A 120,087-nucleotide genomic window follows, 5' to 3' on the forward strand; every position below is an offset into this window, starting at 1 on the left:
CGAAAGGGGAAGCTGCTGTTTTCTCCGCCGCTCTGGGAGTACAAGAGTGATTTCCCTGTTTTTATTTTTGATTTTGATTTTGATTTTATTTATTTTGCCCTAGGATATAGATCCTAATGACTTACCTGTTTGGTGAAATGGTGAGAATATGACACCCACTGAGTCATCTTTCTGTATCAAGTGGAATTAATATGTGAAAGGCCAAGGCTCATATGTGGCACTTCTCTTTTGACTCTCTATTATAGTCAGCAAGTAAGGGGGACTCCAACTACTTTATTTATTAATAACTTTCAAATATTTTGCTACCATTATACATAGTAATCATTAAAGTTATTTACTTAAGAAACAGTGTCTCACTCTGCCACCCAGGCTGGAATACAGTGGCATTATCATAGCTCACTGCAACCTTGAACTCCAGTGGCCTCAAGTGACCCTCCTGCCTCAACCTCCCAAGCACTGGGATTTTAGGTGTGAGCCACTGGGCCGGCCATCATTAGATTTTTTTTTAAATCTTGGTTTAATATCATGGAAATAAAGATACTTGAAGGTCTGGTTTTATTTATTTTGTATTTTTATTTTTTTACATAAGTTCTATGGATCTGCTGAGGAGGTATGGGTTTACATTCAGTTTATTTTAATTATTGGTTTCAATGTCTATCATAGATGAGAAACATAGCTGAAAAAGATGCCAAGATTCAAAGAAGTACTACAAAATCAGGATACTCACTTTTTCAGTCCTATACCCTATTTATAGAAAAATTTTTATTGAAATTCCACTGGAAATACCCATCTTCCTTAATATCAGAAGATACTGCCTTTTTAAAAATTTTCTTGAGACAAGGTGTCACTCTGTTGCCCAGGCCGGAGTGCAGTGGCGCCATCATTGCAACCTCATGCTCCTGAGCTCCAGCGATCCTCTCACCCAGATTGTAGCTGGGACTACAAGCATACACCACCATTCCTGGCTAATTACAATTTTTTCTTTTTTCTTTTCAGTAGAGATGAGGTCTCATCACATTGGGCAGGGCTGGTCTGGATCTCCTGGACTGAAGCAATCCTCCCATCTCAGCCTCTTAAAGCCCAGGGATTATGATGGGCGTGAGCCACTGCTACCTGGCTTGATAATCTATTTTCATATTTAACAACTGGATTAAAAATCCACTTTAACTCTTCATTAGGAAAATTTCCAAACAGGTTTGACAATTCTGCTTCCAAATTTCAGCATACTGTACTTGAATTTTTATAGGTGACAAATAACCATTTTCAACAATAAAATTACAAAGTGATAGGAACATTTCCAAATATGTGTTTTCAAATTATACTTGCTTTTAATCAGCAATTAAAAGGTCACAACTACCTTGAAGAAACTAATAAAATGTTCTTTTTTTCTTTTCCTCAAAATATCTACCAACATTGCAAATGACTGAGAGCCACTTGTTAGCACAGGAAAGGTCAGGAAATTTGTAAAAGGAAATTGTGTAACTTCACTTTGGCAGCTATAAAATACCAGTGAAATTCCCTGTTGTATGAAAAAATTTTAGATCCATTCTACAGATCATTAAGAAGTATTTGTAAAGAGGCTATGGTGATTTTTTTTTTTTTTTTTTTTTTTTTTTTGAGACCAAGTCTCACTCTGTCACCTAGGCTGGAGTACAGTGGCACAATCTCCGCTCACTGCAACCTCCGCCTCCCAGGTTCAAGTGATTCTCGTGCCTCAGCCTCCCTAGTAGCTGGGATTACAGGCACATGCCACCATATGCAGCTAAATTTTTTATTTTTAGTAGAGATGGGTTTTTATGTTGGCCAGGCTGGTTTCGAACTCCTGACTGCAAGTGATCCACCCGCCTCGGCCTCCCAAAGTGCTGGGATTATAGGCATGAGCCACCACGCCTGGTCTGTTTTTTTTTTTCATTAAGGTACCTCAGAAGTAAGATATCTCAGATTTCTAAACATTTACCATTTAACTTAGTGCAACTATGTATAAAGTGTTGCAATGCCTATCACATAATTTGAAATATTACTGAAAAGATTGTAGACATTTAGCTTCATATGCTGAATGCATAAATTTTAAATGCTTTGCTAATGGTAATGCTTTATATTATCCCTAATCTATCTTTTAATTTTTTATTTTTACTTATTTATTTTTTGAGACAGAGTTTTGCTCTGTTGCCCAGGCTGGAGTGCAGTGGCGTGATCTTGGCTCATGGCAGCCTCCACCTCCCAGGTTCAAGTGATTCTCATGTCTCAGCCTCACAAATAGCTGGGATTACAGGCACACGCCACCACACCCGGCTAATTTTTGTATTTTGAGTAGAGATGGGGTTTTGCCATGTTGGCCAATCTGGTCTTGAACTCCTGTCCTCAAGTGATTTGCCTGCCTCAGCCTCCCAAAGTGCTGGGATTACAGGTGTGAGTCATTGTGCCTGGACTATTTTATTTAAAAAAAATAGAGACAAGGTCTCACTATTTTGGTCAGGCTAGTTTCGAACTCCGAGCTCAAAATATCCTCCTGCCTTGACCTCCCAACATGATAGGATTATAGGGATGAGCTACTGTGCCTGACCTAATATCTCAAATTCTTATATACACTAAGACAGATTCATTTGCTAGTAAAGTGGATAGATTGTGGGTAATGATAGGGAGAAAAAACATAATAAAAGTCAAACAGAGGCCAGGCGTGGTGGCTTATGCCTGTAAACCCAACACTTTGAAAAGCCGAGGAAAAAGGATTACTTGAGCCAGGAGTAGGAGAGCAGCTGGGGCAACACTGTGAGACCCCGTCTTTATTTATTTAAAAAAATGAAAAAATGTAAAAAAGAAAATGGGTCAAGCGCAGTGGCTCACCCCTGTAATCCCAACACTCTGGGAGGCCAAGGCAGGTACATCACTCAAGGCCAGAAGTTCGAGACCAGCCTGGCCAACATAGTGAAACCCGGTCTCTACCAAAAATACAAAAAATTAGCTGGGCATGGTGGTGCATGCCTGTAATCCCTGCTACTTAGGAGACTGAGGCATGAGAATCCCTTGAACCTGGGAGGTGGAGGTTGCAATGAACCGAGATCATGCCAGTGCACACTAGCCTGGGTGACAGAGCAAGACTCCATCTCAGAAAAAAAAAGAAATTTATATTTCAAATAGTCCTCTTTTTCTCTTTTAACTGACATCTTATTAGGTTTTAATAAACTGTCATTTTTATCACCTAGTTTGGCTAAGAAGAGATTATATACCAGAAGTAGGAAAAGAACTAGTTCTACCATTTTGTTGTTGTTGCTTTTGTCTTCATTGTTGATCTTTTCAATCCTTGTCTTCTTTGCATGATTGTTTTAAAATCATACACTTGTTTTAGGCAATGTTCTCAAGAAGCAGAACTTGAGATGAAGATTCCTTCATCCCAGTGATTCTTTTGAGAGAGTGATGTCAGCTGAAACCTGTAAGGGAGTGAGAGAAACAGAAGAGGATAGAGGAAGAGGCCAGGCATGGGTTCAGCTGAAATCTATCTTCAGTCTGATCCCACAAGCAGCTCTGGAGTGTGGATGGCACCATGGACTTGTCTTGTCTTGAGGCAAGGAGGCAAGCTTTAATATTCCTGTATCATTCAGTCATGGGCTATGAGCCACCTGGAGTTGGTGCAGGAGGATGGTGGTAGAGTGTGATGCTCCTGATTAGGTAGAATCCATCATTTATGGTCAGTTCTTCTACATGGAAAGATACGGGTATGAGCTGTTAGCAGCCAAGAGTCACAGCATGTAGGGAATGGGGACAATGACCAGTAAGTAGAATCTGGGCAGGGAAGCAACACCCATTTTGTGAAGTTACTTAAGGCTAAATATTATAATTGGTAAATCTTTTACTTAACCATTGTATAATGTGTCATACTGGAAACAAACAAACAAGTGAGAGTGACACTTACGGAATTCTTGTTCTTGTCCCTGATACTCCCTACCTGATGTGACCATCAGACCTTCAGACTGGTGAAGATGCAAATGTCAACCTGCACACTAAATAGTGTAAACACACCTGAGAGCAATAACTGAAGCCTACCCTGAGAATGACCCTGTATGGCAGATGCATCTGAATGTGTGTTCTGAGCTAGAGAATCTGAGAGTGGCCAACCTGGAGATTTTTTCCTTATCAATGATGAACATCTGAGCCCCTGTCCTGTTCTGTTCATGGCAGTGGCAGCCCATCTGGAGCAGCCTCTCCAACAATGCTGGCTGCAGCCAGGAGGTGCGGCTGGGGCTGTGTGTTCCATGGAACAGGCAGGATCCCCACCCTCCTGGATGCAGCTTCCACTGCCCAAGCTACAGCTGCAGACCCAGGCATCTCTGCACTCTCAGGGGCCTGGAAAGTCCGGCCCTGACCCTACAGGCTCAGCAATGCCTGCTCCCACTGCCTGGCCTCTCCTTACTCCTGGTGCCCAGTCAGATCTTGGGGCAAAGTTGAGGCCGAGCCAAGGTGCTGTTGCAATCCAGCCAGGTGTGTTCATGCTTGGGGCAATGCTGACACGCCAGCCCCCTGCCGCCTTGACCCTCTCCGGACTTTAGGCACGAACAAGCATGGGAGGGAGGCTGAGTGGGGTCTGAGGGCAGCTCAGCGCTGGGCTGCAGGCATCCTTCTGCAAGAGCAGCCTGGTCACCATGAACAGTGGCAGGAGGCAGGCAGGCTCCGGGCAGAAAGGGGAAGGTCCCTGGTGAAGCCCCACCTTCAAGCTGGGGAAGGCCTGAAGGCTGGGGGCCAGGCTGCCAGCCCCCTGCAGAGCAGAGTGGGAACTTGTGCTTTTTCTGGGCCTGCCCATGGTTGCCCATGGACCAATCAGCAAGCACTTCCTTGCTGATAAAAACCCCAGACTCAGCCAGACTCAGGGAGATGACAGGATGACTAGCTGTGGAGAGGAGCCCCACCCCAGGGTCTCCTCTCTGCTGAGAGCTGAACACTCGATGGGACACCCTCCTGCAAAGAGGAGCTACCCACTGTGGGTCTCCTCTGAGCTGTTCTGTTGCTCAGTAAAGCTCCTCTTCGCCTTGTTCACCCTCCACTTGTCCACATACCTCATTCTTCCTGGACACAGGACAAGAACTCAGGACCTGCTGCATGGCAGGTCTAAAAGAGCTGTAAAACAAACAGGGCTGAAACACACCCCTTGCTCACCACATTGCAGGAGACAAGGAGAAAAGAGCTGTGGCCCTTTGAGGAGCTCAGACCTAGAAGCTCCCTAAGCCAGGGCTGTGACACACTCTTTGACACTCTGCATTTCCTGGCATCTCCAAGCTTCTGGGCGGCACTGCATTCCCCAGTGCCAGCTGTGGAAGCTACTTGTGGCATACCTGGTTCAGCTGAAGCCTTGCAGGGAGCCAGTGCCCTTGGTGGTGCCTGGAGCTGCCTGCCCTACTGCAGCCAATGTGCCTGACTGTTTGCAGTGGCTGGACCCCATGCTCGCTCACTCACACACCTGTCACCACTCCACTCACCTCAGAAGGTATGGGATCTTGGCAGGTAGTATGAGCTGAGCATAGCCTGCCAGGCCAATTGGGCCCAATGGGCCTGAGCAAAACTCAGGCAAAGGCAGCATTGGCCACAGAGGTTTCCGGCTGGAAAAGCAACACCCACAAGGATCCCATAACACTGTGGAACAGGGACCATACAGGGGATTAAGGACCTAAGTTTTTGGTTGGGTGCAGCTTGCCAAGTGGAGATTGTTAGAGGGAAGGTGTTAGATGAAAATGCTATATTAACTGCATGCTATCTGCAAATGGTTGCGGTTTTTCCGTGCAGCCGGCCACCACTGGGCCATGTGGTTGTGATGTCCAGTGCACCAGCCCTGGACTATAGGAAGGCGGACACGTTGTCCAACCTGCCACCATTGGATTGTAGGTAAGACAGATATCTTGTCCATCCCACTGCCACTGGGCCATTTCTATCATTAAGGCAATTCCCCTGTCCAGCCTGCTGCTACTGGATTCTCTTCCATGTATGTAATCCCCTAATAAAACCCCAGGTCTTATTTGCTGGCTCTGGGTCTCTCCTTTGACCTCTTGAACCTGGTTCCTTACAGAGGTTAATAGGGGTTTGGCACAACAATTAATAAAATTTAATTTCCTCTTTTTAGATTACAAAAAACAATTTAGGCCAGGTGCGGTGGTTCACACCCGTAATCCCAGCACTTTGGGAGGTAGAGGCAGGTGGATCACTTGAGCTCAGGAGTTCGAGACTAGCCAGGGCAACATGGTGAAATCCCCATCTCTACAAAAAATACAAAAATTAGCCAGTAGTGATGGCATGCGCCTGTAATCTCAACTACTTGTGAAGCTGAGGCAGGAGATTCGCTTGAGCCGAGGTCACGCCATTGCACTCCAGCCTGGGCAAAGAAACAAACAAAAAAACTGACAAGTGTCATCCCCATTCTATTAGCTCTAATTGGTGTTGGGAATGCAGGGAGTTTTTTTGACAAATAAATCCTACTGGAGGATTATATAACTAATTACAGTTTTAAAAAGGGGTTCTCAAAATGTGAACCGAAGGCTCCAGGGGGTCCCCAATACTCTTTCAAGGGGTCTGAAAATTTCTCCCTTTTCCTACTCCATGTCTGTATGAGGACAGGTTTGCCTCAAATACTTAAAAAAAAAAAATCGCAATAGTTTGAAGGCAGAGTCAGATATGAGAATCCAGGTTTTTCTACATGCCAGCCAGGGGATCTGCAAATATATTAAACAGAATAACTCTTTGTTGTACCTATTTTTCTTTGTTTTGGAAAATATAGTTTTCTTAAAATGTTTCTGATAACAAGTAATGGGTTTAATATTGACACTCAAAAATGGGTAAATACATCTTTTTAGACTTTTGGATTTTTTTTTTTTTTTTTTTTTTTTTTGAGACAGAGTCTGTCACCCAGGCTGGAGTGCAGTGGCTCAATCTCAGTCTTATGACGCTTCCTGACTGAAATAGAATCTCAGCTCACTGCAACCTCCACCTCGTGGGTTCAAGCAATTCTCCTGCCTCAGCCTCCCAAGTAGCTGGGACTACAGGCGCGTGCCACCAGGCCCGGCTAATTTTTGTAGTTTTAGTAGAGACAGGGTTTCACCATGTTGGCCAAGATGGTCTTGATCGCTTGACCTCATGATCTGCCCACCTTGGCCTCCCAAAGTGCTGGGATTACAGGCATGAGCCACCACGCCCGGCCAGATTTTTGTTTACATTTCTAATACTGAACATATCGATAGATAGACATAACCCACATAAACAAAAGCTCTTTGAGGCCTTCAATAATTTTTAAGAGTTTAGACGGGTCCTGAGACCAAAAAGTTTGAGAGCCACTTGTCTAGAATACTCTCTTCTTCATTCCTATTCTCCCAGCATTCTTGCATTCCATGATAGAGAGTTGTGTACCTGTATTATTCTCTCTCCTTGAAAAAAGGAACTGTGTATTCAGCACAGTACTTAGCAGTGTTTTGCATGTACTAGAGGCTCAATAAATATTTGGTGAATTAAAAACTGAATATTGCTGTTTTCTTCCAGATCTGCTCTTCTTTTCAAATTTATCTTTGTTTAACCCTGCTGCTCTTTATAGGCAGCCATGGACTCTTTTTTCCCTTTCATTGCTAAAACTTAGAGGGATAGTTTTCATTTAGCTGCATGCCAAGTGTGGCGGCTAATCCAGTGTGGAGAGTTCGGGAAGGAGGCACGCCAGGAATTCATTTTGCATCCTGCTAACTTACACACTAAGGTTCCTCAAGTATTGATTTTATCATGTTATTTTTGCTCAAGAGCCTACAGAGTCCCTGTTTACTTCAGATATAAACACTGGTGCCTGTGTTCATGCTCATAACTTTATCCCATGTACCAGTCTTATCTCCCATTAACTAGCAACGCACCTTCTCTGCAGCCAGGCTGACTGCTTCACTAGTCCCCATGCATGTGCTCTTTCCCAAAGACAAACTTTTTGCACTGGCCGCTCCCGCCATCTGGCTGTTATCCATCCTTTAACCCCGGTTCAGGTCCCAAAGTCTCCATCAAGTATTCTTGAATTCCTTTTTTTTTTTTTTTTTTTTTGAGACAGAGTCTCACTGTATTGCCCACGCTGGAGTGCAGTGGCACAATCTCAGTGCACTGCAACCTCTGCCTCCCAGGTTCAAGCAATTTTCCTGCCTCAGCCTCCCAACTAGCTGGGATTACAGGCACCCACCACCATGCCCGGCTAATTTTTGTATTTTTAGTAGAGACAGGGTTTCACCATGTTGGCCAGGTTGGTCTCGAACTCCTGACCTCAGGTGATCCACCCACCTCAGTCTCCCAGAGTGCTGGGATTACAGGCGTGAGCCACTGTGCCCGTCCTGGCCTTCTTAATTACTGTCTTATAATGCTTCCTGACTGAAATAGAATCAGAGCATAATGGACAAACTGATTGGTGAGCAAGGAAGAAAAACAAGCCTTTGTTTCTTGGGGGAGGGAGAGGGCAGGACTGGTAAGAGAAAATGTCATGTTGTCCTTCTATACAGCCACCCACACACAAAACCTCAACCAAACAAACCAGCATTATCAAGGTCATGGAGCCATAAATGACAAACTGGGGCAACGTGTTGCTTTTTGCCTTTCCATAGAAGAGGCCATTGTCTTTGCTTTTATTTAAGCATCAAATCCACTGAAGTGTATTTATTTTTTATGCATCTGTTTCTGCCATTAGACAATTCATTGAGGAACTGAGGATGTCTTATTCATGTTTCTATACCCACTAGCACACCATAGGTGCTCAATATATTTCCTTAAAGGAATGTGAGACTGGCATGTGTGAAGCTGGGGAGAAGGCTGTCAGATGAGCTCAGAAGGCAGGCTGAGGCCTGATTTAAAAGAGCGCAATGTGGCGATTTAAGGCTTGTCATGTAGGCAAAAGGAAACAGGGAAGCTAGAAAAGTTTCTTTTCTTTTTTTTTTGAGACGGAGTCTCACTCTGTCACCAGGCTGGAGTGTAGTGGCGCGATCTCGGCTCACTGTAATCTCTACCTCCCGGGTTCAGGCAATTCTCCTGCCTCAGCCTCCTGAGTAGCTGGGACTACAGACGTGTGCCACCATGCCCGGCTAATTTTTATATTTTTAGTAGAGACGGAGTTTCACCATGTAGGCCAGGATGGTCTCGATCTCTTGACCTCATGATCCGCCCACCTTGGCCTCCCAAAGTGCTGGGATTACAGGTGTGAGCCACCACACCCAGCCATTTTTTCTTTTTTAATTTCATTTGAAATTTAAAAAAAATAACTGCTCTATACATTCAGAGAAACCTGTCTAGTAACAAATTATAGAAATGATCCCTGAAGGTAGTCTAAAGGTTTCTTAATAATATTAATTTTTTCCCAAGGCAATACATGTTTACATTTTTAAAAAGACATAATACAGGCCAGGCGCAGTGGCTCACGCCTGTAATCCCAACACTTTGGGAGGCCGAGGCAGGTGGATCACAAGGTCGGGAGATTGAGATCAGCCTGGCCAACATGGTGAAACCCCGTCTCTACTAAAAATACAAAAAAATAGCTGGGTGTGGTGGTGGGTGCCTGTAATCCCAGCTACTCGGGAGGCTGAGGTAGAAGGATCATTTGAACCCAGGAGGCGAAGTTTGTGGTGAGCCGAGATTGAGCCACTGCACTCTGGCCTGGGTGACAAGGTGAGACTCATCTCAAAAAACAAACAAACAAAAAAGACATAATACTAACAGGCTTTATACGCATTTCCCTGCTCCACTTGTCTCCAGTTCTGTTGACCAGGCAGCTGTCCTCAAGCTTTCTAGCTTTACCTACCTAAACAGCCATATTTCTAAACAATGTTCTGTAGAGGAATTTTTGACTTGGGTTATTTTATTTTATATTTGTTTATTTTTTGAGACAGAGTCTCACTGTGTCACCCAGGATGGAGTGCAGTGGGGTGATCTCAGCTCACTGCAATCTCTGCCTCCCGGGTTCAAGTGATTCTTGTGTCTTAGCCTCCCAAATAGCTGGGATTACAGACATGCACCACCATATCTGGCTAACTTTTATATTTTTAGTAGAGATGGGGTTTCACCATGTTGGGCAGGCTGGTCTCAAACTCCTGGCCTCATGTGATCTGCATGCCTTGGCCTCCCAAAGTGCTGGGATTACAGGCATGAGCCACCGTGCCCGGCCTGACTTAGTAACTTTGGATATTGACTTCCCATCATAGCAGATGAGGACTTTGTTCTACCATGGCCCATCCTCTCTGTTATTTTGAATGCCTTTTTCTGTCTTCTCTGTGGGCCTAAGATACTGGTATTTCACATTATGTATCTTAGTGGGCACACAGTGGAGACTTGTGCTTCTGTTCTAGGACGTGTTCTGGTATTGTTTCTTTGACAAATGTGTCTGTTTTCTCTCTTCTTTCTGGATGTCACATTAATTAAACCTCCTGAAGTAATCCTTCAAAAAATTTTTTTCGGCTGGGCGCAGTGGCTCACACCTGTAATCCCAGCACTTTGGGAGGCTGAAGCAGATGGATCACGAGGTCAGTAGATCAAGACCATCCTGGCCAACATGGTGAAACCCAGTCTCTACTAAAAATACAAAAATTAGCTGGGCATGGTGGCACGTGCCTGTAATCCCAGTTACTTGGGAAGCTGAGGCAGGAGAATCGCTTGAACCAGGCAGTCAGAGATTGTAGTGAGCCGAGATCGCACCACTGCACTCCAGCCTGGGGACAGAGTGAGACTCCGTCTCAAAAAAATAAAAATAAATAAAAAAATAAATTTTTTTCTTCTATTTTATGTCTCTGCTTTCCATACTTTTTTATTTTTATTTTTATTTTTTCAGACAGGTTCTGGCTCTGTTGCCCAGGCTGGAGTACAGTGGCATGATCAGAGTTCACTGTAACCTCAACCTCCTGGGCGCCATCGATCCACCAGCCTCAGTATCCCAAAGTGCTAGGATTACAGGTGTGAGCCACTGCACCCGGCCTGTCTTCTATAAATCTACTAAAATCTCTTCTCTCATTTGCTTTGTGCTTCTGGGTTTTTTGTATTTGTTTTTTCCTTTGAGACAGAGTCTCACTCTGTTGCCCAGGCTGGAGTGCAGTGGCGCCATCATGGCTCACTGCAGCCTTGACCTCCTGGGGTCAAGCAATCCTCCTGCTTCAGCCTCCTGAGTAGCTAGGACTACAGGCATGCACCACCATGCCTAGCTAATTTTTAAATTTTTTGTAAAAATAGTGTCTCATCACGTTGCCAGGCTGGTCTCAAACTCCTTGGGCTCAAGTGATCCTCCCACATTGGCCTCTCAAAGTGTCAGGATTAACAGGTGTGAAACACTGTGCCTGGTCCTTCTGGGTTATTAGCCTTTTAAAAATTTAAAGCCAAGCTGGGAATGGTGGTGTGCACCTGCAGTCCCAGGTACAGAAGAGGCCCAGGTGGGCGGATGACTTAAGCCCAGGAGTTTGAGACCAACCTGGACAAAACAGTAAGATCCCATCTCAAAAAAAGAAAAAGAAAAGAAGAGAGAAGGAGAGAGAGAGATGGAGGGGAGGGGAAGGAAAGGGAAGAGAGGGGAGGGGAAAGGGAAAGGAAAGGGAATGGAAAAGAGAGAAAGAGGGAAGGAAGGAAGGCAGGCAGGCAGGCAGGCAAGCAAGGCTAGGTAACATGGCAAAACCCCATCTCTACTAAAAATACAAAAATCAGCTGGGTGTGGTGGTGCACACCTGTAGTCCCAGCTACTTGAGAGGTAAGGTGGGAGGATCACTTGAGCCCTGAAGGTGGAGTTTGCAGTGAGCCCAGGTTGCGCCACTGCACTCCAGCCTGGGCAACACAGCGAGACCCTGTCTCAAAAAAAAAAAAAGAAAAAGAAAATTTTTTATGGTCACCTTAGAAAATGAGAGAAAAGGCCGGGTGCAGTGGCTCATGCCTGTGTTCCCAGCACTTTGGGAAGCCCAGGTGGGCAGATCACAAGGTCAGGAGTTTGAGACCAGCCTAGCCAACATGATGAAACCCCATCTCTACTAAAAGTACAAAAATTAGCGTGGCATGGTAGCGGACACCTGTAATCCCAGCTACTTGCAAGATTGAAGCAGAAGAATCGCTTGAACCCAGGAAGCAGAGGTTGCAGTGAGCCAAGATCGCACCATTACACTCCGGCCTGGGTGACAGAATGTGACTCCATCTCAAAAAAAAAAAAAAAAAAAGGTCCGGGTATGATGGCTCACACCTGTAATCCCAGCACTTTGGGAGGCCGAGGCAGGCAGATCACGAGGTCAAGAGATTGAGACCATCCTGGCCAACATAGTAAAACCGCATCTCTACTAAAAATACCAAAATTAGCTGGGCCTGGTGGTACAAGCCTGTATTCCCAGCCACTCAGGAGGCTGAGGCAGGAGAATTGCTTGAACCCGGGAGGCGGAAGCTACAGTGAGCTGAGATCACACCACTGAACTCCAGCCTGGCGAGAGAGCGAGACTCCATCTCACAAAAATAAAAAAATAAATAAAATAAATAAATAAGAATATGGGAGAAAAGCCAGGAGCAGCGGCTTACACCTAAAATCCCAGTACTTTGGGAGGCTTAGTTGGGCGAATCACTTGAGGTCAGAAGTTTGAGACCAGCCTGGCCAACATAGTGAAACCCTGACTCTACTACTCAGGAGGCTGAGGTAAAAGAATCGCTTGAATCTGGGAGGGAGGTTGCAGTGAGCCAGGATCATGCCCCTGCACTCCAGCCTGGGTGACCAAGTGAGACTCTGTCTAAAAAGAAAAGAAAAGAAAAAATAAAATGGGAGAAAGAAGCAAGATGCTCTTACAGTACTCCACTATTTAAACCAAGAGTTCATTGTAGGAGAGTTAAGGATTTCATCTTTATTTTTATTTATTTATTTATTTATTTATTTTTATTTTTTTATTTTTTTGAGACAGAGTCTTGCTCTTGTCACCCACACTGGAGTGCACTAGCGCAATCTCAGTTCACTGCAACCTCCGCCTCCCAGGTTCAAGTGATTCTCCTCTCTCAGCTTCCTGAGTAGCTTGGACTACAGGCACACACCACCACGCACAGCTAATTTTTCTGTATTTTTAGTAGAGGCGGGGTTTTACCATGGTGGCCAGGCTGGTCTTGAACTCCTGACATCAAGTGATCCGCTGGATCTTTTAAGGCATTAAACATTGGTGCCTTAATACAAAGGGCTGGAAGAGGTGGAAAATGGAGGCATGCAAAGTTGGTTTCAAGCTATTGCGAAATCCAAACAAATCTGAAATAGGGTGTTATCCAGAGGGGGAGCAAGAGTGCATGGAAATGCTTTTTCTTCCCCACACAGTGCTATGAATGTGTGACTAAGTGCAGAGGATTAGGTTGAGGGTCAAAAGTGATGTTAAATCTTTTAATGTGGTTGACTGGGATGGTGAAGCCACTAAAAAAGGGAACACAGAAGTTTTTTTGTGGACTTTGGGACACTTACATTTAGGAGAATCAAAGGGACTGAAAGATAAATGGGATGGAAGAGAACTAGAGGATAGTGTGGTGTTTCCCAAGACATCCCCTGCTCTTGCTATCCCAGCATCTCCTAGACCTTCCCAAGATCCAGCAACCGGAAGTATAACACTAGTCACAAGAAGGCTAAGGTTGGCCTATATTCTAATTGCGGGTGATGTGGGGGTAAGATGGGGAGTATATGGGAACACAATCACAAACTAAAGCTTATATACTAACACTTTTTTGGGAAGTTCAATGTCAAGGAAGTTGGAGTGAGCAGGAAAGGGGAGTGAGGCAGGAAGGAAGAAAGCAAACACAAGAGAGAACATGAGGATGTGATACCAAGCTGGCCATACCTGTGTTAAATATTTTGAATATCCCACCCGGGCAGCGTACTTATCATTGGCTGAAATTACCTTATATTGTTTTTAATAAAAATAATAGATATTGTCTGTTTGCCCACGAGAAAATAAACTACACGAGGACAGGGACTTTGTCAAATGTTGTCTCTCCAGGACTCAGAATATACCTGGTGCATAATAGGTGATGAATAACATCTCTTGAATGAATCACGTTAAAGAGAAATATATTTCTAAATAAAACACATTCCATGTAATGTATTACTTTATGTTATTTGTGCAGAGTGGTTTCTGTTCCTCATTTTTTATCCTCCAATTACCTAATCACGCCCAGAGGCCTATTTGTACATAAGGAAGGAGAACCATAATGATAGTTTCATGTTACAGAGTCTTCTACCTGCAGGGCTATCATCTAATGCTCAAGGACCCAATCCTTGCTTTTCCTTATCTTAACTGATCAAATAGGTAGTTAAGGCATCTGTATGGGGAGAGAGGGAGATTTATCTTCTGCCCTGAGCATTCTCGCAGGGGCTGAGGACAAAGGATATAATTTATCCCACTTATACTTAGGTATATATTTATGATTTTGCTTTTTGAAAGAAACAGTTTTCTTTTCACTGCACATTTTGCTTTAAGAAGTAGTCAAATAAGGTTTTTTTGTTTGTTTGTTTTAGAGACAGAGTTTCACTCTGTTGCCCAGGCTGGAGTGCAGTGGTGTAATCTTGCAATCTGCTCACTGCAGCCTCCGCCTCCCAGGCTCAAGCGTTCGTGCCTCAGCTTCCCCAGTAGCTGGGACTACAGGCAAGCGCCACCGCACCCAGCTAGTTTTTTGTATTTTTTGTTGAGTCTGGGTTTCACCATTTTGTCGAGGATGGTCTTGAACTCCTGACCTCAAGTGATCTGTCCACCAGGGCCTCCCAATATGCTGGGATTACAGGCGCAAGCCACTGCGCCCAACCCAAATAAGTTAGTTTTTTTTTTTTTTTTCTTAAGATGGGGTCTCGCCCTGTTGCCCAGGCTGGAGTGCAGTGGCACGATCTTGGCTCACTGCAGCCTCCACCTCCCAGGTTCAAGCGATTCTCCTGCCTCAGCCTTCTGAGTAGCTAGTACTACAGGTGCGCGGCACCACGCCTGGCTAATTTTTGTATTTTTAATAGAGATGGGGTTTAGCCATGTTGGCCAGGCCAGTCTCCAATTCCTGACCTCAGGTGATTCGTCCACCTCGGCCTCCCAAAGTGCGGGGATTACAGGCGAGAGCCACCACGGCTGGCCAAGTTTTTTATATATTTTTTTAATGTAGGAAAAGATTTGTGGGAAAAAAATTATTACATGCTGCAAGCTTAGGTGAGAAATGACTATCAAAAGTAGTAAATTTTGTATTACAAATCAACTCTCATGTATCAATTTTGATATTTAAATTCAAAGGTAGGAAAATGTTAATTAGATGAATATATTCATGATTGAGACTATAATCTACTTAATGTTCCTTTTATCATCTACTCAAACCTAGGAGTAAATTTCACTTCATTAGCCTCATAGCAATCATCTGTAATCATCTGATTATAAGTGTACTCAAGCTGCAGGCTTTCACTGTGACTCTGTATTTTATATCCTTCATCATCAAAACATGTTTTTAAAAATGGGAGAAAACATGGCTTTGTTTCAATGCGTTATCATTACTGCATAGATAATACATTCCTGGCAATCATCAGATCCATCTTTATAATGCTTGGCTTATCTTAGGATATCATGTTATCTAGCATAACAAATTTAACCTAATGCTTAGAAAATTAAATCCAACTCTTTTTTCTTTTGTTGTTTTGCTCTTTCACCCAGGCTGGAGGGAAGTGGCACAATCTTGGCTCACGGCAACCTCTGCCCCCAGGGTTCAAGCGATTCTCCTGCCTCAGCCTCCCGAGTAGCTGGGATTATAGGCACCCGCCACCACACCCAGCTAATCTTTGTATTTTTAGTAGAGACGGGGTTTCACCATGTTGGCCAGGCTGCTTTCCAACTCCTGTCCTTAGGTGACCCACTCGCCTCAGCCTCCCAAAGTGCTAGGATTACAGGCATTAGCCACCCCACCTGGCCAGATCCAACTCTTACTAAATACTTTTCTAGGATATAAGATGAGAGAGTCAAATATGTAAATCCAAAAACAAGCAGGCAATGAGTAGGGATATTGGTATGATTAGGACTCATTGGTATCTGAGTCTGAAGCAAAGTTCCAGAAGGCCTACAAAAGAAAACAGAAGCCTTTCATAGCCTTTCATATTTCTTTTATAGCTCAGATAGTTTTGTATTACTGTGTCACATACATCAGTTAGAGATCATATGATAAAAAAAGAAGAAGCCAGGCCATCTCAAAAAAAAAAAAAAAGAAAAGAAAAGAGAAAAAATCCTAAAAACACCACATTAGTCTGGTAGTCTTTTTTTTTTTGAGATGGAGTTTTGCTCTGTCACCCAGGATGGAGTGTAGTGGCACAATCTTCTGCAACCTCTACCACCCAGTTTCAAGCAATTCTTCTGCCTCAGCCTCTTGAGTAGTTGGCATTACAGGTGCACCACCACACCCAGCTTATTTTTGTATTTTTAGTAGAGATGAGGTTTCGCCATGTTGGCCAGGCTGGTCTCAAACTCCTGACCGGAGGTGATCCTCCCGCCTCAGCCTCCCAAAGTGCTGGGAATACAGGTGTGAGCCACCGCGCCTGGCATTGGTAGTCTTATTTCACATAAATTCATATCAACTTCACAATAACTCTCTTTTAAGTATTAAATAAAAGAAATCTACATTTCTTTGCCTATAATTTTCTTCTTTTTTGTTTTGAGACAGGATCTGACTCTGTCACCCAGGCTGCAGTGCAGTGGAGCGATCTGGGCTCACTAAAACCTCTGCCTCCTGGGCTCAAGCAATCCTCCTGCCTCATCCCCCAAGTAGCTAGGAATATAGGCATGAGCCAAAATGCCCTGTTAATTTTTGTATTTTTCTTCAGAGATGGGGTTTCACTATGTTGCCTGGGCTGGTCTCAAACTCCTGAGCTCAAGTGATCCATTGGCCTTGGCCACCCTAAGTGTTATGATTACAGGCATGAGCCACTGTGCCCGGCCTGCCTATAGTTTTCATCCATTGCATTTAAACTTTCTTAATTCTACTTCCTGGCTGGTGTACATTCCTAGTCCTGTCATTAATTTTTCTTTTTTCCAAGGATCATTTTCAATAATTAAAGGCCTCAGCAAACATATACTTTTTTGGGCTGGGCGCAGTGGCTCATGCCTGTAATCCCAGCACTTTGGGAGGCTGAGGTGGGTGGATCACTTGAGGTCAGGAGTACGAGACCAGCCTGGCCAACACGGTGAAACCCCGCCTCTATTAAAAATACAAAAATTAGCTGGGCAAGGTGGCAGGCACCTGTAATGCCAGCTACTCAGGAGGCTGAGGTAGGAGAATCACTTGAACCTGGGAGGCGGAGGTTGCAGTGAGCTAAGATTGTGCCACTGCACTCCAGCCTGGGCAACAAAGGGAGACTCCATCTCAAAAAAACAACAAAGGTCAGATGTGGTGGCTCATTCCTGTAATCCCAGCACTTTGGGAGGCTGAGGCAGGTGGATCACCTGAGGTCAGGAGTTCGAGACCAGTCTGACCAATATGATGAAACCCCGTCTTGCCGGGCGCGGTGGCTCAAGCCTGTAATCCCAGCACTTTGGGAGGCCGAGACGGGCGGATCACGAGTTCAGGAGATCGAGACCATCCTGGCTAACACGGTGAAACCCCGTCTCTACTAAAATACAAAAAAAATTAGCCAGGCGAGGTGGCGGGTGCCTGTACTCCCAGCTACTTGGGAGGCTGAGGCAGGAGAATGGCGTGAACCCGGGAGGCGGGGCTTGCAGTGAGCTGAGATCCGGCCACTGCACTCCAGCCTGGGCAACAGAGCCAGACTCCGTCTCAAAAAAAAAAAAAAAAAAGAAACCCCGTCTCTACTAAAAATACAAAAATTAGCTGGGCATGGTGGCATGCACCTGTAATCCCAGCTACTTGGGAGGCTGAGGTAGGAGAATCACTTGAACCTGGGAGGCGGAGGTTGCAGTGAGCCGAGATCTCACCATTGCACTCCAGCCTGGGCAACAAGAGTGAAACTCCGTCTCAAAAAAAAAAAACAAAAAAAACCCCACCATATCCTTTTTTGTCATCCTTCCTGTAATTGCACAAAGTAAGGGGTATACATAGAGGAAGGGTTGGAACTTCAACTAATAATTCCTGAATGCCTACACTGTGCTATTTTTTTTTGTTTATTTTGTGCTTAATTTTATTGTTACTTAATCTTCATAAAATCCCTGAACAGGAATTATCATTTGAGTAATTTGGAGTTTTGAGGAAAATAAAGTAACTTGTTCAAAATCACATATCTGGCTTTGAGTAATAGTGCTTATTGAAACATCTGCTTTGGGCCTGCTATGATGGCTCATATCTGTAATCCCACCACTTTGGGAGGCCAAAGAGGGAGGATCGCTTGAGCTCAGGAGTTTGAGACCAACCTGAGCAACATAGTGAGACCTCGTCTCTATTTAAAAAAAATTTTTTTAATTAAAGAAAAGTGTTCATGATATCATTTTTTTCTACCTTTTTTCTACCTTTTCTATACTAAAAAAGATTGTAAAAGTAAGCAGCCTTACAAATAGGATTAGAATAATATAGGTGCGCCGGGCGCGGTGGCTCACGCCTGTAATCCCAGCACTTTGGGAGGCCGAGACGGGCGGATCACGAGGTCAGGAGATCGAGACCATCCTGGCTAACACGGTGAAACCCCGTCTCTACTAAAAAGAAGTACAAAAAACTAGCCGGGCGAGGTGGCGGGCGCCTGTAGTCCCAGCTACTCGGGAGGCTGAGGCGGGAGAATGGCGTAAACCCGGGAGGCGGAGCTTGCAGTGAGCGGAGATCTGGCCACTGCACTCCAGCCTGGGCGACAGAGCGAGACTCCGTCTCAAAAAAAAAAAAAAAAAAAAAAAAAAAAAAAAAAAAAAAAAAATATAGGTGCAAGGAGAGAGCAGAAAAAAAGAAAGTATAACTGGTTGAATTTAGCTTAGCAATAACTTTCTCAGCTCTTAGTTTATGTATATTTAGAACCAATCTTGTAGCACATGCTCCATATCAACTACATATGAACTGGCAAATAGGTATTTTAAAATCTTTTTTTTTTGTCTGAGACGGAGTCTTGCTCTGTCGCCTGGGCGGGGGTGCAGTGGCACAATTTCGGCTCACTGCAATCTCTGCCTCCTGGGTTCAAGGGATTTTCGTGCCTCAGCCTCCTGAGTGGCTGGGACTACAGGCATGTACCACCATGCCCAGTGAATTGTTGTATTTTTAGTAGTGACGGAGTTTCACCATGTTGGCCAGGCTGATCTTGAACTCCTAACCTCAAGTGATCTGCCCACCTTGGCCTCTCAAAGTGTTGGGATTAAAGGCATGAGCCACCTCGCCCAGCATAAAATCTTAATTAAGAAAGATGTGAACATGTTTTCACAGTATAAGGATCCCAAGCTGCTCCTTTTGGTCCTGGCCGGGTGCGGTGGCTCACCCCTGTAATCCCAGAACTTTGGGAGGCCAAGGTGGGCAGATCACCTGAGGTAGGGAGTTCAAGACCAGCCTGACCAAAATGGAGAAACCCTGTCTCTACTAAAAATACAAAATTAGCCGGGTAGGGTGGCACATGCCTGTAATCCCAGCTACTTGGGAGGCTGAGGCAGAAGAATTGCTTGAACCCGGGAGGCGGAGGTTACGGTGAGTGGAGATCGCGCCATTGCACTCCAGTCTGGGCAACAAGAGCAAAATTCCATCTCAAAAAAAAAAAAAAAAAAAAAAAAAAAATCGCCACAAAAATAAAGTATCAAGACCATATTTTCAAGGATCATTTCTACAGTTCATTCATTACTAGAGAAGTTTCTCTGAACATGCAGGGCACCGGAAACCATGAGGAAGAGGCACAGCATTCTCTTCTGACCCTGAAGCCAGCTTTTCTTGCTTCACTGCACCTGCCATTTGCCATTCATGATCATTCTCTTCCTGCAGGAGAGTAAGAGAGAAAGAATGCAGTCTGAGTGATTCCTGTCTAAAAAGTAATAAAATAAAATAAAAGTATGGTCCTAATTCTTATGTTTTGTTTATTTGTCTTGTTTTGTTTTGTTTTGTTTTGTTTTTGAGACAGAATCTGTCTCTTGTTGCCAGGCTGGAGTGCAATGACACAATCTTGGCTCACTGCAACCTCTGCCTTCAGGGTTCAAGAGATTCTCCTGCCTCAGCCTCCCAAGTAGCTGGGATTACAGGCGCCCACCACCACGCCCGGCTAATTTTTGTATTTTTAGTACAGACGGGGTTTCACCATGTTGGTCAGGCTGGCCTTGGACTCCTGACCTCAGGTGATCCACCTGCCTCAGCCTCCTAAAGTGCTGGAATTACAGGCGTGAGCCGCTGCACCTGGCCTCTAATTCTTAACTAGAAGACCCAGACACTGGTTTGTCAAATAGTCTGTCCTTTTTTTCTCCTCTTAACTCCATTTAGTGTAGCTATTTTACTATCTGTTCACTCTTTTAGCTTGAAAGTGGCGGGAAGAGAAAAAAAAAAAGAAAAAAGGAAAGTGGCATGAAGAGAACATACAGCTTAAACCAATCAATTTACCACTTTCAGCAGCTCTGTGAAAAGGTTTTCTAGAGGTGGGTGGGATTTTTGATTAACATAATTATCGGTTTCAGTGCTAGCCCTGCCTCTTCGTCAACTTTTATCTTTCTAAACTAAAGAGGGTAATAATAGTAAAGTGCATCTTAAAACTGGAGGAATGAAAACAGCACCACCTCTTATCTTTAGAGGAGCAGTTTGGCACACTGACTGGTATAAACCAGCTGGCACCCTTCACAGGATGTTCTCACCACCACCCACCCTCTGGTTTCAAAGGCAGTCTTGTTGACGTTTTCAGAAACTCTAGAGCTGGTGGCTTCCAGAAGTACTCCTTACATAGTAGAGGCATGCATGCATGCCTAGGAGTGGGCCTTACATGTACTGGGAAACCTTCAAGAGGCCCTGGGATTCCAGATTTGGGCAAAGGAATATGGTGCTTAGGATTGGAGCCAGAGACTTCAAAAAGAGAGTATTATTAGGTCAGGGTCTTAAGGACTAGCCAGCGGAATGAGGCAGAAAGTTAGAGAGCCAGGCTGGAATGGAGTTTGAGAGGGAGAGAGCCAGGCTGGAATGGAGTGTGAGGTTAGGGCTATTCCTGTTAAATGTATTTTATCAGAGGGGGTTTAGTGAGCCAAGATTGCACCACTGCATTCCAGCCTGAGCTATGGAGCAAGACCCTGCCACAACAACAAACAAACAAAAAAAAAATAAAAAGAGGGGAAAATAGGATTAGCTTGTACATCTTGTATGCTATACTGACCCACTCCCACAAATATAAGACTGTCAAACTAAAGGAATTGAGGTAAAAATTAATATAAGTAGAGTTTATTTAGGTCAAATTTGAGGACTGCAACCTGGGAGACACAGATTAAAGTTGCCTTGAATATATGCTCTGATTAGCATCATATATTCAGGTGGGTTTTAAAAAGTGGGGCAGTTCCTATATTGGTTCATTAAAATAACATAAGCTATTGATTGGCGATACACTGTTCTTTGTATCACAAATTCCAGGAACATGAAGATAATGGGTGAGGGTCCTACTCCGCAACTTTAACATTTTAGGTAATTTGTCAGCTAGTCTGGCAACTACAGGGAAAAAAAGAATAAAATGTGTTTATCATATATATACAATATATATACATATATATACATGATATATATATATATACACACACGTGTATATATAGATCACTATGACAGAGCCTCGCTCTGTTGCCCAGGCTGGAGTGCAGTGGTGCAATCTTGACTCACTGCAACCTCCACCTCCGTGGTTCAAGTGGATTCTCCTGTCTCAGCTGCCCGCGTAGCTGGGATTACAGGCGTGCGCCACCATGCCCGGCTAATGTTTGTATTTTTAGTAGAGACAGGGTTTTACCATGTTGGTCAGGCTGGTCTCAGAACTCCTGGCCTCAAGTGATCCACGTACCTCGCCTCCCAAAGTGCTGGGATCATAGGTGTGAGCCACCACACCTGGACAGAATAAAATGTCTTTAAACAGTTACCCCTGGGTGTTGAAACAATCTTTGCAAAATTACAACTGATGAAATTATACCTGAGGAAATTATGATAGTGAAAGAAATCAGACCTAACCGATTCCATCTTGCTTCTAACCTTTAAGCTGTCCTTGTTCATTCCTGCACGTAGGCCAAGCTAACTTTGGGAAGGAATTCAGTTCATAGTTTGACTATGAAACAAAATTGATGACATGGCCAGGTGCGGTGGCTCACGCCTGTAATCCCAGCACTTTGGGAGGATGAGGCGGGCAGATTACTTGAGGTCAGGAGTTCAAGACTAGCCTGGCCAACATGGTGAAACCCTGTCTCTACTAAGAATATAAAAATTAGCTGGGCGTGGTGGCAGGCACCTGTAATGCCAGCTGCTCGGGAGGCTGAGGCAGGAGAATCGCCTGAACCTGGGAGGTGGATGTTGCAGTGAGCTGAGATTGTACCACTGCACTCCAGCCTGAGTGACAGAGCAAGACTCTGTCTCAAAAAATCAAATAAAATAAACTGATAGCCCTTTCCTATAAAGACCCCTTCTTGCCTGGGGACCAGTCTGCCTTTGCAGGAGTAACAAATTAGCTATGAGATTAGAAATTACAGGGCCGGGCAGGGTGGCTCACAGCTGTAATCCCAGCACTTTGGGAGGCCGAGACGGGCGGGTCACCTGAGGTCAGGAGTTCAGACCAGCCTGACTAGCATGGACAAACCCCGTCTCTACTAAAAATACAAAATTAGCTGGGCTTGGTGGTGGGCACCTGTAATCCCAGCTACTCAGGAGGCTGAGGCAGGAGAATCGCTTGAACCCAGGAGGCAGAGGTTGCGGAGAGCTGAGATCGTGCCACTGCACTCTAGCCTGGGCAACAAGAGCGAAACTCCATCTCAAAAAAAAATTAGAAATCACAGTTTACAGGTCAAGCAACCTTGGGCTCCTCTGAACCTCCTCAAATTGCTCCTGGGGATAACGTCACTTTTGTAAAACCTAAGATCACTGCTTGAGATACTTTGCAGACGCTGCACTCCATGGATCAGCTGACACCACCCAGACCCAGACCAGTAATCTGGCTCAAGCAGTTCTGCCATCCCACCCAGGAAGAGAAGACAGCAAGAAAAACTCCCTTCGACCCCCTATGATTCCATCTCCAACCTGACCAATCAGTACTTCCCACTTCCCAAGCCCCACCTGTCGAATTGTCTTTAAAAACTCTGATCGCCAAATGCTCAAGGATAGTGATTTGAGTAATAATACTCGTCTCCTGCACAGCCGGTTCTACGTGAATTACTTTCTCCACACAATTCCCCTGTGTTGATAATCAGCTCTGTCTAGGTAGCGGGGAAGGTGAATCCACTGGGCAGTTAGTGTGGGTTGGCGGGGTTGGGGGATGATTGAGGTCTCAGTCATGTCTCTGTAAGCCTAACAAGTTTTGCATACTTCACATAGCTTAGGCTGCTCTGAGTTGCTTTTCCTTCTCTTTTTTTTTTTTGAGATGGAGTCTCGCTGTTGCCCAGGATGGAGTGCTGTGATCATAACTCACTGCAGTCTTTAACTCCTGGGCTGAAGTAATCCTCCTGCCTCAGCCTCCCAAAGTGCTGGGATTACAGGCATGAGCAACTGTGTCCAGCCAAAATTCTGCTTTAGACTGCAGCTTCAGCTCATGCCTGAGTTCCAGCCTGCCTTTCCTGATGGCCTGCTCTACCGATTTTAGACTTACCTAGGGAGCTGCCACAACTGTATGTCAACTCCTTGACAAAAAACCCTCAATATATGTCTCCTATTGATTTTATTTTCCTGATGGAGCCCTGATACAGTGATTGAGCATGAGAACTTGCAAGTATATGACATACAATTCGCTTTTGGTTTTTTTTTGAGACGGGGTCTTGCTTTGTTGCTCAGGCTGGTCTTGAACTTCTGGGCTCAAGCGATCCTCTTGCTTCAGCTTCCCAAGTAGCTAGGATTACAGGGGTGCACCACTGCACCCAGCTCATTTTAAAATTATTTAGTTATTTATTTAAGTATTGTGTATAATTTGGACTCTATGGCGTATTTTAACAATATATGTGAGTGTATGTGTGGGTATATATAATTTTTAATGGTAAATAGTTTCTTAATGACTTAAACCCTTAACACTGCAATTTAAAACCATTTCCTTACTTTTTTTTTTTCATGATAGTATCAACCTAAAAGGAAGAAGTTGAGGCAAAAGTAACTTTTGAGGGGCTTAAGTTTGAGGACTGCATTTTAGAACACTTCCAAGTTGCCTTGAGTGCTCCAGAGAACAAAACAGAGGCTCAAGTTTTTGAAGAAAATAGGATGAATCAGGAGAAGGGACAATTACAAAACTTGTTCATTAGGTATTCTCATTGGTTTACAGAAATAACATTGGCTAGTGATACACTGTTGAACTACAGGATGCATGGCATTCTATGGCTACTTGGCGTCAGTCTGGAGACTATATAACAAATGGCTTCAAGAGTAATTATTTAGTTCAACAGAGAGTGAGACAAGAATGCTGTTACATTTCAAATGCCTCCCTGGGCCTGAAAATTTAAAGGGTCTTGCATTCTTTTTTTTTCTTTTGAGACAGAGTCTTGCTCTGTCGCCCAGGCTGGAATACAATGGCATAGTCTTGGCTCACTGCAATCTCTGCCTCCCGGGTTCAAGCAATTCTCCTGCCTCAGCCTCCCAAGTAGCTGAGAATACAGGCACACACCACCACACCTGGCTAATTTTTGTATTTTTAGTACAGACGGGCTTTCACCATGTTGGTCAGGCTGGTCTTGAACTGCTGACCTTGTGATCCACCCACCTCGGCCTCCCAAAGTGCTGGGATTATAGGTGTGAGCCACCGCGCCCGGCCAGGGCTTGCATTTTTCAGATAAAAAGTTTTGTTTTTTTTTTTTTCTAAATAGCTCTTAAGCGACAAATTAAAGAATAGCATTCAGCCTCTGTTTTTTTCTACTTTAGTTATAAGAACTCAAGTTTTCCTTCATATCAGCAATACATTCTGCAAACCAAGCAGTAACTGAGACAAGCCCCATCAATTTAGGAAGTTTATTTTGTGAAGGTTAAGAATGTGCCCATGATAGCCTCAGGAGGTCCTGAGGACATGTGCCCAAGGTGTTCGGGGCACAGCTTGGTTTTATACATTTTAGGGAGACGAGACACCAATTAATACAAGTAATGTACATTGGTTCAGTCTGGAAAGGCGGAATAAGTTGAAGTAGGGAGGAAGTCCACAAGGAATTTCCTTGTGGCAAATTGTGATGAAGGAGGTAAGCAGTTGTTTTATTCTTGGAGCTATCTCATTGAGGAATAGAATGGGAGGCAGGTTTGCCCCACACAGTTCCCAGCTTGACTTTTCCTTTTGGCTTAGTGATTTTGGGGTCCTGAGATTATTTTCCTTCCACAGTTTTAACCACCTGAGCTAACTGGCCAATACCGTTCTTTCATATCAGATACTAATTAAAACATTTGTGTTTTTTTCTTTGACTTCTCCCCCCACAAGATCTTTAAACTGCAGTTGTCATGTCCTAAATCACTGACCTCCAAATACAGTTTTGATCACATACTTCTCAAAAAAATTTTACCATTTACTCAATACATATATATTTTTACATATACATTGAAAGAATGGCCAGGCTTGGTGGCTCATGCCTGTAATCCCGGCACTTTGGGAGGCCGAGGTGGAAGGATCCACTTGAGGCCAGGAGTTTGAGACCAGCCTGGCCAACATAGTGAGACCCCGTCCCTATTTAAAAAAAAAAAAAAAAAGGACTAGGCATGGTGGCTCACCTGAGATCCGGACTTCGAGACCAGCCTGACCAACATGGAGAAACTCTCTCTCTACTCAAAATACAATTAGCCAGGCGTGGTGGCGCATGCCTGTCCCAGCTACTGGGGAGGCTGAGGCAGGAGAATCGCTTGAATCCGGGAGGCAGAGGTTGCAGTGAGCCGAGATCGCACCACTGCACTCCAGCCTGGGCAACAAGAGCAAAACTCTGTCTCAAAAAAAAAAAAAAAAGATTTTTAAAAAAACATATTGTTATATGCAAAAAATTTTAAAATACAGAAATCTAAAGAAAAATGTTGAGAATAAAAAGGACATAGAAATAAGGGTTGTAATATTCTCTTCCTGCATCTCAAGAGCCATTTCATTCATCTCACTTTGAGTTTACTTGGTTCTTTTGTTTTGTTTTGTTTTGTTTTAGACAGGGTCTCACTCTGTCATTCAGGCTGGAGTGCAGGGGCAAGATGATGATTCATTGTAACCTCTGCCTCCTGGGCTGAAGCAGTCCTCCCATCTCAGCCTCCCAAACTGCTGGGATTACAGGTGTGCACTACCATACCCAGCCTGAATTCACTTCTTAAACTATTTCCCCACAGAGTACAAAGATGATTCACAGATTCACACTGTTAAAGGTAGTAATGGTGCCCGTTTAAATATGTTTTTTAAATTCGCAACATAATTTTTTTTCTTTAAAATAGAATATTTTGGCCGGCTCAGTGGTTCACACCTGTAATCCCAGCACTTTGGAAGGCCAAGGCAGGTGGATCTCTTGAGGCCAGGAGCTCAAGAGCAGCCTGGCCAACATAGCAAAATCCAGTCTCTACCGAAAATAGAAAAAATTAGCTGGGCGTGGTGGCACGCACCTGTAATCCCTGCTGTTTGGGAGGCTGAAGCATGAGAATTGCTTGAACTGGAGGGGTGGAGGTTGCAATGAGCCGAGATTGTGCCACTGTACTCCAGCCTGGGTGACAGAGGGAGACTCCGTCTCAAAAATAAATAAAGAAATGAAACATTTCAGAAGCTTCCAAAAGTGCCGAGAGAACAGTTAGAATATAAATCAGCCAAATGTGGCCACAGTTTAGTCACTCAGCTGATCTATCATTCAGCTGAACAGTGCTAACCACGGTAGCCTTGATTCAGTTTTTAATGGTGTTTATTCTTAGTTATATGACATTTAATTAACATGTTAAATGAACTACTGATTTAAAATAAGAGGCAAAAGGAAAACACCATTAAAATGCTAGCCAATGAAAAGTATTAAAAATGATAATTCTGCATTTTTGCCACAGAGTCATCTTCACCACATCCATACATTTCACCTACTACATCATATAGAATATTAAAATATATATTAAATATATTTAATATGTATAAATATATTATAAATTTGTTATAAATTTATATTATAAATTTAATATAACATATTTGTTTTATTTTATATTTTATATTATATTTATTATACAATATATAATGTATTATATATTATATATCATATATACATATAACATATACTGCATATATTATATACATTATGTATCATATAATACATTGTATATGTTATATATTATATAACATATATATTATATAATATACATTATATATTATACATTATGTTATATAACACATCATCTATTATACATTATAACACATTATATATATTAATATATACATTGCATATTTTTATATTATTTTTTCATTAATTATTAAATATTATATTATAAACTTGTTATAAATTATAATTTATTATATTGTATATTTATATAATTTATATTATAATATACATTATAAATATGATTTATATTATAAATTTAATATATAATACATTTAATATATTTAATGTTATATATTTTAATATATATTTAATATGCATATTAAATATATCGATGATTTACACCCAATTTTGCTCTTCATTTATTGGGAATAAAAAGGAGCATGAGCTTGTAATCCCAGCACTTTGGGAAGCCGAGGCAGGAGCCTCGTTTGAACTCAGGAGTTCGAGACCAGCCTGGGCAACATAGCAAATCTCTGTCTACACAAAAAATACGGCCGGGCGCAGTGGCTCACGCCTGTAATCCCAACACTTTGGGAGGCCGAGGCAGGTGAATCACAAGCTCAGGAGTTCGAGACCATCCTGGCTAACACGGTGAAACCCCGTCTCTACTTTAAGTTTGTATTACATGTAAAGTAGGAAAAAAATACTAAAACTTTTCGAAAGCGAAAAGTCTACTCAGGAAGTTTTTTGTATTTATTAATGGTTTTACTTTTGCTAGACACAAACATGAAATACTGCTAAATTAGCTCACAGAAGAGTTCAGGATTCTATAGAGTCAGGAAAAGCCTGCCCTAAACTGTTTTAATAAAGGCTGAAAATAGACATTATAATACAATCTTTAATAACATACAATGTGTATTCCTCCTGATGGTGGTCATTTTAAGCATAGCCCTATTTTCCTGTGAAGACAGCAGCCAGTTCTGCTTCATGTCATATCAACACTTGACTCGTGTAAGCAGCTGCTACCCATGCCATCGCAGTACACATAATCCCTAAATGTAGGGTTCAAATAATCGTAAATGGACACTAATATGAAAATCTGACACAGCAAAAGTTTTAGAAATAAATAATTTTAGTATCTACTTAGTAATCAGGAACATACAGCATAGAGCCAGGCATAGCAGTAAATTGTTGGAAACACTAACATTTATTGTTTACGAACATACATGCAGTGTTTACACACTTCTTAAATGTTGTCTTTAATGCTGCTGATAAACCAAAGGATAAAAAGTCCAATGGAACACAACAAAACCACAATAAATGTCAACGGGTGTTATTAACAATATGGAAGAACTCTAGTAACAACCACATTTAAAGCGACAGGACGCGAAAGTTCCGGACTACAAATCCCAGAGTTCCCTAGAGTCGAGGCGGAGCTACCTTCAAACTGATAGCTTTTTCACCCAATGAGAGCCAGAAAATTCCTAAACCACATTCAGCCCGGCCAGAAGGGCTGGTTTCTTGGCGTGCGAACACTAAGGTAGTCTAACATTACGTAGACTTTCTGAACATGAGTGGCAGTTTCAGGGCCTAAGTCTAACTACTAAATTATTTCTCCCCGCATTAGTCTCCTAGTGACCTTAATAACTCTCTACCCAACTCTAGCTCGGTGGAAACTCGAACGTCTAAATGCTAAAACTGACGTACATCAGTACCAGCGGATAAATGTAGTCGACCAGGGGAAAGGCGGAAACCGCCTTATTCTTGCCCTTTATTGGCCACGCATCCCACCAATGGGGCCATTACACTTCCGCTAACGAAATGTATGGCGTGGTGGTGTGAGAGTTATACGTACGCTGGGTCTACGAAGGGGCAGCTGTTCTGCTCTCATCCAATCGGAAGCTAGCAAGAATTCCCCGGGCCTCTATGCCCCACAGCTTTCGCGTCGCGTTACGGCCCGCCTCTCTGCAGCCGACCAATCCTCTTGATTTTCTTGTGCGCATTACCCAATCAGAGAGGTCGAGGCTGGGTTCCAGTGGACCGCTCTAAGCCGCCGCGCAGCCTGCGTTTTCTCCGGTACAGGTTGAGGGCTGGCACCTGAGGTACATTTTGCTGGGCCAGGCTGGGCTGGGTCCCCGGGATGGGCAGCCCTCTCGACGAGCGGCGACGCCGTGGTTGAGTCTAGAAAGCTAAAGTCGCTGGACATCTATCGCAGGAGCTAGGAGGGACGTGGGAGGTCTGGTCGGAGTGTGCACGTGTTGGAGGTCTCGCCTCGCAGTGGGAGTCACCGGGTCAAACCTGCTGGCCCTGGCCAAAGAACCTTCTGCGGGTGAGGCTGCTGTTGCCGTTGCGGTTCCCAGCACTTCCTCTGGGGCATTTTTCAGTAAAAGCCAAACGCCCTTGTTCATTTTCAGGGAAAGACGTGTTTCCTCCTGCTCTTCACTCTCCGCGAATACTCTCTCCACCACCTTCTGAGTTTAGTATAATCCTTTCGTAGGCCAGAAAGCAGATTTTCTCTTGGGAAGAGACGTCCCGTAGTATGGGATTTGGTAGGATACCAGCAACTGGTTTATTATATCGTTTAAACCACATGGCTATCTAAAGAGGTAGGTACTGTGAGTGTTCTCATTTTCACGGGAAGAAGCAGTGTTAGACGTTACTCATTCTTGTGTTTTCTTTAGCTTGTCTCTGCCAAAATGCAGCCTTCAGCTTCCATGGATGTAAAATTAAAAGATGGTATAACTTGTAAAATGTTGCTCCTGTTTTTCTCTCTTTTCTTTTCTTTTTCGTGATGGAGTTTCACTCTGTCGCTCAGGCGGGAGTGCAGTGGGGCGATCTCGGCTCACTGCAACCTCCGCCTCCCGGGTTCAAGCGATTCTCCAGCCTCAGCATCCCGAGTAGCCGAGTTTATAGGCTTTTGGCACCACGACCGGCTAATTTTTGTGTTTTTAGTAGAGTCGGGGTTTCACCATTCTGGTCAGGCTCCTGACCTCAGGAGATTCACCCGCCTTTGTCTCCCAAAGTGCCGGGATTATAGGCGTGAGCCACCGTGCCCGGCCGTTTTCTTTAGTAATTTGAAATTACTTAAAAAGTCAATAAAAGCCTGGCCGAGTAAAACAGTAGTGACTTTACTTTTTGAAATTGTTTAAAAAGTCACTAAAAGCTATGGCCGAGTAAAACAGTAGTAACTTGCAGTCAAGTACGGTTTAAGTGAGAAATCCTCTGAAACATTTATGGACCGCTTATCTTTTTGCTGAGTATTCAGGAAAGTATTCCCTGTGAGTGCAGCTATGTTACGTATCTGGTTTGTATTCTTACCTTAGATTGCTGTAGCTATTGTAAAGCAAAAGTAAAATCAAGCCCATGTAAGTACTTTGTGGGTTCTTTTCTCTCACTTTGTATTATGATCCATGCAGGGTGTTTCTCCAGACGGGACTGCGGTGGCGCAGTCTTAGCTCACTGCAGCCTCGAACTTGTGGGCTCAAGTGATCCTCCTGCCTCAGCCTCCCAAGTGGCAGGGATTACACACGAGCCACTGTGCCAAACCCATGAAGTTTTTGAGTTGTGTTTTTGTACTGAAGTCATGACTACTTTTTCTGCGACTGACACTATGAACTACAAATACGACTGAAGATACTACTGCTTTTTTGCTTTTTCCCTATGTGCTTTAAAGAACTACATTTTCAGTGATTTCTGTGTATTTAAGATCTTTTCATTTACTCGGTAGAAAATACAGGAGAATTTTGATAAATCTGAACTGGAATGGTCTTTATGTTAATTCTGTTCAGTATTTTAGGGCAGATTATGTACAGATATTGCTAAACTGTCAGAAGGCTGTATTTAGTTCATATAGCTACTGTCACAAATTACAACAAATTTAGTGACTTCAAATGACACACATTTATTCTTTCTGCCTTTGTTTCTTTTTTTTTCCCCTTTGGTGAAAAGTACACACTCAAGAAAGGGGAGTGCAGATGTACTCAAGAGAGTTACCTCTTCCTTTTTTTTTTTTTTTTTTTTTTGTAGAGATGAGGTCTCACTATGCTGCTTAGGCTGGTCTCAAACTCCTGGGCTCAAGCAGTCCTCCCACCTTGGCTTCCCAAAGTTCTGGCATTACTGGTATAAGCCACCATGCCCGGCCTCATTTATTCTCTTTTAGTTCTGGAGGTCAGAAGTATGAAATCAGGGCCGGGCGCGGTGGCTCAAGCCTGTAATCCCAGCACTTTGGGAGGCCGAGACGGGCGGATCACGAGGTCAGGAGATCGAGACCATCCTGGCTAACACGGTGAAACTCCGTCTCTACTAAAAAATACAAAAAACTAGCCGGGCGAAGTGGCGGGCGCCTGTGGTCCCAGCTACTAGGAAGGCCGAGGCAGGAGAATGGCGTGAATCCGGGAGGCGGAGCTTGCAGTGAGCTGAGATCCGGCCACCGCACTCCAGCCTGGGCGACAGAGCCAGACTCAGTCTCAAAAAAAAAAAAAAAAAAAAAAGTATGAAATCAGTTTCACTGGGCTAAAGTCAAAGTGTTGCAGGCCCAATTCCTTCTGGAGGCTCTGAGAGGAAGATCCATTTCCTTACCTTTTTCAGCTTGTAGTGGCTGCCTGTCTTCCTTGGCTTGTGTCTCTTTTCCACACAGCACATCACTCTATCATCATATCACTTTCTCATCTGTAGTCACATCTCCCTCTGCCTCTCTTATGAGGACACTTATATTAAGGACCCCCCAGATAATCAGGGATACTCTTTCCATCTCGATACTTTTGTAAAGCCCCTTTTTTCATATCATGAAACAGTCATAGGTTCCAGGAATTAAGACCTATGTATCTTTGAGGGCCAATGTTCAACCTACCACAGGAAGGTATAAAGAAGAGTAAAACATCCTATGCCGTAAAGTTTCATAGGGACTATAAGAGAAAAAGAAATTCACAGTAAATGGTTGCTGAGTTAGACATTTTTATTCCTGTGAAAATAACCTAAGTCACCATAGGTTGGAGCTTCTCCAACTTCCACTGGAATATCTTTAATAACAAAGGTAAATGAATATTCCTGTGATATTTGGAAACAAAGCCTAAATTAATGCTTTAGAAAAGTAAAATTTCTTTGAATTCTAATCTTATAATTTAAAATTGTTTGTGACTTCTGCATTCAGTTTTATATGTTCATAGTTGATGCGTTTTGAATTATATCAAAGCATTGCTGTTCTAGAGAAGAGACTGTTTATTCTGTAGTTTCATTACTATTTTACTTTTAAATTTATTTGTAGAGTTGGGGGTCTCACTGTGTTACCTATGCTGGACTCAAACTCCTGGGCTCCAGTGATGTTCCCACCTAAGCCCCCTGAGTAGTTGGGACTATGGGCATGCAACACAGTGCCCAGCTAATGTAGCTTCTTGTAATTTTCCTTTTTGGAGGGGGCAGTGACTTTTTTAAAAAAATTATTTTTTGGCCAAGCACAGTGGCTCACGCTTGTAATCCCAGCACTTCGGGAGGCCGAGGCAGGTGGATCACCTGAGGTCAGGAGTTTGAGACCAGCCTGGCTAACATGGCGAAACCCTGTCTCTACTTAAAATACAAAAGTTAGCCGGGGATGGTGGTGCGTGCCTGTAGTCCTAGCTACTAGGGGGGCTGAAGCAGGAGGATCACTTGAACCTGGGAGTTGGAGGTTGCAGTGAGCCGAGATCGTGCCACTGCACTCCAGCCTGGGCAACAGAGGGAGACTGTATAAAAAAAAAAAAAATTATTTTTCCATAAGTTATTGGGGTACAGGTGGTATTTGGTTATATGAGTAAGTTCTTTAGTGATGATTTGTGAGATTTTGGTGTACCTATCACCTGAGCAGTATACACTGCACCATATTTGTAGTCTTTTAATCCCTTGACCCCCCACCCCCGGCCAAGTCCTCAAAGTCCATTGTATCATTCTTACGCCTTTGTGTCCTCATAGCTTAGCTCCCACATATCAGTGAGAACATATAATGTTTGGTTTTCTATTCCTGAGTTACTTCACTTAGAATAATAGTCTCCAGGCCGGGCGCGGTGAGTTAATCCCAGCACTTTGGGAGGCCGACGGGCGGATCACGAGGTAGAGATCGAGACCATAACTAAAAATACAAAAAACTAGTCGGGCGAGGTGGCGGGCGCCTGTAGTCCCAGCCAACTCCGGAGGCTCAGGAGAATGGCCCCGGGAGGCGGAGCTTGCATGGCAAGATCCGGCCACTGCACTCCAGCCCGGGCTACAGAGCAAGACTCCGTCTCAAAAAAAAAAAAAAAAAAAAAAAGAATAATAGTCTCCAATCTCATCCAGGTCATGGCAAATTCTATTAATTCATGCCTTTTTATGGCTGTGTAGTATTCCATTATATATACACACATGTGTATACACACACACACACCCCACAGTGTCTTTATCCACTTGTTGATTGATGGGCATTTGGGTTGGTTCCATGATTTTGCAGTTGTGAATTGTGCTGCTATAAACATGCGTGTGCAAATATCTTTTTCAAATAATGACTTTTTTCCTCTGGGTAGATCCCCAGTAGTGGGATTGCTGGATCAAATGTTAGTTCTACTTCTTAATTCTTTAAGGAATCTCCATACTGTTTTCCATAGTGGTTGTAGTAGTTTGCATTCCTACCAGTAATGCAGAAGTGTTCCCTGTTTACTGTATCCATGCCAGCATCTACTGTTTTTTGATTCTTCAATTATGGCCATTCTTGCAGGAGTGTGGTGGTATCACTTTGTGGTGTCGATTTGCATTTCCCTGATGATTAGTGATGCTGAGCATTTTTTTCATAGGTTTGTTGGCCATTTGTGTATCTTCTTTTGAGAATTGTCTCTTCATGTCCTTAGCCTACCCACATTGTGATGGGCTTGGTTTTTTCTTACTGATTTGAGTTTGTTGTAGATTCTGGATTAGTCCTTTGTCAGATGTATAGATTGTGAAGATTTTCTCCCACTCTGTGGGTTGTCTGTTGACTCTGCTCACTGTTCCTTTTGCTGTGCAAAGTCTCTTTAGTTTAATTAGGTCCCAGGTATTTATCTTTGTTTTTATTGCATTTGCTTTTGGGTTCTTGGTCATGAAATCCTTGCCTAAGCCAATGTCTAGAAGGGTTTTTCCAATGTTATCTTCTAGAATTTTTAGTTTCAGGTCTTAGGTTTAAGTCCTTAATCTATCTTGAGTTTATTTTTGTATAAGGTGAGAGATGAGGATCCAGTTTAATTTTTCCTACATGTGGCTAGCCAATTATCCCAGCGCCATTTGTTGAAAAGGGTGTCCTTTCCCCACTTTATGTTTTTGTTTGCTTTGTCGAAGATCAGTTGGCTGTAAGTATTTGGGTTTGTTTCTGGGTTCTCTATTCTCTTCCATTGGTCTGTGTGCCTATTTTTATACCAGTGCCATGCTGTTTTGGTGACTGTGGCCTTATAGTATAGTTTGAAATCAGTTAGTGTGATGCCTCTAGATTTGTTCTTTTTGCTTAGTCATGCTTTGGCTTTGCAGGCTCCTTTTTGGTTCCATATGAATTTTAGGATTTTTTTTTCTAGTTCTGTGAAGAATGATGGTGGTACTTTGATGGGGATTGCATTGAATTTATACATTGCTTTTGACAGCATGGTCTTTTTCACAATACTAATTCCACCCGTCCATGAACATGGGATGTGTTTCCATTTGTTTGTGTTGTCTATGATTTCTTTCAGCAGTGTTTTGTAGTTTTCCTTGTAGAGGTCTTTCAACTCCTTTGTTAAGTATATTCTTTTTTTTCTTCTTCTTTCTTTTTTGAGATGGAACCTTGCTCTGTTGCCCAGGCTAAAGTGCAGTGGCACGATCTCGACTCACTGCAACCTCCACCTCCCGGGTTTGAGCAGTTCTCCTGCATGAGCCTCCCAAGTAGCTGGGCCTACAGGCGTGCACCACCATGCTTGGCTGATTTTTTGTATTTTTGATAGAGATGGGGTTTCACTATGTTGACCAGGCTGGTCTCGAACTCCTGACCTCAAGTAATCCACGTGCCCTGGCCTCCCAAAGTGCTGGGATTACAGGCTTGAGCCACAGCCCAGCCTGTTAGGTGTATTTCTAAGTTTTTTGTTTTTGGGTTTTTTTGCAGCTATTGTGAAAGGGGTGGAGTTCTTGATTTGATTCTCTGCTTGGTTGCTATTGACTATATAGAAGAGCTACTGATTTGTGTACATTAATCTTGTATCCAGAAGTTTTGCTGAATTCTTTTATCAGTTCTGGGAGCTTTCTGGAGGAGTCCTTAGAGTTTTCAAGGTAATTGACCATGTCTTCAGCAAACAGTGACCGTTTGACTTCTCCTTTACTGATTTGGATGCCCTTTATTTCTTTCTCTTGTCTGATTGCTCTGGCTAGGACTTCCAGTGCTATGTTGAGGTGGAGTGGTGAGAGTGGGCATCCTTGTCTTGTTCCAGTTCTCAGAGGGAATGCTTTCAACTTTTCCCCATTCAGTATTATGTTGGCTGTGGTTTGTCATAGATGGTTTTTATTATATTAAGGTATGTCCCTTATATGCTGATTTTGCTGACAGTTTTAGTCATAAAATGATGCTGGATTTTGTCAAATGCTTTTTCTGCATCTATTGAGATGATCATGTGATTTTTGTTGTTAATTCTGTTTATGTGGTGTATCACATTTATTGACTTGGGTATGTTAAACCATCCCTGCATCCCTGGTATGAAACCCACTTGATCATGGAGGATTATCTTCTTGATATGTTGTTGGATTCAGTTAGCTAGTATTTTGTTAAGGATCTTAGCATCTATGTTCATCAAGGGTATTGGTCTGTAGTTTTGTTTTTTGGTTATGTCCTTTCCTGGTTTTGGTATACTGGCTTCATAGAATAAATTAGGGAGAGTTCCTTCGTTATCTTGTAGAATAGTGTCAAAAGGATTGGTACCAATTCTTTGAATGTCTGGTAGAATTCTGCTGTGAATCCATCTGGTCCTGAACTTTTTTTTTTTTTTTTTTTTTTTTTTTGAGACGGAGTCTTGCTCTGTATCCAGGCTGGAATCTTGGCTCACTGCAACCGCCACCTCCTGGGTTCAAGCATTCTCCTGCCTCAGCCTCCCAAGTAGCTGGGACAACAAGTGTGCACTACCATGTCCAGCTGATTTATTTTTTTATTTTTAAATTTTATTTATTTATTTATTTTTTGAGATGGAGTTTCGCTTTTGTTGCCTAGGCTGCAGTGCAATGGTGTGATCTTGGCTAACTGCAACCTCCGCCTCCTGGGTTCAAGCAATTCTCCTGCCTCAGCCTTCCCAAGTAGCTAGGATTATAGGCATGCGCGACCATGCCTGGCTAATTTTGTATTTTTAGTAGAGACGGGGTTTCATCATGCTGGCCAGGCTGGTCTGGAACTCCTGATCTTAGGCAATCTGCCTCCCTTAGCCTCTGAAAGTATTGGGATTACAGGCGTGAGCCACAACACCTGGCCTTGTTTTTTCTTTAAGCTATATATTTCCTTGAATATTTCTCCCTTCACTTCTTTTTTTTTTTTTTTTTCTTTTTGAGAGGGAATGTCGCTCTGTCACCTAGGCTGGATTGCAGTGGCATGATCTCGGCTCTCTGCAACCTCTGCCTCCTGGTTCAAGCAGTTCTCCCTGCCTCATCCCCCTGAGTAGCTGGGATTACAGGCACCCACCACAAGGCCCAGCTAATTTTTGTATTTTTAGTAGAGACAGGATTTCACTGTGTTGGTCAGGCTGGTAACGAGCTCCTGATGTCAGGTGATCCACCCGCCTTGGACTCCCAAAGTGCTGGGATTACAGGTGTGAGCCACTGCCCCTGGCCAGTTTTTGTGTTTTTAGCAGAGACAAGGTTTTGCCATGTTGGCCAAGCTGGTTTCAAACTCCTGGATTGAAGTGATACACCTGCCTCGGCTTCACAAAGTGTTGGGTTTTTAGGTGTGAGTCACTGTGTCCAGCCTGAAATTTAAGTAATTATTAATATGTTAAACATCTTTCTATTTGGAGATTGGAATTATGTCCTTATGATTTTTTACAGTTCTCATAATTTTAATTTTTGGACCTCCTGCTAGATGGCAGTAGTAATCAATGCCAAGGGCCGGGAAGGCAACCTTTAAAACAATTTGATATCTTAAGTCTAATTCTTAAGTTTAGTAAGTTATAGCTGATTTTCAGTTCTTTTTATCCTTCATAATCTGATCTGTAAAGCACATGTGAACTTTTTATCCTCTTAATGTCCATTTTTTTCTGGATAGTTCAATAATTAAGCCTTTTGTTTGTTATTTCTCTGAGATCAGGGTCTTTTACTGTGTTCAGTAGAGAGGAAATGAGTTTAGAACTTAGTAGGTTCTGATCTTCCCAGATTATAACACCAAAGTGGTTAAAAGAACTAGTTCTGCTGTATCTTTACATGAGTATTATACAGGCTGTAAATATTTACGTTTAGGGATTTGTTTTGATTTCTCTTTCAATGTAGGCCTTTTGAATGGTCTCTTCATTTGGAAAATTAAATAGTGAATCAGCCTCAAAATGCAAAACAGAGTCTGTAGCTGTCAATAAATATTTAAAATATTGCTTTATTGTCTTGAGAGATATGTTTACATGATTATAAACTATCCATTGTCAGAAAAAGCCTCATTCAGGCTTAATCTTATTTCATTTACCAATTAACAGTGGAAATTTAAAAAATCATTAATATGTTGAAGTGTCTTTCTGCTTGATGAATTAGGGTAGCATTTTTAGGGGAACATTTGTATTGTGAATTCACCTTGGAAGCATCTAGTCTATACACGTACATAAATATATATATACTTACACACATATTTATATATAAAAGGGGTAGAAATCCGGTCAAATACTAGTTTATTCTGCAGGTTATCATTTGACACTACATATTGCATTTCTTTGACATTCTCTATACTCCCACCTAGTGGTATTTGAGTGCTGCTTTTGCACCAGGTACCACTCTGAGCACTTAACGTGGTAATTAATTTATGAAACCCTATGGCCTTGATATTGCTATCTCCTGTTTAAACTATAGGAAACTGAAACATATAGCTTGTAAAGCCAGGATTTGCGCTCTGGCAGTCAGACTCTACACCCATTCTCAGCTATCATGCAATACCTGTCTCAGCTTCCTTATCTAAAACATTGTAATAAGAGGACTATCTTTTAGAGTTTTGGGGAGGGTTCAGTGAAGCAATTCATGTGAAGAGGCTGACATAGTAACCTAGAATGGTAATGATCAGTTAGTATTAGCTGTCATTTGGCTACTTTTCTGGTTTTCTTCCCATTCTTCTTTCATTTTTCTCTATTATAGGATGCTTGGCCTGCTGCTTGTTATCATTCGGTATAATTCATCTGTAGCAGGCACATCCAGTTTCCTAGTTTGGTATTTTTGTTTGTTTGTTTTGTTTTTTGTTTGTTTTGAGACGGAGTCTTGCTCTATCATCCAGGCTGGAGTGCAGTGGTGTGATCACGGCTCACTGCAATCTCTGCCTCCCGGGTTCAACTGATTCTCATGCCTTAGCCTCCCTGGTAGCTGAGAGTACAGGTTTGTGCCACCACACCCAGCTAATTTTTGTATTTTTTAAAGTAGAGACAGGTTTCACCATGTTGGCCAGCCTAGTCTTGAACTCCTGGCCTCAGGTGATCCACCCACCTCGGCCTCCCAAGGTGCTGGGATAACGGGCATGAGCCCCCATGCCTGGCCTACTTTCCTAGTTTTTAATTGCTGATACTTCCTATAGACTGATAACAGAATCCCATACTTTCCCTCTGAGTTATAGACTGATATATACAAATGTTTGCTGCACATTTGCCCTTGGCCATCCCCAGAAGTCCCTCAAGCTTATATGAGTAAAACTAAGGCATTTCTTTATTTTTTCCCCCATTTTCTTATTTTGGTTTTTTTTTTTTTTTTTTTTTTTTTGAGTCAGAGTCTCGCTCTATCGCCCAGGCTGGAGTGCAGTGGCGCCATCTCGGCTCACTACAACCTTCACCTCCCAGGTTCAAGCAATTCTCCTGTCTTAGCCTCCCAAGTAGCTGGGATTACAGGCATGTCCCAGCACACCCGCCTAATTTTTCTATTTTTAGTAGAGATGGGTTTTCGCCATGTTGGCCAGGTTGGTCTCAAACTCCTGGCCTCAGGTGATCTGCCTGCCTAGGCCTCCCAAAGTGCTGGGATTACAGGCATGAGTCACCGCACCTGGCCTGGATTCACTTTCTGACTCAGCTCCGCTTGGTCATCTAATGCAAGAATCAGACTGGATTCCTTCTCCACCTGCTCCTCCCCAGTGCCTGCAAATCGAGTCAGTGCCAGGCTTCACTAATGTTAACTTCCTGAATATTTCTCTGGCCAGGTGTGGTGGCTCACATTTGTAATCCCAGGTATGAGAGGCTGGGAGGTTGAGGCAGGAGAATCACTTGAGCTCAGGAGTTCGGGAACAGCCTGAGCAACATAGCAAGACTTCATCTGTACTAAAAATTTTTTTTTTAAAGCTTTTTTTTTTAATTGGCCAGGCATGGTTGTGTGCACCTGTATTTTCAGCTATTTGGAAGGCTGAGGTGGCACAATCGCTTGAGCCTGGGAGGTTGAGGCTGCAGTGAGTGGCAGTTGCACCACTACACTCCAGCCTGGGCCACAGAGTAAGACTCTGTGTAAATAAATACATAAATTGTCAAACTATAATATAGTATTGATAGTGAATAGAAGCAAAAAAAAGAAAAGAAAAATGTTTCTCAAATTTACCTTTTTTTCCCATTCCTACTGTTGGGAACTCCATTATCTCTTTTAGTTTGATTTTTAGTTGACACATAATGTACATATTTCTGGGGTATAGTGTGATGTTTTGATATACATATACTTTGTGTAATGATCAAATCAAGTTAATTAGTGTATCCATCATCTCACATGTTGATCACTTTGTGGTGAGAACATGCAACAGTCCTCTCCTATCTGTTTTGAAATAGACCGTACAGGCTGGGCCCAGTGGTTCCCACCTATAATCCCAGCACTTTGGGAGGCTAAGGCCAGAGGATTTTTAAGACCAGCTCTGGCAGCATAGTGAGACCTGTGTCTACAAAAAAAAAATATTAAAAAATTAGCTGAGGCATGGTGGCATGCACCTCTTGTCTGGACTTTTTAATGACCTTTATGGTCTCCCAACCTTCAGCCTTACCTCTCCCTATTTAAATCTATCTTCTACATTGTAAATGTGAGCAATTGAGTATGTGACTCTGGGTTGGGCGCAGTGGCTCACGCCTGTAATCCCAGCACTTTGGGAGGCCGAGGTGGGTGGACCACCTGATGTCAGGTGTTTGAAACCAGCCTGGCCAACATGGCGAAACCCTGTCTCTACTAAAAATACAAAAATTAGCTGGGCTTGGTGGCATATGCCTATAGTCGCAGCTACTTGGGAGGTTGAGGCAGGAAAATCGCTTGAACCTGGGCAGTTACAGTGAGCCAAGATCACGCCATTGCACTCCAGCCCGGGTGACAAAGTGAGACTCCATCTCAAGAAAAAAAAAATGTGTATATGACTCTGAGTATGTAATATTTTTGCCACCAACCCCTTCCAGTTCATTTATTTATTCAAATAGTTTAACATAGCTGCCCTAGGTTAAAATAAGATACTGCTTTAGTCATTCCCTATAACCCATTGAATGTTCTAACTCCTTTCTTACTGAATTGGTTCTGTGAGAAGAAATAAAAAAAGAAAGCTTGACATTTTAGTTGGGTAGACAAGATAGAAAATTCTTAAGATCTGCCCTGCTGCTTTCTTCAACATCATCTCCTTTCCCATCCAGCATTGTGATCAGCAATACCAAACTTTCTCTTTTTCCCTTGCTTCCACTACTTTTCAGGCCTGTCCTTCCTCATATTCAGCATATCCAGATGTTCAGTGACCAGATCATTTTGACAAAGCCACAGAGCTCATGAGTAACAGACATTGTGGATTGTGGAAGATCCTGAATGCCAAGCCAAGAAAGTAAACTGTTCCTGAGGGAGAAAGGAAGAACCACTGATTGTCAGACTTTGCTATCATTCACGGAAATTGGGAGCATGGGTTGAAGAGAGAAGCTAATGAAGTAAATTTTGGATAATCTGAATTTTAAGTTCTGGCAGCACATGTAGCAGGCATTTAACAATACTAGAGCTTCAGAAAGAGATTAAAGACATGAAATTTGTAGATAAAGATCTGGAAGTAATTACTAAAGGCTTTTGATCCGGTATATGCAAAATTAACATTTCAAAATGGAAAGACACAAATGTTCCTGAATCCACTAACACTTTGAGGGCAGAATCAAGTTCTAGTTATCACTGTCTCTCTAGCACCTAGAAGAGTGCCTAACACTAGTGTTTAATTATTAAACATTCTGCTAAGCTTGGGTTGCAGTGGGATTCAAGGAGAAGGGAACCCAAGAAAGTGATAAAGGGAAGAACATTTAGGACATCACCAGGGATGGAGAGGCAGTATTTGAAACTTTGACTAGTAAGAGTTTGTGTAAAGTCCTTACTACAGGCAAACATCCTTTTTTTTTTTTTTTTTTTTTTTTTGAGACAGGGTCTCACACTGTCACCTAGGCTGGAGTGTAGGCGCCATCTTGGCTCACTGCAGCCTCAGCCTCCCAGGCTCAAGCAATCCTCCCACCTTAGCCTCCCAAGTTGCTGGGACTACAGGCATGCACCTCACCATGCCTGGCTAATTTTTTGTGTTTTTGGTAGAGATAGGGTTTCACCATGTTGCCCAGGCTGGTCTCAAACTCCTAGGCTGAGGCAGTCCTACCTCGGCCTCCCAAAGTGCTGGGATTACAGACATGAGCCACCGCACCCGGCCAGTGGCCTGCCTTTTATTATTATTTTTTTCTTAAGGTTGACATCAAATTGCTAGGATCACAGCTACTTCTCCAGAGATTTGCATTGCTCACTTTTTAAATTAGGGTGTCTCCCCAGATGTTACATCTCTAGGGTCTGTCCTAGCCATCTTATCTAAAAGATCTTGACCTCATCTTCTCTCTTCTCATCATGTTACATACCTTAAACTCTCGTTTATTTTTCATCATAGAGCTTGCCATTCTTCTTGTTATATATTTATTTCTTTATAGCTGAGTTGAATGATGAATGTTGCAGCCTCAGAATAACAGTCAACTCAGTAAAACTGTTGGAACAAAATTATAGCATTTCTTTGGTCAGCAAAAATTCTCTTCAGATATTTTATGAGTAAAGTTATAAATTCTAAAAAAGAAACTAAGTTTTTAAACTATTTTAGATTTTTTTTTTTTTGAGACTAGATTTTGCTCTGTTGCCTGGACTGGAGTGATCATGGCTCACCTGATTGATCGCATAGCCTCAACTTCCCAGGCTTAAGCAATCTTTCCTCCTCAGCTCCCAAGTAGCTGAGATGACAGGTGCACACCAGCACGTCTGGCTGATTTTTAAACTTTTTGTAGAGAATGGGATCTCACTATGTTGCCTGGACTGGTCTCAAACTCCTGGGCTCTAGGGATCCTCCCATCTGAGTCTCCCAAGGTGCTGGGCTTACAGGCATGAGCCACTGTACTCAGCCTGTTAGAGAAATTTAATCAAAAAAGTTATTAAAATTTCCAGTCAAGTATTGAAATAACTTTCTCTACTCGACCTCCTGGGCTCAAGTGATCCTCCTACCTCACCTTTCTGGTAGCTGGGACTGCAGGCATGTGCCACCATACCCAGCTGAATTTTTTTTTTTCATACAGTGGAATTTAATTCAGTGATACTCAGTTATAAGAAGAAATGAGCTTTTAAGACACTGAAAGACGTAGAGGAACTCTGTGTTTATATCTTTGTGAAGGAAACCAGAAAAGGCCACTCGCCTTATGATTCTAACTATTTGACATTCTGGAAAAGGCAAAACTAAAGAGACAGTAAAAAGATCAATGGCTGATAAAGGTTCAGGGTGAGCAGAGGGATGAATGGGCAGAACACAGGATTTTTAGGGTGGCGAAAATTTTATAATGGTGTATTCCTTACATGTATTTGTCAAAACCCATAGAACTGTACAAAACGAAAAGTGAACCCTAAGGTAAACAATGGACTTTAATTTTTTTATAAAAGCTACTTAATGTTGTTTTATGTGGCAGTACTCTAATTCGACCACTTCCCAATTAATGGAGATTCAGGGTGTTAGGCTTTTTTTGGTTATTACGATTCTATAATAAATATCCTTCCTTACATACACATATATTTAATTTTGGGTAGATACTTATGGGAGATTGTTGGATTCAAGGAGACACATATTTCTAGTTTTATTATATAGTACCAGAATACTTGTCAAAAACTGGCCGGGCGCGGTGGCTCAAGCCTGTAATCCCAGCACTTTGGGAGGCCGAGACGGGCGGATCACGAGGTCAGGAGATCGAGACCATCCTGGCTAACCCGGTGAAACCCTGTCTCTACTAAAAAATACAAAAAACTAGCCGGGCGAGGTGGCGGCGGGCGCCTGTAGTCCCAGCTACTCGGGAGGCTGAGGCAGGAGAATGGCGTAAACCCGGGAGGTGGGGCTTGCGGTGAGCTGAGATCCGGCCACTGTACTCCAGCCTGGGCGACACAGCGAGACTCCGTCTCAAAAAAAAAAAAAAAAAAAAACAAAAAAAAACTTGTCAAAAACTTTAACAGAAGGAGAGAAAGAGTGTGTGTGTGTGTGTGTGTGCGCGTGTGTGTGTGTTAGAGACAAAGTCTCATTCTGTCACCTAAGCTGGAGTGCATTGACACAGTCATAGCTCACTGCAGCCTGGAACTCCTAGCCTCTAGTGGTCTTCTAACCTCAGCTTCCTGAGTGGCTGGGCCTACAGGTGTACGCCATCACACCCAGCTAATTTTTGTATTTTTTGTAATGACGGGATCTCTTTGTGATTCCCCAGGCTGGTCTCAGACTCCTGGTCTCAAAGCGATCCTCCTGCCTTGGCCTCCCAAAGTTCTGGGATTACAGGTGTGAGCCACCGTGCCCAGCCTAGAATGTTTACAAATGCCCATTTCCCCATACCCCATCAGCATTGATGTTATCAATGTTTTTAATTTTTGCCAACCTGATAGGTGAAAATGGCATCTTATTTCCTCAACTGTTAGTAATATTGAACTTTTTTTTTTTTTTTTTTTTTTTTTTTTTTGAGACAGTCTCACTCTGTAGCCCAGACTGGAATGTAGTGGTGTGATCTTGTCTCTGCAATCTCCGCCTCCCGGGCTCAAGCCATTCTCATGCCTCAGCCTCCCAAGCAGCTGGGATTACAGGTGTGCACCACTACGCCCAGCTCATTTTTGTATTTTTAGTAGAGATGGGATTTTGCCGTGTTGGCCAGGCTGGTCTCAAACTCTTGAGCTCATGTGATCGTGTTCTGCCCACCTTGGCCTCCCAAAGTGCTGGGATCATGGGCATTAGCCACCACGCCTGGCCGAGATTGAACATCTTTTTTCGTTTCTTGTTCATTTGAATTTTCCCTTTTATGACTTACTGCTTCTTTTAGCTATTATTTTATGTTCAGATAAATTCCTTGCATAGTAAGGGTATTAACCCTTAATTGTGTGTTATGAAAATTTTCTTCCAATTTCAGTTTTCTTTTAACTATATTTTCAATATATTTTACCTTATTTTAGTTATGTTTTTGTCTAATCAGATCTCTCACTTTTTGCCTTCATGGCATCTGGGTTCCAGTTTTGCTTTAAAAGTCCTCTTTGGCTAGGTGCGGTGGCTCACGCCTGTAATCCCAGCACTGTGGGAGGCTGAGGTGGATGGATCATGAGGTCAGGAGATCAAGACCATCCTGGCCAACATGGTGAAACCCCATCTCTACTGAAAATACAAAAATTAGCTGGCTGTGGCAGCACATGCTTGTAATCTCAGCTACTCGGGAGGCTGAGGCAGGAGGATCGCTTGAACCCGGGAGGCAGAGGTTGCGGTGAGCTGAGATCGCGCTGCTGCTCTCCAGCCTGGTGACAGAGCTAGACTCTGTCTCAAAAAAAAAAAAAAGAAAAAGTACTCTTCTACTCCAAAATTGTATGTTTTGCTTCTTTGTGTTTAAAATGTGATTTTCCACATTTTCTACAATGATCAGTTAAAATAGCACTAATTATTTTTTTTTGTACTTATTTATTAAAATATAACTACTGTAAGGTCTACAAGTCTGGGGTAGAGCTCGGTGAACTTTTACAAACTGAAGACATCTGTGCCAACGACACTCAAATTGGTACCAGCACCCAAGAAGCCTCTTGAGGCGGGGCGCGGTGGCTCACACCTGTGATCCGAGCACTTTGGGAGGCCAAGGTGGGTGGATCACCTGAGGTCAGGAGTTCGAGACAGCTTGGCCAATGTGGTGAAACCCTTTCTCTACTAAAAATACAAAAATTAGCTGAGCATGGCGGTGGGCGCCTGTGATCCCAGCTACTCAGGAGGCTGAGGCAGGAGAATTGCTTGAACCAAGGCGGGGCACGGAGGTTGCAGTGAGCCATCGTGCCACTGCACTTTCAGCCTGGGCGACAGAGTTGAGATTCTGTCTCAAAAAAAAAAAAAGAAACCTCTTGGATCCCAGTCAAAAAACAGATAAAAAAATTTCTATCATCATACATTAGTTTTGACTATGATTTTTTTTTTTTTTTTTTTTTTTTGAGACGGAGTCTCTCTCTGTCGCCCAGGCTGACCCAGATCTCAGCTCACTGCAAGCTCTGCCTCCCAGGTTCCCATTCTCCTGCCTCACAGATAACCACGCCGCCACCTCTAATTTTTTGTGTTTTTAGTAGAGACGGGGTTTCGCCGTAGCCAGGATGGTCTCGATCTCCTGACCTTTGATCCGACTAAAGTGCTGGGATTTTTGAGCCACCGCGCCCGGCCTTGACTATGATTTTTATGTTTTGTTTGCCTTTGGGCATGGGAGATCAGGTTTGTTGAAGTATAATTTACATTCAATAAAATTTACCTTTTTAAACTTTGTAAGTATGTAGTTTGATGAGTTGACACGTGTGTGTACCTACACAGTTGTGTAACCAGCACCCTGATTAAGATATAGAATATTTTCATCACGCAGAAAGTTTCCTTGTGCCCCTTAATCATCAATGCCCTCCCAACAACCTCAGCCCCTAACAACCAGTTCCTATCATTTTGCTTTTTCCAGAATGTTATTTAAATGGAATCATACAATATATACTCTTTTAAGTTGCATGTATCTCTGGTTCCTTTTTTATTGCAGAGTCAGAGTCCATTATATGTATATGCCACAGTTTGTTTTTCCATTCAGTAGATGACAGTTATTTCTGGGGGAGGGAGGGTCTTTGTTGTTTATTTTTTCTGTGCTTAAGCTTACCCATATTTCTGGGGTTTTTTCTAGGTATTTGTTACAAATAAAATGGTGATGAACACGTGTACAGGTGTTTGTATGGACATAAGTTGTCATTTCTCTTGAGTAAATACCTAAAAGTGGGATTACTGGGTAAGTATGTATTTAACTTTTAAACAAACTGCCAAACCACTTTCCAAAGTGGCTATAACATTTTACCATCAGTGTATGAAAGTTCCTGTTACTTTTGCATTTTTGCCAGAACTTGGTATTGTTAGTTCTTTTTAATTGTAGGCATTTTAGCAAATGTGTAATAATAGGTAATTATTAATATAATTTGCATATCTCTGATGACTAATATTATTGAGCTTCTCGTTCTTATTTGTCATTCATTTATTTTCTTTGGTGAAGTATCTCTTCAAATATTTTCCCATGTTTTAATTGAATTATTTGTCTTATAATTTGGTTGCAAGAATTCTTTATGTATTGTGGATATAGCAACTTTATCAGATTGTGATTTGCAAATATGGTCTCCCAGTCTGTAGTTGGCATTTTCTTTTTTTTAATTTTCTGTTTTTTTTTTTAATATTTATTTTTGTTTGTTTTGTTGTGGGCTTTTTTGTTTTGTTTTGTTTTTTTGAGACAGGGTCTCACTCGGTGACCCAGGCTGAAGTGGCAGTGACGCAATCTTGGCTCACTACAAGCTCCACCTCCTGGGCTAAAGTGATCTCTCCATCTCAGCCTCCTGAGTAACTGGGACTATTGGCATGTGCCGCCACGCCTGGCTAATTTTTGTATTTTTGATGGAGATGGGGTTTTGCCATGTCACCCAGGCTGGTCTTGAACTCCTGGACTCAAGCCATCCACCCCCCTGGGCCTCCCAAAGTGCTGGGATTGTAGGCATGAGCCACTGTGCTGGGCCTGTAGTTTGCATTTTCTTGACTGTTCAAAGCAGGTTTTACATTTTAATTAAGTCAAACTTTTCTTTTGTGGTTTGTACTTTTTGTATTTTAAGAGATCTTTGCCTAACCAAAGGTCATAGACTCCCTTTTTTCTCTTAAAAGTTTTGTAGTTCTTGCTTTTACATTTAGGTCTATGATCCATTTTGAGTTAATATGCTCTGTTCTGACTTCTCATTTGTCTCATATTAGTAAACCATTGCAGCTTTCTCTTTATTAATGTTTGCATGGTATATCTTTTTTCTATCCATTTCCTTTTAACCTATCTATGGCTTTATATTTAAAATGGGTTTCTTTTTGATAGCATGTAGTTGGGTCTTGCTTCTGTCTCTCCACCACTCGCATCCTGACTATCTCTGTCTTTTAAATAAGGTGTCATATTATTTATATTTAACGTAATTGTTGGTATGGTTGGATTTTTTTTTCTTTTCCCCCGAGACGGAGTCTCACTCTGTCTCCCAGGCTGGAGTGCAGTGGTGTGAGCTTGGCTCACTGCAACCTCTGCCTCCCGGGTTCAAGAGATTCTTCTGCCCCAACCTCCCGAGTAGCTGAGATTATAGGCACATGGCACCACACTTGGCTAATTTTTGTAATTTTAGTGGAGACAGGGTTTCACCATGTTGACCAGTCTAATCTCAGACTCCTGATCTCAAGTGATCCGCCCACCTCACCCTCCCAAAGTGCTGGGATTACAGGCGTGAGCCACTGTGCCCGGCCAGGTGTAGTTGGATTTAAATCTACCTTCTTACTAGTTGTTTTTGTATTTTCTGTTTTTCTCATCAGTTCTTTATTTCTTTTTTCATCTTTTTGATTGGGTGGATTTTCTCTATGATTGGTTTTGGCTTGTGAATTTACTGTTTAGTTTTTTTGTGTGTGTTTGAAGTGGTTGGTCTAGGGTTTACTATATGCTTTTTTTTTTTTTTTTTTTTTTTTTTTTTTTGGAGACCTGGTTTTTCTCTGTCACCCGGACTGGAGTGCAGTAGTGCAATCTGGGTTCACTGCCACCTCTGTCTCCCGCTCAAGTGATCCTCCCACCTAAGCCTCCTGAGTAGCTGGGACTACAGGCACCTGCCACTATGCCTGGCTAATTTTTATATTTTTTGTAGAGATTGAGTTTTGCCATTTTGCCCAGGCTGGTCTCGAACTCCTAGGTTGAAGTGACCCACCCACCTTGGCCACCCAAAGTGCTGGGATTATAGGCGTGAGCCACTGTGCCCAGCCCATTATATCCTTTTTGAGTTGTTAAAATCTAGCTTCAAATAATGTGATAACATTTTATGGTTTAAGAATCTTAGAACATTATCCTTCCACTTCCCTCCTCCCATCCTCTCACTATTATTGTCATGCATTTTATTTATTTACTTATTTATCTAGAGATGGAGTCTTGAACTGTTGCCCAGGCTGGAGTGCAGTGAGCTGATCTCAGGCAGCCTCCGCCTCCCAGGTTCAAGCAATTCTTGTGCCTCAGCCTCCCGAGTAGCTGGGATTGCAGGCACCCGCCACCATGCCTGGCTACTTTTTTTTTTTTTTTTTTTTTTTGAGATGAAGTCTCGCTCTGTTGCCCAGGCTAGAAGGCAATGGCATAATCTCGGCTCACTGCAACCTCCACCCCCTGGGTTCAAGCGATTCTCCTATCTCAGCCTCCCAAGTAGCTGGGGTTATAGGCATGTGCCACCACGCCCAGCTAATTTGTTTGTATTTTTCTATAGATGAGGTTTCACCATGTTGACCTGGCTGGTCTTGAACTCCTGACCTCAAGTGATCCACCCGCCTCAGCCTCCCAAAGTGCTGGGATTACAGGCGTGAGCCACCACGCTCAGCCTACCTGGCTACTTTTTTTGTACTTTTAGTAGAGACGTGGTTTCACCATGTTGGCCAGGCTGTTCTCGAACTCCTGACCTCAGGTGAGCCACCACACCCGGCCAATGCATTTTACTTTGACATGTCATAAATCCCTTGGTTTATTATTACTAGTTTTTACTTTCGACAGCAATTATCTTTTAAGGAAAAATTTAAAAGGAAAAAATGTATTTACCCTCATGTTTACCATTCCCAGTGTTCTTTATTTCTTTGTGTCAATCCGGATTTCGGTTTGTTATCATGCTCTTTCTGCCTGAATAACAATTTAACAGCAACAGTTCTGCTGGCAGTGAATCTTCTCAGTTTGTGTTTGTCTGATAATATTTCTTGTTTGCCTTTTTGAAGACTATCAAGTGCAGTAGTGAGAAGAGGGGAGGAGTGGAACAGGGAGTTTGACCTGTAGCTGACTGTGAGCAATCAGTTGGGTAACTCACTACTTTTGGACCAGACTGATAGTCTTTGTTTTATACCCTGTTTCAGAAGATATTGCTGGGTATAGAGTTTTGTGTTGGTAGGTTTTTCTATCCTTTCGGTGTTTAAAATTGTCATTCCTTTCTTCTCTGGCTTGCATAGTTTTTGATGCGAAGACTGAAGTAATTCTTTTTTTTGAGACAGTCTTGCTCTGCCAGCCAGGCTGGAGTGCAATCGCATGATCTCATCTCCCTGCAACCTACACTTCCTGGGTTCAGGCGATTCTCCTGCCTCAGCCTCCTGAGTAGCTGGGATTACAGGTGCCCGCCACCACTCCCAGCTAATGTTTGTATTTTTAGTAGAGATGGGGTTTCACCATGTTGGTCAGGCTGGTCTCAAACTCCTGACCTCAGGTGATCCACCTGCCTCAGCTTCCCAAAGTGCTGCAAAAGGCAGAGGTTGCAGTCACCTGAGATTGCGAGATTGTCCCACTGCACTCCAGCCTGGGCCACAGAGTGAGACTCTTGTCTCAAATAATAATAATGCTACTATGAAATTTATTTATAAGTTTTTACATGAACGTATGTTTAGCTTTATGAGAAACTGCCAAAGTGTTTTCCATAGAGGCTGCTACATTTTACATTTCCACCAGCAATATATAAGGGTTCCAGTTTCTTCACATTCTTTTTTAAAAAATGTTTTTTTTTTTTTTTTTTTTTTTTTTTTTTTTTTTTTGAGACAGAGTCTCGCTTAGTCGCCCAGGCTGGAGTACAATGGCGCGATCTCGGCTCACTGCAAGCTCCGCCTCCCGGGTTCACGCCATTCTCCTGCCTCAGCCTCCCGAGTAGCTGGGACTACAGGCGCCCGCCGCCTCGCCCGGCTAATTTTTTGCATTTTTAGTAGAGACGGGGTTTCACCGTGTTAGCCAGGATGGTCTCGATCTCCTGACCTCGTGATCCGCCCGCCTCGGCCTCCCAAAGTGCTGGGATTACAGGCGTGAGCCACCGCACCCGGCAAAAAATGTATTTTTTAATTGACAAATAAATGTTGTATATATTTATGGTGTACAGCTAGATGTTTTGATATGTGTATACATTGCAGAATGACTAGATCTAGCCAATTAACATACCCACTGCCTTACATACATTTTTTTGGATGTGGTGAGAACACTTAAAATCTAGTCTCTTAGCAACTCTTGGCGGGTTTCTTTTTTTTTTTTTTTTTTTTTTTTTTTTTTGAGATGGAGTCTCGCTGTGTCACCCAGGCTGGAGTGCAGTGGCACAGTCTCAGCTCACTGCAACCTCCACCTCACAGGTTCAAGTAATTTTCGTGCCTTAGCCTCCTGAGTAGCTGAGACTACAGGCACTTGCTACCATGCCCAACTGATTTTTTTTTTTTTTTTTTTTTTTTTTTTTTTTTTAGTAGAGACAGGGTTTTACCATATTGGCCAGGTTGGTCTCAAACTCCTGACTTCAAGCAGTCAGCCTGCCTCGGCCTCCCAAAGTGCTGAGATTACAGGCGTGAGCTACTGTGCCTGCCCCCTCTTAGCAATTTTCAAGTATACAGTACGTTGTTACTAACTATAGTCACCATATTGTACATTAGAGCTCTTGAACTTACTCCTCTTTCCAAGTGAAATTTTATACCCTTTGATCTACATCTCCCCAATTCTCCCTCCTTCCCAGCCCTGGTTAACCACCTTTCTACTCTCTGCTTCCATGGGTTTGACTGTTTTAGATTTCACATATAGATATGTATGTTTGTATACATGCACACATCTAGATGAGATCATGTGATATTTGGCTTTCTATATCTGGTTTACTTTATATACATGCACACATCTAGATGAGATCATGTGATATTTGGCTTTCTATATCTGGTTTACTTTATATACATGCACACATCTAGATGAGATCATGTGATATTTGGCTTTCTATATCTGGTTTACTTTAGTTTATAATATAATGTCCTGCAGGTTTATCTGTTTCACAAATGACAGGATTTTATTCTTTTTTAAGGCTGAATAGTATTCCATTGTGTATATACACAAATGTATACCTGAGTAGCTGGGGCGACAGGTGCACACCACCATGCTCGGTTAATTTTTGTATTTTTACACCACATTTTCTGTATCCATTCATCAACTGAAGAACACTTAGGTTGATTCTATATCTTGGCTGTTGTGAAAAAATGCTGCAGTGAACCTGGGAGTACAGATATCTCTTTGACATACTGATTGCATTTCTTTTTTTTTTTTTTTTTTTTTTTTTTTTTTTGAGATGGAGTCTCACTCTGTCAGCCAGCCTGGATTGCAATGGCATGATCTCAGCTCACTGCAGTCTCCACCTTCCAGATTCAAGCGATTCTCCTGCCTCAGCCTCCTGGGTAGCTTGGATTAGAGGCACATGCCACCATGCCCAACTAATTTTTGTATTTTTGCTAGAGATGGGGTTTCACCATGTTGGCCAGGCTGATCTCAAACTCCTGACGTCAGGTGATCCTCCTGCCTTGGCCTCCCAGAGTGCTGGGATTACAGCTGTGAGCCACGGTGCCCAGCCTATTTTTAATTTTTTTAGGAACCTTCATACTCTTTTCCATTTTGGCTGTACTATAGTTTCTTTACATTCTTGCCAATACTTGTTGTTTTCTGTTTTGGGGGGTGCTTAAAAATAACCAATTCACAATTATTTCAGTTTTTTTGTTTGCTTTTAAGGCTTGTCAAGTGAAGCAGTGGGAGTGTATAGTTACACTATTAGTAGGTATATAGTATATATCTGAGTGTTCTCCGGGTTTTCTGTTTATTGCCTCATTTCTTGATAACGTTGATATTTCTCTGTCTCTTTAAAATTGAATTCTGTACATCATGTGTAGAAGAATAGTAGAGACTAAGGTAAGTAGTATTTAGCCTCAGAAATGGATACCTGTGCTTCTATCAGACTCAGTGTTGCGGTTTGAACAATCTAGCCTGGTTTGGGTTTTGGTGTTACTATAGTTGACATTAACATACCCAAAACTTCAAATTCCTTCAGCTATGAGCTGTTACAATCTTGTGCTTAGTGTCAGGCCTGGGATGCTGGAGGGTTTTCTCCTTGTCGCCGCTCTACTCAGTCTCAGCAGGCCCCAACAGGAGGTTTCTCTCCATGCTCTTCCCTACCACCTGCCTACCGTCGGTGCTCTTTCCACAGTTTGAGGCTTGGCAAAAGTAGGGAGTCATTCACTCCATGATTTTTAAAAATACACACACATAAAATATCTCTGTTCTAGACCCACATTTCATTGTTAACTTGACTGGCTAAAAAGACTCCAGGTTAGAGAGAATTTTGACCCAGAGTTTTCAAGCCATTATTCGTTTTTTCCCTGAGGGTTGCTGTTGAGAAGTCTGATGTTGTTACTATTCTTCAGATTTTTTATGAGACCCCTTTTCTCCATGGACACTTGTAGAATCTTTCCTTTATCCCCAGCATTATGAAATTTCAAGATACATGTGACTTGGTATGGCTTTCTTTTGCTGTCCTTTTTGCTGAACACTCAGGTTTGTTTGTTTGTTTGTTTCTTTCTATTTTTCTTTCTGGACTTTTCGTTTTTAGGATGTTTGACTTAGATTGATTGATCAATCCTCTGATTTCATTCTTTCTTTTTTCTTCTTCTACTTTAGTTGGGAGAATTCCTTAACCGTATCTTTTCGCTCTTCTGTGGATTTTGTATTTCTGCTATCTTATTCTTAATTTCCAAGAATTCTTTCTTGTTATCTGAATGTTCTTCTTTGTTAAAATACATGTAAAAGCCAGGCACAGTGCCTCCTGCTTATAATTCCAGCACTTTGGGAGGCTGAGGTGGGCAGATTGCTTGAGTCCAGGAGTTTGAGGCCAGCCTGGGCAACATGGCAAAACCCCATCTCTTACAGAAATACAAAACTTAGCCAGGCATGGTGGCGCATGCCTGTAGTCTCAGCTACTTGGTAGGCTGAGGCCAGAGGATCATTTGATCCTGGGATGCTGACGTTGCAGTGAGCCAAGATTGTGACATTGCACTCCGGCCTGTGTGACAGAGAGTGAGACCCTGTCTCTCTCTCTCTCTCTCTCTCTCTCTCACACACACACACACACACACACACACACACACACACACGCCTCTAAAAATATGGAATGTTTCACACACTGTAATTCTTGTGCAGGGGTCATGCTAATCTGTATTGTACCAATTTTAGTACATATGCTGCTGAAGCGAGCACCATAATTTTATTTTTAAATGTATGCATCTGAGCGTAATCACCACCCAGAATTCTCTTGTTCTGTTTCTCAGTTTATATCTCCCCCCAAAATAACTAATATTCTTACTTCTGCCATTTTATAGATTTGTTTTGCCTTTTTTTAAACTTTATATAAATGAAATCCTGTAGGACCTTTTTGTGTCAGGCGTCTAACCAGTTCTGAGATTCATCCACATTGTTGCATGTACCAGTTGTATGTTTTTTATTGCTATGTAGAATTCTAGGCCAGGCGCAGTGGCTCATGCCTGCAATACCAGCACTTTGGGAGGCCGAGGTGGGCGAATCACTTGATGCCAGGGGTTTGAGACCAGCCTGGCCAACATGGTGAAACCCCGTCTCGACTAAAACTACAAAAATTAGCTGGGTGTGGTGGTGGGTGCCTGTAACTCCAGCTATTTGGGAGGCTGAGGCAGGAGTATCACTTGAACCCGGGAGGTTGCAGTGAGCCGAGATCATTCCACTGCACTCCAGCCTGGGTTACAGTGCAAGACTTGGTCTCAAAAAGACAACAAAAAAAGAGAATTCTATTATATTTACATACCACAATTTATCAGTAATGCCTGTATAAACAACTGGATAATTATCAAATTGTCCAGTTAATCATCTTATCTGAAGAGCTTGTAATTAGGCCAGGCACAGTGGTGCATTCCCGTAATCCCAGCACTTTGGGAGGCTGAGGCGGGTGGATCAACTGAGGTTAGGAGTTCGCGACCAGCCTGACTAACGTGGTGAAACCCCATCTCTGCTAAATACAAAAAAAGAAAAAGCCAGGCGTGGTGGAGCATGCCTGTAATTAAAGCTACTTGGGAGGCTGAGACAGGAGAATCGCTTGTACCTGGGAGGTAAAGATTGCAGTGAGCCAAGATCGTGCCATTGTACTCCAGCCTGGGCAACAAGAGCAAAACTCCGTCTCAAAAAAAAAAAAAAAAAAAAGCTTGTAATTAAAGTATTAATAATACCAACAACATATTTCATATTTACCTTGCTGCTTAAGCCAGAAACCTAAGAATCATTTTTTTTTTGAGACAAGAATCATTTTTGGCTGCTCTTCTCACACACCACTTGCAGTCTTACCAGAAAATTCTTTCATATTTGTGACGTACATCCAGCCATTTCTGTCATAACTCTTTCTCAGAATTTTGCACAAACCTCTAAACTACTTATACTCTCTTGCCCTCTGGTCTGTTCTCCAGGCAGCAGCCCAAGGAACCCATTCTCAGTGTCTCTTACCTGCTCTCAACCTACAGTGGCTTTCTTTCTCACTTGAGAATAAAATCCAGAGTTCTTACCATGACCGACAGAGTCATGGTATCTGACTCCGGCTACCTCTTTAATCTCATTTTCTACACCCTTCTTTCTTTCTCTGACTTTAGCTACACTGGCCCACTTGCTGTTTCTCTCTGCCTAGGCAGCTCTTGCTCCATGTAATCCACTCCCTTGCCTCCCTCATTTTGTCCTGGTCTTGGCTCAGATGTCACCTCGTGGGGGAAGCTTCCTTTAATGATGGAATAGAAATGGCTTTTCCTGCCTCATTTTTCTTGCCTTACCTTATGTTGTTATTTTTTTATAACACTCATCACTATTTTTATTATTATAATTAGTTATTGGGCTATGTATCCACCTATCTCCTTCTATCCTGTCCTGCATGAAGAAAGGGACTTCATGACTGTTCTTTGCTGAATTTGTTATGTTCTAGGCCTGTCATGTCATAACCTTTCCAGAACTGTTTTTTTGTTGGTTTGTTTTGGTATTGAGACAGAGTCTCATTCTGTCACCCAGGCTGTTGTGCAGTGGTACAATCACAGCTCAACTTACAGCCTCAACTTCCCTGGGCTCAGGTGCTTCTCCCACCTCAGCATACCGAGTAGCTGAGACTACCACCACTTTACCACGCCCTGTACATGTAGCTCTAAAGTACAAAAATTAGCTAAATTTTGTAGAGATGGAGTTTAGCTGTGTTGCCCAAACTGGTCTCAAACTCCTGGGCTCAAACAATCCACCCACCTCAGGCTCCCAAAGTGCTAGGATTGTAGGTGTGAGCTACTGCACCTGGCCAAGAATTGTTTTTGAATTCTTTTTTTTTTTTTTTTTTTTTTTTTTTTTAAAGACAGGGTCTTGCTCTGTCGCCAAGGCTGGAGTACAGTGGCACCATCTCAGCTCACTGCAACCTCTGCCTCCCAGGTTCAAGTGATTTTCCTGCCTCAGCCTCCTGAGTAGCCGGGAGTACAGACACACGCCACCACGCCTGGCTAATTTTTGTATTTTTTAGTAGAGATGGGGTTTCGCCACGTCGGCCAGGCTGGTCTTGAACTCCTGTCCTTGTGATCTGCCTGCCTCGGCCTGCCAAAGTGCTGGGATTACAGGCGTGAGCCACTGGGCCTGGCTGTTTTTGAATTCTTGAGTAGGGTAATTCTTTAGAACTTTTGAGCAGATTTAATGTTGTTCGAGCTTATCAGTTTCTAACTATAATGTGTACAATATTTAAGTAGCTGGCTTTTAGATAATGTAAACATCATTCTGTAACAGGATATGGTTCTTTTTGTTTTTCCTCATTGTTTTTGCAGTTATTAAAGATAGCATTTGCTTAATTCTTAAAAGCATCTTTTCAAAATTAGAAAATGAAGAAATAGTAAACAAGTAGTACCAATTCAAGAATTGGATTATTTCAAATTGCTTCTAACTGTTCCAAATTAAGACATCTGGTGACTAGGGAAATTTGGTTTCTCTGTTTGGTTAACCAGCTGGTTGTTCTGGAAAGGAAAAAGGCAGTTAATTGTTCTTGTTGAAAGATTCTGGGCATTTGTGGAATTACCGTAAAGGGTGACGTTTGGATGCAAGATGTACATGTAAAACTGGACATCTCAGAATGTTATTGAGGAAAATATTTTTGTTTTTAAAAAGATGCTTTGAATGTTATATCTGGAACCTGCAGCATAATCTCACACTGCATGAGAAAGTATGTGTCATTTCCTTCCAGTCCTCCCCCTTTTCCTTGGTAACAGATTCCTGTACTTTAAAAATTGTGCTTTTCCTGAGAATTTTAGTATATTTAATGCATGGGATGCCATATGTTGCTGCAACCACTATCTTGAACGTTTGTGTGAATAAGAATACGATAATCAGACTAGCTAAGCAGGATTAATTTACAGAGACATTGTCTTAGTCATTAATGAATGTGAAATTTAAAATTATATTAGAGTTGTAGCAGATGTCAGTTTAGCATACCTTCCACTAAATATTCAGCAGTTCTTCTGAATTTAAAACAAATGGCTCTTTGGCAAATTGTCTTAGAGCTAATTCTATGTTAGTTTAAAACATACATATACATTCCTCTACATTATAAATGTTTTCTGGAAACGATTTTCCTGAAATTAAACCAATGTATGCTTTTTATCCCAAAGTATTGTTTCCTCTGGGACATACTGGTAATGCATATGTGTGATTGTTCCTATTTGACTCTTCCCTGTTTCTCTGAAATGTTAATAACCAGATTGTTAAGATTCCTCTGTGCAGTTTTGCTTCAGATAAGCTGACATCAGATATGTATAATATAATCAGGTATGGTGACATGTCTGTGGTCCCATCTGCTTGGGAGGCTGAGGTAGGTGGGAGAATTGCTTGAGCCAGGGAGGTCAAGGCTGCGGTGAGCTGTGATTGCACCACTGTACTCCAGCCTGGGCCACAGAGTGAGATCCTGTCTCAAAAAAAAAAAAAAGGAAAAGAAAAGAAAGGATATGCCTGATAAATATTAAGCTACTTGAATGTCTCGTATAAAGTTTTTGTGGCTGCCAGTAGATTTTTCAGGTTTGCCACTGACCTTGCCACTTTAGACACTAGCAGCTACTGCTTCCAGGTGCTCTGCTAATACCCCCCCTTTAAAAATATTAATATACTACATGCTTATGTAGAGACAGTAGAGTACAGGAATTATGTACTCTACTGTACATAATCATGTAGAGCATGGGCTGTGGAATAAGAAAACTTGAATTCAGAAACCGGCTTTACTGCATATTACTTGTGCTTTTCTCATCAGCAAAATGGATGTAATAGTACTTTTGGGATTCTTATGAGGTTGTCATCATCATTAAAAATTTCAGTAATAGGCTAGGCGTATTGGTTCATGCCTGTAATCCCAGCACTTTGGGAGGCCAAAGCAGGAGGATTTCTTACATGCGGGAGTTCGAGACCAGCTGGGGCAACATAGTGAAACCCCGTTTGCATTTAAAAAAAAAAAAAAAAGTTTAAAAATTTCAGCAGTGGCCAGGTGCAATGGCTCACACCTGTAATCCCAGCACTTTGGGAGGCCAAGGCGGGTAGATCACAAGGTCATGAGTTTAAGACCAGCCTGGCCAAGATGTTGAAACCCCATCTCTACTAAAAATACAAAAATTAGCTGGGTGTGGTGGCGGGCACCTGTAATCCCATCTACTCGGGAGGCTGAGGCAGAGAATTGCTTGACCCCTAGAGGTGGAAGTTGCAGTGAGCCGAGATCGTGCCACTGCACTCCAGTCTGGGCAACAGAGTGAGACTCTGTCTCAAAAAAAAAAAAAAATTTCAACAGTATTAAAAAGAGCTAGAATCCCAAAAAATAAATAGTATGAAAGAAATGACTGAAATTTAGGTATTTTAATACAAGAGCTTCTGACTCTTGAAATTCACTTTAAGTTTTTTAAAATAATGAATAACATTAAGAAGTTGGAATCATTGTGTTTTGGAGTTTTTTGGGTTTTTTTCTCACTTGTCCCCTAAGAAGTTGTAGGATGCCACCTCTGCAAGCAGATTTGGAGTTTTAAAACTACATGTTTCAGATATGTTCACCGCTGATTGACTGATGCAGCCAAATGTAGGTTTTCCTGGTCAGCAGATAGCCTTTCGTCTGGTGATTGGTAGGCTGCGACTCCTTTCATTTTATGGCTGTACCATCCTGTCGGACCAAGGAGTCCTCTCCATCCAGCCAGCAGTTGAGCAAAGAGAAGGTAGAGAAGACCCATTATCTCTTAATCCTAGCCTAACTGCGGCAGGCATCGCTTCCACTGGCAAAAACTAGTCACATACTGGGGCTGAGACAGTCCTTGGTGGGTGACCTGGAATCTATCCTTTCATCTGAGATCCCATTGAATGTCCTATACCAAATCCCATTCCAACAAGTCCCAGGTATATTCTACTCTTAGGGGCTGCTTCTCATTTCCCAAGCTGAGCGTGGAGATGTTAAAAAATAGCCCTACCAGCTCTTCATGCCTTTGCTGAGCTCCTGCAGTAGTAAGTAGGAGTACTTACTACTTTCGAGAGATTTTTTGAGGTTGCCTACCAACTCCCTCAGTTTGCTTCTTTCCAAATTTGGGAGTATTTGTGAGAATTCTTGAAATTTGGCCAGGCACCGTGGCTCATGCTTGTTGGGATTACAGTACTTTGGGGCACTTTGGGAGGCCAAGGCAGATGGATCACCTGAGGTCAGGAGTTCGAGACCAGCCTGGCCAACATGGCAAAACCCTGTCTCTACAAAAAAAACACAAAAATTAGCCAGGTGTGGTGGCGCACCCCTGTATTCCCAGCTACTCGGGAGGCTGAGGCAAGAGAATCGCTTGAACCCAGAAGGCAGAGGTTGCAGTGAGCAGAGATCGCACCATTGCACTCCAGCATGGGCAACAGAGGGAGATTATGTCTCAAACAAACAAACAAACAAAAACTTGAAATTTTATTTTTACCTTTCCTTAGTACTGCTTTGGGGAAGGGGATATTGGTGTATGGAAGGAGATTCTGTTGGCTCTGCTATATTTTCCAGTTTATTATGAAGCTAGATTAGGGACACGACTAGGGCAGAGATTGGTGGTGGTAGTCCTGATTGGCCTGCTAGAGCCATCTCAGGTCTAGAGTTGAGTTTGACTGAAGGGCTTTTCAGCATTGGGACATTCCTAGTGTGTTAATATCCGAAATATTTTTCTGTCTAGAACTTTAAATATCCATGATATGTTAAAAATTTTTTGTCGGCCGGGCCTGGTGGCTCAAGTCTGTAATCCCAGCACTTTGGGAGGCTGAGGTGGGCAGATCACTTGCGTTTAGGAGTTCGAGACCAGCGTGGGCAACTTGGTGAAACCACATCTCTACTAAAAATACAAAAAATTAGCCAGACGTGGTGGCACACACCTGTAATCCCAACTGCTTGGGAGGCTGAGTCATGAGAGTTGCTTGAACCCAGGAGGCAGAGGTTGCAGTGAGCCGAGATTGTGCCACTGTACTCTAGCCTAGCCTGGGGGACAGAGCCAGACCCTGTCTCAAAAAAAATTTTTTTTTGTTATTGTTTTGGGATAATGTTAGATTTACAGAAAAGTTGCAAAAATAGTATAGAGTTCCTGTATACCCTTCACCCAGCCTCCCTAATGTTAACATAACCATGGAACATTTGTCAAAACTAAGAAAGTAACATTGGGATAATACTATTAACTAAATGACAGACTTTATTTGGATTTCACCAGGTCTTCCATGAATGTCCTTTTACTAGTCCAGGATCTAATCAAGGACGCCATATTGAATTTCATCATCACATCATCATGGTCTCCCCCAATCTGTGATGATCTCTTGGTCTTTTGTTTTCATGATCTTAAAGCCTTTTTTTTTTTTTTTTGAGACTGGGTCTTGCTGTGTTGCCCAGGCTGGAGTACAGGCGCGATCTTGTCTCGCTGCAACCTCCGACTCCTGGGTTCAAGTGATTCTCATGCCTCAGCCTCTTGAGTAGCTGATACTACAAGTGTGTGCCACCATTCCTGGCTAATTTTTGTATTTTTAGTAGAAATGGGGTTTCACCGTGCTGGCCAGGCTGTTCTCGAACTCCTAGCCTCAAGATCCGCCTGTCTCAGCCTCCCCAAGTGCTAGGGTTGCAGGCATGAGCCACTGTGCCTGGTCTGATCTTGAAGCTTTTGAAGAGTATTAGCCAGGTATTTGTAGAATATCCCTCAAATTGGCCAGGCACAGTGGCTCATGCCTGTAACCCCAGCACTTTGGGAGGCCAAGGTGGGTGAATTACAAGGTCAGGAGTTCGAGACCAGCCTGACCAATGTGGTGAAACCACATCTCTACTAAAAATACAAAAATTAGCCAGGTGTGGTGGTGCATGCCTGTAGTCCCAGCTACTCAGGAAGCTGAGGCAAGAGAATTGATTGAACCCAGGAGGTGAAGGTTGCAGTGAGCCGAGATCGTGCCACTGCACTCCAGCCTGGGTGACAGAGTGAGACTCCTTCTCAAAAAAAAAAAAAAAAAAAAAAAAGAATATCCCTCAAATTGGGTTAGTTTGAGGTTTTCTCATGATTAGACTGGGGTTTTCTACTTGGGGAAGAATATCACAGAGGTGAATGGAATGCCTTTCTTATCATACCAGGGGGTTCATGATAGGAACATGACATAGCTGATGATGTTACCCTTGATCAGTTGGTCACAGTGATATCATCTGAGCTTCTCCACAGTGAGGTTACTATCTTTTACTGTTTCGGTACTCTATTATTTGAATGCAAGTAACCAAGTCCAGCCTACATTCAAGGGGAGGATAATTCAACTCTACTTTCTAGAGGGAGTATATCTACATGTTACTTGAGTTCTGTAAGGCAGATTTGTTCCTTCTACCTCATTTACTGATTTCGTTTTTATCAGTATGGACTCATGGATATTTATTCTTTGGATTGTAATCCAAGAGTTTTTTTTTTTTTTTTTTTTTTTTTTTTGAGACGGAGTCTCGCTCTGTCGCCCAGGCTGGAGTGCAGTGGCCGGATCTCAGCTCACTGCAAGCTCCGCCTCCCGGGTTCCCGCCATTCTCCTGCCTCAGCCTCCCAAGTAGCTGGGACTACAGGCGCCCACCACCTCGCCCGGCTAGTTTTTTTGTAGTTTTAGTAGAGACAGGGTTTCACTGTGTTCGCCAGGATGGTCTCGATCTCCTGACCTCGTGATCCACCCGTCTTGGCCTCCCAAAGTGCTGGAATTACAGGCTTGAGCCACCGCGCCCGGCCTGTTTTTTGTTTTTTTTTAAGTCGGAGTCTTACTCTGTTGCCCCCGCCAGAGTGCAGTGGCATGACTTTGGCTCACTGCAGCCTTCACCTCCCAGGTTCAAGCGATTCTCCTACCTCAGCCTCCCAAGCAGCTGGGATTACAGGCGTGAACCACTGCGCTCAGATGAGTATTGTTATTTTGTTGTTGAGATTGCTTTAGAGTGGCCAGTGGAGTTCTTGGCTCCTATGTCTTTTTGTTTTTCCTTTTAAATTCTTCTTTCTCCAAGGAACTGAAGGGCATTTTTAATAGTTTACATCTCAAACCATTCTGATTGGTATCCAACTAAAAGATAAGAATCTTGAGAGAGTTCACTGAGAACCTTGGGCAGTGAAACACAGTCATCTTTTGAAACATAGTGAAGTTCATATGCTTTTTGAGTTTTGTTTTATTTTTATTTTTATTTTTTTTGAGACAGAGTTTCTCTCTGTCTCCAGGCTGGAGTGCAGTGGCACGGTCTTGGCTCACTGTAACCTCCACCTCCCAGGTATAAGCAATTCTCCTGCCTCAGCCTCCCATGTAGCTGGGATTATAGGTGGGTGCCACCACCCTCGGCTAATTTTTATATTTTTAGTAGAGAGAGGATTTTACCATGTTGGCCAGGCTGGTCTCCAACTCCTGAGGCTCTGGTTAGTCGGCCTCCCGAAGTGCTGGAATTACAGGCAAGAGCTACCACGCCCGGCCATATGCTCTTTAGAAATGTATTTTTAATTACAAAATGAAAAATAAAATCTAAGAAAGCACCAGCTCAATTTGGTACAGCTATAGTTATTCAGATTTGAGGGTTGTTTATTTAATTTTGTGTTCATGAACATTGCATGTTGTTTTTTTAAATAGTTAATATAAAAGTAAACTGTGTTAAGTTTCCAAAAAGCTGTAAGAATCATAGCTTTTAAAATGTGAAATGAAGGCCGGGCGCGGTGGCTCACGCCTGTAATCCCAGCACTTTGGGAGGCCGCGGTGGGCAGATCAGGTCAGGAGATCGAGACCATCCTGGCTAACTCGGTGAAACCCCGTCTCTACTAAAAATACAAAAAATTAGCCAGGCGTGGTGACGGGCGCCTGTAGTCCCAGTTACTCCACAGGCTGAGGCAGGAGAATGGTGTGAACCGGAAGGCAGAGCTTGCAGTGAGCCGAGATCGCGCCACTGCACTCCAGCCTGGGTGACAGAGTGAGACTTCATCTCGAGAAATAAAATAAAATAAAATATGAAATGAATTTAAATGACTAAATGAAATGAAATGAAAATAGAAAGGAAATTAATATTCGTTGTTTATTTTCTTTATGCCAAAAATTGTGCCTTCTGCATACGTCTGCTTTGTGTTTCTATCACCCCTGTCCTAGCACCAGTCTCTTTTTTTTTTTTTTAATTATTTTTTTTGAGATGGGAGTTTTGCTCTGTGCCAGGCTGGAGTGCAGTGGTGCGATCTCAGCTCACTGCAACCTCCGCCTCCTGGCTTCAAGCGATTCCCCTGCCTCAGCCTCCCGAGTAACTGGGACTACAGGTGCACCACCACGCCCGGCTAATTTTTTGTATTTTAGTAGAGATGGGGTTTCACTATGTTGGCCAGGATGGCCTGGATCTCCCAACCTCATGATCCACCCGCCTCAGCCTCCCAAAGTGAGCAGATTATAGGCGTGAGCCACCAAGCCACCACGCCTGGCCACCTGTCTTCCTATTTTGTAATTGTTTACTTTTCTGTCTCCCAACTTCTTAAAGGCGGCAGGCATGGTCTTCATCCAAATTGCCAGCACTAGGGGTTTTGCTTCTTAATTTTTTTTTTTTTTTTTTTTTTTTTTTTTTTTGAGACGGACTATTTGTGTGTGTGTGGCCGGATGCGTGTGTGTGTGTGTGCCGGGACTACAGGCACCCGCCACCTGTGCATGTTAGTGTGGTGTGTGTGTGCATTACAGGCTTGAGCCACGGGGTGTGTGTGTATGTGCCACACTGGCTGGTTTTTGTTGAGATACCTCACTGCAGTATTTACATTGTACTCCAAATTGACAGCCTCTGAAATTACTAATATTTATATGAAACTAGTAACATTGCCTCCTGGGACAGGAAAGGGACTTGAGGACAGAGATGTTCTAAGATAGTTTGGGGACCTTTTTAATTTTGAACCATGTGACTATGTTATATATTCAAAAATATAAATACGTTACTAGAACATAGAAACTTGCTAGACAGATTCTTTATTTTTTATTTTTATTTATTTATTTATTTGTTTTTTTGAGAAAAAGACTTACTCTGTTGCCCAGGCTTGTCTTGAACTCCTGGCTGCAAGTGATCCTCCTGCCTCAGTCTCCCAAAGTGCTGGGATTACAGGCGTAAGTCACCATGCCCAGCCAGATGGAATTCTACATTAAATTGTTTTTGTTGTTGTTGTTTTGAGGCAGAGTCTTACTCTTTTGCTCAGGCTGGAGTGCAGTGGCGTAATCTCCAATTACTGCAACCTCTGCCTCCCAGGTTCAAGTGATTCTTCTGCCTCAGCCTCCCGAGTAGCTGGGATTACAGGCGTGCACCACCACGCCTGGCTTGTTTTTGTATAAAATCTTAGTAGAGATGGGGTTTCACCATGTTGGCCAGGCTGGTCTCAAACTCCTGACCTTGTGATCTGCCCGCCTCAGCCTCCCAAAGTGTTGGGATTACAGACATGAGCCACTGCGCCCGGCCTGGTAATCCCAGTATTTTGGGAGGCCGAGGCGGGCAGATCACCTAAGGTCGGGAGTTTGAGACCAGCTTGGCCAGTGTGGTGAAACCCTGTCTCTAGTCAAAATACAAATGTTAGCTGGGTGTGGTGGTGGGTGCTTGTAATCCCAGCTACTTGGGAGGCTGAGGCAAGAGAATCACTTGAACCCAGGAGGCAGAGGCTGCAGTGAGCCAAGGTCACACCACTGCACTCAAGCCTGGGTGACAGAGTGAAACTCCACCTCAAAAAATAAAGTAAGATAAATTAGATCATTTCGCATTTTGTTGATGTGTTTGGAATCAGGGATCCTACCATTATTACTGAGCATAGATTTTTAGAGAGAGTCTTCTGAGAGTTCCTCTGTGTATCTCATTTTTCCTTTTTATTTTTGAACAAAAACAGTAAGGGAGCGAGGGAGAACAAAAGATCAAAGTACCCCTCCCTTTTTTCTTTTTGAGACAGAGTTTCACTCTGTCGCCCAGGCTGGAGTGCAGTGGCGTGATCTCAGCTCACTGCAACCTCCACATCCCGGGTTCAAGCAGTCCTTGTGCCTCAACCTCCCAAGTAGTACAGGAGTGTGTCACCATGCCTGCATAATTTTTCTGTTTTTAATAGTGATGGAGTTTCACCATGTTTGCCAGACAGGTCTCAAACTCCTGACCTCAAGTGATCCGCCCACCTTGGCCTCTCACAGTGCTGGAATTACAGGCATGAGTCACCATGCCCAGCCCAAAGTCACCCTTTTTAATGTGAATGAAGACCAGGATGCAGTGGCTCACACCTGTAATCCCAGCACTTTCAGAGGCCAAGGTGGATCACTTGAGCCCAGGAGTTCGAGAGCAGCCTGGGCACCATAATGAGACCTAGTCTCTGGAGAAAAAGTTTAAAAATTGGCCAGGTATGGTGGTGTGTGCCTGTAGTCCCAGCTACTTGGGAGGCTAAGGCAGGAGGATCACTTGAGCCCGGAAGGCTGAGGCTGCAGTGAGCTGTGATTGTACCACTCCACTCCAGCGAGGCCAACAGGATGAGATCCTATCTCCAAATTAATTAATTAAATAATGTGAATGAAATTTGACCTTTTTTTTTTTTTTTTGAGATGAAATCTCACTCTTATCCCCCAGGCTGGAGTGCAGTGGCACAATCTCGGCTCATTGCAACCTTCGCCTTGGGAGTTAAAGCGATTCTTCTGCCTCAGCCTCCCAAGTAGCTGGGATTACAGGCATGCGCCACCATGCCTGGCTAATTTTTGTATTTTTCATAGAGGCGGGATTTCACCATGTTGACCAGGCTGGTCTCGAACTCCTGACCTTGTGATCCGCCTGCCTCAGCCTCCCAAAGTGCTGGGATTTTTTATATATATATTTTTTTTTTTCTTTTTTTTTTCTTGCCAGCACATGCTCCAGGTGGATAAATTTGACTTTTTTTTTTTTTTGATGGAGTCTCACTCTGTTGCCCAGGCTTGAGTACAGTGGCACTATGTCAGCTCACTGCAACCTCCATCTCCAGGGTTCAAGCAGTTCTCTTGCTTCAGCTTCCCAAGTATCTGGGATTACAGGCACCCACCACTATGCCCAGTTAAATTTTTATGCTTTTAGTAGAGACAGGGTTTCACCATGTTGGCCAGAATGGTCTCAAACTCCTGACCTCAGGTGATCTACCCGCCTTTGCCTCCCAAAATGCTGGGATTACAGGCGTAAGCCACCACTCCCGGCCCTAGAAATTTGACTTTTTAAAAAATGTTTCTTAAATCTTTCTTTATAGGGGCCTCTTACGTTAGGTCAGTACTTGGTGATATACCCAAGACTTTATTTGATTATCTCTAGTTAGTTAAGGTGGTTCTGGCTGTACTTAAAAAATTTCTGCTGCAAACTGACTTAAATAATCAGAAAATGTTGAAGCTCGTAGATATGGTGTAAAAGCACTGTTCATTAGTTGGCTTGGGTCCGTCCACTTTAAAGTTAGTGTTTCATGTCTGGGTACTTTTAGTTGGGAAGGGACTGCATGCCCAGATTGCCCAAAATGTAAGGTTTCTAACTGGTAAAGGGGGTAGGGTTACTGTGATTGGTTTGAGCTAATCAGGATCTGTCCCTGGAGCTGGGATCAGTCCGGAAATTATTATTGATGCCACATGCGGGAGTGTGGGGGTCGGGAAGGAAGAATTTGAAGAGTTTCATCATTTTGTCCATTGGGGTTCGTTTTGTTTTGTTTTTTTGAGACATAATCTCACTCTTGTTGCCCAGGCTGGAGTGCAAATGGCATGATCTTGGCTCACTCTAACCTCCGCCTCCTGGGTTCAAGCGATTCTCCTGCCTCAGCTTCCCAAGTAGCTGGGATTACAGGTGTGTGCCACCATGCTCGGCTAATTTTGTATTTTTAGTAGAGACGGGTTTCTCCATGTTGGTCAGGCTGGTCTCAAACTCCCAACCTCAGGTGATCTGCCTGCCTTGGCCTCCCAAAGTGCTGGGATTACAGATGTGAGCCACCATGCCCAGCCTGGGGTTTCTTAATTGCCCTTCAGTAAAATATGTATAACTGACTTCTCCATCCCTGATAACTTTTGGGAAATATAATTGTGCTGGATAATGGGCATGTGGGGATTTCTTTTACTGTTCTCTACTTCATGCAAATTCCATAAGAAAAAGTTTTATCATGTCTGTAATCCCAGCACTTTGGGAGGCCGAGGTGGGCAAATCATGAGGTCAGGAGATCAAGACCATCCTGGCTAATACGGTGAAACTCCGTCTCTACTAAAAATATAAAAAATTAACCAGGCATGGTGGCGGATGCCTGTAGTCCCAGCTACTTGGGAGGCTGAGGCAGAAGAATGGCGTGAACCTGGGAAGCGGAGCTTGCAGTGAGCCGAGATGGTGCCACTGCACTCCAGCCTGGGTGACTGAGTGAGACTCCGTCTCAAAAAAAAAAAAAAAAAAAAAAAAAAGATTTTAGAAAAGTATATCACATGAAAAATTAAAAGTAAAGGATGATTGTTTATTGTAACCCTTTTCTGGGTTGTTACATGTTTTTACAATCATATACTGCTTCCTTTCTCTTCTGATACATATAATTTACATGTAATTCCTCCTCTAAAGCCTGTTGGGCATATCCCTGGATTAAAGTTGACAGCATTACTTTAATACTTACATAGAAGATCAATAGCTTAACATTGGAATGAACACAGATTCACAGGTTTTGAAGTTATAACTTGAATTTCAAACCAGACTCCTCCAATATGTTCAGTTAGTAGCTATGAAAGCATGGGCAGATTAGTCTCTCCGAGCTTCAATTTCTTTTGTAAAATAGTGATAATAGTATCTGCCTCATAGGGTTAAATGATTAGGATTTAAAAACTGGATAGAAGTTTCGAGCACATAGCCTAGCATTTGTTGAAATCCAATTGTGATTACAGTCATGCATTGCCTAACAGTGAGAAATGGGTCATTAGGCAGTTTCATCCTGTGAACATCATGCAGTGTACTGTACTTACCCAACCTAGATAGTGTAGCCTACTACATACTTGGGCTATACAGTATGACCTGTACTACACTGTGCAGCGTTTTACTCTACTGAATACTGTAAACAGTTATAACACAATGATAAGTACTTGTATATCTAAACATAAAAAGGTATAATAAAATTATGGTATAAATGATAACAAATGGTATACCTGTAGAGAGCACTCATCGTGATACTAACTTTATCCTCTTTTGTAATAATGCTTAGCTTAAAACACAAACACATGGTACAGCTGTACAAAAATATTTTCTTCATATATCCTTATTCCATAAGCCTGTTTCTACTTTAATTTTTATTTTATTTTTTAATTTTACTTTTAAAACTCTTTTATTAAAAATTAAGACACAGGCTGGGGGCAGTGGCTCATGCCTCTAGTCTCACCACTTTGGGAGGCTGAGGAAGGAAGACTGCTTGAGCCCAGAAGTTTGAGACCAGCTTGGTCAAAATAGTGAGACCCTGTCTCTACCAAAAATACAAAAAAATTAGCTGGATGTGGTGGCCTGAGCCTGGGAGGTTGAGGCTGCAGGGAGCCATGATGGCACTACTGCACTGGGTGATGGAATAAGACCCTGCCTCAAAAAAAAACAAAAAAAAAAAGACAAACATGTACATTAGCCTAGGCCTACACAGGGTCAGGATCATCAATTTTGTGGTCTTCTGCTCCATGTCTTGTCCCACTGGAAGGTTTTTAGGAGCAATAACACATGGAGTTGTCATCTTCTATGAGAACAGTGCCTTCTGGAATACCCTTTGAAAGACTTGCCTGAGGCTGTTTTACAGTTAACTTCCTTTTAATAAGTAGAGAAAGTACACTCTAAAATAACGATTGAAGGTATAGGCTTGCCGGGCATGGTGGCTCACGCCTGTAATCCCAGCACTTTCGGAGACTGAGGTGGGTGGATCACCTGAGATCAGGAGTTCGATATCAGCCTGGCCAACATGGTGAAACCCTGTCTCTACTAAAAATGCAAAAATTAGCTGGGCATTTTGGCAGAGGTCGCAGTGAGCTAAGATAGTGCCACTGCACTCCAACCTGGTTGACAGAGCAAAACTCCGTCTCAAAAAAAGAAAGTATAGTATTGGACTTTTAAACCAGTAACATAAACCCTTAACATAGTCCTTTATTGTCTTTATGAAGTGTTATGTACTGTACATAATTGTATGTGCAATACTTTTATATGACTGGCAATGCAGTAGGTTTCTTTATACCCGCATCACCACAGACACATGAGTAATGCATTGTGCCATGAATTTGCAGGGACCACAATTAGATGATGGAACTTTCTCAGCTCATATATATAGAGAGAGTGAGAGAGAGTCTTGCTCTGTCGCCAAGGCTGGAGTGCAGTGGTGCAATCACAGCAGCTCCCTGCAGCCTCAACCTCCCGGGCTCAAGCATTCCCCTGCCTCAGCCTCCCGAGTAGATGGGACTACAGGCATGCACCACCATGCCTGGCTAATTTTTGTATTTTTTGTATAGAGACGGGGTTTCGTTGTGTTGCTCAGGCTGGTTTCAAACTCCTAGGCTAAAGTGATCTGCCCGCCTTGGCCTCCCAAATTGCTGGGATTACACACATGGGTTACCACACCTGGCCTCCATTATAATCTTAACTGTCATAAATGTCTGTCGTTGACCACAGCGTCCTTATGTGGTGATTTTAATGTGTGAAAGTTGAATCAATTACGCATTAATGTATTCAGCAACCACTTATTAACCAATAAGCAAGAAAGAGTCAGGTAATACGTTCACCACTAAAACAGGACTTTTTAAAAATTATATTGAGTGAAAAGAGCAAATTGCAAGAAAGATACACGTAAATGTGGTGCCATTATTCTAAATTCTTAATTATTGGAGTGAAGTGTTTTACTTGTGTCTGTAATGTTCCATTTTGTTAAACTGAGGCAGATAGAGTAAAAAGTATTAATATTTGTTGTATTAATATTTGTTAAGTATTGGTGGTACATATTTGGGTGTCTGTTATACTTTTTTCTACACCTTTGTACATTTGAAATACTTCATAATTAAACATTTTAAATTTTGTCTTTTTTTTTTTTTTTGAGACAGAGTCTTACCCTGTTGTCCTGGCTGGAGTGCAGTGGCATGATCTTGGCTCATTGCAACCGCCACCTCCCGAGCTCGAGCAATCCTCCTGAGTAGCTGGGACTACAGGCGCACACTACCACACCCAACTCATTTTTGGATTTTTTGTAGAGATGGGGTTTAGCCTTGTTGCCCAGGCTGGTCTCGAACTCCTGGGCTCAAGCAATCTGCCTGCCCTGCCTTCCCAACGTGCTGGGATTACAGGAATGAGCCACTGCACCTGGCCAGCATTTTTAATTTTTAATGAAACAGGATAAGGATGTGATAGGAAATGACCAGGGACTTCTTCACGTTGATTGGTGGGGGAGAGACTCTCTCTGGACAGGTGACATATGCTGAGACCTGGATAACAGGAAGGAGTCACTCATGCAGACATGCAGGGAAAGAATACTCTAGGCAGGCCGGGCGCGGTGGCTCACGCCTGTAATCCTAGCACTTTGGAAGCCGAGGCAGGCAGATCAAAAGGTCAGGAGATCGAGACCATCCTAGCTAACACAGGGCAACTCCGTCTCTACTAAAAATACAAAAAAAAAATAGTTGGGTGTGGTGGCGGGCACCAGTAGTCATAGCTACTCAGGAGGCTGAGGCAGAAGAATGGTGTGAACCCAGGAGGCGGGGCTTGCAGTGAGTGGAGATCGTACCACTGCATTCCAGCCTGGGTGACAGAGCGAGACTCCACCTCAAAAAAAAAAAAAAAAAAAAAAAAAAGAATACTCCAGGCAAACAGCTGTTGCTGCAGTCCTGAGGCAGGAGCAAACCTGACGTGGTCAAGGTAAGGCCATTTCATCTGGCGGGAAAACCACAGAACTGTTCTAGTTACCTCAGCAGCTGTGGAGGTGACTACCCCAGCATTACTGGAAAATGGTCATTTCATGTCTGAATACTTAAGTTGAGGGAAGCACACCATTTTTAGAGCTACCTAATGCTTCCATGGAGTTTCTCATGTAGGGTTTACAGACTGATGGGGTCCTGTCAAAAGGCTACAGAAGCTGGCTTGAAGGGTCTTAATGGCCAAGTCCAGACACTTTGAGCATCAAAAAGCAACAAAGCAATAGATTGTGATACACAATTTTTAAGAATCATGATTTTCTAGTCAAAGAAATAGAGAAAGGAAAAAAGCTCTTGTTTTTAGAAGAATGCCTGCTGAGGTAGAAAGAATGATAGAATTAGAAAATGACTGTTTTGCAGATTCTAGCATAATCATTGATTCAGGCAAGAACAATCAATAGATCCTGAACTCTTTGGATGAAAGTTGTTGGAGAATAGGATATTCAAAAAATTCCATGACATGAAAAACAGAAGGTTGGAGAGATGCTGTTATGGTGAAGTATTTAGGAATGGAGTGATATTTTGTCTGCAGCTAACTCTCATCAAAGGGTTCATTTTTAAAAAGCAGTGGGGGGTGTGTGTGTGTGTGTGCGTGTATGTATATAGAGAGAAAGCAAATGTGGCAAGAAGTTAACAGTGAACCTAGAGGGTGAACTGTGTCTGTGCATTGGAGCTTTTTGTGTGTGTGCACTTATAAATGTTGAAAATTAATGAGCTGTGATGCCATCTCCAAAGGAAAAAAATAAGTAAAAATAAATGTTGAAAATTAAAAGTTAGGGGGAATGCTTATTTCTATTTTATTTCTATTTCTATTTTAAACCCAAATCCAGGCCAGGCATGGTGGCTCACTTTGGGAGGCCAAGGCGGGCGGATCACGAAGTCCGGAGATCGAGACCATCCTGGCTAATACGATGAAACCCATCTCCACTAAAAATATAAAAAAAAAAATAATAATAATAATAATAATAAACCCAAATCCAACTTACTAAAGTACATCTTTTTTTTTTTTTTTTTTTTGAGATGGAGTTTCACTCTTGTTGCCCAGGCTAGAGTGCAATGGTGCGATCTTGGATCACTGCAACCTCTGCCTCCTGGGTTCAAGTGATTCTCCTGCCTCAGCCTCCCAAGTAGCTGGAATTACAGCATGTGCCACAACACCTGGCTAGTCAGGCTGGTCTCAAACTCCCGACCTCAGGTGATCTGCCCATGTCGGCCTCCCAAAGTGCTGGGATTATAGGTGTGAGCTACCGTGTCCAGCTATCTTTTTTTTTCTTTTTTTTAGTCAGATTCTCGCTCTGTTGCTCAGGCTGGAGTGCAGTGGTATGACCTTGGCCCACTGCAACCTCTGCCTAAAGCAGTTCTCCTGCCTCAGCCTCCCGAGTAGCTGGATTACAGGTGTGTGCCACAACGCCCAGCTAATTTTTGTATTTTTAGTAGAGACGGAATTTTACCATGTTGGACAGACTGGTCTCGAACTCCTGACCTCAAGTGATCCCTGCCTCGGCCTCCAGAAGTGTTGGGATTACAGGCATGAGCCACCACGCCTGGCCTATTACATCTATTGTGTATGTACTATGATATGCCAGACGTTGTGCAGAACACATGCCATGCATTAAACTTCCTAACAGTTCTTGAGTTAGTACTCATTTCTCCTTTTAAAGATGAAAAGACAGATGCTTAAGAAGATATCACCAAAGCAACAGAAAAAACATTTCGTCTTAAGAATGAAAATGAATTTGTTACACAGGCTAGAAAGAATATTCATTGATGAGAAAGCACAATAGAAGGATTTATGATAGTGTTACTAGGCATGCATGTTTTTCTGACCTTGAACTTGTCCTACATACAGCCCACCCTGGAGAGGCAGTCTAGTATGGTGGTGTAGAGCACCGTGTGTGAAGCCTGAAGCCAGAATACCTAGGATCAAATCCCAATTCTACCATGGCAAGCTGCTACTGCCTTAGAAGCACTTCTCCGGGATTCTATACTGGGAACCTCTGTTGTATTTGTTTCCTATTGCTGCTATAACAAATTACTGCAAACTTAGTTGTTTAAATAACATAAGTTTATTATCTTACAGTTCTGGAGGTCTGAAGTCCAAAATGGATGTCACTGGGCTTAATTAAAATTAAGATGTCAACAGGACTGCATTTCCATTTGGAGGCTTAGAGGAAAATCTTTTCTTTTTAGTTTCTAGAGGCCACCCTCAGCCTCTGTCTTCAAAACCAGCAACATTGTATCTCTCTGTGTCTTTGCCTTCTATGGGAACCTCTTCCTCTGACTCTTCTGCCTCCCTCTTCCACTTTTAAAGACACTTGTTACCATATTGGGCCAGGGGGATAATAGATAATCGAGGATAATCTCCCTATTTTAAGGTTAGCCTTAAATTAGGCTGATTAGCAACCTTAATTCCATGTGCAACTTCAGTTTTCCTTTGTAACCATATTCACAGGTTCCAGGGATTAAGGCATGAATTTTTTTGGGAAACCTTTCCCCGCCCCCCCCACATATCTATGTTTAAATTCTAAAGTTGTGTAAGGCAGCTGGGGCCAGGAGAAGATTATTCCAAAGTGGAGATCCTTGCCAATGCTGAGGATGACTTGAGTAGAACCACTAATTGGGTTTGAGCTAAAAAGAATTGCTGGGTGGTGTTTGCACATGCTTTTTATTCTCTTACTAGCATAAAATATATATAGTAAATTCAGCATTTTTTTTTTTTTTTTTTTTTTGAGACAGGGTCTCACTTCATTCCCCAGGCTAGAGGACAGTGACATGATCATGGATCACTGTAGTCTCAACTTCCTGGTCTCAAGCAATCCTCCTACCTCAGCCTCCTGAGTAGCTAGGACTACAGGCATAGGCCACCATGCCCTGCTAATTTATTTTTTGAAGAGACGGGGGTCTTACCTTGTTGTTCAGGCTGGTGTCTAATGCCTGGCCTCAAGCAGTCCTCCTGCCTTCGCCTCCCAAAGTGCTGAAATTACAGGTGTGAGCCACCACTCCTGGCAGTAAATTCAGTATAAAAGAGTGATTGAATTAGAAGGCAACTGAGTTTTAGTTACATCATAGTAAAGAAACGATTATAGTATTAGAATACATTTCTATTGATTGATTGATTCATGCCAGCCCTCAGAGGAAAATGTTCTTGATTTATTTGCAATTTTAGAGAAACTTCAGGTTAAAATTTTTTATGTATCTCCATTGTTAAGCATTAATTTTTATTTTTATTTATTTATTTATTTATTTTACAGAGTTTTACTACCCTTGGATGCTGCTGTTGATATGGAAAAGATTGAGGAACAGTTTGCTAATCTGCACATTGTTAAATCTTCCTCAGGAACCAAAGAGCCCACTTACCTTCTTGGTATAGACACATCAAAGACTGTCCAAGCAGGAACAGAAAATGTGGCTGCTGTTTTATGTTCTAATGGATCAATCAGAATATATGATAAAGAAAGGTTAAATGTACTACGAGAATTTAGTGGATATCCTGGACTTCTTAATGGAGTCAGATTTGCAAATTCCTGTGATAGTGTATATTCAGCATGTACTGATGGCACTGTGAAATGTTGGGATGCTCGAGTAGCCAGAGAAAAACCTGTTCAGCTCTTCAAGGGTTACCCTTCCAATATTTTTATCAGTTTTGATATTAATTGTAATGATCATATTATTTGTGCTGGTACAGAAAAAGTTGATGATGATGCATTGTTGGTGTTTTGGGATGCAAGGATGAATTCTCAGGATTTATCTACAACTAAAGACCCACTTGGTGCATATTCAGAGACACATAGTGATGATGTCACTCAAGTACGTTTCCATCCCAGCAATCCCAACATGGTAGTCTCAGGTTCATCTGATGGCCTGGTAAATGTATTTGATATTAATGTTGATAATGAGGAGGATGCACTGGTTACAACCTGTAACTCAATTTCATCAGTAAGCTGTATTGGTTGGTCTGGGAAAGGTTATAAACAGATTTACTGCATGACACATGATGAAGGATTTTATTGGTGGGATCTTAATCATCTGGATACTGATGAACCAGTTACACGTTTGAACATCCAGGATGTCAGAGAGGCAGTTAACATGAAAGAAGATTCTTTGGACTATTTGATTGGTGGCCTGTACCATGAAAAGACAGACACATTGCATGTTATTGGAGGAACAAACACAGGAAGGATTCACTTGATGAACTGCAGCACGTCAGGACTGACTCATGTGACTAGCCTTCAGGGAGGGCATGCTGCTACAGTCCGTTCTTTCTGTTGGAATGTGCAAGATGATTCTTTGTTGACTGGAGGAGAAGATGCACAGTTGTTACTTTGGAAACCTGGAGCTATAGAGAAGACCTTTACTAAGAAAGAGAGCATGAAAATAGCATCTTCTGTGCACCAACGAGTACGAGTTCATAGTAATGATTCTTATAAAAGAAGGAAAAAGCAGTGATAATGCATTTGGCACTTTGGTAGGTTTTATAGTTTCAAGTAGTCCTTTTTGTTTACTACCCATGGTAGACATGTTTAAAGCTTTATGTAAAAACAAGCAGTCAGCAAACAGTCCAGGAAAAATACGGGGAGAATGGTTTAATTCCGGTCTTCACATATTCTAAAAAATTTTAAAGCCTCTAAGTATAAAATCAGTGAGTTGAAAGTAAAATTTCTCATTTAAAGAACCCATCTGTTAATGTAGTAAATGTTGGGTTTAAAGAAATAGCTCTGATAAGGAATTTTTAGAAGGAGATACCTGGTAAAACTTAGTAAAACAGGTGGTTGGCTGCATTTTTTAAGCCCAGTTTTTTACATTTTAAATTGTCGTTATTGTGTATAAAACCAGATCAGACTATATTCTTCATTTGAGGAGCATCTCTATATTTAATACACCTAATGTATTATGTTGGAGTATTTAAATGTAAGTATTTTAATGAGTAAATAGAATTAAACTTTTTTAGAAATAAAATGATAGCCATGTATGTAAAATGACAAAAATATGTTTAGTAAATATTTGCATCTTTAATATTGTTAGTAAGTAGTAAACAGGTGTTTTGCTGATTGAAAGGAAGTTATCTTGGTAGATTGAGACTCAAAGTGAAATACAAAACTGAAAATGTTTATAATAGGACTCAACTTGGAGAAATTCCTATTCTTCCTGTTGTCCAAACCATAAATTTGAGGATAACCTGGACTTTTCTCTTCCCTCTTTTCCTAACCAGTTTTTCACCAAGTCCTGCCATTTCACCTCCTAATGTTTGTCAGCTATCCTTTTGCCTTTACCTCACCACTATTACCTTAGAGAAGACTCATTATTTCTCACCTGGATTACCAGCTTGATCCCTAATCTGCTTTAGTTCATCCTTCTTGCTACTTCTAGGCTAAATATCAAAAACAGATCTGGTAGGGGTGGGGAAATGAGGGGGAAGAAACAAAAACATCTGATGATGCCACATGCTGCTTAAAATCTTCAGTACATTGATGTTTTGATGTAGCACTACCTAAGCGTTAAAAAATTGTGTTTTTCAGAATCTTTAAAATACAAGACAGTGCTACGTAGTGAATGAAAGAATTAGTTTGAAAGATATCTGGAGAAATCGCATTCATAAAACAATTTGAAGTGAAGCAGTATCAAAACAGTAGGGCTTTTTAAAATTAAAAATATTTAAAATTCAAAAGTAATTAATAGTGTTGGAAGATGCGGGTGAGAAAATATTCCTGAAAGGGGAACTGAAAGAGACAAAGAGAAAAGATGAAAGCCACAAAAGATAAATATAGGGGTCTAAAACCAGACTAACAGTTTTAGAAAGTGAAAAAAGTTAAAGTAGAAATGGAGGCAGTGGGTTATTAGAAATAACATAAATGACTGGTATGGTTTGTCTGTGTCCTCACCTAAATTTGTTTTTGTTTTTGTTTTGAGATGGAGTCTCTCTGTCACCAGGCTGGACTGCAGTGGCACAATCTCGGCTCACTGCAACCTCTGCCTCCCGCATTCAGGTGATTCTCCTGCCTCAGCGTCCCGAGTAGCTGGGACTACAGGCGCGTGCCACCACACCCAGCTAATTTTTGTATTTTGAGTAGAGACGGGTTTTCACCGTGTTGGCCAGGCTAGCCTCGATCTCTGGACCTTGTGATCCGCCCGCCTTAGTCTCCCAAAGTGCTGAGATTACAGGCATGAGCCACCGCCCCCGGCCATCCTCACCCAAATCTCATTTCGAATTGTAATCCCCATAATCCCCACGTGTCTAGGGAGAGACCTGGTGGGAGGTGATTGGATCCTGGGGTTGGTTTCCCCTATGCTGTTCTTGTGATAGTGGGTGAGTTCTCACAAGATCTGATGGTTTTATAAAGGGCTCTGCCCCCTTAACTCCTCACTGTTTGTCCTGAAGCCTTGTGAAGATGGTGCTTTGCTTCCCCTTTGCCTTCTTCCATGATTGTAAGTTTCCTGAGGCCTCCCCAGCCATGCTGAACTCTTAGTCAATTAAACCTCTTTCCTTTATGAATTACCCAGTCTTGGGCAGTTCTTTATAGAGTGTGAAAATGGACTAATACAGTGGCTATTCCAGAACTTCAATCTTTAGATTAAAAGGCATAGCAGAGTGTCAAGTGTAATGAATGAAAAAGATCCACATCAAGGCATAGCACTGTGAAGTTTCAGAACCCCCAGAGTAAATAGAAGATCCTGCAAATGTCCAGAAAAAAAATCACTTAGAAACGGATTTACATTTGTGTTAGACTTCTCATTAGCAAATCTGGATGACAAAAGATGGTGGATCAATGCCTTCAGAGTTCTGAGGACAGATTCCTACCTATTGAATTTCCAGCTCTCCAAACTCATGCAGTAAACAGATGATAAATTTTTTGAGATATCCCTTGTCAAATAAATATTTCCTAGTTTTCTGAACCTCAGAAACCAAATTGATATAGCTAACAAAGTATCCATTTGTAACCAAACTCTCATTGACCAAACCCAGGAAACAGTAATTCTATGACCAATCAGGCTGTCTTCAGGCATGAAGTTAAAAACATTGCAGGCACAAAATCTCAAACTTTACTCTCCATGCCATTTTTTTCAAAGGCTGCTGAAGGATATACTCCACAGAAATTAAGGAAGTAAATCAAGGAAGAGCAGAGATAGCAAAAATCAGGGAACTAACCCAGCATTGTGGCAAGATAACAGCTTTACAGTGCTAGAGTATTCAGTCCAGGTTGGAGCAGGACAGAGGATGTCAGGAGGGAGCTGTCCAGGGAGAAAAATCAACTTACAGGTTACCCAGTGCATTTGACCATGTGGAGAACAGTGTAAATAGTATAAGTGGATTTAACTCACCAATTAAAAGAGACCCTCAGAAAGATAGGTTGGTACAAAAGTAATTGTACCAACCCATAGACTACTAACCCATAGAATATTAACCCATAGAATACCCATAGAATGAGAGAAAATGTTGGCAAATCATAGATAAGGAACTATGGAGAAATCTTAAAACTCAATATTGAAAAGACAACCCAATTTTAAAATTGATCAAAGGATCTGAATAGACATTTCTCCAAAGAAGGTATACAAATGGCCAGTATGCGCATGCAAAGATACTCAATATCATTGGCAGAGAAATGCAAAGATACTCAATATCATTAGCAGAGAAATGCAAACCGAAACACTTTACACCCATTAGGTGGCTATAATAGTAATAAAAATTGTGTCTTCTAAAGATGTGGAGAAGTTAGAACGTTTATACACTGCTGGTGTACAATGGTGGAGCTGAAAATAGTCTAGAAGTTCCTCAAGCAATTGTACGATTGCCATTTGACCTGGCAATTCCATTCCTGGGTATATGCCCAGAAGAATTGAAAACATATGTCCACACAATAACTTGGACATGAGTGTTCATAGTAACATTCATACTAGCCAAAAGGTGGAAACAATCCAAGTGTTCATCAGTAGATGAATGGATAAACAATGTGGGCAGTGCGCACGGCTTTCGGGCAGGCAGGCGCGCTCTGGCGAGGTGGGAGCAATGTGGGCTGGGAACGCCTGGCGCGCGGAGCTCTCCGGAGTGCCCTGCGGGGCGGCGCGCAGTCAGCGCTGGCCCAGCTGCGCGGCATTCCGGAGGGGGAGCTGGAAGGGATCAGCGGAGCTGGCACCTGGAAGAGTGAGCGGGTCATCACGTCCCGTCAGGGGCCGCACATCCGAGTGGACGGCGTCTCCGGAGGAATCCTCAACTTATGTGCCAACAACTACCTGGGCCTGAGCAGCCACCCCGAGGTGATTCAGGCGGGTCTGAAGGCTCTTTGGAGCTGGCCTTAGCTCTGTCTGCTTCGTCCGTGGAACCCAAAGCATCCACAAGAATGTAGAAGCAAAAATAACCCGCTTCCACCAGCGGGAGGATGCCATCCTCTATTCCAGTTGTTGTGACGCCAATGCCGGCCTCTGAGGCCCTCCTGACCTCTAAGGACGCAGTGCTGTCGGACGAGATGAACTATGCCGCCATCATCCACGGCATCTGCCTGTGCAAGGCCCACAAGTAACCGCTATCGCCACCTGGACGTGGCCGACCTAGAAGCTGCAGGAGGGCTTTTTTCATGGATGGCGACAGCATACCTCCACAGGAGATCTGCCGCCTCTCCTCTAGACATGGCGCCCTGGTCTTTGTGGATGAATGCCGTGCCACTGGCTTCCTGAAGGGACCCACAAGAGGGGGCACAGATGAGCTGTTGGACGTGATGGGCCAGGTCACCATCAACTCCTCCCTGGGGAAGGCCCTGGGTGGAGCAACAGGGGGTACACGACAGGGCATGGGCCCCTGGTGTCCCTGCTGCCGCCCGGCCCTACCTCTTCTCTAACAGTCTGCCACCTACTGTTGTTGGCTGCCTTTCCAAGGCCCTAAATCTGCTCCTGGAGAGCAACACCATCATCCACTCTACAGCTGCCAAGACCCAGTGGTTCTGTAGTAAGATGGAAGCTGCTGGATTCACTGTCTCGGGAGCCAGTCACCCTATCCGCCCTGTGATGCTGGGTGATGCCCAGCTGACCTCCTGCATGGCGGATGACATGCTGAAGAGAGGCATCTTTGTCATTGGGTTCAGCTACCCCGTGGTCTCCAAGGGCAAGGCCCGGATCTGGGTACAGATCTCAGCAGTGCACAATAAGGAAGACATTGACTGCCGCGTGGAGGCCTTCGTGGAAGTGGGGCAGCTGCATGGGGCACTGCCCTGAGCTCTGAGTAGGGACGAGCAGAGCCAAGGTCCACCTACTGCCACAGGATCAAAGGAGGTTTTCGATCAGCCCAGACCAGAGGCTCTGAGCCCTGAACCAAAGTCCCAGAGCTGGGCTGGGATGTGGCATGTGCTGAGGGCTGTGAGAATGTGAAACAACAGTATGAAAATTGGCTGTGAAAAAAACAAAACAACAAAACAAACAATGTGGTATATCCATTCAGTGGAATATTATTCAGCCATAAAAATGAATGAATCTTTTTTTTTTTTTTTTTTTTTTTTTTTTTTTTGAGACAGAGTCTCACTCTGTCGCCCAGGCTGGAGTGCAGTGGCACGATCTCAGCTCACTGAAACATCTGCCTCCCAGGTTCAAGCGATTCTCCTACCTCAGGCTCCAAGTAGCTGGGATTATAGGTGCACACCACTACGCCTGGCTAATTGTTGTATTTTTAGTAGAAATGGGGTCTCACCGGGTTGGCCAAGCTGCTCTCAAACTCCTGACCTCAAATTACCCACCCGCCTCGGCCTCCCAAAGTGCTGGGATTACAGGCATGAGTCACCACACCCAGCCCCAAAATACTGATATTGATACATGCCACAACTTGGATGAATCCTGAAAACATGCTAAGTAAAAGCCACAAAAGACCATATATTGAACCATTTCCTTTATATGAAATGGCCAAAATAGTGAAATCTATAGGGAAAGAACATGTGTCAGAGGTTACCTTGGTCTGGGAGGAGGGGGAAGGATGGGATGATTGGTGGGTGACAGCTAAAGGGTTTGAGATTTCTTTGAGGGGGTATTAAAAGTGACTGTGGTGATAGTTATACAACTATGAATATACTAGGAACCATTGAATTGTACACTTTAAATAAATGAATTCTATCTCAGTAAAAGCTGTTACCAAAAACAAAACAAAACAAAAATGCCAAATAGGAAAGAAAAGCCAGGGCAGCTATCTTAATAACTTATAAAGCTAATGTAATGTTGATCCCAAACCAGATAAAAATGAAAATAGTTCCATTTTGCTTATCAATATGTATTCACATTTAAAAATATTTGGTGACCAAATTCAATGGTATCTTTAAAAAGAAAAAACATGACCAAGTAGACTTTGAGGAATACCAGCATGACTCAAAATAGGAAAATCTATGACAGTGATGGACAAACGGAAAAAAAAATCAAGATTATCTTTTTGTTTTTGAGACCAAGTTTCACTCTTTTTGCTCAGGCTGGAGTGCAATGGCTCAATCTGGGCTCACTGCAACCTCTGCCTTACAGGTTCATGCAATTCTTCTGCCTCAGCCTCCCAAGTAGCTGGGATTACAGGCACCCACCACCACACCCAGCTAATTTTTTTTGTATTTTTAGTAGAGATGGGGTTTCGCCATGTTGGCCAGGCTGGTCTTAAACTCCTGACCTCAGGTGGTCCACCCACCTCGGCTTCTGAAAGTGCTGGGATTATAGGCGTGAGCCACTGCACCTGGCCAAGATTTTCTTAATTGATACAGAAAAACATGGGAAAGTTTCACAACTATTTATGAAAAATATAAACATCAACTTAGCAATAGAGAGTGTGTGTGTGTGTGTGTGTGTGTGTGACAGGGTCTTGTTCTGTTGCCCAGACTGGAGTGCAATCTTGGCTCACTGCAACCTCTACCTCCTGGATTCAAGCAGTTCTCCTGCCTCAGTCTCCTGAGTAGCTGGGACACCACCACACCTGGCTAAGTTAGCAATACAGTACTTAAACCTGGTGAAAGTTTATACAATAAAAACCTACAGTAGGGACTGGGTCTGCTGGCTCACACCTGTAATCCCAGCATTTCAGAAGGCCAAGGCAGGCAGAGTGCTTCAGCCCAGGAATTTGAGACCAGCCTAGGCAACATGGCAAAATCCCATCTCTACAAAAATTAAAAATAGATATACAAAAAGTTAGCCAGGTGTGGTGGTGTGTTCCTGTAGTCCCAGTTACTTGGGAGGCTCAGGTGGGAGGCTACAGTGAGCCATGATGGCACCACTGCACTCCAGCCTGGGTGACAGAGTGAGACTGTGTCTCAAAACAAAAACCAAGGGCCGGGCGGGGTGGCTCAAGCCTGTAATCCCAGCACTTTGGGAGGCCAAGACGGGCGGATCACGAGGTCAGGAGATCGAGACCATCCTGGCGAACACGGTGAAACCCCGTCTCTACTAAAAAATACAAAAAACTAGCCGGGCGAGGTGGTGGGCGCCTGTAGTCCCAGCTACTCCGGAGGCTGAGGCAGGAGAATGGCGTGAACCCGGGAGGCGGAGCTTGCAGTGAGCTGAGATCCGGCCACTGCACTCCAGCCTGGGCGACAGAGCAAGACTCCGTCTCAAAAAAAAACAAAAAACAAAAACAAAACACCAAAACCTACAGTAAACATTACATTTAGTGGAGAAATGTTAGATTCAATGCATTCCTTTTGAGACCACGAGTCACTGGAGAGGCCTATCATAGTAGTATGAATCCTGATTAATACTATAAGGAAAGAAAAACAATTATAGCATGTAAGGATTGGAAGAGAAGCGAAAACAAAACCTCTCCTTTGCAAATGATATCTGCCTAAAAAATTCAACCATCAACAAACTATTCTAACTCCTAAGAGACTCGGCAAGGTCGCCAGTATAAATCAGATCAGCCAATGAAAATCCAAAGCATATCATTTCACAATAGGTATAAAAATGTAAAATATCAAGGAATTAACCAAGGTTACACAAGGTCTATTTGAAGAAAGCTTTAAAACTCTAATGAAGACATAGAAAATAATCTAAGGAACATTCTTTGCTTCCAATGAGATGGCAATATTATAAAAGTGAACATTCTAAATTTAATGTGAAAAAGCAGATTACATTAATCCCAATAAAAATTCCGGTTGGATCTTTTGATGAACTCAAGCTTACTTTAAAATTTATATGGAAGGGCCAGGCACAGTGGCTCACGCCTGTAATCCCAGCAGTTTGTAGGCCGAGGCTGGTGGATCACCTGAGGTCAGGAGGTGGAGACCAGCCTGACCAACATGGTGAAACCCTATTTCTACTAAAAAATACAAAAATTAGCTGGGCATGGTGGCACACGCCCATAATCCCAGCTACATGGGAGGCTGAGGCAGAAGAATTGCTTGAACCTAGGAGGTGGAGGTTGCAGTGAGCCAAGATTGCTCCATTGCACTCCAGCCTGGGCGACGAGTGAAACTCCATCCCCCGAAAAAAAGATATGATTTTCCCTACTAAGATACTAAGATACTAAGACGTTCTACGAAATCATAGTAGTAAAAACTGTGACATGACCTAAGAATAATGCAAATGAATAGAGTCCAGAGACAACCCATGGATATATGGCAACTTAATATTTACAAAGATGACACCATGAAAAAGGAAGAGTTTTTATTAGATGGAGTTGAGGATACGGTCTTGCTAGAGAAAAATGAAACTAGATCACTTCTTCTTTTTCTTTGTCTTTTTTCTTTTCTTTTCTTTTCTTTTTTTTTTTTGAGACAGAGGTTCGCTCTTGCACCCAGGCTGGAGTGAAGTGGCGTGACCTCGGCTCACTGCAACCTCCACTCCCACTGGGTTCAAGCAATTATCCTGCCTCAGCCTCCTGAATAGCTGGGTTTATAGGTGTCTGCCACCACGCCCAGCTAATTTTTTTTTCTTGTTTTTGTTTCTGATTTTTGAGACAGAAATTTGCAATTGCTGCCCAGGCTGGAGTGCAATGTTGCAGTCTCGGCTCACTGCAACTTCTGCCTGCTGGGTTCAAGCGATTCTCCTGCCTCAGCCTCCCGAGTAACTGGGATTACAGGTGCCTACCACCGTGCCCAGCTAATTTTTGTATTTTTAGTAGAGATGGGGTTTCACCATGTTGGTCAGGCTGGTCTTGAACTCCTGACCTCAGGTGATCCACCTGCCTCAGCCTTCCAAAATGCTAGGATTACAGGCATGAGCCACTGTGCCCAGCCAAAGTTAGATCCCTTCATAACACAAAGCTATACTCCAGATATATTAAATGGCAAAAGGTTAGAACTGTAATAGAAGAAAGTGTTGGAAAGGCTGTGTGTGGTGGCTCATGCCTATAATTCCTTCACTTTAGGAGGCCAAGGTGGGTGGATTACTTCAGTTCAAGACCAGCCTGGGCAACGTGTTAAAACCCCATCTCTACAAAAAATACAAAAATTAGCCGGACATAGTGGTGCGTGTCTGTAGTCCCAGCTACTCAGGAGGCTGCGGTGAGAGAATTGCTTAATTCCAGGGTGTTGAGGCTGTGGTGAGCCATGATCGAGCCACTGCAAGCCAGACTGGGCAATAAAGCGAGACCCTGTCCCAAAAGATAAAATAAGGAAATGAAAATTTTAAATGGCCACTTTATACTATTTAGAGTTACAAAAATTGTAAAATTGAATGACACCAAATGTTGGAGGCACGTGGGCCTGAAGAAACCCAACTTGCACCACTGATGAAAGTGTAAACAGCCAGGCACGGTGGCTCACGCCTGTAATCCCAGCACTTCGAGAGGCCAAGGTGGGCCAATCACAAGGTCAGGAGTTTGAGACCAGCCTGGCCAATATGGTGAAACACTGTCTCTACTTAAAAAATACAAAAATTAGCTGGGCGTGGTGGCAGGCACCTGTAGTCCCAGCTACTCAGGAGGCTGAGGCAGGAGAATGCCGTGAACCCGGGAGGCTTGCAGTGAACTGAGATCATTGCACTCCAGCCTGGGCGACAGAGTGAGACTCCGTCTCAAAAAAAAAAAAAAGTGTAGATGGATGTACCTATTCTGGAGAGCAAGAACATACCTAAGTGTTCATGTACCCTCTGACCTAGTAATTGCTGTGCTTGGTGTAATATCCCAAAGAGATTTTCATAAATATCCATTATTGGGAATTATTTTTGACATCATGGGGTCGGAGACAACCTGGATATCTACACCTGGAGAAAGGTAAAAATGTGGTGAACGTACACAATGAAGTAGCAATAGTTAAAAACCGGAGACAAGATGTACACTTAGCCATATGGCTCAATCATAAAACATAGTACCCAGTGAAAGCAGGAAGAATGCATGTGTGGGGAAAACCATTTATATTAATTAAAATATTATAACCAACAATTCACTTTATGCAAGAACTCGTAACGATTTTATGTATCAACACCATAGAATGGTTACCTGGCATGGGGGAGAAAGGAATGGGAGTGGGTATAGAAATAAAAGGGAGGGAGGTGGGCCAGTCATTTGAGGTTGGGAGTTCAAGACCAGTCTGGCCAACATGATGAAACCCCATCTCTGCTCAAAATACAAAAATTAGCTGGGCGTGGTGGTGCACACCTGTAATCCCAGCTACTCGGGAGGTTGAGGCAGGAGAATCTCTTGAATCTGGGAGGCGAAGGTTGCAGTGAGCCGAGATGGTGCCACTGCACTCCAGCTTCGGCAACACAGTAGTGAGACTCTGTCTCCAAAAAAAAAAAAGAAAGAAAGAAAGAAAAAGGGAGGAAGACAGAAGGAGAAAGAAAATAAATTTGGAAAGAAAGTCACTTTGAATAGATATTGGTGTGTTTGGGAGCTAGTAACAGGCACACAGCAAACATACAAATGTGGCCAGACTAAGTGGCTCACTTCTGTAATCCCATCACTTCGGGAGGCTGAAGTAGGAGGACCACTTGAGTTCAGGAGTTCGCGACCAGCCTGGGCAATATAGTGAGACCCCATTCCTACATAAAATTTTAAAATTCCGGGGAGGCACGGTGACTGATGCCTGTAATCCCAGCACTATGGGAAGCTGAGGCAGGTGGATCACCTGAGGTCAGGAGTTTGAGACCAGCCTGCCCAACATGGCGAAAGCCCATCTCTGCTAAAAGTACAAAAATTAGTTTGGTGTGGTGGCAGGCACCTGTAATTCCAGCTACTGAGGAGGCTGAGGCAGGAGAATCACTTGAACCTGGGAGGTGGAGGTTGCAGTGAGCCAAGATGATACCGCTGCACTCCAGCCTGGGCAACAGAGTGAGATTCTGTCTCAAAAAAACAAAAAAAAATACCTCACGTAAGTTCAGAAGTGGGACATTTCCAGGATTGGTTGTGAGCAAGAATCCAAATTCTTACCTTTTTTCTTTTTTTGGAGATGGGGTCTCACTGTGTTGCCCAGGCTGGCCTTCAACTCCTGGGCCCAGGGAATCTTCCCACTTCAGCTTTCCAAGTAGCTGGAGCTACAGATGACTGCCACCCGCCGGCCCCCCGCCCCGGCTCTCCATTTTTTTTGTTCTGCAAATCTTCAGCTTGTCAGCTAGTTACCTTCAAGTTCTTAAGATGACTGTAACAGTACCAGTGATACATCCACATTCAACAACATCCAGTGGAAGAGGGTCTATTTCTTTGCCTATGATTCTCTTTTTTTTTTTTTTAAGACAGAGTTTCATTCTGTTGCCCAGGCTGGAGTACAGTGGCACAATCAGCTCACTGCAGCCTCGAACTCCTGGGCTCAAATGATCCTCCTGCTTCAGCCTCTCAAAGTGTTGGTTTACAGATGTGAGCCAATGTGCCCGACCAGGAGAAAATCTTGTACCTCTTGTGAACTCACTTTCAACACTGCGTTAGTCCAGCTACCACCACAATTACCACTGAGCCTCAAACTCTTTCCCCAACTGGTCTCAAGTGGCCCCAACAAGCTCATGTCCTTGCCCAGTTAGTGAGCCTGCATTTCTGTATACACACCTGCGCATCACTGCTCCCTTGCTCTCTAAGAGAAAATTCAGAAAGAAGCTGAAAACAAGGTCTACAAAATAGCAAGAATTAAAGGTAACTCTAATGTAGATAACATTATCTTGGCGGGGCACAGTGGCTCACGCCTGTAATCCCAGCACTTTGGGAGGTGAAGGCAGGCAGATCGCTTGACCCCAGGAGTCTGAGACCAGCCTGGGCAAAACGGCAAAACCCCATCTCTCTCTCTCTCTATATATATATATATATGAGAATATATACATTACATATATATGATATATATACACACAAAAATTAGCCTGGCGTGGTGGTGCACACCTGTAGCCCCAGCTACTTGGGAGACTAAGGTGGGAGGATGGCTTGAGCCCAGGAGGCAGAGGTTACAGGCAGCTGAGATCATGCCACTGCACTCCAGCCTGGGTGACCGAGTCAGACCCTGTCCCAAAAAGAAAAACAAAAGATAACATGATCTTAAGCTGTGGAAATTATTAGATTGCATATTCTATTGGACAGTGGCACCTAGGTATTATTTGTTGTTTTTGTATTTGTTGCTATTTCTATTTACTTACAGTCTGCTTCTTTTCTCTTCTCCAATACTACTTTTATGAGTCTATACTATTAATTTGTTTTCTCTTTAAAGATCTGATCAGGGCCAGGCGCAGTGGCTCACACCTGTAATCCCAGCACTTTGGGAGGTGGAGGCGGGCGTTATCACGAGGTCAGGAGTTGGAGACCAGCCTGACCAACATGATGAAACTCCGTCTCTACTAAAAATACAAAAATTAGCCGGGAGTGGCAGCACGCACCTGTAGTCCCAGCTACTTGGGAGGCTGATGCAGGAGAATCACTTGAACCAGGGAGGCAGAGGTTGCAGTGAGCCGAGATCACACCACTGGACTCCAGCCTAGGCAACAGAGCAAGACTCTGTCTCAGAAAAAAAAAAAAAAAAAAAAGATCTGATCACTTATCACTGGAAAACCCTATCTTCCTTTAAAAAACTTGAAGTTCGGCCGGGCACGGTGGCTCAAGCCTGTAATCCCAGCACTTTGGGAGGCCGAGACGGGAGGATCACAAGGTCAGGAGATTGAGACCATCCTGGCTAACACGGTGAAACCCCGTCTCTACTAAAAAATACAAAAAACTAGCCGGGCGAAGTGGTGGCGCCTGTAGTCCCAGCTACTTGGGAGGCTGAGGCAGGAGAATGGCGTAAACCCGGGAGGCGGAGCTTGCAGTGAGCTGAGATCCGGCCACTGCACTCCAGTCTAGCCTGGGCGACAGAGCAAGACTCCGTCTCAAAAAAAAAAAAAAAAAAAAAAAAAAAAACTTGAAGTTCAAGGCTGGGCACAGTGGCTCGCACCTGTAATTCCAGCACTTTGGAAGGCCAATGCAGGCAGATTGCTTGAGCTCAGGAGTTTGAGACAACTAGCCTGGGCAATATAGTGAGACCCCATCTCTGCAAAAAAACGAAAAAAGTAGCCAGGTGTGGTGGTGTACATCTGTGGTTCCAGCTACTCAAGAGGCTGAGGTGGTTGGATCACTTGGGCCTGGAGGTTGAGGCTGCAGAGCACAGTGATCACACCACTGCGCTCTGGCGTGGGTGACAGGGAGAGACGTTGTCTCAAAACCAAAAAAAAAAAAAAAAAACAACAGCAACAACGTCTGGAAGTTCAGCCATTGCTCTAAAGCAGTAATATATTCATGCAACTTTATTAGGTGAATTCCCCAATAAGTTACTGAAAGCAACAGTATAAATGTTAGTTGGTCCACTGTTATTTTACCATTATTGTACCAGCAGACTGGTCCACGTAAAAACAGAGAGAAATAAGAAATGAAGTAAATAGGCCAGGTGCGGTGGCTCACGCCTGTAATCCCAGCACTTTGGGAGGCCGAGGTGGGCAGACCACAAGCTCAGGAGATCGAGACCATCCTGGCTAACTTGGTGAAACCCCGTCTCTACTAAAAAAACACAAAAAAATTAGCCGGGCATGGTGGCAGGCGCCTGTAGTCCCAGGTACTCAGGAGGCTGAGGCAGGAGAATGGTGTGAATCTGGGAGGTGGAGCTTGCAGTGAGCCGAGATCGCACCACTGCACTCCAGCCTGGGCAACAGAGTGAGACTTCATCTCAAAAAAAAAAAAAAAAGAAAAATGAAATAAATTACACATATATTTGCTTTCAACTACCTCTTACCAGCTGGATTACAAAGAACACTCAACCGAAGCCAAGCATTTCCCTCCCTCCCTCCCTCCCTCCCTCCCTCCCTCCCTCCCTCCCTCCCTCCCTCCCTCCCTTCCTTCCTTCCTTCCTTCCTTCCTTCCTTCCTTCCTTCCTTCCTTCCTTCCTTCCTCTTTTTAAGACAGAGTTTCACGCTGTCATTCAGGCTGGAGTGCAGTGACACAATTTACAGGCAGGCAGCACCATGCCCAGATCATTTTTGTGTTTTTTGTAGAGACGGTTTCACCATGTTGCCAAGGCTAGTCTCAAACTCCTGATCTCAAGCTATCCACCAGCCTAGGCCTTCCAAAGTACTAGGATTACAGGCATGAGCCACTGCGCCAGGTCTAAGTATTTCAAGAGAAAATTGCACTAAAAATAATTGAGGCCAGGCGCGGTGGCTCACGCCTGTAATCCCAGCACTTTGGAAGGCCAAGGTGGGCAAAGCATGAGGTCAGGAGTTCGAGACCAGCCTGGCCAATATGGTGAAACCCCGTCTCTACCAAAAGTACAAAAAAAAAATTAGCCGGGCGTGGTGGTGCGCGCCTGTAGTCCCGGTTGTAGTCCCAGCTACTCGGGCGGCTCAGGCAGAAGAATTGCCTGAACCCAGGAGGCGGAGGTTGCAGTGAGCTGAGATCGCACCACTGCACTCCAGCCTGGGTGACAGAGTGAGACTCCATCTCATAATAATAATTCAAATAACAGCTTTTTGGTTTGGAATTTGGTATTCCAGTTGAATTACACTAACAGATTGTCAGGCTGTAGTTGTTTTGTTTGCTTTGTGTTTTACTGCTAAATTTTGAGTTGTTTTCTGTGATGAAAATGCTGAAGAAAAGTTTGTAGCCCCAAATCTGACATTGGATCAAATGCCCTTTTTAAGCTGAATTGTTTGTTGTCAACTTGGCATCACAAACACCCCCATTTTAAGGGTTTCTCTGCATTGCAGAGAATCTAGGAACTGCATTTCTCAGAATCCTCTTTCCTATCCAGTTTAGTCTGGCACATTCACTAATAAGAGGCATTCATGTGAGTATTGAAAGGTCAAAAAGAAATGAGGCTATTAAAGGCCGGGTGCAGTGGCTCACGCCTGTAATCCCAGCACTTTGGGAGGCCGAGGCGGGTGGATCACGAGGTCAGGAGATCGAGACCATCCTGGCTAACACGGTGAAACCCTGTCTCTACTAAAAATAAAAAATAAATAAAATAAATTAGCAGGGTGTGGTGGCGGGCGCCTGTAATCCCGGCTACTCGGGAGGCTGAGGCAGGAGAATGGCGTGAACCCAGGCGGCGAAGCTTGCAGTGAGCGGAGATCGCGCCACTGCACTCCAGCCTGGGCGACAGAGCGAGACTCCGTCTCAAAAAAAAAAAAAAAAAAAAAATTAGCCGGGCGTGGTGGCGCATGCGTGTAATCCCAGCTATTTGGGAGGCCGAGGCAGGAGAATAGCTTGAACCCGGGAGGCGGAGGTTGTGGTAAGCCGAGATCGCGCCATTGTACTCCAGCCTGGGCAACAAGAGTGAAACTCCGTCTCAAAAAAAAAAAAAGACAAAACCATAGACTGATAATCTAGAGGGAAAAAACATACAATAAAAGGAGATCCAAAGATTAGCATTTGCAGAGAAAAGCTTAAAATAATAATTTAGGAACTTCCTGAATGAAAAAAATTTAAAAGTAATTACTGATTAACATATGAAACATTTAAAAAGATGAAAAGGTGGATAATTTCAACAGTAACATATCTATAAAAATTCAAATGGACATTCTGTCACTAAGTTAACTCAATGGATGAATTTAACATCTAATCAGATACAACAGAAGACTAAGACAGATCAATTACAAATATTCAGAAAAGGCCAGGCACAGTGGCTCACGTCTGTAATCCCAGCACTTTGGGAGGCTGAGGCGGGTGGATCACGAGGTCAGGAGTTCAAGACCAGCCTGGCCAAGATGGTGAAACCCTGTCTCTACTAAAACTACAAAAATTAGCCGGATGCCGCAGCAGGTGCCTGTAATCCTCACTACTCAGGAGGCTGAGGCAGGAGAATTGCTCCCCAAGAGGCGGAGGTTGCAGTGAGCCGAGATGGTGCCACTGTACTGCAGCCTGGGTGACAGAGCAAGACTCCGTCTCAAAAAACAAACAAACAACAGAAAAGAAATACAGCCATGCATCACTTAATGATGGGAATACATTTTGAGAAATGCATCATTAGACAACTTTGTTGTGAGAACATGATAGTATACTTACACTACCTAGATGGTATAGCTTACTGCACACCTAGGCTATATGGTATACCCAGTTGTTCCTAGGCTGCCAACCTGCACAGCATGTTACTGCACTGAATACTGTAGGCAATTGTAACACAATAGTAAGTAAACATACAGAAGGGGACGGGCTCTGTGGCTCATGCCTGTAATCCCAGCACTTTGGGAGACCGAGGCAGGCGAATCACCTGAGGTCAGGAGTTTGAGACCAGCCTGGCCAACATAGTGAAACCCCATCTCTACTAAAAATACAAAAATTAGCCGGACATGGTGGCAGGCGCCTGTAATCCCAGCTACTTGGGAGGCTGAGGCAGGAGAATCACTTGAACCCAGGAGGCAGAGGTTGTAGTGCGCCGAGATCGTGCCACTACATAGAGAAGGTGCGGTGAAAATACCCATTATGATCTTATGGGACTTCCATCATATATGTGATCTGTCACTGAAATGTCATTATGTGGCACATGACTGCAGAAGCATGGTATGTATAAACCTTACTAGCTTTTTGGAAAGCTTTGCTTTGCTTTCAGGAGACAATATTTGAACTGAGACCTGAAAGATAAGGAGTTAAAAAGTTGAAGGCAGCACATTCTTGGCAGAGGAAACAGCAAGTATACAAACCTGAGGTAGAATTTAAAAGACTTGGATATATTCATGGAAGATGGCATATTGTAACCATTCCCACCCTAATTTTTCTTTGAGAGGCTAAACAATATTAGCAAATAAGCTACATTTTTTTATATATATATTTTTGGTTGTTAAAACAGTCTTGATCTGTCGCTCAGGCTAGAGTACACTGGCATGATCCCAGTTCACTGTAGCCTTAAATTCCTAGGCTCAAGTGATCCTCCTGCCTCAGCCTCCTGAGCAGCTAGGACTACAGGAGCATATCACCATGTTGGCTACTTTTTTTTATTTTTAGTTTTTGTGTAGAGACAAGGTCTCTCTATATTGTCCAGGCTGGTCTCAAACTCCTAGGCTCAAGTGATCCTCCTGCCTCAGCTTCCACAATGGTAGGATTACAGGTGTGTGAGCCACCACACCCTGTGCATTATTATCTAAGGAGTCCCTGCCTTTGAAGTCATTCTCCATTACACCACCCTGATTATTTCATCCCTAGCAATGATCACAGTCTATACTTTTGCTTACTTATTTAATACCTGTCTCACTTGCTAAAATGATTGGGTCCTTGAGGGCAATGATCTTGTCCACTGTTCATTACTGTATTCGTTAGCCAATGCTTGACACTAATGAATACTTGTAGGGTGACTGAATCTTACAAAACTTATTCTTTCAGATTTGAAGTTAATTAGCAGATTGAACAGCAAGAATAGTTTGTATATTTGTATTTGCTGTACACTAGAAGAAACTGCCCCTCTAAATTAAATAGTATGATATTGGAGAGAGGGGCCAAAGGAGAAACAAAGTCAAGTTTTAGCAGTTAAACTTTTTTTTTTTTTTGAGATGGAGTCTCACTCTGTCACCTGGGCTAGAATGCACTGGCTCGATCTCGGCTCACCGCAACTTCCGCCTCCCAAGTTCAAGTGATTCTTCTGCCTCAGCCACCCGAGTAGCTGGGATTACAGGCACCCGCCACTACACCCAGCTAATTTTTTGTATTTTTAGTAGAGGTGGACTTTCACCATATTGGCTAGGCTGGTCTTGAACTCCTGACCTTACCTGCCTCGGCCTCCCAAAGTGCTGGGATTACAGGCTTGAGCCACCACGCCAGCCAGCAGTTAAACTTGATAAACTAACCTGATGTCCTGATGTGGAGAAAGTAGGATGGATGGAAAAGTGAAGAAGCTGGAGCTGGTCCCTCAATGCCCCACCATGCCCAGATATGGCCAGACATGACAGTGGGAAAGCCGAGTTATAGAGAAATCCATCGTTATCACCATGCCTTCCTTTTGAATCATGCTTTAGTGTTGGCCATCCTGCACACACATCATTGTATTTAACCCTTGCAAAGCTCTTTGCAATAGGAGGCATGATCTTCACTTTACCAGTGAGGACACGGAGGCTTAGAGGTTAAATGTAAGCCCTATGTCACACAGCTAGGAATTAGCAGTGCCAGGTCTGCAACCCTGACCTTCTAATTGATTCCACTTCACTACCCTTTCTACCATACCCACAGCTGCTTCTGTATTAACTATGTTGACTTTTCTTTCTTTCTTTCTTTTTCTTTTGAGACGGAGTTTCGCTGTTGTTGCCCAGGCAACAACATCATGCAGGGGCGTGACCTCGGCTCACCTCAACCTCTGCCTCCCGAGTTCAAGTGATTCTCCTGCCTCAGCCTCCCAAGTAGCTGGGATTACAGGCATGTGCCACCACGCCCAGCTAATTTTTTATTTTTAGTAGAGACGGGTTTCTCCTTGTTGGTCAGGCTAGTCTCAAACTCTGATCTCAGGTGATCCGCCTGCCTCGGCCTCCCAAAGTGCTGGGATTACAGGCGTGAGCCACTGCGCACGGCCTGACTTTTCTTAAGAGACAGGGTCTTGTTATATTGCCCAAGCTGGCTTTGAACTCTTGGGCTCAAGCAATCCACTTGCCTCAGTCTCCTGAGCATGTTAACTTTCATTTGTGTGTATGTGACAAGATCTTGCTATATTGCCCAGGGTGATCATGAACTTCTGGCTTCAAGTAATCTTCCTGAATAGCTGGGATAACAGGCTCCAGCCACTGTACTGGAGTTAAAGTATTTTTTTAAATTTATTTTTAATTGCGGACCGGGCACGGTGGCTCACGCCTATAATCCCAGCACTTTGGGAGGCTGAGGAGGGCAGATCACTTGAGGCCAGGCGTTTGAGACCAGCCTGACCAACATGGTGAAACATTTATCTACTAAAAATACAAAAATTAGCCTTGGATGTGGTGGCACGTGCCTGTAATCCCAGCTACTTGGGAGGCTGCGGCAGGAGAATGGCTTGAACCCAGGAGGCGGAGGTTGCAGTGAGCCGAGATCACACCACTGCACTCAGGCCTGGGCAACAGAGTGAGACACTGTCTCAAAAAAAAAAAAAAAAAAAAAAAAAGAAAGAAAGAAAGAAAAGAAAAAGAAAAAATTGTGGCAAACACATGTAATATAAAATTCACTCACTTAACCATTTTGTAAGTGTAGAACTAAGTAATGTTAACTGTATTCACATTGTTGTGTAACAGATCTCTGGAACTTTTTCATCCTGCAAAACTGAAACTCTGTACGCATCAAACAACTCCTTATTTCTCCTTCCTGCCAGTGCCAGGGAACCATCATTCTACTTTCTGTGTCCAGGATTTCCACTCTAGACATTTCACATAAGTGGAATCCTACAGAATCTGTCCCTTTATAACTGGCTTATTCATTCAGCATAATACTCGCAAGGTTCCTCCATATTGTAGCATGTGGCAGGATGTCCTTCTGTTTCTAATGCTGAATAATATTCCATTGTATGTATATGCCACATTCTCTTTATCCTTTCATGTGTTCACAGACATTTGGGCTGCTTCTACCTCTTGCCAATTGGGAGTAATACTGCAATGAACATGGGTGTACAAATATCTCGTCAAGATCCTGCTTTCAGTTCTTTTGGATATATACTCAGAAGTGGAATTGCTGGATCATATGGTAATTCTATTTTTAGTTTTTTGAAGAATCATGTTAACTTTTAAACAAATAGCCCCATTCTCACGGAGTGTAGTGCAATATGTGAAGAGGTGGCATATTGCCTTCCCTCTAATTAAATTGAAAATAGCAATCGTGCTCATATATAACCATTAAAATATGTTTAAACTTCTTACTTAAGATGCATCAATTACACTGTTGGCAACTATAGACGCTTTCATTTCCTCCCAGTCTCAGTCAACAAGCTGTTCTTTACTTTTAACAATGCCCTCCCCCAATATCAGGGTCACTAGAGCAGAAGATTCCTGATGGAAGGACCTGTGTTGTTCAATACTGTGCCCCAAGTAACTAGCACAGTAGTTGGCATAGAATAAGCACTCAAAAAGAATGGATACATGAACCAGTGCGTGCATGAATAAGAAGACCATGTTGCTAGGAATAGTGTAAAAAAATTGAACTTAGCCCCAGGAGAGAGAGGAGCAAGCAGGAAGTGGAACACAGATGGCAAAGAGACATTTAATGACATGAATTTTGCCAGAATGATGACACCATCCCTAGGATGAATTCAGAGTAAAGCTCTGATGATCACACAGGATCATACCAGCCATGAAGGTTTGAGGAGATGGGAAACCCATGGAATGCTAATGATAAGGTCCTTTCAGATTAATAGGATTGCGCTCTAGGGATTAAAACCCAAGGGAGTGCTGATAGTGCAGGACCCTCTTCCCCTTCTCTTCTGCCACACAGCATGGACTCTGGGGTATGGGCGGGTGGGGTGAGGAGCATTGGAAGCAAAAGCATTATCACACCAAGTGGAAGATTCCGTGCTGGCCGGCTTGCTGCACACGAGGCCAACTGAAGCCCTCTGATGGGGACTGGAGTGTGAAGTAAAGAGAGGATTCAACACTCCAGGATGAGTTATCGTCTCACGAAAGAAGCAAACTCTCCTACTAAAGGCTGCTGTCCTCACATCTTTGCACTTGATACGCAATCTTAGGAAATGAACTGGAGAAAATGGGATTACACTGTATCAATAGAAATTAAACTTAGAACAAAAATTGCATGAATTTATAAAGGGTATATAAGCCCTGGAACAAATTGTTCAGTGGAAATGATGCTGTCACATATCTGAAGCATTCATGAATCGTAAGTTCACTTCCATTCAAATGAAGAGACAAAATTCAAGAGAAGAGTTCCTTTTAATAGGCATATCCCCCCAGAGGGATAAAAGACAAGGTTGGGTTGCTTAGTGATTACATGAAATAGTTTCTTATCCCCTTAGTCAAGAGTTTAAATTTCACTAACAAATCAATACAGTGAGTAGTGGAATCTTTTATTGCTTTATAGGGGAGTCAACATGGCTTAATAGAAAACTCACTAAACCTGGGCTCAGAGGTTCTGCATTCAGATATTAATATTGCCTTGACCACATTAGCCTTTTAGAGAATGATCAGTTTCCATCACACACACTGCCAACAGTGTGAGACAAATCCGACCATGTTTCTCCCCAACATAAAATTCTTCGTGGAGATAATTTTACACCTATAGGGCAAATTCTGAACATCTCTGTTTCATTATTTGACTCTTTCTTACCTAAGCAACCTTAACTTACATCATTTGCCCCTCACTTCATGTGAAGCAACACTGAACAGTAGGTAGTTCTTTCGGGATATACCATGCTCATTCACGCTTACTCTGCTTGAAATTCTCTCTCCACTCATTTGGCAAACTTTTACTCATTTTTTTTCTGTCTCCGCTTAACTGCCACTTCTGTACCGGCATGGTGACTCACATCTTATAACCCCAGCACTTTGGGAGGCCAAGGCAGGCAGATCGCTTGAGTTCAGGAGTTTCAGACCAGTCTGGGCAGCATGGCGAGACTGTCTCTTTAAAAACTGCAGAAAAACGGCCGGGCGCGGTGGCTCAAGCCTGTAATCCCAGCACTTTGGGAGGCCGAGACGGGCGGATCACGAGGTCAGGAGATCGAGACCATCCTGGTTAACATGGTGAAACCCCGTCTCTACTAAAAAAAAAAATACAAAAAACTAGCCGGGCGTGGTGGCGGACGCCTGTAGTCCCAGCTACTCGGGAGGCTGAGGCAGGAGAATGGCGTGAACCCGGGAGGCGGAGCTTGCAGTGAGCTGAGATCCGGCCACTGCACTCCAGCCTGGGTGACAGCGCGAGACTCCGTCTCAAAAAAAAAAAAAAAAAAAAAAAAAAAAAAAACTGCAGAAAAACTAGCCGGGCGTGGTGGTGCACACCTGTAGTCTCACCTACTTGGGAGGCTGAGGTGAGAGGATCGCTTGGGCCCAGGAGGTGGAGGTTGCAAGTAGCCGAGATTGTGCCGCCATACTCCAGCCTGGGCAACAGAACAAAACCCATCAAAACCAAAAAAAAAAAAAAAAAAAAAAAAGGCCGGGCGCGGTGGCTGAAGCCTGTAATCCCAGCACTTTGGGAGACTGAGACGGGCGGATCACGAGGTCAGGAGGTTGAGACCAGCCTGGCTAACACGGTGAAACCCTGTCTCTACTAAAAAATACAAAAAACTAGCCGGGCGCGGTGGTGGGCGCCTGTAGTCCCAGCTACTGGGGAGGCTGAGGCAGGAGAATGGCGTAAACCCGGGAGGCGGAGCTTGCAGTGAGCTGAGATCCGGCCACTGCACTCCAGCTTGGGTGACAGAGCCAGACTCCGTCTCAAAAAAAAAAAAAAAAAAAAAAAAAGTTCAAATGAAGTGTAAAAAGTAAAAGTAAAATGTCCCTTAAAAACATACGCCTGACTGGGCACGGTGGCTCATGCCTGAAATCCCAGCACTTTGGGAGGTGGAGTGGGTGGATCACTTGAGGTCAGGAGTTCGAGAGGAGCCTGACCAACATGGTGAAACTCCATCTCTACCAAAAATACAAACATTAGCGGGCGTAGTGGCAGGCGCCGGTAATCTCAGCTACTGGGGAGGCTGAGGCAGGAGAATTGCTTGAATCTTGGAGGCGGAGGTTGCAGTGAGCCAAGATGGCACCACTGTACTCCAGCCTGGCCGTCTCAAACAACAACAACAACAACACATACTTCCAAAGAGACCTTTTGTTAATGTAAGAGTAGGGACCATGAGTTTCCATCTTTGAATGTTCAGGACATAGCAATGCCTGGTGCATAACAGTCTTCCATAAATAATGTTGAATGAATGAATTTATAAAACGGAGATGGCATAATTGACTGTACTAGCCAACAGTGTTGTAGTGATGGAATCATGCAAGATAATGAATATGAAAGTTCTCTGAACGCTGGAAAGCATTATGTAAGTACAAAATTGTGTGATAATGGGCCCGATGTGGTGGCTCATGCCTGTAATCCTAGCACTTTGGGACACAGAGGTGGGTGGATCACCTGAGGTCAGTAGTTCCAGACCAGCCTGACCAATATGGTAAAACCCTGTCTCTACTAAAAAATACAAAAATCACCTGGGCGTGGTGGTGCACACCTGTAATCCCAGCTACTTGAGGGGCTGAGGCAGGAGAATCGGTTGAACCTGGGAGGCGGAGGTTGCAGTGAGCCGAGATCGTGCCACTGCACTGTCACTGTGTTGGCCAGGCTGGTCTCAAAATCCTGACTCGTGATCCGCCCACCTTGGCCTCCCAAAGTGCTGGGATTACAGGCGTGAGCCACCGTGCCCGGCCGTGATTGTTTTTTTGTTGTTGTTTGTTTTGTTTTGGTTTGGTTTGGTTTTTTTGAAATGAAGTTTCACTCTCGCTTGTCACCCAGGTTGGAGTACAATAGTACAATCTTGGCTCACTGCAACCTCTGCCTCCTGGGTTCAAGCAATTCACCTGCCTCAGCCTGCTAAGTAGCTGGGATTACAGGCACCCGACACCACGCCTGGCTAATTTTTGTATTTTTGGTAGAGACGGAGTTTCACCATGTGGGCCAGACTGGTCTCGAACTCCTGACCTCAGGTGATCCGCCTGTCTCAGTCTCCCAAAATGCTGGGATTACAGGTGTGAGCCACCACGGCTGGCAGTGATTGTTTGCTTTGCAACAGATGCAGCAGTAAAGAGAAGCAAAAGGACCACATTGCTGCAAAAAACAAGCAATCCTAATCTAGAGGGAACTATTAATTAAACATCTATTAATGAATACATTTGCATGGCCAGATTGATATGAAGGTTAAGCACTCTAACTCTGTCCTTATCACTCATGGCCAAGTAATGAGGCTCCTGTTACAAAAAAAGAAAAAACTTATTGACAAGATGGGACACTTACTGTTATTCATTCAATTATTTGGCTTTGGTCAGTGCTAATGATGGTAATGATTGATGGCTACATGCACTGGGGAACCGTCAGAAATGGAAGTAAAAATCTACAGCATGTCGTACATGTATCTGCAGAGGTGTGAGTAAAGAACAATGGAAACTAAGAGAAAACAGCACCTCCAGGTGCCTACAGGTGGCATTCAGATCCAGAATAGCCATCCAGGCTTACAGAAAACTCAATCCAACTTTAAAAGGAATTACCAGGCAGAGTGTTGCAGCTCTGCCCAGCCACTTATACACTGTTGGTAGGAATATAAATTAGTCCAGCCAATGTGGAGAGCAGTTTGAAGATTTCTGAAAGAGCTAAGTTATGGGCCAGGTGTGGTGGCTCATGCCTGTAATCCCAGCACTTTGGGAGGTCAAGGCGGGTGGATCATGAGGCCAGGAGATAGAGGCCAGCCTGGCCAATATGGTGAAACTCCATCTCTACCAAAAATACAAAAATTAGCCGGGCGTGATGGCACACACCTGTAGTCTCAGCTACTCAGGAGGCCGAGGCAGGAGAATCACTTGAATACGGGAAGCGGGGGTTTCAGTGAGCTGAGATTGCATCACTGCCCTCCAGCCTGGCGACAGAGGGAGACTCTGTCTCAAAAAAAAAAAAGAACTAAGTGATGAACTACCATTCAACCCAGCAATACCACTTCTGGTTACATACCCAGAGGAAAATACATTTCTCTACCAAGAGGACTCATATGTTCATTACAGCACTGTTCACAATAGCAAAAACATGGAATCAACCCAGGTGTCCATCAGTGGTGCACTGGATAAAGAAAATATGGTACATGTACATCATGGAATACTATGCAGCCATAGAAAAAGAATGAAATCATGTCCTTTACAGCAACATGGATAGAACTGGAGGCCATTATCCCAAGCCAACTAAGACACAAACAGAGGCCAGGCGTGGTGGCTCACGCCTGTAATCCCAGCACTTCGGGAGGCTAAGGTGGATGGATCACTTGAACCCAGGAGGCAGAGGTTGCAGTAAGCAGAGACCATGCCATTGCACTCCAGCCTGGCCAACAAGAGCAAAACTCTGTCTCAAAACAAGAACAAACAAACAAACAAACAAAAAACAAAAAGAAAGACAGAAACAGAAAACCAAACATTGCCTGTTCTCTTATAAGTGGGAGCTAAACACTGAGTCCACATGAACACGAAGATGGGAACAGTAGACACCGGGGACTACTAGAGACGGGAGAGAAGGAGTGGGGCAAGGGCTGAAAAACTACCTGTCAGGTGTGATGCTCACTACCTGGATGATGGGTTCAGTACCTCAGTACCAAACCTCAGTACCTCAGTACCAAAGATTGAAATTGCTCCAAAAAATTTACTTTTATTTTTGTTTATTTTTTTGAGACGGAGTCTCGTTCTGTTTCCCAGTCATGCAGAAGCATGATCTCGGCTCACTGCAACCTCCACCTCCTGGGTTCAAGTGATTCTCATGCCTCAGCCTCCCAAGTAGCTGGGATTACAGGTGTGCACCACCATGCCCAGCTCATTTTTGTATTTTTAGTAGAGATGGGGTTTTGCCATGTTGGCCAGGCTGGTCTCGAACTCCCAACCGCAGGTGATCCACCCACCTTAGCCTCACAAAGTCCTGGGATTACAGGCATGAGCCACCGCACCTGGCCCCCAAATTTTACTTTTAAATATTTCCTACACAATATATGGTGCAATGGCTGGGTGCGGTGGCTCCCGCCTGTAATCCCAGCACTTTGGGAGGCCAAGGCAGGCGGATCACCTGAGATTAGGAGTTCGAGACCAGCCTGACCAACATGGAGAAACCCCGTCTCTACTAAAAATACAAAATTAGCCAGGCATGGTGGCATGCGCCTGTAATCTCAGCTACTTGGGAGGCTGAGGCAGGAGAATTGCTTGAACCTGGGAGGCACAGGTTGCAGTGAGCTGAGATTGCGCCATTGCACTCCAGCCTGGGCAACAAGAGTGAAACTCCAACTCAAAAAAATATATATATATATATATATATATGATGCAATGTGAAAAAATAAAGGAACATATATTCACATGCAAAAAATAAAGACAGACAACAGGAAACTGACAAACCTGCTGTTAACTAAAGACAAATAGCTAAAAACTAACCAGGAAGTTTTTACAATGCAGTCTTCCAAGTGTTCCGAATGTCAGCAAAAAGAATAAGCCTTTAGAAGGAAGAGCTCCTGAATGTACATAACTGCAGGATGAGTCAACGGTGGGGTCTTGAACTGGCATTAGGGAAAGTTTTTCCAGGACGAGTATAATTAACAGCTTCAGTCATTACCAAGTGGTATTGAGTCTAGGGAACAGGCTCGGGGAAACGTTGTCCTCAGAATTAAAACAGAGATAAATCAAGACATAATCGACGAGATGCACCATCTGTAGATGTAACTCACCCTAAGAAATGTTTTGCAAATGGGTTTGCAGGGAAACTTCCTAAGACCTGAGAGCAATGCTCTTGACTAAAATTAACAACGTATTTTAGCCTCTGTGCCTTCACACGTGTTCCTTCTGCCCATTACATATTCTGTTATCCTTATCTCCCCTTTCCCCAGTCCATTGGGTAGAGTATTATTCTTTCAGAATGTAGTCCAGGCATCATCATAACCTGTGCCTGAGAACAGAATGAATTATTTCCTCCTACTTTCTCTTCTCCATATATCATATTATCATTTGAGGATCTGTCTCACCTAGCACATTGCAGGCTCTTCGAGGGCAGAACCCAAACCTCTTTTCCCCAGCATCTCCTACCTCAGTGCCCAACCAAATAGGTATCTATTCAACGGATCAACTGAGTGGACCAGGAGAGGGGAGGAAGCATATTCTTATCCTAAAAAGTACATCAGTGCCAGGTGCGGTGGCTCACACCTGTAATCCCAGCACTTTGGGAGGCCAAGGCAGGTGAATTACCTGAGGTCAGGAGTTTGAGACCAGCCTGCCCAACATGGCAAAATCCCTTCTCTACTAAAAATACAAAAAATTAGCTGGGCGTGGTGGCAAGCGCCTGTAATCCCAGCTATTCAGGAGGCTGAGGCAGGAGAATCCCTTGAATCCGGGAGGTGGAGGTTGCAATGAGCCAAGATCGCACCACTGCACTCCAGCCTGGGTGGGAAGGGCAAAACTCCGTCTCAAAAAAAAAAAAAAAAGTACATCAGTGCCAGGCGTAGTGGTTCTGTAATCCCAGCACTTTGGGAGGCCGAGGTGGGTCGATCACTTGAGCCCAGGAATTCCAGACCAGCCTGGGCAACGTGTTGAAATCCTGTCTCTACTAAAAAAAAAAAAAAAAAAAAAAAAAAGGAGGGTGTGGTGGTGCATGCCTGTAGTCCGAGCTACATGTTAGGCTGAGGGAGGAGAATCACTTGAACCTGGGAGACGGAGGTTGCAGCGAGCTAAGATCATGCCACTGCACTCCAGCCTGGGCAACAGAGCAAGACTCTGTCTCAAAAAAAGAAAAAAAGTACATCAGAATCTTTGGATAGGCAGTGGTGGCTTGCAGGATTGGCATATTCAATATTGCAGTAGATTTGGTGGGCAGTTTCAGAATCCGCACGAGCCATGAGGTTTTTTATGTTTATTCAAAGAGATCTCAGGCCGGGCACGGTGTAATCCCAGCCTGAAATCCCAGCACTTTGAGAGGCTGAGGAGGGCGGATTACTTGAAGTCAGGAGTTCAAGACCAGCCTGGCCAACATGGTGAAACCCCATATCTACTAAAAATACAAAAAATTAGCTGGGCATGGTGGTGGGTGCCTGTAATCCCAGCTACTTGGGAGGCTGAGGCAGGAGAATCACTTGAACCTGGAAGGCGGAGGTTGAGCCGAGATCATGCCATTGTCCTCCAGCCTGGGCAACAGAAGTGAAACTCTGTCTCCAAAAAAAAAGATATCTCCAATTATTTTTTAAGTGAGAGATTGTTTTAGTAAGGAGACAAATTTATAAATGGAAATGTGCAGCTTGCTATAAAAGTATGCAAAAGATTAAGAACTGGTATAAAGCTAAAGAAGAATTAAATCCCCAGGTGGCAATCAGAAGTTGCACAGAGGAGGAAATGGATTGATCTCGGTCTTGAAAGATAAACAGAAGTTTTTGTTGAGTATGATGGTTAATTTAGGTGTCAGCTTGACAGGATTAAGGGGATACCCACATAGCGGGTAAAGCGTTATTTCTAGGTATGTCTCTGAGGGTATTTCTGGAAGAGATTGGCATTTGAATCAGTGGACCAAGTAAGGAAGATCTGCCCTCACCCAGTGTGCGCACGCACCATCCAATCAATTGAGGACCCAGATCGAACAAAAAGGCAGGGAAAAGAAGAACTCCCCCTCTTCCCCTTCAACGGAAACACCCATCTTTTCTTGCCCTTGCACATCAGAACCTCATGTTGTCCAGTCTTTGGACTGTAGAACTTGCACCAGCAGACCCCTATATTCTCAGGTCTTTGGCCTTGGACTGAGAGTTACACCATTGACTCCCCTGGTTCTCAAGTCTCTGGACTTGGACTGAGCCACACTACCTGCTTCCCTGGTCCTCTACCTTTCGACAGCATGTCATGAGGCCTCAGCTTCCATAATTGCACGAGTCAATTCTCCTAATAAATCCCCTATCTATCTATCTATCTATCTATCTATCTATCTATCTATCTAATCTACCTACCTACCTACCTACCTACCTACCTACCTACCTACCTACCTATCTATTTTCCCATCCATCTATCCTATTGGTTCTGTTTCTCTAGAGAACCTAGACCAATACATCAAGCAAACTGTCAGGCAGTGGGAACAGCCTTTACAAAGCAAGCAGGTTCCGCTGCTTGGAGCAGAGACCTAAAATAACAGTGAGGCTGGGCACAGTGGCTCACACCTGTAATCCAGGACTTGGGAGGCTGAGGCAAGCGGATTACCTGAGGTCAGGAGTTTGAGATCAGCCTGGCCAACACGCTGAAACCCTGTGTCTTCTAACAATACAAAAATTAGCCAGGCGTGGTAGCGCACACCTACTGTAGTCCCACCTACCTGGGTGGCTGAGGCAGGAGAATCACTTGAACCCAGGAGGCGGAGGTTGGGCTGCAGTGAGGTGAGATTACGCCACTGCACTCCAGCCTGGGCAGCAAAGCCAGACTCTGTCTCAAAAAAATAATTATAAATAAAATAAAATAAAATAACATAACATAACAGTGGTTTAAACAGTCAGACAATTTATTTCTGTCTCTACAAAGATCTAGATGTCTTTATCCAACTATTCCAAAAGCAAGGTGTGTCCTTCATCCTTTATGGTCCAAGATGTTGGTTAGTGCTCCAGCCATCACGTCCACATTCCAGATAGCACAGAAGAAAGAAGTACAAACTATCTTAAAAACTATCATTTTATGCAGGTTCTTAGTCCACATCCACCCCATTAGCCCAACACAGTCTCATAACTGTCTCATAACCACAACTAGCAGCAAAATTATCTGGGAAATACAGTATTTATTCTGGGTATCACATCTCCCTCCACCTAAAAATTTGGCATTCTATACCTGTGAAAGGGGAGAACAGATAATGGGGGACAATTAGCTATTTTTGTCACATATTCTTACCTCCACTTTTTTTTTTTTTTTTTGATGGCGTCTCACTCTGTTGCCCAGGCTAGAGTGCAGTGGCATGATCTCAGGTCACTGCAACCTTCACCTCCCATGTTCAAGCAATTCTCCTGCCTCAGCCATCTGAGTAGCTGGGACTACAGGCACGCACTACCATACCTGTGTAATTCTTGTATTTTTAGTAGAGACGGGGTTTCATCATGTTGGCCAGGCCGGTCTCGAACTATGACCTCAAGTAATCTGCCCACCTCAGCCTCCTAAAGTGTTGGGATTACAGGTGTGAGCCACTGCACCTGGCCATTTTTTTTTTTTTTTTTTGGAGACTGAGTCTTGCTCTGTTGCCTAGGCTGGAGTGCAGTGGCACAATCTCGGCTCACTGCAAACTCCGTCTCCCAGGTTCAAGAGATTCTCCTCCCTCAGCCTCCCAGGTAGCTGGGATTACAGACACCCGCCACCATGCCTGGGTAATTTTTGTATTTTTAGTAGAGACGGGGTTTCACCATGTTGACCAAGCTGGTCTTGAACTCCTGACCTCAAATTATCCACCTGCCTCAGCCTCCCAAAGTGCTGGGATTACAGGCGTGAGCCACCACACCTGGCCATCTTCATGTTTTATATACAATCAATGCAGAGTGGTTGCATTATTTTCATGGTGCATTCAGGAAATTTCAAGTAGTTTTTCTTAGCTTATGCATAAAGTGTAAAGTAGGGAGAATGAATGGTAATAGAGCTAGAAAGATAATCAAGTGATCAGAACATTAAGGGATGGACCCAGTGTGGTGGCTCACGCCTGTAATCCCAACACTTTGAGAGGCCAAAGTGGGTGGATCGCCTAAGGTCAGGAGTTTAAGACCAGCCTGGCCAACATGGTGAAACCCTGTCTCTATTTAAAAAAAAAAAAAAAAAAAAAAATTAGCTGGGTGTGGTGGTGGGAGCCTGTAATCCCAGCTACTTGGGAGGCTGAGGCAGGAGAATTGCTTGAACCTGGAGGCAGAGGTTTCAGTGAGCCGAAATCACGCCATGGCACTTCAGCCTGGGCAACAGGAACGGAACTCAGTCTCAAAGAAACAAACAAACAAACAAAAATTAAGGTGTGGCTTGTGTGCTATTCAAGTTACTCAAGGACTCAATAATTTGATCAATTAGGTAAAATGAGTTTTTGAATTTTCTGAAATGGAAAGGAGACCCAGGATAGCAGTGACGATGCCATGTTACTGCCTACCTGTGGGAAAGAACTGTCTCTCTGTTCCTCCTACTTCTTACCCTTTAAATGCAAAGAAACAGCAGCAAGAAAGAAGCTGAGGAAAGGACTACTAATATTTTAATCAATATTCATTGAAATAAATTTGTACTAAGCACTTGCTTAGTACCAATGCTTAGTACAAGCATTTGTGTATGTGGCCCAAATCCAATCCATGTAATCATAATAGTCTATCAAAGCAGCAATGCCACTATTTCAGTAAAGAAAGCATTTTTACGGTCGGGTGCAGTGGCTCATGCCTGTAATCCCAACACTTTGGGAGGCTAAGGTGGGTGGATCACCTGAGGTCAGGAGTTCGAGACCAGCTTGGTCAACATGGTGAAACCCTGTCTCTACTAAAAATACAAAAAATTAGCTGGGTGTGGTGGCAGGTGCCTGTGAACCCAGCTACTAGGGAGGCTGAAGCAGGAGAATCTCTTGAACCTGGGAGGTGGAGGTTGCAGTGAGCCGAGATCATGCCACTGCACTCCAACCTGGGTGACAGAGTGAGACTCCATCTCAAAAAAAAAAAAAAAAAAAAAACAGTTTTTAGGCCAGGCACAGTGTCTCACACCTGTAATCTCAGCAATTTGGGAGGCTGAGGTGGGCAGATTGCTTGACCTCAGGAGTTCAAGACCAGCCTGGGCAACATGGTAAAATCCTGTCCTTACTAAAAATCAAAAAAAAAAAAAAAAAAAAAAGCCAGGTGTGGTGGCATGTCCCTGTAGTCCCAACTACTTGGGGGCTGAGGTGTGAGGATCTCTTGAACCTGGGAGGCGGAGGTTCAGTGAGCTGAGATTGTGCCACTGCACTCCAGCCTGAGCCACAGAGTGAGACCCGGTCAAAAAAAAAAAAAAAAAAAGCTTAGGATGAGAAATAGAAAGTATTTCTGTTTGTTTGTTTTATAAGTTCATTTGATGTATTGGACGATCAGTGGTTAGTTCTCATCCACATTGACTAGATTTTTGAAAATGGTAACACGTACATGGGTAACCAAAGTATAGAGCTTGTTTGTTGAATCTTCATCCTCATTACGTTTTCTGGACAACCTCACAGGGATACGGTATGGGACAATCCTTATTCCTTTGGCCCAAACAGCTTTGTTGAGCCTAGTATCAATGTGCACATCTGGAGTGCCCGTCTCCTTCATGGCAAATTTTGGATCTCTTTGAGCGCCCAAGGGGCACACTTCCTGAAGTCCATGCTATGGATGCGCTTGTGAATGTTGATGGCAGAAAGGCTCTTCTTCTTGCCATCCTTCTTTGCAGAAGCCATCCTGCTGGCCCAAGCTGGAAAGCAAGAGAACTACAGATTGTGGGAGAAAGAAAGCAGCGGTTCCCTGAAGGTATTTCTTGAAACACTGGAGGAGAATGGAGCTAGCTCAAATGGGAATAGGTGAGATTTATAGCCACTCCCCCCATCCCTGCAGCATATCTACTTTAAATTCTTGTTTTTTGTTTTTTGGTTTTTTTTTTGAGAGGGAGAGTCGCGCTGTCGCCCAGGCTGGAGTGCAGTGGCCGGATCTCAGCTCACTGCAAGCTCCGCCTCCCTGGTTTGCGCCATTCTCCTGCCTCAGCCTCCCAAGTCGCTGGGACTACAGGCGCCTGCCACCTTGCCCGGCTATTTTTTTGTATTTTTTAGTAGAGACGGGGTTTCACTGTGTTAGCCAGGATGGTCTTGATCTCCTGACCTCGTGATCCGCCCGTCTCGGCCTCCCAAAGTGCTGGGATTACAGGCTTGAGCCACCGCGCCCGGCTAAATTCTTGATCATGTTAATTTGTAGGTCTTAAGGCATTACATCAAGAAATCACAAATTACATCGGGAGCCAAGCTGAGTTTAGCAAGATCTCATAACCTGTCTGGTTCTCTGACCTATTAAATGAGAGGTCAGGACAAACTGAGTTATCAGGGACATTTTTTTTTTTTTTTTTTGAGACGGAGTTTCGCTCTTATTGTCCAGGCTGGAGTGCTGGAGTGCAATGGTACAATCTCGCCTCACCATAGCCTCCGCCTCCCGGGTTCAAGCGATTCTCCTACCTCAGCCTCCAGAGTAGCTGGGATCACAGTCATGTGTCACCACACCCGGCTAATTTTGTATTTTTAGTAGAGATGTGGGTTTCTCCATGTTGGTCAGGCTGGTCTCAAACTCCCAACCTCAGGTAATCCACCTGCCTCAGCCTCCCAAAGTGCTGGGATTATAGGCATGAGCCCCCGCGCCCGGCCAATCTGGGCCTTTTCTGCTCAAACATTGCAGAAAGGAAAAGGCAGAGATAACTAATGATGTCAATGATAATACGGCAGTCTCTTCCCAAACACACTCCCAAGCTTTTTTCATTGTTGTTGTTGAGACAGAGTCTTAGTCACCCAGGCTGAGTGGCACCATCTCAGCCCACCAAAACCTCCACCTCCCAGGTTCAAGCAATTCTCGTGCCTTAGCCTCTCAAGTAGCTGGAATTACATGTGGGAAAAAGAAAGAGAGATCAGCCTGTTACTGTGTCTATATAGAAAGAAGTAGACATAAGAGACTCCATTTTGTTCTGTATTTGAGATGCTGTTAATCTGTGACCCTACCCCCAACCTTGTCCTTGCAAGAGACATGTGCTGTGGTGACTCAAAGTTTAAAGGATTTTGGGCTGTGCAGGGTGTGCTTTGTTAAACAAGTGCCTGAAGGCAGCTTGCTGGTTAAAAGTCATCACCATTCTCTTAATCTCAAGTACCCAGGGACACATACACTGCCAAAGGTCGCAGGGAACTCTGCCTAGGAAAGCTAGGTATTGTCCAAGGTTTCTCCCCATGTGATAGTCTGAAATATGGCCTCATGGGATGGGAAAGACCTGATCGTCCCCCAGCCTGACACCCGTGAAGAGCCTGTGCTGAGGACCAGTACAAGAGGAAAGAAGGCCTCTTGGCGGTTGTTGGCGGTTGAGATAGAGAAAAGCATCTGTCTCCTGCCCGTCCCTGGGCAATGGAACATCTCGGTGTAAAACCCCATTGTATGTTCTGTTTACTGAGAAAGGCGAAAACCGCCTTAGGGCGAAAGGTGGGACTTGCTAGCAATGCTGCTCTTTATGCACTAAAAAGGTTTATGAAGATGTTTGCATATGCATATCAAGACACAACACTTTGGCCGGGCGCGGTGGCTCAAGCCTGTAATCCCAGCACTTTGGGAGGCCGAGACGGGCGGATCACGAGGTCAGGAGATCGAGACCATCCTGGCTAACAAGGTGAAACCCCATCTCAACTAAAAAATACAAAAAAATAACTAGCCGGGCGAGGTGGCGGGCGCCTGTAGTCCCAGCTACTCGGGAGGCTGAGGCAGGAGAATGGCGTAAACCCGGGAGGCGGAGCTTGCAGTGAGCTGAGATCCGGCCACTGCATCCCAGCCTGGGCGACAGAGCGAGACTCCCTCTCAAAAAAAAAAAAAAAAAAAAAAAAAAGACACAACACTTTTCCTTAAACTTATTCATGTCACAGAGATCTTTATTCATATGTCTTACTGCTGTACCTTCTCCCTAGGATGATCCTATTATCCTGTCACTTCCCTTTCTCTAAGATGGTAAAGATTATTATTAATAAAAATACTAAGGGAACTCAGAGACTGGTGCCGGCGTGGGTCCTCTGTATGCTGAGCGCTGGTCCCCTGGGCCCACTTTTTCTTTCTCTATACTTTGTCTCTGTGTCTCATTTATTTTCTCAAGTCTCGTTCCACCTAACGAGAAACGCCCACAGGTGTGGAGAGGCAGGCCACCCCTTCAATTACAGGCACGTGCAACCACGCTTAGCTAATTTTTGTATTTTCAGTAGAGACGGGTTTCACCATGTTGGCCAGGCTGGTCTCAAACTCCTCAAGTGATCTGCCCACTTTGGCCTCCAAAAGGCTGGGATTACAGGAATGAGCCCCCACACCTAGCCTCAAGCTTTTGTAATTAATTAGTATAGCAAGCTAGAGGTTACTGTTGAGCACCTCTAGAGAATTTTTCATTTCAGTTATACTTTCAACTCCAGAATTTCTATTTGGTTATATATAGAGAAATATGTATTTCTAGCTTTTCATGTCTTCATTGAGATTCTATATTTTTTGCTGAGACATTTTTCTCATGCTTTTCTTTAGCTCTTTTTTTTTTTTTTTTTGAGACAGGCTCCTGTCCTGTCACCCAGGCTGAAAAGCAGTGATATGAACATGGCTCACTACACCCTTGAACTCCTGGGCTCAAGTGATCTTCCCACCTCAGCCTCCCGAGTAGCTGGGAGTACAGCAGGCGTGCATCACCACGCCTGGGTAGTTTATTATTTATTTGTTTATTGAGACAGAGTCTTGCTCTGTCACCCAGGCTGGCGTGCAGTGGTGTGATCTCAGCTCACTGCAACCTCCACCTCCCGGCTTCAAGCAATTCTCCTGCCTCAGCCTCCCAAGTAGCTGGGACTACAGGTGCCTGCCACCATGCCAGCTAATTTTTGTATTTTTAGTAGATGTCTTAATTTAATTTAATTTAATTTAATTTAAGAGAGCTAAATAATTAAACATGAGGCCAAAGTACATAAGAAAGTGGCAGTCTTTTATTGCAAATATGCATACACTCTCCGGCGAGGTTCTCTGGTCCTCAGGTATGGGGGGCCAGGGAAGTTACCCCAGTGCTCTCCAGTGAGGTTGTCCGGTCCACGAATGTGGAGGCCCCCATGAATGCGGGGGCCGAGGAAGTCACCCCGGCTCCTGCCGGTGGCAGACTTTTATGCATTGGTACTGGAAGGGGGAGGGCAGTGGGCAGGATAAGGGCGTGATAAGGGTGTCTCCGTAGGCGTGGCCGGGTAAGTTTCGATCCCTTCGGATTGACGTCACCTGGCGCATGCTCGGTTGTCCTGCACTTTCCCGGGCGCAGGAAAGTTGGTGATGAAGAACCCGGAAGCAATCGGGACTGTGCCATCTTGTTCACCTTCCTCCATTTTGTCCCTTCTCCTTCACCCAAACAGTAGACACTAGGTTTTACCATATTGGCCAGGCTGGTCTCGAACTCCTGACCTCAAGTGATCACCCACCTCAGCCTCACAAAGTGCTGGGATTACAGGCGTGAGCCACCGCGCCTGGCCTATTTTTTTTTTTTTTTTTTTTGAGACATAGTCTCACTCTGTCACCTAGGCTGGAGTGCAGTGGTGCGATCTTGGCTCACTGCAACCTCTGCTTCCCAGGTTCAAGCAATTCTTCTGCCTCAGCCTCCCAAGTAGCTGTGACTACAGGCATGTGCCACCATGCCTGGCTAATTTTTGTATTATTATTGTTTTCTTTTTAGTAGAGACGGGATTTTACCATGTTGGCCAGGCTGGTCTTGAACTCCTGACCTCATGATCCACCCACCTTGGCCTCCCAAAGTGCTGGGATTACAGGCATGAGCCACCGTGCCTGGCCAATTTATTTATTTTTTTTGGACAAGGTCTCACTGTGTTGCTCAGGCTGGTCTCGAACTCGTGAACTCAAGTGATCCTCCCACCTCAGCCTCCCAAAGTGCTGAGATTACAGACATGAGCCACCATGCCTGGCCTAAAGATATTTTAAATATCTTACTTAAAGTTTGGTAAGTACAAAGTCTGGGCTTCCTCAGGGAGTTTCTATTGACTGTTTTCTCCCTGTGCCTGGGACACACTTTCTTGTTCTTTGCATGTTGTGTAATTTTCTGTTGGAAACTGAGGATTTAAAATAATATAACATGGCATAATATAACATGGCAATAATTGAAATTGGATTCCCTTCTTTCCCCAGGATTTCTACTGCTGCTCTTTGTTTAGTGACTTCCTGAACCCATGTTGTAAAGTTTGTATTCCTTTTATTTTTTAGAGACAAGGTCTTTCTTGGTCTTCCAGGCTGAAGCACAGTGACGTAATCAATCCTAGCTCATTGCAGCCTTCAGTTCCTGGGTTCAAGCAATCCTCCTGCCTCAGCCTCCTGAGCGTTTAGGACTTATAGGCATGCAACACCACACCCAGCTAGTTTTTTTTTTTTTTTCTTTTACTTTCTTCTTTAAATTATTATTGATTTTTATTTCAATAAGGTTTTGGGGAACAGATGGTGTTTGGTTATGATAGAGGAGAGAGAAAAAAACCCGGTCCGGCAGCCAGTTAGGGTGGGTCCTCGGTGGAATCCTTTCAAACCAAAGAACAGCCTGCAGGCACAGATAAGGGAACTCGCACAAAGGGGCTTGCCTAAGACACGCCCACAGTCGCACAGATAAGAAAGGTTGCACAGGTGACTTGCCCAGACATGCTAGCAATGGAAAATTCTGTCTTCCGACAATTTTGTAGTAAGGGGAACAAAGCATTGTGGAGTAACTCAAGCTAAGGGCTCGCATGCGCACTAGGAGGACGGGGGTAAGCTAACAGAAATTCACGCCTTATGCAAATGAGATGCCCAGCCCTCACTGGTTTCTTATAAAAGCCTTTGCATTTAGCTGTAGGAAAACGGCAACCCTCTTCAGGTTCCCTCTCCGCAGGGGGGAGCTTTCTTCTTTCTCTTATTAAACTTTTGCTCTAACCTCATCCTGGATGTCCGCACTCCTTAACTTTCTTGGTCGTGAGACAAAGGACTCCGGGTACTACCTCAGGCAAGGACGGGTACTACCTCAGGCAAGGAGAGACTGCTACCTTGTGGTGCACTGGCAAGACTGTAACATGGATAAGTTCTTTAGTGGTGATTTCTGAGATTTTGGTGGACTCATCGCCCGAGCAGTGTACACTATACCCAGTGTGCAATCTTTTATCCCTCACCCACCTCTCACCCTTACCCCTGAGTCCCCAAAGTCCATTTTATCATTCTTATGCCTTTTTGTTTCTTTCTTTATTTGCGGGGCAGTGGGAGAGATGGAGTCTGGCTCTACTGCTCAGGCTGGAGTACAATGGGGCGAGCTTGTCTCACTGCAACCTCTGCCTCCCAGGTTCAAGAGATTCTCCTGTTTCAGCCTCCCAAGTAGCTGGGATTACAAGCACCCGCCACCACGCCCAGCTAATTTTTGTGTTTTTAGTGGAGACAGGGTTTTACCACGTTGGTCAGGCTGGTCTCGAACTCCTGAACTCAGGTGATCTACCTGCCTCAGTCTCCTAAAGTGCTAGGATTACAGGCGTGAGCCACCGCTCCCAGCTGAGTCTCTTTCCTTTTTCTTTTTAAATTGTTGTAGAGATAGGTCCCGCTATGTTTTCCAGCCTGGTCTCAAATGCCTGGCCTTCCAAAGACCTGAGACTACAGGTATGAACCACTGCACCCAGCCAAATCAGTATTCCTTTTCAAGGGTATGGCACTGAAATCTGTTCAGTTAGCTTAGGCGTCAGCTGATTATTGGACGCAGAGTTCCTCAAATTCCAGGAACCAATACGTCTCGCAGCCTTTCCTGACAGATTGTGTGTGTGGGGCCTGTCTTCAATGCTCAGGCAGGATTTTCACAACTCTGCCTTAGCCTTTACTTTCTGCTTGTGAAGGGCCTTAGGGTCTGACAGAGATGAGAATATAGGGACTTTCAGGCATTTTCTGGGCAAGTGCACAACCTTGCACATGCTCAAGGACTTGTAGATTCCAAGGAATACGTTAAAGAGTTTTCCAAAGCTCCCTGTGGATATCTTATACCTCAGCTTTTGGAGTCTTGCTTTTTTGCCCAGGCTGGAGTGCAGTGGCATGCTCTCAGCTCACTGCAACTTCCACCTCTTGGGTTCAAGTGATTCTCCTGCCTCAGCCTTCCAAGTAGCTGGAATTACAGGCATGTGCCACCATGCCTGGCTAATTTTTGTATTTTTAGTAGACATGGAGTTTCATCATGTTGGCCAAGCTGGTTTTGAACTCCTGACCTCAGGTGATCCACCTGCCTCAGCCTCCAAAAGTGTTGGGATTACAGGCGTGAGCCACCGCACCCAGCCTCCAGATTTTCTTTTCGTGTTTTTTGGTCAGCTTCCGGTTTGCTCCAGTTGTTAACATTACCATAGCAACTGTAATGTTAATAATTATTACTGATTGTTTTTGACCAATGCCCTCAGGGAAAAGACTTTTTGCACTGAGTTCTGAGTCAGATCAAATAAAGAAAAGCCCTGTGAGTGGAAGTTTCCAGGGAATAGTCAGGCAGGTCAAATGATGAGAATTCTCTGTGAATGGTGCTTTGGGGAGCTCTAAACCCATTTGGTTTTCTACAGTGGCTGCTAGGCTGTTCGTTCACCATGACACAGAGTAGCTGGTTTTCAAGATTGCTGTGGACCCAAAGAGATGGGGAGGGGAATAGAACAAGATAAATTGTCACAAAGTTCACTGTTCTTACCAAGATCCAGCCATTTTTCTTGAATAAATGCTCCTGGAATTGCTGCAAAACTTTTGTTATTGTACAGTGTTCCAAAGAAATTGATTTTGACAATTTTTGTCAGTGTTTTCAGTGCTCTAATGAAAGAGTATCTTTTCAAAAGTCTTTACTCTGTCATTCCCTCTGATGACACTCCAGAACCTAAGGAAGATATACCTAGTGGTTTCCATATGCTTTGGATGGCTTTAGGCTCATCACAGTTCTAGAGAAGAACATGGAACTTGTTTCATCTTTCTAATATCACCAGTGTATTGTTACTCTTACTGTATATTGTGCACTGGAAAGCCCTGCATCTCAGTTTTACTATTTGACAAGCTTTTCAAGTTTTAGAATACATTCCATTTATTAATTGAAACCCAACATGCTGTCTAAATTTGCATCATTAGGGAAATTGATCTGGTTGTGTGATAATGAAAGAAAGGGGAGTGATTCTAGATTCACATCTAATTTCAAATCCTCTTGTATGTCTTAGAAAGTTAACTTTACCCTTCAAAATCTCAGTTTTTTCATTTGTAAATAATATTACACCTACTTCCTGGGGTTATTGGAAGAACTCGGTAACAGTCTAGCATGACTGCACAGGATAGGTGCCTAGTTAATACTGACCTCTCCTCTCATTCCCTCCCACCTCTGCTAAATAAAGGGCTCGATTTCTTTAAAATTAGTTATAGTTCAGGCAAATAGAAAAAAAATGACATTCCCAGAAAAATAGAGAAACCGAAAAATGTGTCAGATGATTTTTGTTGTTCATTTGGCAAATTGTGTGTAATCTGCCACTGCAATCAGCAATGTCACATTGAATCAATTTACTCTTCAATTACTGAACCATTGGTAAATCAATCTCTCTGATCCATAAACCAACTCTCAATCGTCTAACTTTGAGATTACTCATACATTATGTCTCCTGCATATTAGTGCTGCCTGGGTTTCGTGCATTTCACTGCCCATTCACTTCTTTATCATGTAAAGTGTCAGAATTAAAACCACACAACTTTGTGGTCAGCAGATTAGGAAGTATGTATTCTGAAATTTAAGATCAGGCTGGGTGCAGTGGCTCACGTCTGTAATCCCAGCACTTTGGGAGGCTGAGGCAGGTGGATCACCTGAGGTCAGGAGTTCAAGACCAGCCTGACCAACATGGAGAAACCCCGTCCCTACTAAAAATACAAAATTAGCCTGGTGTGGTGGCGCATGCCTATAATCCCAGCTACTCGGGAGGCTGAGGTAGGAGAATTGCTTGAACCCGGGAGGCGGAGGTCGTGGTGAGCTGAGATCATGCCACTGCGCTCTAGCCTGGGCAACAAGAGCGAAACTCTGTCTCAAAATAATAACAATAATAATAATAATTTTAAAAAAGAAACTGTCCCCATGATCTCATTAGCTACCATCAGGCCCCACCTCCAGCACTGGGGATTACGTTTCAACATGAGATTTGGGTAGGGACACAGATCCAAACCATATCACTACCCAATTGTATAATTTAATATTTATCATCTACCTCAGTACATGCCCAAAGATATTCACTACTAACAGTTCCATGTAGGGCCGGGCGTGGTGGCTCAAGCCTGTAATCCCAGCACTTTGGGAGGCCGAGACGGGCGGATCACGAGTTCAGGAGATCGAGACCATCCTGGCTAACACGGTGAAACCCCGTCTCTACTAAAATACAAAAAAAATTAGCCGGGCGAGGTGGCGGGCGCCTGTACTCCCAGCTACTCGGGAGGCTGAGGCAGGAGAATGGCGTGAACCCGGGAGGCGGGGCTTGCAGTGAGCTGAGATCCGGCCATTGCACTCCAGCCTGGGCAACAGAGCTAGACTCCGTCTCAAAAAGCAAAACAAAACAAAACAAAAAAAAACAGTTCCATGTATATCCTTCCAATACTTTTCTAGGTATTTACAGGTGTGTGTTTGTGTATGTGTATGTGTGTATATAACATAGTTTTCCCTAGTATACATAGGATACTACTTTATTTATAGTTCGGTGGCCTGTTTTTTTCATGTGATATCACACACACTTTTCCATATAATATACACGTCCCTTATATTTCTCTCTCTCTCTCTCTCTCTTTTTTTTTTCTTTTTTGGCATTCTGGAGTGGGCCTAAAACATCTCCCTTGTATCTAATGGCTGCCTAGTATTTTATAGTATGGATGAGCCATAATTTAATTATCTTGAAAAATCTCGCTCTAGTGGGCCGGGCGTGGTGGCTCAAGCCTGTAATCCCAGCACTTTGGGAGGCCGAGACAGGTGGATCACGAGGTCCGGAGATCGAGACCATCCTGGCTAACATGGTGAAACCCCGTCTCTACTAAAAAATACAAAAAAAAAAAAAACTAGCCGGGCGAGGTGGCGGCGCCTGTAGTCCAGCTACTCGGGAGGCTGAGGCAGGAGAATGGCATGAACCCGGGAGGCAGAGCTTGCAGTGAGCTGAGATCTGGCCACTGCACTCCAGCCCTGGAGACAGAGCGAGACTCCGTCTCAAAAAAAAAAAAAAAAAAAAAGAAAAATCTCGCTCTTGTCGCCCAGGCTGGAGTGCAATGGCTCTATCTCAGGTCACTGCAACCTCCACCTCCCAGGTTCAAGCAATTCTCCTGCCTTAGTTTCCCAGGTAGCTGGGATTACAGGCGCCTGCCACCATGCCCAGCTAATTTTTGCCTTTTTAGTAGCGACGGAATTTCACCATGTTGGTCAGGCTGGTCTCGAACTTCTGACCTCCGGTGATCCACCTGCCTCATCCTCCCAAAGTGCTGGGATTACAGGCATGAGCCACCGCGCCCAGCTGTTTCTATATTTTGTCTATTCTATCTCTGTAATTAACAAGATGAGAGGAGAAAGTGAGTAACAGTGTCGGCAGCGTGGCAGAACTTTATCAAGAACTTAAAAATATGACCAGGCATGGTGGCTCATGCCTGTAATCCCAGCACTTTGGGAGGCCGAAATGGGAGGATCACTGGAGGTCAGGAGTTCGAAACCAGCCTGGCCAACATGGTAAAACCCCATTTCTACTAAAAAAAAAAAAAAAACAAAAAAAAAATAAATAAATAGCCGGGCCTGGTGGCCTGTGCCTGTAGTCCCAGCTGCTTGGGAGGCTGAGGTCTGAGAATCATTTGAACTTGGTAGGTGGAGGTTGCAGTGAGTTGAGATCGCATCACTGCACTCTAGGCTGGGCAAGAAATGAGACTCAGTCTCAAAAACAAACACAATACAAAAAGAACTTAAAAATATTCATATCCTGGGGCCGGGCACGGTGGCTCACGCCTGTAATCCCAGCACTTTGGGAGGCAGAGGCGGGTGGATCACGAGGTCAAGAGATGGAGACCATCCTGGCCAACATGGTGAAACCCCATCTCTACTGAAAATACAAAAATTAGCTAAGTGTGGTTGCACGTGCCTGTAATTCCAGCTACTCTGGAGGCTGAGGCAGGAGAATCGCTTGAACCCAGGAGGTGGAAGTTGCAGTGAGCCGAGATCACGCCACTGAACTCCAGCCTGGTGACAGAGTGAGACTCCGTCTCAAAAAATAATAATAATAATAATTCATGTCCTTAAACCATGAATTCTACTTTCACAAATTTGAGGAAATAAATATGTCATAAGTAGACACCTATTGGGTACATCTCAGGGCTACTGCTCCTACTCTTCTCCCTACCACCCCCACGTGAAGAATCATCCAGCCCAAAATGTCAAGCTTCTTCTCTTTTTCTCCTCCAGTGCACGTGGAAACAGCAGAAAGCCTCCCAACACTCATTTTGTGCAGTGAGTCTCCTATCCTGACCACAGCGGATTGGACCAGGTGAGGGTACCTGAGCTAACCTGGGCTAGGGTCCCTTTCCCAGGAACTTTGAATTAACACTAAGGGATCCTCACTTATGTTCTGGCTGCTCTATTAAATGGAGACAATGCAAAAATGGGAGCTTGACCTGCCATTTTGCCCGACCTAGCCTGCCCCTCAGAGAAAGTGAGAGGAGAATGACTGAAGCCCAATCTCAGCAAGGGACAGAGACAAAAAGGCCTGAGTGCTTTTCCATCCTACGGCTAGTCCCTGCTTGCTGAGGCTAAGTGCATCCCTGCCCAGAATCCTAATAGCAATTATCCCCCTGTGCCTATGCCAGCTCCAGTAAGTCCCTGGTAAAGCTCCTGCTGCTCCATCTCAGGAGAATCCCGGATCCTGATCAGTGCCTCAATATTGCAGAACAGAGGGAGTGAGGGAAATATTTAATTTCCAACTCTGAAGGTCTACCATGGAGAAGAGAGGAGCAGAAGGAAGAACTTAATACTGGTGGAGCACTTGGTAAAATGAAAATAAATATTCTTTTTTTTTTTTTGAGATGGAGTTTCACTCTTGTCTCCCAGGCTCGAGTGCAATGGCACAATCTCGGCTCACTGCAACCTCCGCCTCCCGGGTTCAAGTGATTCTCCTGCCTCAGTCTCCTGAGTAGCTGGGATTACAGGCGCCCACCATCACACTCAGCTAATTTTTGTATTTTTAGAAGAGACGGGGTTTCACCACGTTGGCCAGGCTGCTCTTGAACTCCTAACCTCAGGTGATTCACCCACCTCAGCCTCCCAAAGCGCTGGGATTACAGAAATGAGCCACTGCACCTGGCGAAAATAAATATTCTTTATGAACCACTTTAGACAGTTCCTGGCCCACAGTAAACAATCTTCTTCTTTTTTTTGTTCTGAGATGGAGTCTCGCTCTGTTGCCCAGGCAGGAGTGCAGTGGCACAATCTTGGCTCAGTGCAACCTCCGCCTCTCAGGTTCAAGCAATTTTCTTGCCTCAGCTTCCCTGGGAGCTGAGGATTACAGGTGTGTGCTACCACACTTGCTGACTTTTTTGTATTTTTTTTTTTTTTTTTTTGAGATGGAGTCTTGCTCTGTCACCCAGGCTGGAGTGCAGTGGCGCGATCGCGGCTCACTGCAAGCTCCGCCTCTCGGGTTTACGCCATTCTCCTGCCTCAGCCTCTGGAGTAGCTGGGACTACAGGCGCCCGCCACCTCGCCCAGCTAGTTTTTCGTATTTTTTAGTAGAGACGGGGTTTCACCGTGTTAGCCAGGATGGTCTCGATCTCCTGACCTCGTGATTCGCCCATCTCGGCCTCCCAAAGTGCTGGGATTACAGGCTTGAGCCACCGCGCCCGGCCTTTTTGTATTTTTAGTAGAGACAGGGTTTCACCATGTTGACCAGGCTGGTCTCAAACTCCTAACCTCAAGGGATCCACCCGCCTCAGCCTCCCAAAGTGCTGGAATTACAGGCGCAAGCCACCGTGCCTGGCCTCTCATAGTAAACAATACTTTAAACAAACAAAAAGCAGGCCAAGTATGCCAGGCCAGGCACGAAGGAGAATTCTGAGTATAACCAGTATCACCGCCTCTCTTTCTCTCTTTTTTTCCTCCTGGTCATAAGGTATTGCTCCAAACTCTGGGCTTTCATAGTAATTAGTCCTCGTTCATACTATCTT

General features: G+C 43.7%; 1 protein-coding gene, 1 non-coding gene and 2 pseudogenes across 15 annotated transcripts; 3 read left to right on the forward strand and 1 right to left on the reverse strand.

Annotated features, from left to right (window-relative positions):
* The first annotated feature begins 19,683 nt into the window (after positions 1–19,683).
* Positions 19,684–19,897, forward strand: LOC126960465 (small nucleolar RNA U3). Its single transcript, XR_007728008.1, has one exon. It is a non-coding gene; the product is annotated as a small nucleolar RNA U3 (small nucleolar RNA).
* A 9,371-nt stretch (positions 19,898–29,268) lies between these two features.
* Positions 29,269–118,884, forward strand: WDR89 (WD repeat domain 89). 13 transcript variants are annotated; one of them, XR_007727437.1, is made up of 5 exons: positions 29,278–29,851; positions 46,580–46,681; positions 74,443–75,656; positions 95,056–95,189; positions 118,337–118,884. XR_007727437.1 is itself a non-coding variant. In XM_050797890.1 (4 exons), exon 4 carries the CDS (start codon positions 74,474–74,476, stop codon positions 75,635–75,637), a length of 1,164 nt encoding a protein of 387 aa, XP_050653847.1. In that variant the 5' UTR covers positions 29,275–29,347; positions 29,660–29,851; positions 46,580–46,681; positions 74,443–74,473; the 3' UTR covers positions 75,638–77,684. The 13 variants fall into 13 exon arrangements, 12 of the variants coding, with proteins under 12 accessions (XP_050653853.1, XP_050653847.1, XP_050653855.1 ...); XM_050797890.1 differs by lacking the exons at positions 95,056–95,189; positions 118,337–118,884 and having other exon boundaries at positions 29,275–29,347; positions 29,660–29,851; positions 74,443–77,684; XM_050797898.1 differs by lacking the exons at positions 95,056–95,189; positions 118,337–118,884 and adding an exon at positions 41,090–41,314 and having other exon boundaries at positions 29,275–29,347; positions 74,443–77,684.
* LOC126960205 (uncharacterized) lies at positions 53,893–53,989 on the reverse strand (annotated as a pseudogene).
* LOC126959024 (2-amino-3-ketobutyrate coenzyme A ligase, mitochondrial-like) lies at positions 77,777–80,668 on the forward strand (annotated as a pseudogene). Its single transcript, XR_007727436.1, has one exon. The product of XR_007727436.1 is annotated as a 2-amino-3-ketobutyrate coenzyme A ligase, mitochondrial-like (transcript).
* Positions 118,885–120,087: the final 1,203 nt, after the last annotated feature.

This window comes from Macaca thibetana, chromosome 7 (assembly GCF_024542745.1).
Source record: "Macaca thibetana thibetana isolate TM-01 chromosome 7, ASM2454274v1, whole genome shotgun sequence".
In the NCBI taxonomy this organism is placed as follows: domain Eukaryota; kingdom Metazoa; phylum Chordata; class Mammalia; order Primates; family Cercopithecidae; genus Macaca; species Macaca thibetana.

Coding starts and splice junctions, on each gene's coding strand:
- WDR89 (XM_050797896.1), top strand. CDS start 74,474: ATGGAAAAGATTGAGGAACAGTTTGCTAATCTGCACATTGTTAAATCT.